This window comes from Danaus plexippus (genome assembly GCF_018135715.1).
Source record: "Danaus plexippus chromosome 9 unlocalized genomic scaffold, MEX_DaPlex mxdp_24, whole genome shotgun sequence".
NCBI classification, from domain to species: domain Eukaryota; kingdom Metazoa; phylum Arthropoda; class Insecta; order Lepidoptera; family Nymphalidae; genus Danaus; species Danaus plexippus.
Window position 1 is genome coordinate 150,564 of NW_026869847.1, and position 144,179 is coordinate 294,742.

A 144,179-nucleotide genomic window follows, 5' to 3' on the forward strand; every position below is an offset into this window, starting at 1 on the left:
GTCGTGACATAAAAAATGTGGTGGCCTGGAAGTTTAATGCCCGCCTCTCGTGCATGAGGTTGTCTATTCGAAACCTGGCAAGTACCAATGTGGTTTTTTCCAAATTATATGTACTTTCTAAGAGACACCACTAACAGACGGTGAAGGAAAACATCGTGGAAAAGCCTGGACTTATAATTGCTCTGTGCTTTAACATTCTCCATGTGAGAAGAGGCTTTTACTCAGCAGTGGGCATCGGTAGGCTGAAGATGATGATGATACAGTGGTGAAGATGGAATGGTATCGCCACCGGCTGTTTCGACCCCATGTAGATACTGACAAACTTGAACCACAACATCAAAAACCTCTCTAGTGCCTAAGTTTTTTTAGTAACTGAAGACCTTACTAAAAAAAGAAACAAAAAGTATCAGACAGGCGCTGAGGATGTAAAGAAATCGAAAAGTTATAAGTACTGTACTGCGTTAATTATGGGTACAGAATATCATAGACTGATTAGTATAGCTCATAATTTAACAATGTTATTCTAGGCCTTGTGATATTTCTAATTAGTCAACAAAATAATAAATCCATTTTGGTTCTACCAGATACTGGAATTTGCCTTTCGGGGGAGGAACACAAAACAAAAAAGTTATAGATGTTAATATTTATATTCCTTCTTTTTGCCATTAATTTTACTTTATACGTTAATATAAATTTAGACGAGATTAAATTTACTACTTTGTATGAAATTATACTTTGGATATGAGAATTGTATAACGAGCTAGATAATATTATATGCAGTATCAAAGAGGTATTTTCTTTTATGCATTGAACATATTCCTAATTTTCTGTAGCTCAGTCATTATAATATTGAAACATTTCCATTAAATGTTATAGCTGATACGTTGTTATGTTGGAATTTGATATTTGATAAGAGGTTCAATTTCGGACCAATTCAAAATACTTTCATAAGCTTGTGATATTAAGCAGAGCGGCACAATGTTGAACACCAGGACACTACCCTATTTTTTTTACAAAATACAGATTCTTCGCATCACTGGTCTTAAATCCTTAAGGGCCCTTGACTCACTTCCATGCCACGTAATTCAATTTTTTAACCATATCAAACTTATTAAGACCTAAAATGCTGAGACCACCGTAAAAATATACCACTTTTTGTGTCGAATCTTAAGAGATATCAACCACTTAACAACATATAGGCCGTCTGTCCATTATAAGTTTCAAAATATTTTGTCATGAATATGTCCATTTAGTAATGACCTGTATTAATTCTATTCGCTTTTCTGTCTTCAATATATTCGCGTCCTCTGTATACTCTTCTACTATTTCGTTATGAATATTTTTGTTGCGTCTTTACTTTTATAATACTATTCAGTACTTAAGCTTGTTGTTAAATGTGAAAATCTCTTATAAAAAGAATATTTCTTAATAAGTATTCATATATTTATTGTTTACACTTTTTAGTTTATTTCATGACAGTTTTAAATTTGTATAAGACAAGTTTATTCTCATTTTTAGTCATAACTAATTAAACAGAAGTCGAATATAGAGTAATAAGTATATAATTGTCAAAACGCCCTATGATTCTTATGACCAGATAGTACAGATATTTATTAAAATTAGAATTAATACAAGGAAGGTTTTTTCTGTAGGCTGTTCACACACATTTCAATCTTGAATTGAGTTTAACCTGAACCCTTGCACATAAAGAACCTGGGAGTGAAATAGTGATAAAATTCAGCCAGAATAATATATAATATTTTTTTTGGGGTAAATTTGAGCAATTTGTTGTGGTGTTCTAGAGTTAAGAATATCTACCTTAATAGTTATACCAACAGTGCATATCACATGTAACTGACAGAGTCTAACTATTATTGTCTGTGTTTTACTGCACTGTTTGCTGCACTGAAAATAAAATCATTTCAAAAGAACAAGCATCTGTCGAACTAAAATTTATAATAATTTCAATGGAAGACCTATAAAGAGAAATTTGAAATTATAAAGCTTTTCATGCTCTAACTATTTCTCATACATATTTTGAGGCTCGCAAGGAAATCAAAATTTATAGAGCACTTCCTGTTGATCTAGAATCATAATATTTGGCAAGCAACAATAACATGTTATAGTCGAGGAAATAATGTAAATATTCATTCTCGTCACAAAACTATACTTTTTTTTTTATTATAAACTTAAATATATAAAGGACGCCATTGAAGGATAAGATTTTATTCACTTTCGTTTTCAATATATTCAGAATACTATTACTTCTTATTATAAAATTGTTATCTAACATATTTGTTCCATGATAGGGAAGAAACAATACGCATTGTTTGGTGTTTTATTGCCCCTCTGCGAATAAATGGGCCGGAAGTTACGGCCGCATGTTCAAGACGATTGCCTCATCAGATACCATTTGTCTTAAAACATTGAGATTGCTTAGTCTTTGGCTTAGATGTGATTTAAAAGATTTTGTGGGAACGAAAACAATAGAAAACCTTTAATCATCAAAATTTAATCTGATATTCGTATGTTTATGAAGGTTTTCCGGATATTTGGATATTTATTACTGATTCACACTAAAGTTTTAAAAGTAATTATAAAATATATACATATAATTCCTATATCAGAATAATGCAGTCTATAACTTTATTTAAAGGTCACATAAACATTCAGATCTTGTGTAATGTAGCTTAAATAAAAAGACAGAAAAGTTTCACGACAAACGTCGTCCATGCGAGCGGGGTCCTAGCCGAGACCCAGAGTATTATAACTTTACGACATGCAGTATCCCTTCAAATACTTGAATTTTAAATCAAGTTTCTCACAAAAAAACAATCCACGTTATTAATTATTATGATCTTATATTTCAACCTTCACTGAGTAGTTATATAGAATAGGGTCAGTGTGGTTTTAGTTGCTAATATTATAATAGTTCACTAGATTATTTGAGTGAATTACGCCGTGTCCTTATTCTGATTTTTTTAATTGTTTGCAGTTATCTCTGAGGAACGATTTAATTAAATAAAATCATAAAGAGCGTTGTTACTATCTACAATGTTACAAACAAAAAATGACCGTTAAGGACATACCTTATTCACGGAGTATGTAAAAATATGTGATCTGCGTTTTTTTAATCAGTATATCAAAAAACATCCGGCGACATGCCCCAAGACCCCGATGACGGATCCAATTCTGGTATCAAAAGTTGAAGACGTGCTTATGAAACATTAAACTTAGCACTTCAAGATGTCAGAAAATTATATAAAAAATATTCTTCTAGTTGCTTATCTATTTGGAATCAGTCAAAGCGATAATTAATGTAGTTAATCGTAAAATAAAAAAAATGAAACTGATTTTCAACTAGGAAATGAACTGAAGTTTGGAAGGTCTGAAGCATCTGAAAAGAGCAGTTCCAACGGTATGGATAGTATATGTTATCAACTTCTTATACGTTTTCATGTTTAGGTATTAACTATTAAATTTGAGCTAAGGATTTGTCATCAATATTAAGGATTTTTTTTAGTCCATTTTTGATAGCAATACTAACTCAAATGACCTCTTTTTTAGTATCTACAGTGCGAAATATAAAATTGTGTCAATGTGTAAAAAGAAATTATCCGCGATGGTACCCTGAGAAAAACTTTATCGATGGTCTGTAAGTTGACAGTGTTTTAAATATATCTGAAAGGCAAAATATTATATTAGTCTGCGGTGAGACAGGTTTGTGTTGTCAAAATATATCAGATTTTAATTGTCAGTCTGTCCAATTTTGTTTATTCAAATAAACTTACCATAAAATAATGTCCTCTTTAGGTTTATGTGGAACTTGCATTTTTTAGGATGTTTTTTCTCTGCGGACATCCTAGAAAATTATCTTCCTTGGATATATAGTAACGAACTTTATTGCTGCCATTCCAATTTATTAAGGGAGTAAAATTTGTTTGAATATTCAATTGCAACATTGTCGGAAAGCAATTATGAGAAAATGAATATTGTACCTTCACAAGCGACGTTACTCGCTGCGCAATTTCGCAGTGAAACGCCGCAGTCTCATTCATGCGTTCTCTATTCAGATGCAAGATGCATGATTACATTTTCTGTGTAATATATTGAGAATAATATGTAATGTCATTTTAAACAAAATAAACAATTCTTCCATATAATAATTTTGATACTGGAATAATGTTGGCAAAGCGACGTCACCTCCGTGAGAAAATAATCCCATATGATAGATAACCTTTTTAGTTACGTGACCTTTAAATGTCACAGTTTCAATACAATAACTTTGTTTTTTCTCCGACTTCCACGAGGTCATAAACTTTTTGATTTATTAAATTTCGTTTCCGACGTTACAATAAGTTTGATTCTATACTCTATGTAAGAAAATATAATAACTTCAAAATTATAAAACTCTCAATAATTTTAAAATATCAAGCTGTTAGTTTATTTTATTTCGGTATCTTACTTAATATTGTTAATTTTAAAATAGGATAACTATTGTTTATTCAATATTACTACGATTCCTAAACTTATATTTTTATTTTGCTAGCTATTAATATTATGAAAAGAACAAAGGGTTACGTCTAAAATTACATTTACCTGAATTAAAATTCAAGTAGAAAATATAAGTTAAAAAATTATCAACAATGATTAAGATTTGAACCTGCTACCTCCGAAATATTCGTTTCAGCGTTTTTACCAATTAAGCTAGCCTGTTTTGATTACAGTAATTAAATTAAGAAATGTATGTAATTAAGGTCATTATATCGAGATTAAGGCGCCGTCTATTAGGTTTCAAAGTAATTGTTACTTGTATAAAGTTAAAGTATATTGTTAGAAATAAGTTTAGAGAGTACTTCCACGTAGATGTTTATTGCTCCACAACTCGTAACAGAATCCCCAGTCTAGCACTTACATCCTATTTATAATATTCAAATGTAACATATTTAGGTGAGGCTAAGTTACAATATCATACAGAGGGCGCTAGTTTCCCTCATAAGAGTTTCCATCAAATATTAAGACACTGAACATTACGTAAAACATGCTAAGGCTCTAATTATAAAATATAAAAACAATCGTTAAGTATTTGGACATTTAAGTTACTGTACAGAAACATTATTAACACTATTATAACAAACATACAAATGGCGCTAGTTCAGTATCATAAGAATTCCCAATAATTATCAGAATATAAATAACGTTAAGCTTAGAATTATAAAGTACTTCACATTTTCAATTATTATTATTAATTATTACTAACAATATATATATATTATTATCTCATTAAATGTAGTCCGTACCCTACTTGGTTCTGTTCTTGTCATTTATCCTGAGATTCCCTTACTAAAACTGCAGGCGTGAAGTTTAAAACCTTACTTAATTATATAGGTCTGATTGTGTATCTGAAACTTATGTCAAGGCACTCGTTTAAAACAAAATATTTCCGTCTGTCTACCATGTTGGAGGATATATTGTGATGTCTTCTCGGTATTCGAAATCAAAAATTCAATTACTTTGAACAGCTCAGCTTTGAACAGCTCCTTTCAGAGAATATTAACTTATTCATCGCTTCATACCTGACAGGTAGCTGTTTTTAATGTTACTCTTTTATAGTGAACATTTGAAAAACCCGTAAAAATATTTTATACTCTTATCTATCCAATTCAATTTTTTATTTTATAATTTTTGAATAAAATTTTCCTACACAAGTATATTTTGAATGTATATGTTTTTATTTCGTTTGCAGCAGCAAATAATAAAATCGTTAGTATAACCAAGCGGACTTCTAACTTATATTGTATTTATTTATAAATCATGTCGTTTTAACTTATTCTATAAGTATCTAAATGTACAAAATAACGATTATCCTTTTCTGATTGACTGACTGACTGACTAACTGACGCCTTGTGAAAAGAAAGACAAAACAACAGTTACAAGTGTCACAAAAAAGTTACACGTTACTCGACACAGTTACTCGACAGACGATATTCTTTTTTAAGGATCTCTGCTGGTCCTCTGAGGGAAGCATCGGGAAAATTAATAAAGAAGGAAGTGAAACCTTGTAATGTTACCATAACTGAATAGAATAAAAATAAAATACCTCGTTCATGAACTCGTCAAAGTTTAACTTAGATTTCTAAACATCACTGTGTAACATCCTTCATTATTTACGTCCTTATGTCGTATCTGTTTTTCCTCAAAATTTTAATAACATATTTATTAAACGGAAAATTATACCTTATTTGACATTAATCCTGTCATCAAGGAATTATTTCGTTAGATTTAGTAAACAACGTATATATTATTCATACGGATGTGAACTCTTAAGAGATGCTGATAATTATCTCCTAAAACAGTTATTAACATCAATTAAGTATGTTTACTCATGTTACGCTGTAACGTTTTACGTCGTCATCTTTAATCTTGCTAATGTTTTTAAGCTGACACTTTATATTTTATTAAGATATAATATCTGCCTGTTATTCTTAACAATTTTAGCTATAGGTTTAACCGAAATTTTGAACGTATTTGGAAGCACAATATCGAAATATAGATATAAAAATGCGTATTTGATAGAATTTTCCTTACAATTACCGTTGTGAGTGTTTATTTAGGTCCAGCGAAGATTACATCTCAAATCGAGTAAAGTGCGACTTAGCGACTTTACTTATCACCTTGCTAAGGCGTTTGAAGGATGGATAGTGTAAGTACTTAATAAGATTTCCTCGAATTCGTCAAGAAACACAAATTCTTACGTAACAACTAGACGAACAAGTTTACGAGAAAGTTATGTGAGTCATAAGTTAATAGAAGTCACATTGAACTGAAAGTAATTTCGGTAAGTAAGTATGTAAGTAACTAAGTTTTATTTAATCTTTTGAAATCACGCAACATCTGTTTATACTTTAAACTTTTTTCTTACAAAAGATCAACGTATATTATGATAGCCTTAAAATTTTCCGTTATTTTAATTTATAGCTTAGTTTTATTTGTTGCTTATGATATCAGACAAACATCAAATACTCTGTTTCATGACATAAGCATGCGGACAGATGTATGAAAAGAAACACAAATTGACTGTCTGAAATTATTAAATATAAATAATCAATAAAACAGTATAACTTAATAAGCCAATATGTTGTACAAAAACCTCCTAATAGTGGACACATCGAAGTTATTTACTTTGTAATTAATGGAATAATTTTCAAGGAGTAGCCTTTAACTGTACTAATACTGAATGCCCATGAAACATTAAGTGAACTTGTGTTAAACAAACTATGTGTAGTTACATAACAAGGAATAAGTCAGTGTTACAGAATGTATTAGGAGAGTCTAACCTCTGAGCGGTTGCATGGTGAAGCCTTTTAAGTTTTTTACTAATCATAACCATAAATGGTTTTGTTCATATCTTCAGTTGCTTAAAATCTTCATACTTACATCTTTATCGCATTAATCGTTAGTTCCCTTATTATTTTATAAATGAAATTTGGATTTTTATTGTAAAATAAATATCATAATTATATAGTTCCTCACTTATATTTACAGATATCAAGGGGAGTGTCTATTAGCCGATCAGTAATTACTGATAGGTTATGCAAGCTACTGCAGCCATTATCCAATCCAATCTGCATTAGTGCAGTGTCCATTCCCGAACCACGTACTACATTGCCGAAAGAATTACAAGGAGGGGTAGCGTTAGGTAGACTGTTAAATTACTCTATATAAAGTATATACGAGGATATGGCATTTTTGAGTCGTTTAGAACTAGGGCTTGACAATACTTTCCAATGTAATCTGTTGAGACGTATTGAATATGGCATGAATGAAAATGTTTGAAGATTAATTTTTGTTTCATTAATATTCATATTAATAACTCTGGCTTACAGAGAGGAAATTTGTTGTGTAATCACGAAAAATACTTAAATATTATTAAAATGTAGAATGATGTAGTGTGTAAGACATCAATCTGAGCTCAAAAATTGACAGATGGATTTGTTATGATATAAATGTTTATAGTTTTTAAAATGGTAATTCAAAATGTTATTTTACAAATAAGACTTTCCTATTCTCTGTCATGACCATTCTATCTCAAGACTTTCAAAAATTAAGAATACTTTTCGTATAATTTTGCTAATATTATTTCTGGGTTTCTTAATACAAATATCTAAACAATGTTTAATTAAAACGTTATAGGTTTTACAGAATCGACTCCCACATAGGAGTAGAAAATGTATTGAATGTTAAAGTTTTATATTTTTGTGGGTTTTCTATTTACTGAGATTGTTAAAGAGTTCTTAATTCCCTTGACTCATATGTCATTTCTTATATCATTGGTTGATAAAAAATATATTATTTTCGTTTCGTACAGAATATTGTAAAGTTGCTGAGGGGCTTAACTCAATTATTTTTACTTATTGGATGTTTGTCTTTTGTATAAAATAGAAATTGAAATGGAATATTGATTTATGGCATACAGAAAATTATAATTAAGTAACGAAAAACAATCGACCGACGTAGCGGACAGACGAGGCGCAATATACGACCCTAACGCTAAAAAGAAATTTCTTGAAGGTTATTTTAAGGAAATGGAATAGATGAATATTTGGAAAAGGCAAGGAATTGATTGTTGATCACACAGCGTTAAACATAAACTTATGCTGTATCAAATGTGGATCTGCAAGAATAAAAAACCATATAATGAGATCTAAGATTTTCGCGAGTATTCATTCAAATGAAACTGGTATTTTTCGGATGAACTACGCGTGATTTATTTTTGTAAAACCGTGACCACGGTTGCTGAAAAGTAACCGATACGTCAGGAGTATGTAGTTTTTTACAAAAATAAATCACGCGTAGTTCATCCGAATAATACTAGTTTCATTTAAATAAAAAATCATAGTGATAAAGTATTTTAAATGGAACATCAATATATCGTAATGTTGCAAAATTTAATATTTCATAGTCTTTATTTTAATTTCTTTGCGTAAATCTCCGAAGTAAACCTCATCCATTTAAATTATTTTTGCTCGACGAACAGTGTTTGTCAAACGCCCTTCTTTAGACTGAAAGTCCATTTATGAGAGATTTAAATTAGTAGGAGTTTCATTATGTGTTGCTAATGTTACTGTAAGATGTAACTTAATAATAAGACGGATTTTTAATTTTCCTTTATTGTATTGTAATTTATTATTCATAAGTATAAAAGTAACAAACGGACTGTCCTCTTCTTAAAATATTATTTATCATGACTTATATTCGACACCACAGCGACAAAAACAAATATAGCTATTTGAGGTAAATTATTGTTTCAAACAAAGATTTACCTGAAAATATACTCCAGAAGAAACGAAAATGTCTTTTAAGTTTCAGATTTAAGAAATATGTATAGAAATGATTAAAGAAATTTATTACAGCTTTACTGCCTTCAATTAATCGTAATCCTACGATACATTGAGGCACAGAAGTGACACTTTTGATTACTAACTCATATAGTTTTGTTATATATAAAAATAATTTAAATACCAGACAGGCTAATTTATTTTAAGTCCGACATATATTGATAACTTTACTTTTGTCTCGTTTTGTCTTTTCATGTCCGCCTTTTATATTCACGTAAACGTCTAAATTTTTTAAATATAAATTTAAAAACATTGTCAAATAAGACGAGCGACGTGCCAATAAATTTAAGGTCCATATTTCAGAATAATAAATAAATGTAAAAATATAATTATAATTTTTAAATTTCTATGTTACAGACAAGGAAGTAAAAATTCTTACAGCAGAGACTATTTGTATATTAAGGAGGTATTCATAATTGAAGCGGTCCGGTAATGATGCTTCGCCGTGTGTTATTGCGCTTTAATTGGAAACAGAATCCCTGGCACCTTAATTCAACGGTGGACGGAGATTGAAGACTGATCTTTAAACGTTCTGTAGGAAATTCAAAATTGTTTTCTTTTCAATTTTTAATTTAAAAAATTGCCTTCACTTTACTTTGAATTTTGTTGTCGATTAATAAAATGCGAATGTTTAATCTGAGTTTCGTATATTTTGTTTTAATCAACAAAAGTAGAAATTATGAAAATAAAATATATTATTTAAAAATGGATGCTTTATTAATGAAATAATCATTTTGCAATCCCGTCTGATTCCCAATGAAAGTTTAAAGTAAAAGAAATTTATGAAGAGCTGTGTTACAGATGAGTTGGCTTAGTTAGGTTAGGTTATTAAGCGATTATTAAAATGTACGTTTTTGATCTAGTTTATCTTTTTATTTCTTCATTTTACTCGGACGGATGTTGCGATTATTAACAATAAAACGAGATGACACTATCATCACACTTAACGAAAATAAACATTATCTAGTACTTTTTGTTTTTTTTTATAAGTAAGTCAAATCACAAAAAAAATATATAAACTAAACTTTAACAGAAAATTATCACAAATGGAAAAATTTATGGACCAAAAACATCTTAAAGTTAAATGATATTTCAAACCTGAGTATAATGCGAGAGAATTTAAAGCTTGTTGTTTAAAATTTTTGATTTTTGCCAATAATTACATATTTTAAGTAACATGTATTGCGCTGTTTGTGAATGTGCTGAAAGATTTTTTTAAATGAAAATTTGGATTCGGATGTTACATACTCTGATACAATAATTTTAAGAATCATTTAACATTTATATATTTTGAATCCTTATTTTTCCATTAGTGTAAATGACGAGGATTGTGTTTAACGGGATTTAACTTGAATAAAAGATATCAAAGGCGGAGAGAGTGGTCGTGTTGGGTGGACTCCTGGGATGTGTTTTGTATGTGTTCAAATTAGCGTCATGTTGTACTCGTATATCATGAAATGTTATGTATCAATAGTAACAACTTATATAATATATAATGTACAGAATGTCTCGGGGAATATGGTTTTAAACTTTTTTGTGTTTAGTTTTACTTTGTATGCGCTTTGTCTCCACTTTTAATACCATAATTATTACGCTGTCATACTACGTAACATTAATATTGACTTTGATAGAACATATTTATTATTAGTTATATTCCAGGTGATTAATATTGTTTTTTGGTAACTTAACTTGATAATAAAATTTGAATCTGAAAATAAAAATTTGAAATTATTATTATTAATGATGATCGAATTTTAAGTGACAAATGAACTACCTAAGGTATATATAGTCTAGTGGATAAATTAAAATGGTCTGAAATAGAGATACTGCTCCTAAAATTATGTGCGAAAGAAAATTGGATCCTTAATGACGCCTATAAAAAAAATAATTATATATGCTAATACATGCTTTTGGCACATTTTTCTGGGCGTCCTTAAGGATGGGTGTTGGCTATCCGTATGGTCAGGGGTTATACGACTCTCTCCCGGAAGCGGTTTCATCTCTGATGAGATCTAAGATTTTCGCGAGTATTCATTTAAATGAAACTAGTATAATTCGGATTTACTACGCGGATTTTATTATTTAAAAACTACATAATCCCGACGTTTCGGTTACTTTGCAGCAACCGTCACGGTTAGTATCCGCGTAGTAAATCCGAATAATACTAGTTTCGGTTTCATCTCTGCCATGGGATGTAGAGGCGAGGTCTCTCGCGTTACTATACAGAGGGCGCGAAAAGGCGAAAGCTCGTGGAGATATACCAATCAAGGTAGAGCCAAAAAAGGTATATAGATGCGCAATGGAAGGAGTTCCGTGGTGCTATGAGGGTGTAGTGGATTTTAAGGCTACCTCAGCCAATAGCAGGCATCCGTACAATTGAGGCGATCCGTCCGACTCTGTTTGCATGCAAATCTTGACCACGGGACATTAACTTTCCGGCTGACCCATTTCCTCTACGGGCATGGATGCTTTAGGAGGTACCTTTGGCGTGTGACTCGGAGAGAGTCAACTCTAGTGTGCCATGGGTGTAGCTGTGCTGAAGACGTCGTCTGAGTGTCCATACTGGGCTCGCGAACGAGTACGCCCCATCGATGCCATAGGGGACGAACTATCATTACCAGCCGTAGTTAAATCTAAAGTTGATAGTTCTAGAGGGTCCTCTTTTATGCGAAACCTTTATGGCGCAAAAAGAGACATCGGAACAGCTGAGGGAAAATGAACCAAAGTCGAGCCAACAACGCTGCAGGAGAGCCGAGCGCAGGCGGCTCGCTCTCAACGCCGCCTTTCTCCATAAGAAAGACCCGTGTCAGCAGACATAGGGAGTCTGCGTCGCGCTCCAACGAGGTCGTTGAGTCGGATGGCATGAGGCACCATGCTGGCACGCCTATACAAGCTTATGCAGCTACAAATCCATCTTGCGTTTCATTCTTGATCGGAAACGTTAAGGCAAAACGGCGAAAACGTTAAGGCTGCCTCCCCCACCTTTGTGGCGAGGAGGAATTACGCTGGATTTTTGTGGGTACACTGGGCGCTTTACACCCAGGGATCTCATATAGCCACAGCTGCCATCCCGGGCAGAGTGGTGTGCGGAAAAGCATTTTTCCACTGTCATCAAAAAAAGGCGTCATTAAGGATCCAATGAGTTATCGCACATAATTTTAAAAGGATTATCTTTATTAGACTATCTTCAACTTGTCGACTTAATTTATAATCCGTTTTGTAATATTGAAATATTCTTTCTATTGTATTATATTTTAATAGTAGACTTCTTTAAGCTAACTTCTTAAGTTAACAAAAAAGGTCAATGGTAAAAATTTTGATTTTGAAATTATTAAAGTATAGAAAGTACGAGTAATTATCAATATTTAAATTTTACTAATTCCGAGATTTCTCAAAATATAAACGAGTGCGTACCTTGAATAAAGTATAATCTCAAGAATCTGAAACTTATCATTGAAAATAAATATTCATGAGCATAAAATATTATATAAGAAGCGGGTAAATCTCATAGCATCCATTGTCAAGTAAAGTTTTTTAGAAAGCACTAAATTCCGTTATTGGTTTGGGTCGCCATAATTTTAAAACTGTCAAAATAATATCACTCATGATCTGTTTTCATTGAAATATTCCAAAAGTTGAAAAGTTTTAGGAGGTTTGTAACAAGTTAGATTGGACTTTATCCCGCCTCGTGGTTTCAAACTTCATCTTCTGCCACAATTATTCCGTAAAATAATCTATGTTATTTTATTGAAAAATGAATCAGCTGTTAATAAATAAAACATGGCACATTTGTGTTCGTGAAATATATTATATTGTGTATGAAGGTATGAAATCGATTTTATTAGTTTGTATTCAACATTAAAAAAACTTAAAAATAATATAAATGTTTTATATACTATAGTCGCATCTCGCTGAACCTGTTATCTTTTCGCTTTTTTGTTCATTATGCCCAAAGTTCATTAATTAACTGATTATTAATAGTGTAAACCACTTCTTCGTTCATTTGGTATATATTATATAACCATCTTTATAATGGATGATTGATAATTCATCTTCATCTTACACACGTCACGAGATTGCTCTTTCTTGAAATATAAATTGATTGATATCATAAAATGAAAATAAAATAAATTGGTATACATAAAACAATTACAAATTAATTACGGGTATGAATTTTAAATACTATAAAATTCGTTGCCTCAAATTCTGTAATATAATTTTATATGTAGTTTCCCAAAGATCGTATCATCAGCTTAGCGGATAATTAGCTTGGAGTGCGTTAGTGCAAGAAATTCTACCTTAATTGGTAGTAATGTCGAACCCCCTGGTTTGCGACTTAACCGCCTGACGAACGATCTCTGATGGAGATATGACCCAATGAGCTGAGTTTTTTAACAAAATGGCTCTGATCAATCTGTGGTTAAGGTACACATATAGTTTTGATACCAATTATTGGTCACAGTTATAGAACTAGATTTAACGATAACGGAGTAACAATCTGAGTTGGATATTTCTTAAATTTCCAAGAGACGAATTAAATGTTCTAAGAAATACATTGTCTTTTGAGACCTTATTTTTCATTTTTGAAACTCAAGATCATTTTAAAATATTGTCAATTGTTTGACAACGGCTATAAACTCAGCTATGTACAGATGAAGATATTCAAAATACACAATCTTAAGGTTAAACTTTCTTATTGAGACGAGAATCCCTTTTTAGCTAGGAAACATCTTGTCATATATTTGGGATGTTGTCGTTTACGGTTGTTTGTTTTAAGTTGGGGTATATTACTATCTCTATCCACTGTTTCTAATGATTGTGTATTATATTCAAATCGTAGTTGTTTAGACTTTCATGTTTTCTTATGTGATGTCAATGGGACAAGGAAACATCCTTACTTTTTGTCTGTTCTTAGTTTCTTGGTAAATACTTATGTTGATGTTTGCGCACAACTCGAAAAAAAAAATTCTAAATAGATACTTTCTGCAGATCTACTATTAATTTAAATAACTAAAATACAAAAACTTATACTTAAGTATCTTTGATATTTTCATTATTAGAGCCAAAAAAAAACAGCTTTGATGATGCTTTATTTTATAACTCTCAAACAGTCTTTAAATTCTAAAGTTATATTAGAATATTAATTACGCATATTTTAATGATCCCTTTAGTTGCAGATATTGTACATGAAATTGGTAAATGCCAATTTTTTCCTTCATAATACATACGGAATATAAAAGTGTATTGCAACATATGGTTTGGTGCTTATCAAATTTTCGAGAAATATCGTAACCTGCTTTATGAAAAATTCACTTTTAAAATTGTATTTCATGTTAATTTACTGTTTCATCATGGTTGATCTACATCTGCAACAATCGTTGGCGGTAATGTAGTCCTTCTTGGAACCAAAGCGTTTTGACCGGGAAGGTCCATTGGCAATTTTCAGTAAAAGTGCCAGGACGACGTCCACCACCCCACTTCCTCTTGGGTCATGTCCCTCAAATCCTTTAGAGCGTTGATGGGTGATTGGTCTGCTCTAAAATTTAACTATGCAACAGATAAACCTACAACTCTTTTGTCAAGGCTGGCACAGAGAAGCTTCTCAAAAAGCTTGGCCATATCATTCAATAAAAAACTAATGACCAGTATTCGGATATGGTATCTTTCAGGGGTCCATTTTCTACAAGAAAACCTATCCGATTCACAATTTTTCGGAAACTGTCCAATGCGCAAGTACCTAAAGATTGAACTGACTCAAAAGTTTCTAAGTAGGTCTCGACTTTCCAACTGGTTGCTGGGATGAAAAACAAGAAATGCAACACAAAACTTCCTTGTGTTCGTTCGGACGTTTGTTCGGTTCCGCGAATTTGCTTCTTTGTGCTGTAAGCTTTTCACGGAGGATCTCGTCCTCCAAGGACAGTTATGAGTTATGTGTCCGGAGATAACACACCTTGTTCAAGTTATTAAGGTCCACTAATGCATGTTCTGGACAATCTCCTGAGCTCGATTTAGAGTCGCATTCTTACTTCTATCTAGATAATGTTATTTATAGTCATCAATACATATGCAGGCTCATTTTATTTTGTAAATACATACATAAACTTTATTTACATTATATGTAATGTAAATAAAGTTTTTATAAGAATAAATAAATTTAAATAATACAAACTCTTATGATTAATCCAAAATAATCAAAAAACTAACTTAAACCTCTCTCTTAGAACTAATTTATTTAGTAACTAAGTATTGGTTATATTGTTTATTTGTATATCTATTGTATTTATATAGACAGAGCACAACTTAGGATTGTTTGGTCGTTATCGAATAATCCGTATTAACAAGCGCGGCCCAGGTACTAGCACGATACGTTAAGCTCATATTTTTATGTTCTCTACATCTATACAGGTGTCGGAGCCGCCGGCCGGTCACCATGTACTTGTAACATCGGTCAGTCGAAATTATACATGAAATGAGGTTGTGCCGCTTTAAAGTCGCTTATATCCTTTCACGCTTATAAACTTTTGTACACACTGTCCTTATAATTGTGTATGAAATTATTTCTTCCTTTGATTTGGATTGGCTTTGGTATACTTCAGTTCTGTGCTTCATTGTGTTTAAATGTTCTTTTTGTATCTTCTACTTGTTATTTGTAATTGGTACTTAAAAATATACCAGACGCTTTAGGGCCCTTTATATATTTTTCCTCATCAATTATACATTTTTTGTTAACAGTAGTATTTTAATGAAGGTCAAATTAATGCTACTCTAAGAATTTAGTCCACAATTGTACATCGGGTGAATTTATAAACATCAACGCCACATTTTTGGAGGTGCTACGAATGGATATTTGTATCGCTTTTTCGAGTAGTTTTCTGTATTCATTTTTCATAATGTAAATACAAGATTTTATTTAACTTGAGCTTGTGTGTAACTTGTTTGCGTGAAATCTTCGAACTTAATTTTTAATCAGATATAATTTTATTTGATAATAATTTGATGTGATACGTGTTAGTTTGTAAATAATTGCTGTTTAGATGGCAACGCAAAGTTAAATTTGTAATTTTTTCCAACCCAATACCGGGGCATATCTAAGATGGCGGACTAGTTATTTGTAATGCATTTCTACAATATCGATATCGAATAAAAAGTCTTGCTAATTCGAAAAACGTGTCTGACGATACTTGAGAGTGAAAAATAATTAAGAGTATCAAAATTTTTAAAGGCTTTTTTTAATGAGATAAAACAAAAAAAATATTACTTTAAAACCATCTTCTTATAATCCCGTTACATGATGTAAAAAGTTCTCAATAGATTGAAGTACTCTCATTTATTTACTTTCTTTTAATTTAATTTACTCGTTCCCCCGCACAACAAAACGTCACTAGTTTTAAGTATAGATAAAACTTTCTCTTTCTAGCGCATTCCCACGAAGGGTTGTTTTTTTAAAGGTTTTTACACATTTCTCTACATGCTCGTGTAATAAACTTTGGTCTAAAAGTGTTCTTGTCTTGTTCTTATTGATTTTTTCCAACGTGCAAGCAGCAATGAAGTGCTTAACTTTGACGTTTGGATTTATAAATCAGGTCATTTGAACTGCAACGCAGTTATATCCAATGGCCCAACCATTGGATATAACTGCGTTCCAAAAAGATTAACCGCTAATGATTTATTTTTTTGGTTGCACGAAAATAATCACATTTAAATTAGGAAATTGTTAAGAAGAAGTCGAATACTTATTTTCCAATGTTGTTTTCTAAGTTAACTTCCAAATAGAAATAAATTTTCGTCATTATTCAAAATCTGCACGATATCCAAGTCACTTTTCGCGAACACAAATTTACTTTCCACGATGTTCTTAAGAGTTCGTTATAGACCGAGGATGATTATTCATAGTATTCAACGACTGCATAAAGGAATAAGACAAAAATTTTATTGGTTTATGCTAGATTCGCAATTGCTTTTACCTTTACATAAGACTTTAAACGTTGACGTACGTTTTCGTTAATATCTATGAAGGAATAAGTAACTTATACTTTAAAATGTTTAAATATTGAATTTGCATGAATATCAATGTTTCGATCAAAATTTAACAAGATACGTTTAGTAATAATAATAATCAGGAAATTACGATATTATTGGTTCTGTTTTCATTTTAAATAATTTGATTTAGATATGGTTTAAATTTGACAGTTTAATTTTTCTGGCAAAACGAACTTATTTATCCTAATGAGTAAGTCCTGTATGTAGTACTTGTTGTCGCAGGTTTTGACATTATTACAAAGTTTTTAGTTTGAGGATATATTTAAAAAAAAAAAGACAATTAGTCACCATAAAGTGTTTATATCAATTATCACTTAAGAAAATAAATCACTTTAACTCATGTGTCGTGCTAGTGTGTGGATGGATCTATTATAACAAAGTTTCCAAATAAATTGTTTTAGACTTTAACTTCTGACTTTAAATTTAGAAAAAAGTGATGTCAAGCAACGAAAAAAAAATTAGTTATTCTTCACATACGATTAATTAAAATCATGAACATTCTGACGGAATCGGCAGCTATTCTTATTAAATGCTTATTTAATCTACTTATAAGCAAACAAGCCTCACTCATGAATGTCATATTTACAAGACCTGTTTTCCTTTTTTTATTTCTTTAGTTGAAAAAAGACCTCGTCAATTGTATAAAGCTTTAAATTTCTAGGCGACACATTTACTGAAAAAAGATGTGGTACCTCATATTTTCGAATAACTAAAAATAATAAACTCCGTGAAGGCCTTGAAATTTTACGGGTTATAATGATGAAAAGGTTAGTTATTATAGTAATTTGGTCCATATAAGATGATTTAGACTAAATACAATGCATTTGAAGGATAATTAATAATTTGCAATGGTAACCAGAACTATACTAAACACTGGCTAGACTCAGCGGAGATTATTTTATGAAATGTTTAAAAACCTAATTGAATCTGCTCCTAGTTCTTGCTAGGAGCAGATTTCAAAAAAAAACATTACAGTATGAAACCAGTGTCAATAAAATTATGAAAAATAATTACACTTTAAGACTTTAAACTATTCCTCTGTTTTAAAGAAAAAAAAGATTAACCGTTACAGAGGATTCACTCGACTAGATAATTTTCGAAGATTTAATCAAGATACTCGAGATAAGAGACGGATCCGTCGCACGTTGCGGATGTGAGGAATAGACTCGACACGGAGGCCATTTCACTCGATGTACTTCACAGAGCAGAACCTTCTGTCGTTTCTACTCTGATAAACCTTAAAGACGCCGGGGGAAGATTAAAGGTCATCCTCTGGACAGAATTATGAGCTGAGGAGTAATACGTAATGACAACTAAAAACCAAGGAATTGATAATATTCTATTTAAAAATAGAAATAGTAAATCAACTATTCTAGGTAAAATACAACAAATTTTTATATTTTTTGGAAGGAAAAGGCCTCGCAACTTATAGTTAAATAAAGATAAATACGGAATAAAGCTGAAATATTATAATAAATAATATTGAGAACATTGTGCGATCTGACCATACTATTGCAATACACTGAGTTAAATTACTCACGGTTTATAGGATCTAAACTTCCTTTGAAAAGTCGGCAATGCATTTTTGAAATTAATATAACTTCGACAACAAGACAAGTGACCAAGAGGGTCGACAGTAACACACCAAGCTCTAGACTAGGTCAGACGTCTGAAACTACTAACTATTGTTTCCTCGTAATCATACCCTTTCAGAACCAAAAAGATCAATAAAACGAGTGCACCCACACAAAGGCATTGAAATACAGAATTATTATTTTTTGAATTGATTTAAAATAATAACCAACAAAACTTTATAGACAAGCCTATAATTCACCTATTTTTGAGATAAATTAATATATGTGGAAAAATACCAAGATAAAGACAAACAAACCTTAAAAAAATAAATTTATAATAATATAAGTTTGATGCTTCGTAATGAATGCTTTCCAACTGTCAGTGACATCTTCAGGATGTTTTTTATTCAAGAAACACGATTCCCATAAGTACTGACATAGTTAATTCTACAACGATTGCGTTATAGGCGTGTGAGCCGCTGAATGAAAACATTAAGTTTAATTCCTATGATTTATACATATCTTAATAAATTATTTCTACAATTGAAAACTTTGCACTTCCGACAAAAAACGTTACGACCATGTCAAGACTCACTCTTCCCGAATTCCATGAGTTTTCTTTAATAAACCCAATATATTATTTTATAAATTATTACACCCACAACTTAATTATCACTTTTCACCTTTATAAAAGTAAATAATATCGTCCTTTTGATATTTTTTTAAAAGTTTTAATTATAATCTTTTGTTAGTTTTATATTTTCATGTTTCCTATTAAACAGCCGAAAAAATGACTATCCCTACTTTGTTCTTTAAGTTTCTTAAAGGGGGGAAATAAATTTAAATAATTTATATTGAATGAATTGATAGTCAGTTTAATTACGAATCACACGAGTTACCGTACACAAAACGAGATTGAAGCGTTCCCAAAATAAGATGCACGATATAAACCTATAGAGTAAGGAGTATATGAGATTAAATAACATATTTGGTTTCTCCAGTTTTAATCTCACGAACGCATTCTAAGCTAAGTTAATGGTTTATCCAGAATCTAGTTAAATTTCTGAAATGAAAACACAAAAGAAGTCTGAATATTTGTTTTGTTGAGGATGGCTGGTATAAAATATTTTGATTATATGTATGTTAGTAAACATTTACAAGGGAAATTGGTGGAGTGGTTCGCCGATTATAAAACAGTCAACGGCCAGGTCACGGATGTAGGGCACTCCTGTCATGTCAAGGCTTATTAGGGGTGGACAATGACGTTATGCTTTATAAAAGGCAACAGATGCGCTCTCAAATGGAACATCTTTTTTATTACTTAGCGTTCACCTATTTTACACCTGAAGTGAATAAAGGACATCGCCTTTGGAGCGGTTCATTCTTTCTAAACATGGACCGTCTTATATTTTAAGCAATATGTACATGTCTCATTTGATTAACAAAATTTGACTTAACTAATTAATAAGAGACTAATAAATAACACTTTTAAATATTTCAGAGGTCATGTTACCGTTAGCTATATATAATAATATGACTAAGAAAATAATCACTCCGTTTTTCTTGTGTATACACTATGTAATTAGGAAACATAATTTATTTGTCCTTATATATTTACATTTAGAAAATGTCTACATGACATATGGGAGATTTCTACTAAATTTGGATAATGAAAGCTAGATTTTAAAAACGGGAATTTTTCATTGCTGACAGCCCCGCCACATCTCTTGTGGTTGGAATTTCGTAAAATCTTTCCTTAAATGACCTCTACTCGACGAAAATTAATATTCTTTACAAATTTCAAGTCTCTTTGGTTTCAGTGATATCGTGATGAGTAAATGTATGGGTCGAAATCTCATATACATGTATATAGATTAGTTATTATAAAGACAACAATTTGTTGTTGTATTTTTATATTCTTAGAAAACGAAATGAGTGAAGAACTAATAAATAAAAAGATCGAATCAACGGAATAATGTTAATCATAATGTAAACCTTTAAACTCAAACTAAGGAAGAGTGGAACGCGAGAATAACAAAAAAAACTTAAAATAGAGAATTGGAAGAAAAAAAATTAAAACAACCCGAAGATCGTTCCTAACCACATAAATTATTATATAACGCAGGAGATGGTGATATTATTGTTTGAATAAAGTTTTTGGATAGTGAGATCTAAGATTTTCGCGAGTATTCACTTAAATGAAACAAATATTTTTCGGATTTTTACGAGTATTTTATTATTTTAAACGTCGGGATTATGTAGTTTTTAAATAATAAAATCCGCGTAGTAAATCCGAATAATACTAGTTTCATTTAAGATGTATTAAAATAGACAAATTTGTATTGGTCGCATGAACACTTGTGTTTGCAAAGACAGCTGTATACTTTCTCTGAGTGAGTAACAAAAATGATTAAACCTTGCAGAAATAGATTCAGAGTTCTTATGACTTTTTGCGGAAATTCTTTAATCTTAAAGGAATTTTAATTCAGACCTTAGAGTAAAAACACCCAATTGACTTCATCAATCTCTGCTTATATATAGTTAGAAATTACAATTGCGTTGTTTTAAAGAACATCTCAATCTGCAAACAAAGTTTTTTATCTCTTGCTCCTAAAGGTGCAGATACTTTAATATTATACACCATTTATATAAAATTCAAAATTAAGTTTCTTCTTATACAAGTTTCTGAATAAAAATAAAAACTTGGCCAACTACGATACAAATAGTTATCTTCCTTCTGCAGGTTGTGGAAATTCTCGAAACTACGAAGTTCTTAGTATTAAATTAGTTAAGTATTTGGAGGCTTCATTGAACATTAATTATTTAACTTTGTTCAAAATATTTGTTAAGATATTATACAATTAATTTCAAAAATATCTAGGCTATTTTAGTATGTAGGATCGATTTGAATAACTTTATATATAACTTCCCGTCGTTACTTTCCTCATTACGATTTTGAATTAACCCGAGCAATAGAACTTTTTGTAAATTTGTTTTAACTCATAAATACACAACTTTTTTTATGACACAATAACAAGCTAAAAGACGACAAACTTATAGAAAGGATTGAAAAACAAAGGCTATTCTTACACCCTGTTCAAACAAAGGTCGCAAACGTAACTTGGTCCGTGGGCGCGACCGCTAATATTGAGCTGAGCTCTTTGACTTATGGAGTGATCGCCTCCCTCTAGACGAATTACTTGTCATGGTGTTACGTCATGTGTGTCTCTTATAACACTGGATTGTTTATACAATATATTAAGTTTATATATTCACTAATATTCTATGACAGTAATAGTCGACATCGAGTGTCGTAAACTATTTTTTTGCTTTAATTAAAAAGCAATGTATATCATTGATACAAATAATGTTATCAAGGTTGCCAAAATAAAAATACTTAAGGTGATTGTCTGTTTTATAATTTCAATGCCGACAACTTAAATATTTTTTTAATAATACATCGGTATTAAACATGAACGGTCATTTGTTGGTTTCCTAGGAACTTTAAAGTGAAAGGAATCCTCTATCTTCTTTTGTTTTCCTTTTTCTACTACACATTTGTAACAAAGTATTTATTTCACGTAAAAAATTGACTTATATACATCGAGGCAGAATATAATATGCAGATATGCCTCGTCTGTGGTGCTAAATATAATTATCCGTTTAATAAACTTTTATTTGATTTCAAATATACATATATATTTATGTTGTAATCTAATCTTACAACAAAATTTTTAAACAGTTATTTTTACACTTCTTTCTTTCTTCTATCAACAAATCCAAAAATTATAAAATTATGACTAGAAATTACTAAAAACAAAAGTCACATAACACAAGAGCGGAAAAAAGTATTATGGAAAATCTGAACACAATTTTCTCGATATTTACATTTATTAAGAGATTACAGTGCTGACCTTTATGTTTAAGAGAACACAAATAATATAAGAATGTTTTTAAAAATTAAATCGATCAATTTCATCAACTTTCACCATTATAGAATGTCCTTATCACGAAACAATGTCAAGAGCACGACAAAAGAACGAATGTCAGAACATTGACACACTTACGACTTGGATATGGAAATTACCGAGCTGTGGGATCACTATAACGTTAATGGCATCTCTATAAAACAAGCGATAAAACAAACAGTAAAATTAAATTGAATGCAAATTAGTTGTTGCCATTGCTATTTCCTCTTGTTTTAAAATACAGTAGTCGGTTGCCAATATAGATATGAACGAATCATGAGAGATATCAGGATGTTTTTTTTTTATATTGGTTCATAAATAACTATAAATTTACCAATTATCATCTACAGATTATTATTATCAATATTTCAAAACACTATTCGTGCATATTATATAATTAAAAGGTAGCGTTATAAGTATTGTTGTATTATTTTCATTGAATATTTATTGAGCTTCTCATCTCGCATCATGTTAACAATAAACAAGCAATTTCCTGTGGCACTGGAAACTCAACGAGTTCTAAGCTGCCAACTTCAAGGCAGGAACTGCAATAAGGAGTACCTTTTATACAAGACACTGCAGAATACCGATTAACAAGGTAACACAGGATGTTGTGTCGTTACAAGTTATTGTTTTACCTTATGAGATGAAACGAGATAAATAATGTCTCTATATGGTAATAAAAAGTACACTTAAAGTCAGGTGTGTAGCCATTAACTATCTATAAAATCTATTATCATGTCAGCCTATAGGAGCCCACTGCTGAGCAAAGGCCTCCTCTCACACGGAGAAGGTTAGAGCATTAATCACCACGCTTGCTTAAGACGGGTTGGTGATTTCAATCTTATAATTTGAAAATATAAGACCAGGTTTCCTCACGATGTTTTCCTTCACCGTCCGTAAGTAGTGTCTAAATACTCTTAGAAAGTACATATGATTCGGAAAAGATCACATTTGTACTTGCCAGATTTCGAACCCGCGCCCTCACGTATGAGAGACAGTCCTTTAACCTCCAGGCCAATACAACTTCATTATCAGGTATCTAACCAAAAATATGGACGGTTTTGTAGCTGGAACAAGATACACTTGTTATTTGAGTTGGTGAGTTAAAATAATATTTATAAATAATAATATTAATTAATAACATTAGACTTTAAAATTTAAATTTATACATTCCTAGTGTTAAGAAACAATTACTTTGCTCTCCGTTCAGCTTTGTATTTAATGTTTGTTGTCTTTATACAAACTTAATAACTCTAACTGAAGAGCCTACGAAAAACATGAAACTAAAATGTAACAAGCAAGAAAAGGGAGTGACTTAATTTATTACAACCGATCCTGCAGGCAGACTGTGTTCGTTAAGTATACTTGACTAAAGATAAGTATATGCTATATTCCTACAACAAGGAATAAAATTTACTCAAAGAAGATTTAAATGATTAATTTGGAGCAAACTACTTGAAATTAATTATGTGTAGGCAGCAGATGCCGGTCACTTCATTAACAGTTGTTGAGTAAATAGATTACAGACTAATTAAATAACTTGTTCGAAATAGGAAATTAATAAAAAATGAGAGTCTTGTTTTTTTTTTATCACATATTCAGACACTTAAAGATCGATACTGCGGCTAATATTCAGTCAATATGTTTCAAACGTTCCGAATACTGTAATACAAATCTGAATGTAACGGATTTAACCTCCTTCGAAACAATGGTTATTGAAATACGTGGAAACGAGCAAAACTTGCACGTTGGAATCGGTTGCATACAATCGTTTTAGAATTCACGTTAAATAGGATAAGGTGTGTGACGATCCAATTACTTAGTTATTAGATAAGATATTATTATTTTTAAATATTGCAAACATTAATATCTGGTTTCAAAATTATTATTTTATTGATATTCATAAAATCGTATTATAAATTAAAGGCCATTAAAGGATAAAAAGAACAAAATGATGAAAATATTGTTTACGAAAGACTTTATTCGTAATTAATTTACAATCTCGGAAATTATGTTAACAAATCCATGAAGATGACTTGTGAAAAGAGTAAACTAAATAAAGTGTCCATGACTCAATTACTCGGCCTTATTGAAGCTGTAATTGATGTTGGACGTAAATAACACTCAATGGGTATCGTGAATGTTACTTGGAACTTTCAAATACTTTATACTGGTAAAATTAGAGGAAAATTTTTCAAGACAAACTTAACCTCACTAGCACTGTAACTTCAACAATCAAACTTATGTAGGTACACACAATTTCTTGATTGACTGTCTGCCCTAAAATTGTGCTATAAAAATAAATATGAGAGTACAAGTTTTCAAAGTCTGAATAACAAAATAATCCAATCTTCAGAGTGAATAAAAAATATCATGATTATAAATACCTAATTTATATTCCAGTGGCCACCAAAAATTTAATTTGGGTAGGATCACGTACCATAAAATTATAAGAAACGCATACAACTTTGAAACAACTTTTTGTTTCGTTTTTGTTTTAAAAAATCTTAAACTTTTAATGTAATGGCCGCAATTTGTACTTGGTTTGCAAAGGGTAAAGTGAAGACACAAGCGGCATGACTCCTTTAGAACCAAGTGGGATTGCAGCAGGCAAGTTAAATTCAAGAAATTCAACCCCATTGATAAAAGCACGATATGCCGAATGTACGTAAAACGGGGCCATTATGAAGCTTCGGGAGTCACTTGATCCTTTTGGCATGTGACCTTCTTGGATATACGAATATATATATATATATATATATATATAATAGTATAAAAATAAACAATGTACAAAAGTAAAAAAAGTATTTAACATTTTTTGTTTCGGAGAAGATTTTTGAGTTGGACCTAAGGGCCGTGGCCGTTCCAAAACGCTAACATATTGTTATTCCACAACTTTCTATTAAACATCATCTTAATTTGCAGAAGAGACGACATGATTTATATATTGTCAGATATGCTCATCAAATATGCTTAAGCAAAAACGTAATTATTTATCTTTGTATGTATCTACAAAATTAAGAGCCTATTAGTTATTCGATATTGAATTTCATCCTTATAAACTTTTACTACAGCGTCCGAGAGCGACTTTTTTAAACCTATGTTCCAAACCAAATTCTAATCTTGGCAGCAATAATCTCCTAGTAAGCGATGTTTATTTCAAGTGAAATGCTTAACGAGCTAGCCCGTTTTTTCTGAAAGTAAAGAACTCTTGTTTTAATTACTTACCCTCTAAATGACCTTACTTTATTATGCTAGGCCAGAGTAATATCATTATTGAAGATAATTGTTCTAACTTTAGTATTAGGGTTTATTCTGTGGTAAGCCTCGGGATCCCTGCATGTGTACAATACCATGTCCAACCCTCTTCATTCGACTCTTCAACAATATTACCTTCATTGGCTGCTATCCAAATATGTGATGATTTTTACACTGGCTGAGTGAATAAACCATACAAACGAGAAAAAGGAATAATATATTTTTAAAATATAATTTTAAAACTAAATATGTATATTATCAATATTTACTAAAAAAGTTTAAATGCAAGTTCTTTCAAGATCTGCCTATCAAGATTAACGTTTTTTTGCTCCGTACTTTTTCATTTAACCTTAATAATTAAACCATAAAACCTTAAAAAAAGCGCTCAAAAAGATCGATTCTTGAAGAAATGTAATTTCAAAATTTTCAATATAATGTAAACAAGTATGTTTTGAGTTAGTAAAGTTAGTTATTACCATCATCATAATGTTCAGACATGTCGTGTATACTCATTTCCTCACGATGTTTTCCTTCACCGTCCGTCAGTGGTGTCTTAATACTCTTAGAAAGTACATATGACTCAGAAAAGATCACTTTGGTACTTGCCAGGTTTCGAACCCGCGCCCTCACGTATGAGAAGCGGGCCTTTAACTTCCAGGCCACCAGGAAACGTGGTTGGTAAACGTTTCGTAAGATTGAAATCGCCAACCCGTCTTGAGCAAGCGTGGTGATTAATGCTCTAACCTCCTCCATGTGAGAAGAGGCCTTTGCTCAGCAGAAGGCTCCGATAGGATGATGATGATGTTTTACTAAAACAACTTTACAGTTTCCATAACAGACGACACAGAATAAGCTAATCTCTAAGACTGGCACCTTAGTCATACGCCTTACGGTGTTTTGGTGTAAAGGAATGTCTGAATAACTATTTCGTATTTTATGTTGACAATATGAAACAATTAATTTGAAGTCAAATTTGGAACAGGAATTTCATAACATATATATATATAATTTTTTTATGAACGCCCCATTATTATTTTTATTGTATTATCTTTGAAACAATCAAACATTTTCAGTAAACACCATCGTTTTAAAATGTATAGAGTGTACCTTGTTTTTACTAGAACTTGATATTTAGAGAGTGTGGTCTCAAACAGCTATGTCTAGACAAATTTTAATATACAATAAATATTTGTGTTTGCATTTAAATGGAGTGCCTTATCAGTTAAAATAAATATCTTTCTTCTTACTGACTACTAAATCTTGTACTACGATAACAATGATTACATAGTCACATATTTTTTTTTACATTAGAATAAATATTAAAATTTTATGTCACATTTCACGCTTTATTAAATATTCTTACTTCATTCTCTACGAAAACATCGAGACTATTACGAGAAATCACAAAGAGATTTCCAACAAAAAGTATAGAAAAATGTTTTTGAGAATATCGTGAGACTCCACTTGTTTTTCCAAACGGAATAACATCTGTCGGCCGTCGATCACAGAGACTCGTCTATTTACAGAAGACGAATGAAATATTATATATTAAAACATTAAAAAAGCATTCTGTTATTGTTTATGAAGTAAACTCAAGATACTTATTTTCATAACTTGCATACAAATACTATTAAACTAAAGTGTGTCAAGTAAGTTCCTATATTATGTTTATAAGATATTAAGTCTAGACAAAGTTCTAAAAAAATGCCGAAAGACCAATCATAATTCACAGAAACGAAATTTTACTTCTTCGAACCTTAACATCGATCTGGTACTACTATTTCGTTTAATTTATACATAAAATACGAACAGTGCTGCTCACATGCACAAATATTATGAACATAAACACACACACACACACATGGAGAATGTATACTATAGAAAGTAAACCCAAATGAGGGATTTTATGACGTATGACGGCGTGATCTGTCGGAAATTCGGCCAATATAGAATCACCCATAAATATTCAGAGGATTCTTTGGAAATAGAACGCTGAGACATATTATATCGATTTTAGTTCGTGTCTGTTTCTCTTGTTTTTACATCGGTTATGACGAGGAGTTCACAGATATACATAAGTCATTTATATCTTTATGATAAAATACAAAAAAATATCGCTGATCACAAATTGTTAGATAATAATTAATAATATTATTTTCATAATGTCAAAATTAGTAACGAATGTATTACACGTGTGTTAATAAATAACTCGTGCTGTTGAAAATCAAAGGCGTGTATATTTGAGGGGTTTGATTATCAAATATTTAGATTGATAACTATTTGCCTGAGAGTTGGCTTTATACATTTTCCGCATAACAAGCTCTGCCCCGCGGGTGCGACTAGGATTAAAGAATCTATAATGGGATTTTCCTCGTTTCACATAAATCGCTTATGTTTGATATAAACCCGGAAACACTTTATTAAAAAAATACATTACCGACTCCTAAAAACTTTTTGAATCCTAGCTACTCTTAGTTACAACGTCAAGATATGTATATAAAAAAATTTTACATATTTTTCCCGACTTTCATTATATTATAGTACATTTTATTTAATTACTTATAAATTTGAACTACTTTAATAGTGTTTATGTCACACTTGTGTTTGATTTTAAAGATATATGTGCTATTTCAAGCAATAATAGAAAAAAAAAATTAAAATTTCCACACTTTTATTTATAGGAAAAAGTAACCTGTAACTTCAATTATAATTAAGTGAATTACTTTCGCAATATCAAACGTAAAGGTGAACAGTCAATATATTTCTATTTAGTAATTAAAATCTAGGTTAAATAAACAGTTTTTCTATTCCTCGCTCTCCATAGCAGTTTTTATTCATCATTCTTTGTTTAACCTCTTCTGATAATGACTCTTCTGCATCACGAGAATGATTAATTGCATGAGTTATATTTGTATCAAATATTTGTCTGAATTAGATTTATTCAATAACTGGAAATAATGGACCTGTAAATTGTAGATTATTTAATGTTATGAGTAATTATAGTTTACATTGTTTGCATAATTTAAAGTTCAAAAAACATTATAATTAATACCTAACACCTACCTCACACTCGCTCACGCAAACACATTTTCCCTTTTCAGTCATAAACACCATCGAGTAAAAATAATTTTCCAAATTATAAAGCGTTTCTAATTGAGTGTCTAGATGTAGAAGAGAGTTAGTTATAAGAAGGGACATTACTTACCCGAAACGTATTGAAAAACATAAATAATTCTGAATGTATTTAAATTAAAGAAAATCAAGAAACTATTTGTAAAGTTGCAAATTTACTGCAACTATTATTTTTCCATTAAACCTCTGTGAAAACTGTATAAACACATTCTTATTGTCTTTCTATTCTAGATACGTTGACGCAAGACAGTTAACTTTACCACGTTAATAAACTGAACATCTTCAGTTGTTTAAAATGTTTGTTCAGAACTTACGTGAACAGGACCACATGCATACATTTCGTAATATGCTATAGTATTTTGTAGCTCAATATACAAAGAAACCATTAATTTAGGAACCGGAAAGTGTCAGTTTAAAGTCTTAAATCTGAATAATATAAATCTTTTCTAACAAACCTTAGAAATCTAAAACCGAGATTAAAAAACAACAAAATATAAATGATAATTATATTATGTATATATAAATAAGAAACAGAAAAATAATATAATGTGATGTAAGAGATTTCTGTATGAGATATCGTAGGCGTGCTACGGCCTACGTGGACATTTCGTTGTACGTTGTACCTAGCCAGTAACCGCTAACGTTACAGTAGTAACAGTTGAGTCGTCAGTCGGCGCGGCGCGCTGCTAGCTTGTAGACGTGCGTCTCGTCCGAGAAGGGACTCTTAAACTTTGTTCGACTTCGTCGCTCGAGTAGACGGTACCAGACAGTCTCGTGTTTAAATTAAAGTTTATAGGAACTAGAACTTGGTGACAATTTTAAAATCACTTCAGTCACTTGAGGAATAAAATCTATGTAAGTTTTATAATATAAATCATATTTTTAATTTTAACAAACTTTCTTTTATAAGGTCATAAAGTAGCATTAATTTTCCTTATAATGAGAATTAATATAATTAAAGTAATAAATTAAGACCCTCGCGGATGTACCGTCGCCGCGGCCGGCGCGGTAAGTAGACTGAAGCCTCAAGTTTCGGTCGACGTCCTTTGAGTTTTTAATTAATACGTCCCACGATGACACATTTAACGCGTTCTTAAATTATTATTTCATGTCAAGTTATATTTACACCAAAATTAACTTACTGTTGAATTTCTTTTAGTAACCTAAAATATTTCTTAAATATTTTATTTCATTTCAGTACTTTTAACTTAAAATTAACTTATCATTAAAGTGTGTTTCTGTTTACAATATAGTTTTCATTTTTCATAATTTCTGTGAACAGTAATAAATGTTAAAAGATTTCAAAATCCAGCTCTCGTTTATTTTTTCTTACATACATTCATATTGTTCATCTTACTCGATATTTTTCATATTAATAATATACATTTTTATTTATTCATACATGAGTTATTGGGACGTATTACATTTTTAGCCTCCGATGCATAAAGAGGGGTGTTACAAGTTTGACAGCGATGACTGTTTGTCCGTGGCGTCGCAGGTTACAAACGAATTCATTGATTCCGATGTGGTTATTCATATGAAAGCCAATTTTTTCTGCGATGGTCTTAACTGTCTCGTTATTATCGATGTGATAGAATGAGAGTATCTGTGCTTTTCTATAATGATTTGAACATTTTTGGTCTATGACTACTTGATGAAATTCTTCACGGATGCTAATATAAGCATTAAATGACAATTATTGAGCAGTTAAAAAAAATACTATATAAAAATATGATTAAATGGGAAATGAAACAGTGCTACGTATATTAAAAAATAAAAAATATATACTTTAAAAATTTATAAAAATGACTTAATTTAAACAGAGTATTTTTTAAACGGTTGTTCCAAACAATCGATTATGCATATTAGTTGATTATATCCTTTGGATCCATTCATCAAATATAAATGATATAGTAATCTGTTTGTCCTTATTTTGGGCGCGAGGTCGGCAACGTACAAATACTGCTTGGAATAATACGAACGCTGAAAGACGTTCCGCCGCTACAACATTATTTGTGGCTGTTAAGAAATAGAATTGACGCTGATATCATAGACGATTGTATTTGTGAACCGACAATTAATATTACCGCTCTTAAAGAAACAACATTTCTTGTAAAATTATGTGAAAACTATATGTTGGTCACAGAAATTAAATGAGGATATTAAAAAGTCATGGTTAAGTATCATAAGCTACAGAGATCATTATTATTTTGCATATCAAAGTAACAAAAAATATTTTGATTCAGTTTGCAGTTAATGTGAGTGTGATACGTTGTCATAATTTTTCTTTTTGTATAGCAAATAAATTTACTGTCAATCAATTTACTATAGTGCTCTAAAAATGTTTTTGTTATATCCCTTTTTTGGGCTATATTTCATGCAAATAGAAAATATTCGCCACAACAAAAATAACGCTATTATTTATTGAAACGAATCGTTTTAATATATTTGTTGGTGTCGTCGAGAACTAAACGATGACCTCTCCGGAATGGGTTACTGTAGTGGGATCACATTTATTGTTGAGCTTTTTCAATTATTCTTTTTTGGGAGATTGATGAATAGTATCATAGATGAGAATAATAGTTTAGTTTTGAAAATATGTCAAGATTTTAAAAATTTACAGGGAAATAAATTCTGAGAATCCCATGACGTCACTGCCACGCCTAGCCTCACCTCAGCGGAGACTATGCAGCCCGCTGATATGGAAATATTGCATGCAATCATACAAATTGCTCAAACATAAATTACGTTCCTTTTTGCTTCCACGTCTATGGACGGTCGTATTCTGCGGGTCCCGACCTTCAACTCATTATTGAACACAAACTACTTGTAAATTCAGTCAGCATTCTCCAATTTGTCGCGATGATTAAAAACCTTTACCCATTTGTATATTTTTTCTACATTTTAAGAAAATTAAAACATAAATTGTAATAGTTGCCTCGTGAATTGTCTCACGCGATGCTGCATGCATTCTAATTAATAAAACACAAAATCTTAGATATCTTTTTGGGAAAACGATAATTTGATTCCTTTCTTGAATTAAATTGTCAGATACGACTAAAGGAAAATATTTAATGCTATTTCTGATATATTTTCCTTTACTTTACTTGTCTTTATAATAATTAAAGTTAAAGCGATTAATAAATTGTCCTACGTAAACATTTTGTTTTATAGAGTACGTTCAATATGAAATGATTTTAAGAGGAAATAGCTCTTACATTATTCAAAATTCTGGTTACACTGACTAGAAAATAATTATTCACAGTATTAGATACTAAAAATAAAAACAGCTTTGAACTAGAAATCATGTTATTGCATAATCGACACTATTTAATGTTACAATACAATTAACGAATTTATTTTGAAAGTTTGACTTTATGACTAAACGATATAATATTGATGAATGAATATCTGCTGTGAAGTGCAAACAAAATATATTTGATAAATTAACAAGTTGTTCTAACATGTTTAAAATTATTAGTTAATAACCAGAAGGCAGTATTTTCAAAAAATAACTTATATAGGTAATGAGCTACTAAAGAAAATAGAGAGGAGATTAAATAGAGGTAGTCTCTATTTAATCTCCTCTCGGAGGTATTATTTTTTTACTCGACTCCTTTACGAACCTGCCGGTGCCTTTAACTGTTACTTCTCTTATACGTATTATATATTTTTAAAATCTTTTTTTTATAAGATTTTTCTATATTGAGGACAACTCTTTCTAGTTATTACTTAGTATTATCAACTATTTTGGAATATAAAAATGTTGCATATATTTGCACTTGTCTTCAAAAAGTCTTACAAAAGATCATTTGGTTGGTTTGGATGATGTAATAGGTTTAAGATGCTTACTTATACTTGCTATATAACGACCAATCTAACAATGTTTTATTTTTCTGGATCTCTAAATTTGTTTTCTAAACAGATCCAAAGCATAAATATATGTATATTTACATATATCTCGTTTAATGAAATCGTTTTAGAAGGCTAGAACAAAACCATAAGACATTTTTAGACACAGCACTGTCAATCCGACATACATTAGTTGTCTGTGAAGCGACCCACATGTCGGGTTAGTGACCCCGCTAGATGGCGCCACCCGGCGATTAATTGATCTTCCACTTGACAGTTATATTCTACTAAACTATTCTAAGCCTATGAATTTAGCATAATTGGATTCCTACTTTATTGAGCACTGAATAACAAATTCGTTAACTCCAAACAATAATTACGTTTTAGTGTCAGGGGCTTCATTTCGTGTTCGACTTGAATTGGAAGCTATTTCAGCAAAATTAACCATTTTCATGTCTTGTAAATAAATATTTTAAGTTGATACTACCCATACTTTTTTCTGATTGCTAAAGGAAATTTTTGGTTAAGTGTTTTAATGTAAAACAACATGTTAATTAATATATAATGCCCGTTTACCACAGACTGCAAGCGAGTGCATATGTGCCATTGTGCTAAAGAAAATTGTGCAGAATACTAAAACAAGGCTATTAAAGCAAATCCAGTTAAAAACTAGTTTAAATCTAGAAAGATATCGTGTGAAAAAAACTCTATTTTATTATTTTTTGGCAACATTCAATAAAAATCTGTATTCGAAATCCAATTGACGTTCACATTAAGGTTGGCGTGATGAGGTTCAGAGACAGACGTCTGATGCATTGGTCCATCCAGGTGCGAAACAAACCATCTACATGAACTGGTGATGGAAGATGCTTTGAAAATGCAATAGCATCGCTAAAATATTATTGAACTACCAAAGCACTAATGATCGGTTCAAATTAATTATTACTATTATTTTTATGCAAAATTTATGTAAAATTATAATAAAAAAAAAAGAATTCTATAAAAGTCCTTGTGATCACGTTTATTGCAAAGTTATCAAATATTTTAAAATCATATAAACAGAGCTCCAATTAAGCCCGCAGTAAAACTAATCTGTAATGTATGCCACTTGTGCAAATCTCAGAAAGTACAGCGAGTTTACTCTGTCAATATTATATTAAACTATGTATTTAAATCCGTTCACTTCGCAATTAAAAATGTTATAATACTATAACGTTATTAAAAAAAATCATGTCAGATATCATTCGAAGATTCTTAGAGGATTCCTTACTATTTGTACACAACTTACAAAATGTTGTCTTAGTTAAATTACTTGCCCTATAAATAGCTGAAACTTACTTTGTGGTTGTGGTAATAACTATCTAGACAAAGGCTTGGTAAATTTAATTGCGCATTTAATTATCACAGCCACAATTTTAGGAAGCCAATAATTACCCGACCTGCATTTTGGAGGAATCAGACTTACACATACATTCAGTATGTCCATCAGAAGTAATTGATTTTCTAATCTCGGTTCAATACTGACGCTGTATTACCGTTCATTAATAAATATATCACCTTACAATGTCATTATCATTCGGAGCAATCGCCGACATTAATCAAACGATAGTTGTAATGAAACTCCAATAGTGAGACTCACTTCATTACCCCCATCCCCCTATCCCCCCCAATTCCCCCTTCATTTCTCCTTTTCCCTCCTCAACACCGCAACACGCAACTGACTCTGACACGTACTAATCTGGGAGACAAATATTTACCACGCAAACCTTTTTGATTGACTTTTGTTAACTCGATTCACGGTTTTATTAATAAAAATTACATTGAACCCGTTTGTATTCTTGTATCACAGTAAATTTGCGCGAATATTAATATGACGACATAAATTGAAAACTTATATAATAATTAAATATATAAAAAGTTGCCATAGTTTATGATAACATTTAGTAAAATTAAAAAATAAAACATTTTACGTACATTATATATATAATATGTATTAGAACCCACTTATACCGTAGGATAATTATCGTTTCATGTGACAAAATATTATTCGGGACCCATTAACTGAGACGTAATAATTAAACCTCGAAAGATATAGTTGTCTACTTTTTCTGTGAGGATTTAGTTTGAAACGACTTGAATATAACTTATGGAATATTTATGACCAAGAGAAGAATTAAGTTTGTTGAAAAAATATGAGCAAGTTTAACGAAAGATAATTGAACGGGGTGTTTTGCGAGACGATATAGTTATAGTTGTAGTTTTGACGCTTTAATTGGACGTTTTATTCCAGACCCTGAATTTTCATAAAAAAGATATTTTTTAACATTATTTGACTTAATTTTGAAAGATTAATACCGAGTTGAAAAAGTTTGAATTTGAAGAAGCGTAGGTCCCATAAAAATATGTTTTCGATATTTATTCCTTTCATTCCAAAGGATTCACAATAGCAACGGTCTCATTTGAAGGTGCCAAACCGAATTCCACGTCACCTAATTCAAAACACCGCCGCAGTTTTTACATTCGTGTCAACGAAGAAGAATCCTCGCCCTTGAACCGACATCTGAAAATTAGAAAATTAAATTAGTTATGAAGGTCTATTTATTGTGTTGTCTTTTACGTAATATTTTCATCGGGTTTATAAACTCTTGGAGTTTCGTGTCACATCTTTAATATATTTTCTTAGTGATATCATTTAATCATCACGGTAAAAAGTTCTCTCTGAAGTGTTCACAATTCATGTTTTACGCACGTTTTGACAGGTCTATTGTATAAAATAATGGTGCTTTTGAAGGACTAATTTATTCATATATATTTCCATTCAATTCACGTTCGAACATAATTGATAAATTTTTCTTCTTTCCATTACTTTAATATGTGCTGTGTGCCTACCTTTATTGAATATAAGGACCATTCACAAAGAACAGATTAACGAGAATTCATACATATTTCATAGCAAGAGTATTTAAACATAGATAGTGAAATAACTCTTATGACGTGAATAAACCAAATAAAATTTACATTTGTATTCCACTTATTTGAGTGCTGTTTTAAAAATATAGATTTGTTGCTATGTTGTGAATGGAGCGCATATATATATAGTCTGTTTACTTGAAAGGTTGAAAAGATAAAAACAATAAAGTTTAAGTGAATTTGAGTGTTGAAGTGCACGGTTCCTTTATACAGCCAATGCTCTTAGTATACATTAGCGGAGTGGTGCAGGCAAATAAACTCTTCTAATTTCATTGCTCGCATTTAACAAATACAACGTTTTCAAAGCGTGTTGTCTGCTCACGTTACTCGACTCACAACAACAACAACAGCAATATGTATATTACTGAATAATGCGTAAACGACAATTGGAAACCAAAAGGATAAATCACAAACAGAAGCAAATACTAGAAATGAAATAATATTAAATACTTAAACAATCTGAATTTATTCTGAAGACTCATTACAGAACTATTTATTAGAACTATTTATTAGAACAGCATCATCAGCAACCTATCGGTGCCCACTGCTGAGAAAAGGCGTTTTCTCACATAAAGAAGATTAGAGCATTACTCACCAGGCTTGCTCGAGGCGGATTGGCAATTTCAAACTTATAAATTGAAATTATAAGTCCACGTTTCCTCACAATATTTTTCCTTCACCCCCAGATTGTTACTTGCCAGGTTTCCAGCTTGCACCCTCCTGAAAGGCCGGCCTTTTACCTCTAGGCCACCACGTCGTCAATAGAGTTTACAATCCGCTTTTGAATTGTGTATTCTTACCAATATTGTTGATTCAAAAGTAAATGTGGAACAAAAAGAATGATAAAAAAGAGTAATTATGGAACTTGTAGTTGCTGATTCGAGATGTAAAAGTTGAACCGCTCACGATACGAACATATATTATTATTGATAGAGGATTTATTAAACATGTATATATAAAGACAACATCCTTATTTGGATGAAACACTATTCCACTCTGATATGAACTCGCCTTGAACGAAATGATTTCTCGATATGACTAGAAAAAAATTCAAAGACTGTTATCGGGATAATAAGCCAAGGTTAACCCGCTTATAAGATTTAGAAATATGACTTCAGATATATTATACATTGAAGTGTTCCCGTGTTTTCTGTTATCTCTGAATACACGTGGCTTTTATCTATTTTACTAAATTGCTATGTAGTAAATATTTAGTTACATGGAAGATAGAGGACATGACTTTTCATGAAAACATACTATTTAATCCAACCTCAGCAATGATCCCATAAAAAACATTGAAAATCATAAAGAAAACGATTAGGAATCTGGTTTTTATAGGTAATTAATTTGTGAAAGATCACCTTTCATTACATTATACTCTTTTCTTTTGTTTTTGGTAATAAATAGAAGTTAATAATCGTAAAGATTACGCTGACGAAGCTTTATTGCGACGTTTTTAGAGATATGAAAGGAAAAGTGTTTGTATATTTTATATTTTATAATGCACACAGAAACCATCTTCCCTTGCGAATTAAAATAATTAACTTTGAATTCACTGTCATTGAGAGAAAGCATAAAAATTTAAAAGCAACAGCGAATCTCCTTATATCTTATTAAAAGGCAGTACAAAAAGAATTCTACAAACGGAAAACCCTTTTTCGTTGTGTTTTTTTAAGATAACGAGAACGCTTTTTCTTAACTTCGGTTTAACTGAGCGTGCTTGACTCGTTTATCATTAATTCAAAAATTGTCCACATTGTTTTTTGAAATAATCTTGTTTGTTTAATTTTCACTTGTTTTTTAATAAATATCAAAGCCAACATTTAAAATAAAACTTTAATTAACTTTACAAATTTTAACATAAACAAAATATAATTATTACACTTCGATGTTCTTTAAATGATAACTATCAGTATAATTTTACGTTGGGGATTTGAATTAATTTGAAGTAAGAATCTCTATAAAAATAGGAAACCTAAAAACCTATTTCTTTTACTGCGTATAAGACGGTGCTCTGGAAGTATTTAAGTAATTTTGGCTAGCTATAGAGGAGGTCGTCATCGTAGCGAGAGCCTATCATAATATTGTGATGGTTTATCTCAGCATTGCAATTTCGTTTTAAAGGTAAGGCTTTTAAAATTTATTAGTTGCCTATAATAAAGTTGTTTTTTTTTATGAAATCTCACTAAAATTTTATATACAAAAATATTGTATTATATTCATTAAATTTACAGCCAACTTAGACGTGTATATTTTTATATACATAACGTATGAATGAAGCATTATGAGAGGATTGATTATAAGTATATTGTATCGAGTCACAAAAAAATGCAAACAGAACAAAGGTAAATACCTCACTGTGTGATAAGTTAATTAAAAAAAGATATTTAAAGCATAGTATATATGAACAACAAATGATATTAATTTGGATAAAAGCAGTTTTTTTATTTTCATATGAATTATTTTACATTAACTGAAAATTGATAAAATAATTCCATTTCTGGCTTCCTATTGTTCTTTAACATTTTATTAATTAATATTGTGAAAGTGCTATTAATATCATATGTAAGGTTAAAAAATATCAATACATTCAAAAAGATATGATTTTTTTTGTCTACACATAACATTATTTAAGGCGTTTCTGGAATAAAACAAAAAGCTCACCCAATCACTTCGCATATTGTGGTCGTCGAGGGTCCGAGAGCATTTATCAACGTCACCACTAATACATCCGAAGACGGTTGTGTTTTGCCACATTATACTCTGATGAACATCGGATAGGATATTGAAGCTTCCCATAATATTGGTAATTGAAAATCAACATACATGTCGAATATAATCTGTCGCTTAAAACAATACGCAAATAGTTAATTTGTTCAGTCCTAATTAGTAAAATTTTAATTATATTGAACATATAGAGCTTTAAGTAGAGTATAAAATAGTTATCGGTACAATTACAGAAGTGGCTATTATCTAATCATACCATTACGTGATAACAAGTCATTACTTACATAAGCGCGGCCCATCGGCTTTGTCACAACCATCTACCATGGTCTACATTGTAAATACTTTGTGTTAGAACTAGAGCCGTTTACGGCTTCCGCTGGTTCCATTGTTACAGCAAGATATCGAGTTGAATAGATTCTTGTTGAATGAGTCTCGACAACAGTTTTTTTAGTCTTACTTATTTGACCCATTTGCGAACTTAAAGAAAAGTATTACTCCGTAAAACTATTACAAAAGACTGAGGGGATCCAATCTTTAAGCTCTGAATTTGACGCAAATAGCTACAAAGAGTCGATGAAGATCAAAACTATGATGAAAATAAATGAGACAACAGGTTATAATGTAACTCTAATACAAAGGTTTCCATATATTTTTACTATAAAATATTTATTATGACTAGCTTTTTATTCGCCTAACCATGTTATATCTGTGGATTTGTATTTTGTTTGAATTGGTTTAAATGTATGTTTTTGTTTGATACCTCAGAGTGATTTTTCTGACCCTTCAAACATCTAAAGATTGCGAGTTTAATTACAGTATATAAAGATTATAGACAGGCTGTACATGTATGTAAAATAAATACTTACAATTTCAAAAATATTATGACGGTATTAGGAAATGAAATGAAAGTTTGTTTGATCAATATTTTCACCCTGCCGAATACAAATCAGATTACAAAATGTTTGTTAATGAAAGGCAGAGTTAATATCTCAAGCTGAGTCCCCAAGGTGTCCCAATAAATGAACATAAGTTTCATTCTGCAAATCCACGTGCGTACTAATATTGTAAGACTGCTCTATTTGCAGAGGTTATTTGTATGGCTTTCCAAATTAATTCCAAGAAGGCCTCAATAAGAAGACAGTCCTGTTTAGACAAGTCTATTTAGATTAAAACGAATCTGTGGTTAATGCAATCGGGTTAAATAACAGCTTTCTCGTTGCCGGACTTATTTAAGATATTATCTTGCGAAATACCTTTTAATATATAATCCAACAAGCAAACATCGAACGTGTTTTTGATCATAATGTTCATGTAAAGCAAATTGTCAATGTGTTATGTTTACGTGATTATACTATCGCTGTTTAACATTTATGACTCCATTAATACAATTCCAGGTAACAATTAAATTATTTAAAAGGCGGGGCCGGTGAAAGATTAAAAGAAACTGAATATATTTCACAAACAATTTCAGCAATTGAACTATTTAATTATTTAAAATACACCATACAAAATATGATTAACTCTGAAAATTTTGTTTAACAACATTTTACCAGAAATGTTTATTGCAATGATTATTTGAAAGCACTTTTCGAAATTATTACAATATTATATTGAAATCAACTTTCAATAGCTTTCCAATATTCTTCCGATTTTCAAGAATTTAATAAAGACTTTATATAAAATACATTCCGTTGCCGCATCTGGCTCTGGTGTTGCTTCAGAAACGAATAAGAACTTACACTCGTAAGACGACATCGACAGTACGGCAACCTCTCTCGTCAGAATGGAGTAATAATATATTTTTATGGCCTTATTAAAATCCGTCACAAAATTTTATCTCAATAGGACAAAATAAAACCATGTTAAAATGCATATCGCGTCCATGAATTGGCATTCGGAGGTATGTTACCGAATGTGATTTTCGACGAAAACGATGAAAAGTGCAAAGTTGGCTTCAATTCAAGCATTTACATTCTGGCTTCAAAAGATTCGAAACAGATTCGATTCCGTGCAGTGACGGCCGTCTGCTCTGAAGATATCTACTGAAGGAATTGTTTGAGTTATAGAGCGAATGTGAGCAAACGACTTGAACCGAATTATCATTGTTTTATGAACGCAAACACTCAAGAGCAAACATAATAAGTTCTGAGACTTTAACATAACACGTTTATGGGTTTTCTAGACAAGATGAGACCTGATTAATTTTTTAGTCTGATAAGATCCCCTTCAAAATAAGTGCACTAACTTCATAATGTGACTTAATACAATAAAGTTTTTATAGACTTATTACTTTATACATAAGCCTACTTACATTTATTTGTGAGTGTATTTTTATTACTGGGCTACTGATAAGGCCTGGTGTTCTAAATTGAAATTCAATTCTTTTTCCACGGATCAATTTCAGTTGTATTTGTCGGGATATAATAAGAAAATGAAATAGAGAATTTCTTTAATCAAGACGGAGCGAGGAAAGATCGAGTGCGATGTCTGATCGCGTCTTGTATTTGTACTTGTAATTGCGCTCTTATCGTGCAATCTAGAAGCGGGGCAAATAACGTTTTAGGTCAGCGATAGTTTAATTAGTTAAATAGGTTACTTTAATGAGATGACTTTTAGTTATCTTTTTATATAAACAGTGTATTGGTATTAATTTTAAGTATAACGTAATGGTAAAAAAATAATATCAGGTTTTTTTGAGGCTCGAAATATTTTTTTCTGTAATTATTCTATGCCATCAGAACAATTGAACATTACGTAAAATTGTTTAACAAACATTTCTATATTCGTTCAACGTTTTCAGTCGCTCTCCTAAAATAACGCAGACTGGTCAGTTTCTATTTCCAGAAAGTCATTTCTCAACCGAAATAATCTTTTGACACTATTTTTAATTATTTATCACGGATATGACTTCAGATTATTTCCTTAACTTGCAAATAATATTGTGACTCGAAAAGCATTGGTGAAAACTTCACAAAAAAATGTCCATACGTACAATTAGAAATTCAGTTTGTATTATTTGAAATAAAATATTGTTTAAACAACCTTGCAGTGAGGAAATCACATTTATTACTTAAAATATGGCAATCTTCCGTGGGGTTTAGTTTCGTTGGGCTCGAAAAGACATTCTATGTGAATAAACTCTTTCCCGATGGAAGGAAATGCCCATCGTTACTGATTATTGTGATGCACGTAATGAATATAATTTCATATATTTAAATGAATTCAACAAATGCTTTTAATTATTAAAGAATATTAATAAAATTTTGTCACCGTATAAAATTATTACACCCAAAAAAGTCTAACAAATCTATGTTATCCAATGTCTAGAGTGAAAATTAAAATGTGACATGAAATATCTGTCGCAGACGAAGTGTTCACTAGATAATGATTTTGTAAAAAAAATATAAGTTGATTAGAAAATTTAACTACACCAGGAACACCTTTATGGAGCTTATGTTATAACAATTGAGGCCATTTCTATTCTCGATGAATAAAATAATGCTAGAGCATTGAAAGATGCTCCTACAGAACTTATCACACTTCTACATTAAACGCTACGTAACAATAAACATGGAATAAAATATGGACAGTCAAAATATAAAGTCTGACTTTTATTAAAAGCAAGCTATGATCTTGTGAGCAATTTTTTTTTTTTTTTGTATATCTTTCTTTTAAGTTTTTTAATAAAGGAGATCTAATATCATTAAGGCTATAATTTGATTTCTTGTAGTATGTATTTATAAAACAAATTTTAATAAATCACTATTCCTAAATATTGTTTTGAAAAGAATCTACAAATTATAATAATAAATGTGCTACTTGTGGTAAAAAGTGTAACGTTTTGAAACATTTTTGCTCATTCTTTATTCACAGTTGCCGACGAAGCATACTATAATGAATTCAGCGACTTACATAATAATGAATAAGACATGAGCTCCAAGTAGCGACTGATTGTCGTCTTGTTTGACTCAACAATAACAGTCCTGAGCCATTGTACACTTCTCACTCTTAATTAATACAAAACTTCGACTCTTCACAATGGATACGTGTTCATTCATACATTACATGATATTTATGGATAATTTCACATCATTTTATAAGAATAAGCATAGTCTGTAATGTCCGTGTATTGAGAGACGGTTGGTGCGGCACATACACCTGCGACTCAGGCGTGCCTATTGTTTATATTATCGCTAATTGTATTTCATGAAAACTATCTTTGATTTATTATTATTATTTATCTTAATCTTAATCAGAAGTGAAATTTTAGGTTTGAAGAGTAAAAAATATGCAAATAATTAAATGAAATATTTTATATATAGTAACAGATTATTTTTTACTATTGCGTGATACCAAATCATTTAAGGCCGTGGTGAAAATCCGACAAAGTAAGCGTACGGAGTTTTTATTTCGCACAATAAAGATCCGATGCCTTTGTTTCGGGCTTTTAGGTTAATTATTACTTTACTGGGAACGTAGCATGACTAGGGGTTCTGATGGTTTTTCATATATTTTTGGTAAATATGAGAGGCTCACGTGCGATTGTTACAGCTTATGCGGAAAATCCTGTAAATATTTAGCGATAAAATCGATGGAGCTAATCCAGCGCGAGATTCGTTGGAGCAAACACGAACGAAATGAACTGCTAATGGCTTTGAGATGAAAGAGCCAAATGTTGGGGCAAATGTTTGTGAATTCACACCAACAGTAACAAGTATATCCCTTACTGTTTGTCTATATTAAACGTTGAATGTTACTTGGAATAAATACACATACGGAGCGAATTGATATTTCAAACAGGCTTTGATCCCCGACGTTGCTCGTTTTAATGGATTATTGACATTTTATACTGGTATCATAATTTTTTTTTAATGAAAAATTAAACATCTTATAAGAGTGCAAATGGTTTACTATTTTATGTGTTCATATACTGGAAATTTATCGCTTGCTAAAATGTAAAAATTGATTTCTTGCATTATTTAAGAAGTTTCGTTGTATTTAAATTAAATCTGAAATAATCTCACAACATCTGTATATATTCTTATGGTTAATGTACATATCCTGATAATTAAATTTATTTGAAAGTGAAATGACATCTGAAATTTATTGCTTGATTCATTCAAACCAGAGAGTTATAAGTCTTTTTATAGTAATGATCATGGATCCATGGTGATCTAATGGTGATCATTACTTTAAAAATGAGTGTCGTACTCATTATGACGAGGGAGAGAATTTAATAGAAACATTAAAATGTTGAGAGTAAATTACACGTTGGTTGTGCCAACACGAAACAACTAAATTAAGAAAATCATTCGGGTGATAGTAACATGTTTTCATAAAGCACAGTAACTAATTCTTCTATTTAATTGTTGGTTCCTCAATAAATAAATACTAATTGAGCTAGTTAATGATCTATCTAATACTAATAAATCAATTTAATTAAATAAGTTTTTTTTGTCAAATTATACTTTTTTGCACATCATTAATTTTGGATCAATAATTATGAATTATACACAAAACTGGAAACAAAAGCTATAATATAAAATTAAAGCCTAAAGTTCAACTCGGAAGTGCCGAGTGTGTCGTGAAGTTGCCTTATGAATGACTTGTGCAAGCCTGAAAAAACATAGCTTATATGAACCTATATATGTATATATTCATATCAATCTAAAAGATTGAATAAGATGAGACGAAACCTCTTAGCATTTAATGGATTCACCGTGCGGGTGCCGGGGCGATCGCGTTGCAGGGAGATGAGCTTCAACATTGCCTAGGACTTGCGACACAGGTGTAGGTTTACGGGGCCCCTATCTTTATTCGCGTTAAACGATAACCTCCACCGTCCAAGCTCCTCTCTCTACCTAACCAAATTTGAAAAGAACTTACTAGGGCTGCCTTCCAAGTACATTCAAAGAATGAATGGATATTAGTTCTGGACAGGCCCAAGTCTTTTAGGGAGAAATTTTGCCGTTATACCTCTTGCTCCCACTTCTACCACGCAGAATTCCATGACGAACCAATTTTGAGTGAGTTCCTTCGTGAGCTCGTAATATTTATTGACCTTGAAGGCGTGGTCTTTGGGGATGTTGGTCTCCCAAGGAACCGTGAGCTCTATAATCAGAACGCGCTTTAAAATCGCGAACACATAAATATGTCTGGTCTGGAGGCCTGTATTGTTGTCATGGTTATGGTGTTTAAAGTAAGAAATTAAGCAGACAGCAATTGCAAAATACGTAACTGCTTTAATTATAAAATATATACTAACATAAATATTTATATAGATGCATGAGTTGAGAAATTAAGTTATTAGACAAAAACTGCCAGTCGATTTCATACAATTCTTTAGTTTGATCCATACATATACTGTTTCTTATACAATTTGTACAGTACTTTACAATTCACAAACTCAGCTTGTATAAGTAATTTTTAAACAAGAACATTTCAAACAAATAAATCTATTTGTTTGTTTCTCCGCGTCGAAGACAAATACTTTTGAATCGCTAAGGAGCTGGAATAAATCGCTGAAATCGAGATCTCTCAATTTCACTTCTTAGTAACTGGGGCTGCGTCATAAATTATTTAATAACGTTACTTCTCAGGTTTCAACAGACTCTTGACATAATAATCAACATCATTTTCTTTTTTAAATTGTTATTACTAAAATGTGTTTTGGTGCACGTGCTTATTCTTGTTTTGATACTGAGCAGATGTCAACAAAATTTAAGTTTACTTTTCTATTATACTTCCTTTTTATAGTTTAATAGTAAAAAAAGATTCTAAAAAGAAAATCTTTATCTATGTGTAATACATTTTTTTCTGTACAACTCTTATATATATCCCTAAAGTATTTAAATCGTATCGGTGTGTGATTTAAACTTGAATTTTTGGGATTATTTTGATTGAATAAAGCCAATTGTATTTTGCCGTGCAATCTGTTATTTTATATATAGTTGTATTGTGTTGGTGGCTTATTCATCATCGCACCTCCATTACTATTGCAAGCCTATTGAAGTTTTTATTTATAGAAGCGCGAGTTTTGGTTAAAATTTAATGATTTGTCTGTCAGTTTAAAGCCTATTGAAAAGTTTTGTCGCAATTATCAGTAATATTAGTCCCTTTATAATACTTTAGACTGATTAATAAACTTTCTAATTAAATGGGATTGTGGATAAGTATTTTAAGTTTTTCATGTACCCTCCGACCTTTAACAGAGCTTATTTATTAAAATGAATTAAAAATCATTATAACAACGATTACGGTAAGCTACAAGGAAATATTTTAATCTCATTCTCATTTGTATGTCCATCGTGATAAAATTAAAGTGTGATCTATCATTATAAGACAGAAATATTTTCAATGGCAACTTTATTTTGATTTTACTCTACCTTCCCCCTTCTCTAAGGTTATTCCATTTCACGTATGTTACATACATATTATTCCATTTAAGAATAACAAAATTTCTTTTGCTAGTTATTCATTAGTAAACAATCCCAGTTCAAAAAAATAAATAAGATGCTGAGCCAATATCAATCAAATGAGTTTTATTATTGATTGCACGGAAATAATCTCGGTTCGAAATTTGATAGAATCTTATAAATTCATACTAATTGTAGAATATTTTTGATAAAAAGTATTAAATATCATAATAGTTTTTCATTATATTTCTGATAGCATGTATTTCTCTCTTAAACCATATTATAACTAATGAGCGACTACTTATAAGACTCGCCTAAGTATAGGTATGTATACTAACGTAGGTGACATGTCTTGCCTCAGTGCCATGGCATGAATGAACATGTATTTTATGATCTTTGCAAGATCGACAAATTTTTCAGTATTTTTATATTGACAGTATTTTTTATTCTTCAGTACCGTGATTATGTTTTGCCGAAAATTGCTTTGGTTTATGGACGCAAATAGCACTTTACCAAAGTCTTTACGGACTTATTGTGTGACAGTTTGCACAATTGTGTTTGGCGGAAGGATGTCTGCAGTATGACCAATGGCATCATGTATAAAATCATTGGACAAATCTATCTCGCTTCTTAACAGCATCGCATTGATGATATCAGGTGGTTTGGAATGTATTTTTTTTACTTTAACTTTTACCGTCTCTCTTGTAGGAACAGTGCTGATTATTGATAAATTCTTTCAACTGCCATTTATTTTAATTAATTTTATAAGAAAACTCAAAAATTAGAGTGATGTTATTTCATTTTTTGTTTCATTGTCAATGATTCATTTGGTTATAGTTATTTGGTTTATTGTGCTTTTGTTCGAGTGTATTAAAAATAACTAGTCCGATATCTTGGTGTGCTTCTATGTTGGATTAAGAATGACGTGACAAAATTAACCAAGCATTGTCATTAAAACTGAATTTGTTTACGAAATTTTGGAAGAATCTATTGAAGATAAAATATTGTTGCCGGGTCTTACCTGAAAAAATACACTTTGCAACTGAAATTGAAACTAGTACTAAATAGATGATTATTTCCAATATTTCAGATTGTTAGATCTCGAAAATACAGTTCTTAGGTGAACAAAAACCAGTTATTAGAATGTAATGCAATTTTGGCTACAAAATCCGAAGCAGGTCTCTAATTCTACTAGATACTTTTCCGTATGTTTGAGCAGACCTTCGTAAATTGTAAACCGATTTTGATTATTGCCTTTGCTCCCCACACAAGACTGAGGTTTCAACAATTGAATTATTTGAATAGACTTTTATTTCTGCTTTATATTTCCAAGTATGTAACCTACATGGCAAATGTTACTCTTGTAGGCGGTATAAAGGGAAGCAATAATAATTTTTCTGCAATAAACATTTTCCTTTTATGTAGCAATTGGGAAATAAAATCGCAGTTTCGTTCCGTGATAGGGAATTTTAATCGAAACAGCGGGATGTACGGCTGAGACTCTCGTAACTTCTAATTCATTCGCAGTTTCACTTTACTGTTTACCGCAAAATTTAATTCATTCCAATCTGCTAAGAAGTATTTATACTCTAACGTATTAAAAAATACAGAAAGAGAAAATAGAGGGATTTGAAACTAATTAAAAAATAATGAAGGCCAGAACAGGAAGACCCACTTACTATCTTATGAATATTGTAGGTAGTCCTTTTGATGAAAATATTAATAGTATAAATTTTGCATAAAGTTATTATTAAAAAATATATATTTATTAGCTCTTCGACATTTACTAAGAACACGTTGGCGTCAATTTGTACAGCATTAGAGAGTAACTTTTTTTAGGATGTTTACTCTTTGCTACTGGAAGATTAATTCTATATTCCGAACGTTTAACTTTTTTATTTGTACTCAGAATATCTAATGTTAGCTGTTATGTTCTTGTTTTTAGGTACAGGAACAATTTAATTCTGTTGTAAGTCATGTGTTCTCAGCTAACTCACGCTACGTGACACCACAACCTACATTTTCTCACTCGTCGCAAAATTTAATTCCTTTCTATCACTCAGATATCACTTCTCTCAAAGTATGTGGAAATAATGAGGTGCATGAATAGAATACCAGACAGATAGTGTGAACAAATATATATTATCTCTTATTGTATCATTTTATTTAAGAGTATTTGATTTATTTTAATACTGGCTCATTTAAAATGGAAATGTCATATTATTTTATGAAGTTTCATAAATGTTGAAGCAGCATTAAGCTTATAAAATGAAGTCCGTAATTGCTGAAACCATTAAAAGTAATTTAATTAAAATATGATTTTACAAAAAGATCAACGAACAAATAATAAATTCAACATTCACCTTTAAATATGTTGCTTCTGTAAGCTTTATAGACATCAAAGTCAAGTTAAAATGTGACTTAAAATATGATTGCGTGATTTTAATTTCAAAATAACACTTAGAAAAGCAAACATCTTTATTTAATCTACTGGTTCGAAATATTAGTTCCTTCTGGACTCTGTGGGCACCTTTATAAAGTATATATAAAAATTTTGCGAGACCCGAAACACAACGTAATGGGGCTTTTAGTCCTATAGGACATTATTTATGTAACAATATTATATTTTGTCATTTATTGAATTACACAATTAATTGCTTATCATCTTCAAATTGAAGGGATTAAGATGTTTTTCTTATTTAAATAAAAATACAATAGATATGTAAAAGAATAGTAGGACCGACGGCATTCAAGTGTCAAACGAATCACTCTCACAGTATATTTGTCAAATTTAATTTTAGTGCGAATAAAGTAATCAAACAGTAAGGTCGTGTTGCATTTCTACAAAACACAATCAGATAGATCACTAAATGTTATATATATATAATATATTTTAAATAAACACTCAACGTGTTTGTATATTTTTACTAATTTTGTATATTAATATTCAATATGTTGTGTATTTAATGATTGTTTCTGTTATCCTTATTTTTTTCCATAACAATAACTCATATTCGGGAACACTTGTGTTCTAAAACAGTTGAGGATCTACAATCTTTTCCAACTTAATCATGCACTTTGATCGTAGATTTTCAGACATTCCTTTTCTGCATAATACATGATACTATCAAAAGCAGAACATTGCAAAAGTTGCAGACGCAGTTGAGTAAAAATAATGTGAGTTTCTTTCTAAATTAATTATAACAAACTACAAGGACACTGATACAAACTCAAAGCTAAATAAAAAGCGATTGAATTCCTTTAGTTTGTTAATGAAATGTTATAAGACCATCAATTAATGTATTTAACAAAGGGAAACATTAAAGTACTCTGTCAAGTGGCATATCAAATGAGAGGTTAATGGAAACAAAAAGTTTTAGAGAATTTGTTGGCGTTTCATTCGTTGGTAGTAAAGTAGGCCACTGAATTCCCTCTTACCTGGTCCTTGAAACTTTCCTCAAAATTCAACTTAAAATCTTTTACAACTGTCAAAAATTGAAGATAAATGTCTGAAGACTTTTGAGTTGGTTATGCAGAAAAAAAAATTGAGTTGAAAATTCTTATACTTAAAGTGTGTCAGTTTTTCAATGTAATAATTTAAAACACCATGATGTATATTCAATCAATGTCACAATTTTTATAAAGATCTTAATTTTCTTGTTTTATACTTTATTAATATACTAAAAAGTTACTCTCAAAGTATCACAAATTCAATAAGATGTAAAAACAATAAGTTTTGCAAAATACAGCAAGCAAGTACGAATCGAAAACAAGTGATAAATTTGTGGTTTATTTTCAATAACAGTTAAAAACAAAAGTGTTACTTATAGCCTTGTTATTCAATATCGCTATTCCAACACCTTGAACCTAACGAATATTTTGTCAAAATGATTTTAATTTATTCTTCACATTAAATAAGATAATACATACTTAGTAAATAAAGTGTGACCTATCTTCGTCTATTCCATCATCAGATAGTAAGAGCACGGTCAATAAAGTTTTTTCTCAACTTTAATCACGACACAGAGTTTGTGATATTTAATATAGAACATCTGAGCTTGGAAGAGTATGGAATGCGGTCTCTTATATATAACCAATAAATCTTTGTCACACTCACTCGCAGACGAAGCAAACCACCAACTTACGGTTACATAAATATCGGTCCACAGAAAATACACATGAATTTATGTAGCTCGTTCATACCAGCCTCATAAATGAAATCAGAAGCAATTTACTTATATCGTTTATATGCTTGATTAATTTACTTCCCTTACTGCAATGTAGTCAGTTAGTACAAGTTTTTTGATTCTGTCAGAACAACATTATTGATGGATAAATATATACTGAATAAAAAGTATACCGAAGTTTATCTGAGAATGATGAGCATGACCGGCATGATTGGATCATTTGTAATCGGAGCAAATTTAGTGTGAAAACTCGAGCTGTTCCTAAGGAACTATATTATATTAAAGGAATTTTAAAAGAATGCTATAGTATGCCCGTGTTTACGGCCGCTGAAACGATTATGCGTAGTTCGACAGCTGCAAACATGAATATTATTTACAAACATGAATAAGTCATACTTTAGTGCAGGTTGTGAGTATTAGCTATATAGGTTGAAAACTGCCTTTATTTTCCCATATTCTAAATAATTAAATCTGATTAAAATCTTTTCCTTTTCTTAAAGATTTTTAAAATAAAAATCAGTTTTAAGTTATAATAATAAACTATTGTACAGCGAAAGTTGAAAAATAAATAAAAATACTTTGTAACAATAGTGAATTTGTAACAATATTAATTATCATTTTCCAGATGTTTAGGATTGCAAAACATTAATGAACCCTAATGAATTTTAAAAACACTTTCACTAAAGTTTTATAAAATAATCGAAGGAATATAAAATTATGTTAGGAACATACTTTAAAACATGTGTAAATACAGTTCTCGTTAGGTCTTACATTCTTCTTGTATACATTAGTAGTAAAACGTCTTTTAAGATAAAATTATTGAAACTATATACAATTATTATTTTGTTTCAGACTGTTTCCTGAACTTCTCAGACCTGGTATTCACAAATATTTCTCTTGTAAGTACATCATGATCTCGTTTTTATGACAACATACATATTGTGGGATAGTCACAGTCGAGTCTAAACAGTCTTATTTTATGGGATTAAATGTAATTTATAACTTAAGATTTGACACGTGGAATGTAATAATAATTATTGGAGCTGTTAAAAATAACTTTATTCAAATACTTGGCAGCACAGACAGTCCTCGTCATATCCGAACTTATGGTATCGTTTTTGATTGACATCAATTAATTGTTTGACAGTTAGGAAAAGTTCTCCCAAAAATTCTTTCAAATGTTCAAGCTTCCCAAAATACTTCCCTGAAAATATTATAATCTCTCCCCACTTTTATTTCTACAAATGTCAATAAAAATAAGCCCCTTTCAATTTCAACGTTCTGCATAATATTTAGAGATGAATATTTACCATTTATTTGTATTTTCATTTAACTGATATATTTTACACATATTTGTAGTGTGTTTTAAAAGTTAAATCATTCACGTGGCTTCCACCTCTTCCATGACATCACAGTTTAAAACTCATATCATCAATAAAGATTATTAACTTTCTAACAGCGTGTCGTTTTGTTAAACTGCTACATAATTACGTCGTCTGTGAATTCTTTTACAGTCGTTGTAAAGCATGACAAACATAATAATTTACATTGTAAATAGGCTAGGGGTGAAGATAATTAATACAAAGTCGACGTAGCCAAGTTCTTTTTGGGCCAACATCGTCAAATTAAAGGGCATTTGCTACGGTGGTTAGTTCTGATTAACGAGCTTCAGGTTCAGTGACGCTATCATTATTAATGACGACGCGTCTCGCTCTGTTTTATTTGCATAATTCGTAAGAAATCATTTAAAACTGAAGCGTCTCCTTAACCTCCCATTAATAGCTGGGATTAATTATCGGTAGCTTTTTGTAAACATTATCTCCGATTAAAGTAGATAATGTAATTCCTATAACTCTAAATCGTCCTCAGAGATAAAAGTCACTTAAAAGAAACATTATTTTATTAATTTCGGAACGGTAATAAAATAAAAGGGTTCGAAAACAAAACGTAGAACAGACGCAATTAACATGCTGCGAGGGACATTCATCAGTTAACTTTTGTTCTATTCATCAATAAATCAACTTCGCCGACTGAATCTTCTCACTCACTCTCCGAGATTACCGAATAATCACTTAAATATTTGATTAAGTACGCTTTCTTGGTATTGAATATATTTCATGGATATAATTATAGCAGCGCCATTAATTAATAAATGTTTTGAGAAATTGTATATTTTGATTTAATTAATGAATTGATTTATCTTCACTTATAATTTTCTAATTAAATCTTAACAATCTCTAACATACTATATAGATTTTCTGTTAATTGAGTGCGTTAGGACTAAAATGGGACATAGATACTACTCGTGAATATTTTAATTGTGCTTTAATATCTACAGAGTAAGAAGTATCGACCACCCTAACCCGTCCAAAAGATAAAAATAGAAAATAAAATACAGTGTAAGATCAATAGTGATCATTTGAGGGTATTTGATTTATGAACAAAAATTGAGATGTAATATTAATTTTCTTTTCTTATTCAATAAAAATGATTTTGTTTTTCTTTAAATAAAATCGACAAAATGGATACAGAAAGTATGGAAAGTTAAAACAATTTTTAATAAACAAACAAACCCGTGAAACATGTCTGTTGGATTCTGACGCGTGGAATAAAAGTTGTCTGGTCGAGATATTTTCGTATCTGTCAGTTGTTAAATAAACTAAGCGATGTTAAATCCATACGTTAACTAAAATAAGAGTTTTGATATTTTTAAAGGGACTTAAGAGAAATGTGGTTTCCAAGAGAACTAACTTATTCCTACTTATTTTAATATTTTGAAAAGTTTAAACCATTAATATCTCGTATCAATTTATGATCAAAGAATGTCATCCTCTTAAAAAACGTCAGTCACAATGACAGTCATCTTAATAATTCCATTAAATATAACTCAACTCTTTCCTCTTTCATAAGTCTTAATACCGTTCGGCATTATTCATTGAAATTTCATTTTTCTGAAAAATAGAGATGTAATTTTTCTTGTGAAAAATTTTCTTTTCTGAATCTATTGATTGAATCCATAGAATTGCTTTGATCGATTTGCATCAAATCGAAGGGAAATTGGCGGATTTTAAATTAACACATGCCGATGTTATAATAAGCAGGGATTTATTCTTTACAGGAATTTGTCATAGTTCATGTAAGGCGATTGCTGAATATTTAATGTTAATATTTTTTATAAAGTGAACTCAGCCATCACAGTTCCTTTTTCATTTTTAATTTAAACATATTAGAACAAACAATATTTTCATTGGAATCTTAGCACCGAAAAAATAAAACTTTAATAATTTCTAGGCAGTATTTCTTTTGTATGTGGATAGATCTAGGTTGATTTTCTAACTAACTAGCCCTGATTAAAAATTAATCATAATTTACAATAACAGCTTAATTAAGCGGAGCGGAGCTTAATTATTTTCAAAAAAGGAAAATGTGATTTTAGGGTAATTCTGAACTGAATTCTAAATATTTCTGAGATAGTTCGTCATCTATAAGGAGCCATACAAAGCCCATTATTACTCAGGGAAAATTCCTTCAATCGTCCTGAAGCTTCCAATGACAAACGGAATGTTTATCAGACGGATATAAATTAAATTTATAAGTGAAAAATTTACACTTCATCAGTTTCAATATCACAAATAAAGTATTTTTATTTAATAAACATGAAACTAATGAAAATAGTTTTGACGACAGCTTGAAACTATTTTAAATTAAATTATTCCAGTTCTGTAAATTGCCTTGTATAAACTCAATTAGTATTTAGTTACTGAAACTTTCAACAATATAATTTAATATAAAATTTATTTTAATGACGAGAACGTACATTATATTTTCAAAGGAATCGTAAGTAGGTCTGGCAAACATCTAATATATTAACATAATTTCAATTAAGGCCACACAAAGGTACTAGTAATTGTATTTATATTAATTTAATCTATCAATAATGATTAGGACATTATCTATAAAGCGTCTCTGACCTCATTACCAGTTACATTAAATGTTGCATATGCTGAAATAAACTATCGGCCGTTAATAAATACATGAAAATTATTTTCTTGTAAAAAAAAATGAAACAATTGCCTTCATAAGACATCAAACACTGTAAGTTTACAAACACTAGATGTGTTATAATGGGTGTTGTTAGTTAAATTTTGGCGCCAGATAAGACACTTATATATTTTTAATTAGAGGCTTGAAGTGGGCGTCGTTATCAACAGCGGCGATAAGCTGCGATTTGCCCTTGGATCTTGTAGTTACAATCATTACATTTGTACGAGTAATCATTTTTTCAAATAACTACATATTCATAAACTAATATTAATAATCGATTATTCTCATACAGTATTACTTTACGTCTTCTGCACAGAACTGTAGAGAATTATAGACGATGCATTATTAATCTATGGCCTTGCTCGCCTCAAGTTCAACTCCTCACAGACCAGTTAGTTGAATTTCAGCGAGAGTGGTGTGGCATATTTGACCTGCAATATGCAATTTTTTTTAGGTATTTAAAATCATATTTTTTTTCTGATAAAACTTAACCCCAAATTTAAGTTGATTAAGATCTGAAGCGTTCGAGGATTGTGGAGGGTTTTATTAATTCTTCTAAGATTTTATATCCCGGAAGCAAAAATGAAATCAATATTATGAGGAGGGTCCGTTGTATAGAAGAGTAAGCAAACCTATCACTGAAACAATAGGCTTGGTAAAATTTTTTTCCTACTACCTGTCCTTACTTATTCCCAAATTAATTTTTCGTTACATGTAGTAAGTGTTCTTTATTAATAATGACAGTTCGAAAATGAAACATCCATTGTTATACGCTACAAACTACATTACTCAACTATTAGGTAACAGAATACCAATACAATGACATGAAACTATGAATCGCCCTGAAATAGAGGCTTCCACACGTAATAAGAGCTGTTATCTATTTTTAATCTATCATTAAAATGTAAACTGTATCGGTACAATTATAAAGCTTATATTGGTAAAGCATGTATCCTGTAGTTGGACTATACAATAACAGTGCTAGTTTGCGCTGCAGTAGCAAGAACTAGCGATAAAGCGCTAATTGGGTTTCTCGTATCAAATTCTCGTCTATTTTCCTCTCTCGTGTCCGAGGCGTGTATTTTGGTGGTAACTTAATAATTGGTCCCTCTTTGGTAATTCTTTCTACAATATATTGTTATTAACGGACCGCAAACGTATCATTCCCCTGTATTGGATTTTATTATGACATAGTTTGTATATAGTTTCGTGTGTTAGGTTAAAATTAGAGTTCAAAACTATTACTTCATAAATAGCTAAGTTGTAATAATCAGAAACAAAGTCTCATTTTAAAAGTGTTCGATTCAAAAAGTTTTAACGACGGATTATGTTTGGTCACGAACCAATAGTCAGTGATCGGGGAGCTTAACACGTTTGTGGTAGTTTGTCATTAGAGATAGGAAGTGTGTTTGACGATTTTAGATACTAAACTTCTCCTCTCGAAAATTGTGGTTTTTGGTATAGAAATAGACAATTCTTCTTTTTATACACATATAAACTTATCTTAACATTTACTTGTAACAGTGTGTCAGATAACAGAAACCTTAATATACAAACTAAAGCAATCACAAAGGACAATAATCGGATATCTAATCACTATTCCTTATATACACAGTCCACACCGTTAAGACATAGTCGATTCTTTTGAGTAAACATTTGTATTATTATTTGAATAAAACGTTTTACTTTACACGTATTACAAAGGAAGATATCATAATGAGGGTAGTTTTTCCATTTATACATTTTCCACGTTTATATTAAAGGTTTTTTATGTCAAACAAATAATATTTTCATTATAAATTATGACTATATTGTAATGTGACAACCAGCACTGTCGACTTGTATATACATACATGTACATATTTTTTTTTTATAATTAGATGTAAATTATAGAAAAATCTAATTATATATTACGAACCAAGGCAGTTGGATAAATATTTAAAACTATTAATGCAAGAGACTCATCACAGCATCAAAGTACAGGAATTTAAATTTAGAACTTTTTAAGCGACTTTAGAAAGAATTTTTAGCTTTATTTTAAGATAGTCCATAATTGGTGAGTAAGATTCATTGACGAGATGCTTACAGTCACGTAACTTACCTATAGTTATTCACGTTTGAAATAGACATGTTTCTTTGTTCAAATAATAAGCAACTTTTAAAGCAAAATATTTTAACAGATACTGGCCATATTTTACTTTTTACATTGTAACTGAATGGTCAAAGACCCACGAAACGATAAGTGTTGAGTTGCACTAAAAATATTTAAACCGAGCAAAATCTTAATATCAATTCTATAGTCAATTCCAAAAATCACTAGATATGATTATTAAAAGTTTCCAGATATGATTAATAGACGCACTGCGCCGGTCGTAGCGCCCAAACATATCAAGATGGAATATAATGGTTCGAGTATAAATACAAGCTTATTTCCACCAAGCAAAACAAAATCATATCTGCGATGCAAAATACACATACTAAACCGGGTTACAGTTTCGTACGTTCACTTATTATGTCAGACCACAAGACCCAGTCGTTAAGTTATTCGTTAAATTCAAAGTAAAGCTGAATAGGAAAAACTCTAGAATAAAACTCGGATCAGCTTAGTTGAAAGAAAGTATCGCTTAACTTCATGTAATAATCAAAATATTTATATACTATGTGTATAAATAATCAGCGGTGAACACGTAAATTTACACAATATATTTTTGTAAAATAAATAAAAGGAGTGATTGAATCGAATTGATTATAATGGCTCTCAAACATCACTGATAAGTCAAACAAGCATTATTGTTTATTAAATTGGGTTTGCTTTTGGTTTCGTTGCCAAATGGTTCGATAAAAAGCTATTAAGCGGAAAATATAGTTATTGTTAACTCAATTTCATCATAACTGCTAATAAACTGAGTAAAACAGCTATAATCTTTATTATCGAGTTCATAAATGTGAAAAAAATATATTAAACGCTTAAAAACAATACATATTTCTAAAAGCCACTCTCCTCTCGAGTTGTATTCCAGCGGTTACACAATAATATATGTGAAGCTTGTTCCCATGTAATGACATCAAAATACGATTGATGGTTCCGAGATATCGTTTATATTTAAGAGGCAATAGTTATTTACTATCCATCAATGATTAACGACGCCGCTTTATTGAACAATATCATCTAATTACAAACATATATTTCAGCTGACATTATTTTTATCATTTATTTGCTCTAAATCCAACGATGACACAGCGAACATGGCTCATAAAGCACACAACTTGAAGGCCGTATTGTTATAGACAGGTTATGTTCTTTTTACTGTTAACGAAATTGAGAGTAGCCCGTTTATAGCTCATTTATAGCATCATATTATACTCTTAATTGTAAAGCGGCCCAAATGTATTGGATTTACCTAATTGAATACATCCAGCAACACGGCTCGTCGACACCTGTTATTTATACACGTATGTACAGACGAGCGCAATAAAAACTATTCATAGCTTTTTCTACAGGTGAAATTCTTTATATCAGCTGAGAGCCGACACGCGCTGAGTAGATTAAACATGAGGGAGCAAAATTTTATCTGCATATTTGTGAATAAATTAAATGAAAGATGTTTTATTGTACTACAAAAGAGCAGTATTTAGGCAGAAGTAATTATATAAATTTATAAAATTTTGACATTCTCATATAAAAGTGATTTAAAACGAGTTGGTTTACTAACCATAAGATTAAATCAACTTTCCATAGTACTGGCCAAAGAATAGCAATAAAAGTAAGTCATATTATGTTTATATTGTACAAAATGAATGTTAGTCATCCTATCAAAATCATCAAAAACATTTGTCGTAATAAATGTACTCCATTAAAATTGAAATACGGTTATTTGTCTCCACCTTGACGATAATGTTCACTTACAAAAATATTTAGTTAGATCTTCTTGTTTTTTTTCAATCATTGATTTTATTTAGAACGGGTTATTTTTAATAGGTTATTTTTTACGTTCGTTGTACCTCTTTGTATGTATGTAGTAACAATCCTCAGAACAAAAATATTACAAAAAGTTTTCAATGTCAATATTTATAAATTTTTAACACATTATGTAAAACATTAAACATTGAAAAATAACTTAGCTTTATCCGTAATTGCAAATGACAAACGACGGTTTTACTTTTTTACACCAATAAGCATTAATAATGCATTTCTAAAACTTTTTGGTCAAGATTTGTTTAAAATCTTTGTGAAAAAGTTGTAAAGAATTTAAATTAATTCGAATAGTTAGTTGATATAATTCAAGATATATTTTTTTATCCACCATTTTGGTAAAACAGAGTACCTTTCTGCCTTTTTATCTTTCGGACATCCCGTTTTAATATATTTTTATTACGTACTTTTAGCAAATGTTTATCAGCGTTTACCGGATTTTGATATTTCTTTTTATTTTATTTTACATCAACGATATATCCTCGTTTCAATATAAAATATGTTTTAATTACAAAACAGTAGGATTTTAAATTTAACATAAGAATCTGATTATTTGAATTGATAGACAATACTATATACTGATACAAGCTTAGACTAACATAAAGACATATATACATACTATAATTTATACATTATTTAATTTTTTTAAAATGATCTCAAGATTTAGGGGGCAGTATCTTATGAAAACTAAAAGGCAATTGCCAAAAAATAAAGCAAAAAAGATGAAACACTTAAGGACTCTGTTTTATGTGGCCCCACATAATCCAAAGTTATCAAGATTACATTTTCCATTTTTCATTTCCACTTACTTATATACATTCCAAGACGTTTAAAAAGCTTCTACAACCCTGAAGGTCTCGCCGATGTACTTAAAGGAGTCTGAATATGCCCAAATTAATGAAATAGAATAATTTGGGCATATCCAGATTCCTTTAAGTTTAATAATCGAATAAAATAAAAAAATTATAAACACCCTCACAATGATAAGATCTAAGACTTTCGCGAGTATTCATTTAAATGAAATTAATATTTTTCGGATTTACGTGATTGTGATTTCACATCTCGTCTGCTCGTGATCACGGTTGCTGCAAAGTGACCGAAACGTGGGGAGTATGTAGTAATTAAAATAATAAAATACGCGTAGTAATCTGAAAAATATGAGTTCTATTTACCCTCACAATATTTTACATCTAGTCTTAAATGAATACATTACGCTCATTGATAACTAAAAATCAAGAGGAATTAATATTACTTCCTTTTTAAATCGCTTTAAGAACAGCCTATAATGTAAAATTTGTCCCTCTCAGTTTATGCTAATTACCGCCCTGTCTGACATGACAACATTTCATCAGGGGAATTTCATTTCTATTATTTTTTTCTGTTTTTGAAAGTTGTCTTAAATGGGTCTGTGTTTTTGGTAATCCTATAATGGATCGAATCGAGTTGAAGTTCCATTTATGAAGATCTTTGATACCAATAATATGATGTGTCTAATTCCTGTCATCTGCAAAAATTCTTAAAAAAATAAACTATTAATGTCTAAACTTTTAAAATGTTTTTTTTCCTACTAAACCAACTTTTAAAAGGCAGATACTGTTGTTTGCTTTAATAATAACCCTGTAAATAAACAGCTAACATGCACATATTGTATGTATGTATAAGCTAATGAGTACTTTACACTTCCCAAATATCCTGTTCTTTTCAATATTTTGCTATCAGATTGAAAGTTTTCAGTTAAGGACCATTCTCAAAAAATTACTTCTTGACTGAAGGCCATGTTAAAGATATCAAAGCTGATTGAGGAAAATTAGTTATGGCACATCCATAAATACATTCTAAGTTACTTTTTAAAGCTTGAATATGGGCTAAAAGTTACAAAATAAGTCTAGAAGTCGGATTACTAATTGGTATTAAAGTGTAACCTGTGCCTAATTTGTATCAAAATACATTTTTAAAATAATCGCTTCTTATATTTCAAGTGAAGTATTTTATAAAGATCATGTTGCAAGATAACAGAGATTAAAGTGTGTAATTACTTGTTATTTGAACTAATTGTAAAATTTCATCTTTAAATTTCAATCTACAATAATAATTGGATTATAAACAACAAGTTCTTACAACAAAAAATACTTTTTCATCATAATTACTACGATATTGTTGTTTGTTATTATATTCAAATAAAAGTCACAGCCCAACCCTCTAACACGACGATGACAAGTATGAAATTGTTGGCAACAAAAGAATAAAGTCGCGCTCTCGGGACCAATAATCGATATTAGGGTTCGTTACAACCACCCGACCAGTTACATAAACAATATGACAGAATTATAATTGAGTATATCGTGATTACGTTATTGTCAAGTTTATATTTACACAAACCTCTGTCCAACTCTCTTATAAGAATTTAAAATACTCCGATATCGCATAATATAATGTCACCCACTAGACCTAAACGAGCGCTGCATGAATTCACACAGGAGTTTACGATTGGTGCGGAGTCGTGATCTGAGAGCATTACACTCAGGGTTATGGATGCAACTTAGCCGGGATTCATCGATGCTGGCTCATGCCCAACTGTATTGAGGTCTAAATTTCAGCAATTTGGCATGAAAAAGTCTATGAGCTATTAAGTTAACATATATCCTAGCGAGTTATTGTAATTGTTGCTCTAAAATTGAACAATCAATTTTAGAGCAACATTTCTGTAGTCTAATTGTGTCAAATATTTTTGTAGATGAACTTAAGAAAACAATATGTGTACTCAGACTCTTGATGAAACGTGATTAGTTATATTACATATAGTGTAATATAATATAATAATAATTTGAATGTATTGCTGCTCAACCAAATAAAAGTCTATTTTAAAAATATTTTCCTGTAATGAAAATATTATCCAATATTTTTAAAAACTTATTGAACCTCCTCCCCCTTCCACTCCCAATCCATTTACACTAAATCCTCATAGTCCCAAGTAATACAACACACCTGGAGCTATGTTTCAGGTGTCCGTCTACGACGCTAGCCACTTTAAATCGAGAACCGTTTGTTTGTTTCTCTTATAAATACCTAAAACTACAATATTATATTTTAAAATATATTTAACAATCAGTGTAATATCAATCGGTGTTATCGTTACTAGTAATTAATACGATAACAATGGTATATTTCAAGATGTTCTTTATTTAATTATTCGTGTTATAGTAGTTGAGTCAGGTTTTAAATGAGAAAAGTTTATTAGACATAAAATTTTATATCTCACTTTTTCTTGAAATGTCTTTTGGACCACCATATCAAAAGTTATTTAACTTGGCCTCCATTTAATTTTTCCTGTTATTCATAGAATTTGTTGGAATTATTTTGGAATTTCTTAATCTGACATTTGAATTAAGGACCGTCAAATTTCATTATACAGGCCAATGGCGGAAAACATTGCTTATCCGAATTGGGCAGCAGCCAACATGCCAGGTATCATATATATGTATGTATGTGTAACGAATGAAACAGTTTTGTTACTCCATGGGGTCAGTGAGCATTACCCTTGTAAAAAAACTATCGGAGACGTACAACCAAAACTTGCCCGAACTAATCGAATATATTCGTATGTAGTTCCAAAAAGTTATCACATGATATTTTTTAGGTTTTAAGTATCCATATAAATATACCTATCAATATTGATGGATGTTCATATACATGAAAACTGGCATTTATGTTTAAACACTAAGCTGTTACCTAACTTTAATGTTTTAATGAAATTGCTTCCCCGCTTGTAAGCTCATGCAGATTAATTTACCCTTAAACTAAGCCTATGAAGATTAAATTTCAAATATCTCACCACAATCTTACCGGATGTTAATAGACAATGCGGTCTGAGATGGATGCCGTCTGTCTTGGGGATACAGATTCACTCGCTATTAATAGCTACAACAAGATCGTAGAGATGGGTCAACAAAATTAGAATTATAATACAAAACTAGTATAATAATGGATGATTTTACTTTTCACCCGTTTCACTTTTAGGCTTATAAAATCTTTCCGTTAAGATCCAAGAAAATCCATTTAAGAGATGCAAGATATAGATTTTCTTAAAAGACAAATTTGTAGTGATCTAAATTTGTTACTAGTTCACGTTTTTATAGTTAAAAGAAGTCCATGTTTCCTTCAACGCTCGGACGAACTAACTACTAACTAACTACACTTTCGCAATTACCATTAAATGAAGAAGTCGTTGTTTTATCTTTTATTTTCAATACAAACAGAACACAAGACCTCCCAGGGCGTGCTCTGAACTAAGGACACATTTATTTATGTCCTATTGTTACTTAAAAAGTATGTGTATATTAGACAGTAAATCAGTGTGAGGCTGATCTTCTATCCACATTGGATTGGACTCGAATGCGCGTCATAAATCAAAGAGGGATATTTTGTTGCGGTTACCTTGATACCGATGTAGTATGTACTTGTCTGATACTCCACTAACATTCTTGAAACTGCTATAAGATCATATTTTTTGTTGTTTTGATTCATTATCCATTGATAGTTTTTATATTATTATTAATATCAATAGCATTATTCAAGTTCTTTAAATAGAGTAACGTTAACATCCTATTTGTACTTTGAAGTGTTTTAAAGTACACTTCAGCTGCCGTAATTGAGACCTTAAATGGCTTTGATATATTGATACATTTTCGAGACGCGTTCAATTGTTGCTATCATAAAAGACTACCGTCCGATTTACTGAGGCAAAGAAACTCTATACTGTTGGGATGACAGCTTTGATTGAGAGTCCTTTACTTACTGTCTTGGCTAAAGGAAAATTTATAATAGTTCTAGAAATTTCAAACAAATAGAAGTCTATCTTGACAAATGGATGAGGGCACACCTCTAAACAAAAGAAAATGTTTTTTTTGAAGTCGCATTTTATTCGCTACCGCTGCCATTTTTTACTTTTATATTTGTCCAAATAATATTGAGGCTGATAATGATAATTTTACATTTTCTCTTCAGCAATAAAGACAGTTCATTATTTATGTAGCTCAAGTCAAATAAAAACACTATTTTACAAATATCAGTTATTACCTCCAAGTTCAATGACCTCGAGGAATCTTTATACTGAACCTAATGGCGGCCAATAAAAAGAATATAATAAGAACACAACTTAATGTCTTCTAAGAGTAACTTGCTTTTAAGATTTTCATGATGATTCGGATAAGAATATTGTTCTTATATTTGAAGTTCTCTTATACTTTAATATGGTAAAGATATTTTTAAATTATTAAGCGCTTGCTTCATATAAACCTATTCTTAGACTATGAAATGTTTTAAATATTTTAAGACTCAACCGAAATAATCCGATCCAAGCGTTTTACCGATTTTAATATTCTAACAATAGAACAATACCATCTTCAGATTCAGATCAAGGATTCAGACAGCGACCATTCATATGATAAAGAATAAAATCGCTTCAATTTTTCTTGGAACGTCCATCGAGATATGAATACCGCTGTCCTAATATTTACCTATATCTGTTTTAATATAAACGTCCTGCGAACTATCAGTTCACATAACTCGGCAGTTTATATGAAACGTTAGAACTGTTATAGGTATTAGTAGAACAAACGATACTCCCATAAAAATATAAAATACAATTCATGAAATGTACAATTTTATGAGTGTTGTAGTTTTAATACCAGCTAACGCATAGTTCATGTTCGAAAAAGTTAATAAATTCAGTTTGTTTGTAACTTAGGTCCAATATAAAATTTTACCGGTTACGTCAACGCTGGCTCTGCCAAAAAACATGTGAATGTTTTTCAGCGGATCTATACTTTAAATTTATTGTATATAAAGGTTGGAACTATTTGAAAGCATGAATTTTAAGTAAACGTTTTACAAAATATTTAATTTCAAATATAATAAGTCTAACGTGGATTCGGAGGGCGATTTCTGGATGTTTGAATACGTAAGAGGGATGTCAATACGTCAATACTGACATTAAATAAACGAGAGATTCGACCAAACCGTTTTCGATATAAACTCGTATTATTGTGAAATGTTGGTGTCACATTTTACAGAATATACATTAACACATTTTGTATACTAGAAAAATACATAAAATAATAAAGTATTAATGATTCTCAGTTCTACAATTAATATTAACGTCAGAAACATAATCCTTCGTTCCAGTTTAAGGTAAAATGCTTTCAATTTACAATTTGTATTCAAATGGGCGCGTTAAAGTGATTGATTGTTTGACGTGGCACGAGCATGTGATGTAAAAAATGGTGTTTTGGCGTTCCAGTGTATGCGGACTATCAATCGTCGACAGTTATTATGAATACTCAGAAGTATTACTAGAAAGAGGTTAAATTACAGGGAGGCATTGTAGCTCAGGTACACTTGGAAATGTTATTTGGTTATGAAAACTCATGGCTATAAATTACTTAAAGAGATTAAATATAGCGTGAATAAGTGTAAGACAACAAAATTAATTATTTAGCTTTACAAGAATCAGAGATTATACTGACTCAACAGTAATTTAAAAAAATAGGAGTGTTAACTAATTAAATGTTTAAGTGCTTTGCTTATTCATTTATTTTTAGTTAATACATTGTGTTTCATTTTCTTCTGCCTCCAACATAATTTTTCTCATAAAACTATGCAGTTATTATTCTAAAATCAGCTAATATTTGTGAGTAATAATTACGTACGTGAGTAATAATTAAATACGATGTTATGCCAAGATTTATTTTATAAAACAAAAAAAATATTTATATATCTCAGTTTGATAATGCAGACACGTTGTAGGTTACGATAACCAAAGTTCAAACGGGACGAAAGCTTGTATAATGGTTTTTAACGTCAAATAAATATAAAGCATTACAGTGGCATGAAATATCGTGTTTAAAAATAAAACGGAAAATAACCAAAGTTTACTTGAACTTGAAGTTTAATTATGGCTATATGATATTGGTGCACAAACTTCCATGTTTGTTTTCAACTGGGAAATAGGAAATTAAAAGTTTTTTTCCTCTTAAAAAGCATATCGAGTATCGGTAATTTTTTTCAGTATATTTAAAATGCTGAAGTTCTTTTCTGTTAAAAATAACTTCCAATGATATTTATTCCTTTTCTTATTTAAAAAAGTTCTCATGCTATTTTACAAAGTTCGTGTTTGTAAAATATCAATCACCACGTAAGCACAATGATTGTGATATATGACGAATGAAAAACATGAGAACTTATAACACATTACATATAAATGAAACGTTGTTTCTGCTTAAATAATGTGAGCATATTGATCGGATTAAAAATAATGAATGAATACAGTCCAAATTAAATAAATATATATAAATATCGTCTCCTATGGACTTTACGTACTTCAAAGTAGATTTCTTAAACTGGTTTACATTTTAAAACACCCTGTAGTTAAATTTACACATTAATAATTATATTTCGAGTGACAACGGTCCAAGCAGTAAATGTACAACACTTACAAAACTTCATTGGATCTCATTATTTGTCTTTCTACCCGTTCGTGTTCCTTTGCAAAGTTAGATTGAATAATGTGATCCCTCTGAAGGTTTCGTGTTCCAAAGGTCTAATAAAGGTCTCTTCATTTAAAGAGAAGCAAACTGGATATTAATAGATATGAGAAAATCCAGACCAGATCAGACAAAAAATGTAATAACGAAGTAAAAAGGCCTGTCTGTACCTAAATGAAGTATAATTTAATATGAAACAGTATGTAGGTTAGAGAAGCGGTGACGTGGAGGCAATAAAAATGTAGTTAAACTTTGACCCTACATTTATGAGGTAGCCGGCGAAACTGTCGTTCTGTTTGATATTCAACTTGAAGGGGACGTGCACAAATTTAAACATTTTACGCTTAATGTGACATTAACAACGTGTGTTATTTATATATCGTTTAGGGCGGATGAGTTTTAAATGATTCTTATGTATTTCATTACGATAACTTTTTGTAATAACTGTGTCGAATAGCAAGAAAAGTAGCTGTTTATGTGTACTCTTGTTTCGTTACAGATACTTTTGATTCGGCTGATAAATGACATATGATTTTTAAAATCTATTAATATGTTCCTAGTTAAGAACGAAAATATTAAATCAATACAAACTCGCTCTTGAGACTCCGTAAACATTATCATAAAGACGCCTAGAAAAGTATTAATTAAATTGTAAAAATAAACTTCGAAAATATCATAATAATTATTTCAAAAAAGTTCGAATGTTATTCTTTTAAATTAGTCTTTTAAGAAGTATTAGCTATTAATTTATTTAAATTTTCACACAAAAAACGTTTTCTGTTAGTTTAATAGGTCTCAAATACAATTCTTAATTATTCTTAATAATCTTAATTATCAAGTTAATGAATTAATAGAACTATGTTATTTTTCTTCTTGTCAACTTAGTGCCGATGCTCATTCAGCTCTAATCGTATTTTCATATTCACAATCAACTATTAGATGAAGTTTGGATTTCAACATTATGGGTTCGTTTTTCTTTTTTAAACTTCTACACTTTGATTTGAAAGTAATAACTACAAAATACTTGCTGATATTTTAAATCATTTTAAAAAACGGATAGAGATAAATTCAGTATATTTTAAAAGTATTAATAAAATACATTTTAACAAATATTGATAATTAAACATAATGCTGAAATTATTCGCTCACTACCAGAAATATGCTAAATATTAATGAACTGGCTACAACATACATGTTTCTCCCTCCACACAATGCAACGGTTAATTCTAATTCATACGGTAGCAAAATATTTTTTGGTTTAAATTAAATAATTTTTTTTTTACATACAAATACATCACCTATACTCAACAAAATTCATGAACGTATTTTTTTTTTGTAGACACAAGCTGTGTGACAAAAAGATATCTTTGGGAGGAATCGTGAAACATTTAATCAGTTGTAAAAAAAAACACGGCAACAGCTTAGAAGAACGTGACGTAAACAGATGACAATGACAATAGCTTGTACAGAATGTGTTTTGTCATGTCACGTGCCGTTAACAATAAGGATGTGATGGTATCGGTAACCAGCTCTTCCGCTCCCCAAAGTAAATGATTAAATGATACATCGGAGCTTTAGATGTCAGTACTGGGATACTTATATATTAATTTTAGTATCGCGATTTAACAGAAGTAAAAAACAAACATTTATAATGGTTAATATTGTATTGCAGTTTAATTTTCAAGGGATATTCTATGGCTTTATTCCATTTATAAATAATTGAACATACAACAAAAAAGAATTCACATATTTACATTTTGTTTTAACTATTTCGTAAACGATAAATTTGAAAATAATATGTCAGGGCAGAGGTCACGTTTATCAAAGAAGCGCAGAAAATATTCCAGATTCAGATGAGTGTGTATTGTTTACATCGTATTTACTTTTTGTCCGATACGTTTAGGTTCCGTACAACTATGAAATCATACAATGCACACCTGCAACCAAAACAACGCGTTCATATTTAACACAAGCACTCACATATCGAGGAGAGCCAATGGAGTGGTGTTTCAGACAAAAATAATTTCATCTTAACTCCACAAATAAATATATCGAATATTCTTGATAAAATTTTGAAAGGACGTTCTGTAGGATAAAACCATACTTCCGTCACAATTATTATTTAAATCACAGGCATAAGTCTATAACTTCAGTGATAACCATAGAATAGAGCCGGTGGCTATGCTCGACATATGTTATAAATGTCTGTTAAACGATAGAACCCCAATTTTATAACGAAAATTGAATTTATAATCTAGAAATAAGAAACGTTTTAGAATATACGTAATTATAGGACAAGGATTCAGACTAAAGACTTATTTTTTCATTACATACAATTTACGATATAAATTCAAATTAAAAAGTTAGTCAGTTAAAGCATAGCAGTTCTAAAAACCGACGTATATCTGGACGAGTTTGCTGTAGTTTCATTTAAGTTTAGAGAAAGATGCTGCAGATTAAATATTTCAAAGGTTTAGAGATAAACACAAAAGTCCGCGGGTGGCTGAGCAAGATGCTTTCCTTAATGTGATTTACAGTAGCGACATATAAAATATAAACATTCGTTCTTAGTGAGATTTACTTAGAATTCCCGATAGCAACCATTTGTAATTTAGAAGTATTTAAATTAACAAAATGATGACTAAATATATTTTAAAATTAAGGCGCACGACCAAATAAATTTTTTAACCATTATCCTAACAAGAAAACAAGGAATATTTATATCAATTCATTGTATGAACGTTTAAACTAAATAAACAATCGAATATAAGCCTAAAAACTAAAATCTTTTCGAGTATACATACTGAATTACTAAAATTATATTAAAAGATTTTTTTTCTCTAGTAAGGAAATAAAGCTTAGTTAATACATAAGAAAAATATTTTTTCAACAAAAAGTATTTGATGAAAAAAAAAGAGATTTAACTCCAATGTTTTAACAACCGCTTATGTGAGTTTTAATAATTTTAAGTGTCATAGTACAATTCTTTTATATTCCATTTGAAATTGACTTAATAAAAATTTTCATCGTATAATAAGATCAAAGATCCAAATGTATTGCCTGCAAAGAGTAAGTCAAAGTCTATCGAATAGTTATGAATTGAGTGAATATTGAACTAGCTCTTTAAAATAACGACAGAGAACTGTCACATATAAAACTTTTAGGTAATTATAAATAAGCGATCGTTCTTTACTTACCTACAGATGATGGTTCATATCCCAAATCATATTGTTTTCTTAAATAAAGAATACTTTAAATATTTTTGATTTTTAAGTATGAAATTTATATATTTCATTAGATAAGTTCTTTATTTTATATTTTTATTAATGTCTTTTCCCGGTCTTACATTTGTTTTAATAATGCTTGTACTCTTCTGAATAAAAACCAAGAAAATAGAAGGAAATTACTTGCTTCTCTTTACCTGTTTAATACATTTTTAGAGTAACGCTTTTCAGGAGATTAAAATTAAAAGCAATCGGAGTGAACTGCTTCATCCGACGGAATTGCTCTTTTTTCCTTTATGTCTGACGTAGCGCTTACAATACCAGGAACGGTCGAAGCCGACAGATACCTTCAAAAATTATATTTTTGAGGATCCGCTTGAAGGTAAAATAGTTGGTACTAAAAAACCTTTTAATCACAGCAACGTTGTTACTTCCTATTTCTGATACGACTCCCGATATTATAACTTAATTTTATATATTATTTAAAGCGGTTACTGCTTTAAACTAAATAAATAAATCAGGAAACCTTAATAAAGAGTAATTGAGAGGAAGTACAGCAATTATATAATCGTAACTCTATAACTTAGTTTGTAAAGAATCTATAACAATGTTTTGATGATTGTGACAAGACTGAATGTAAAAGTAGTATCTAAAGAACAAATAAACCAAGAAGTTCGGAACTTCAGTAACTTTTCCTTCGAGGACAACTGTTTCCAGAGGACAGCCGCAGAAGAAGTCCGATGTTATAGGATATGTAGCACGAAAAATATGTATGTATATAAAATATGAAGGTGTTACTAATGTCTCCCATGTCCGTTGTTTTAAACCTGCCTGAATATATTAAAACAGAATTAATGTATGCAATAGTCGTGTTGTCTAGGAAAACTTTTTAATATAACGTTAATGGTGTAAAGTGTATTATCAAAGATAAGGTTCTAAATGAAGGAAATTTAACATTCTATTAGTGAAAGTTTTTGGTGAATATTCTAAAGCGTAACATATACATTATATAATATTGTCACGATTATAGAAAATCAGAGTTTCATCTTTGTACACTAATGTATTATTTATTTGTGCTTCGATGGCAAAACGTTGTGAGAAACTTTATTGCAAATGTGGAAATAAATAAATTTCAACTCAGCAACCATTACGCTACACGGCATTGTGAGTTTGTTGCGACTTGTATCGCTGACATTTCAAACTTTTTAAAAACCTTAAAAGGTTTAATATTACTTCCAATATAAAAAGTAGCGTGCAGCGTGAGTGAGTGCTCGGGCTTGCCTTCTACTTTTACTTTACTCATTTTTACATATGAAATAAAAGATAAATAATATACTTATTACTTTGACAGTTTCAAGCCATCTAACAATAATAACACATAATAATGTTATATATTTTTAAGTACCATTAAACAAAACTTTTAATTGTATTTTGTCCTCTCATACGTCGCCGTGTAAAGCAAAGTTGTGTTGCAGGTAAAGTCTTTACAAGTCTCTTACATTTTAAATAGGTATCTTGAATCTTTTTGTGTTTCAGTATTAATTGAAAACGTTTTTTTTTAAATTTAAACTAAAATACTCATGTGAGAAGAGAGGGCCGATTTATATAAACTGATTATTTACAACGTTTGTTGCTAGTGTCGTAAGAGCGTAGAAATAAATTTGTGGTGGGTACCTACCACATTAAGTTATCAAAGAACTTTTTAAAAATGGCTGTTTACTTTTATGAATAAAAACGGGTGTTATACCTAAAATATCATGAATAAAAAATTGAGAAAGCTTTGAAAACCTTGTAAATGTATAAATGTACTAAAATAAAACATTTTATTAATTAATTACATGTAAGAAAAGTTTGATATTCCTAGAATTGGTTTAATAAATGAAGTAAGAAATTAATATAAGCAGATTATACCATGACCCTTCTTATGTGGCGATAGAAAGTTTTCCTTCAACAAAGACGATGCCCTTCTATAAAAAAATATTTTTTTTCATAATTTTGCTTATTATTTTTTTCATTAAATATATAAGAAATTAATGATATCTCTTAAACTTACGATAAAAACTGCCAACTACACGTTTACATACATGCAAAATGAAATGGTATGCACATGGGAGTAATATAAAATTCTTGGCAAAACAGGTCAATGTTTGTATACCAAGTCTTTATTGATAAAGTACGGAATTTACACAAACGACTCTTAGGGGAGTGATTACACAGTTTCGTGTGATTAATTCGTTGAAAAGTCGTTTAACTTATTAATCTGTGTTATGTCTAGCTCTCAGTAAAGCGTACATTGAAAATCAATTTAAAACTAGAAATTAATACCTTTTAATTTAACGTTTCATTAATACCTTCAAAGTTTTCACTATTAAACGTAGACAGCTTTTAGTCTTACGTGAACCGAAACTACAAGATGGAGTCTTCTATTTCGCTACGGAGTACATGTACGAAGCCTTTGTTAATAAACTTCGGAAATAGGTCCTTTGTGCTGGTTTACGTAGTTGGTCACGTTGGAAACGGCATTCCACTAATTACCAAAGTGGAGATCTTTTAAGACTGCGAACCTCGCTAAAAGGTTATGTCGGATTCACCTAGTCCCGACTTCTTAAAGATTGAGATCCTCGAGGCTTAAGGGATTTATTGTAATTAATAGACATATAACACTGTGTGCCTGTGTGTTTGTGTGTGTGTGTGTGTGTGTGTGTGTAATATCACAAGAACTTAATATAAAAGTTAAAAGATACTCAGATAGAACTTTTTTGTTATCACATGAAAGTGATCGTTACGAAGCAGAAATATTATTAAGACTTCAATACCATGATATTGTTGTGACGTTACTTTGAAGCATACACGAGGTTCCGGCAATTTACACGCGTGGCTAATAGACCATCGGTCCAGTAATTACCTGTCTAGACGTACGATAACGTAGCCTTTATACGACAGGTCACATTGACTTTTAACTTTCTTTAAAGAGTATGCTACAGATCCCATATGAAATTAATGTGTTTCAATGTATTATAATTTTAATAAAACATTGTAAGTCTATGTAATACAGAATGTAAAAAATGTTATATTTTTACAGAATAGGTATCATATTAACTGCAATTCAAAGTTTCCGTATACTAAAAGCTATGTGAGTTAATAAAGACTAAAGAATGTCATGCCCATTATTCTATTTTAAAAAATAAAAATGATATTTTAAATTTATATTAAATACTATTCTCCTCGCTACTATCGCTTTTCCTTACGCTATTAAGCTTTTATCTCAAAAGAAACTAATTTAAAATTAAGTAATATACAAAACTAAAATTTTATAGAATCGTTGGAAATGACTTTAATAAAACTTAGCAAATCTGCTAATATATTTTCTATAATAATTACAGGTTATTTTCATATGATAGGAAAGTTTCTGTAAAGCGGGTCGGTGTTGAGCAAGATTGATTACACGGATGCTGTATCAGATCGATCTTGTTACATGCATCTGATACAGATGTTTTACTTACTGAGATTTAAAAGGGAACAAATATTTAGGTGTTAACATCGTTAGATTTTAACACCTTTACAAACTTCCACTAAAAGATAGATCTTTATTTGATACAGTACTTAATTATAACTGCTTAAAAATGTAATCGTGACTCTAAAAAATATCTTTGAAGTTTTATATACAACTAAAATTAAAATCGGACCAAAGCCTCTTTATTCACCAGTAATGAGCCACAAAATGAAGGTTATTAATTTATAAAGTTCTACAAATCTTTGTCATAATATCGCAATGTGTAACAAACAATACTACCAACCCTCAAGTACTGAGTACACGAACAACTCCGCGTAATCAATCAGTGTCCGAGCACAGCTGCTACCTTATTAAGTTTGTAGTTAGTTTGAACGAACTACCGATACTCGAGACATCAATTATATAGTCGGAAATTAAATATCTATTTGAAAAGATAATTTCTTATATAATTACTTATTAGGTCCTTATTTCCATAAAAAATATTGAGAGACTTGCTTTTACAAAAAAAAAAAAAATACCTATAATTTTTAAACATCCCACCTCATAGAGAAAATACTAGGTGAGAGAGACACATTCAGCTTGTGCGTGGAAAAAGGAACCAAAACAGAGGTAGTGTTATGTCATTAAAAACGTTCCGAAGATAAGTGTCACAAAAATTTAACTTTACAGAGGAAACTTCGATGGTGAGGGCATGAAAATTGCACTATGTCCAATAAAATTCCTCTGATCATTCTCCCTTAAATAGATGATGGAATACGAAGAGTGAGATCACGTTTTCACCTAGGTCAAAAAAATCAAGATCGTCCGTTAAACTCACGTTGTCGACAATTTGCATTATCTAGTGTTATATGGAGGCAAATGATAGTAGTCGTTATTGGTAGGAACTTGACTCGAGGTAAGAGAAATACTCCGGGTTGGAACTAAGTTGTGTTTTTTACACCAAGACCAACTTATCAGCGTGGAATATTGTATCACTGTATACTTTCAAATGAGTTTGAAACTAGACTTTTATCGATTTGTCAATCTAAGAACGTAATACTTTAAATGATGTTTAGGGGAATATTCTGAATTTTAAACTACTAAAAATGTAGTCTTTTAAAACGGTAAACTTGCAAACTTCTATCTTATGGGGGTTGAACTTATTTCGGTATGACCTTATTCAGAGATCTCCTTCAAGGAAGTCTAAATTTTAGACACTAGTCTCATTTTGATTTGTTCCTCATGTTCTCAGGGGATATTTGCTCGGCCAACATTAAGAAACATATCCTGTTCTGTTATCTGTGTTACAAAGAATGTTGCTGGTTTCCAAATGTGATTAATTTTCAGTATGAACGTCGATGATAGCACTGACCTCTAGGGCACGCTAGCGATCATAAGCTTAGGTTCGAAGCGTAAATCTTCGGCAGCATTATAGGCTATATATACATATGTAAAGCTAACTAGCTAACTGCATAATTCTCCGGTAATCTTCTAGTGACTTTGATAGTAATTTAAGGAATAATATTGTTATGTTAGGACGACATGATTATAGACGCCGTAAATTGTAGAACGGTTTACGAAATATCTCATTTCTTATATTCTTTTTAATGTGATAATAAACGGCAAATGAGCAGACGACCTATCTGATGGTAAATGGTCACCTTTACCCATGGCCATTTCCTGCACAAGTGATGCAAATACATTGCCTAAAAGGTACTAGTGACATTGACTTTATAAAAATTACATACAAAATATAAATTAACACCAATCAACATGGAATAATTATTGTTTTTTTTTCTACATATTTTATAAAATTTGTCGTAAACAATTAATAACTCGGTGACAAAATAGGAATTAAACTTGTAAAATGTATTTGGGATCGTTAAAGAAGATAATAGGAAAATTCGCATAGAAACTTGATTTATTCGCTAAAATTGCAATCCTGACTCCACCCTGACTGTGAAAGACAATTTAAATTTTCTGTTGTAATCCTAACAACACAATTTCTACCTTCAAAAGCAAACAAGAAGTAAATAGAAAGGCTGGCGAATAGATTGTTAACATACCTTAATAAAATACATTAGGTATATTAATTACAACCTATAATTAAAACTAATATATATACTTTTAAAAGATATTGAATATGATAATAAATTCTTAAGTAACATCTTTTTATAAATATAAATAGACTTCAAATTTTCCTAATTAATAATAGGTTAAAAATCTGTTTTCCACCCAGCTCTAATAGCGTTCCATTAACTGTGATTAAAGACCGTAAATCAATTTTAATCCCGACTATATCTAGATTAACTAAACAATAATTTAAAATAGATTCTTCAGTAACGAGCTGTAACACAACACCCTGCCGGGAGCTCTCCGATCTGTTGCTTGTTTGTCGTAGACACGTGCCTCGGTTTACAACGCTTGTCGGATAAACAGACGTCTCAAGAGATCAATTTACGCCGCGTTCCATTATTTTAAAACGCCAGACGTCGTGAAAATTGTCCCAACTTACGTCAAGATTTGGAATTAGGGTTTAATTATGATTATAAAATATTATTATTATTATCACATGCTGTTTTCTTCATAATTCAAATTTACGAGCCCACATTTCTTATGTAGTTTTTATTTTTATAATCAAAAAGCGGTGCAACTTAAAATAATATCGTGTACCTATGTGCGTGACTTCACTTCCCGTCTTCAAATTACTTTTATGTAAAACTAAAGATTAAACAATCATTGTTACATTACTTATTGTTACAATAATATAATAATGTTTCGTTAGAGTGCTAGTGTGTGAACAAAGTATGTACGTCTAAGAGGTTTATTAATTAAACAATCAAAACGTCTGGACATTTTATCTAAATTTTATAAACAGTAGCCTACTGATTACATATATTTCCTATCCCATTCTTAACGAAAATCTATATAAACCTTTACTATGCATAAAGAAACGGAAAAATCAAACGATATTTCTAGGAAGAGTTGTAATCCTAAAATATTTTTCTTGAAGATACATCATCGTGTCAACCACACATATCACACCAATAACAATATGACATATTCCATGAAGTCCGATCCATCCTATACATTGTAAAAACTAATGTCAATGGATAATTCCATCATATTGTTTTATAAAAAGGAATTATTAATTAAACTCTGTTTATGAAATCATGAGACTAATACAAACTATAAGAATTATAATGAGATCTAAGATTTTCGCGAGTATTCATTTAAAAGAAACTTGTATTATTCGGATTTACTACGCGGATTTTATTATTTAAGCACTACATAATCCCGACGTTTCGGTTACTTTGCAGCAACCGTGATCACGGTTATTATAAGAATTATTGAATAAATGCTGTAATAATTTGATTATAATATTTTAATCTCATCCCAAAAATGAAGTGATTTTTCCATTTAATTTTTACTGTATTCTTAATTATATATTTAATCATATGTAAAATTTTCTGACAGGAGTTAAAATCAACGATATTCTGCAATAAAATTCCGAGTATGTAGTGAAAAAAAACAACTAATAAATGTCGAATAAATATGTAATTATCGTAAAATGCACGTAGAAAAGTGAACCTTTAGTAGTTTGGATTGAAAGGTCTGGTTTATATTGTCCGTCCTACTTAATGTATCTTAAAAACTCTGTATTGAAATTTCCCTTAATCTCATTTTCTCGATCTTTACAATATTTCTTACATGCATTTAACACAAAATAAACTTCAATTACAGCCACACTTAAGATCTGTTTTCAGCACCGCATTATCTCCTAAAGATAGTAGAATCTGCTAATAGAACTTGGTTTGTAAAATTTCATGGAGCGAACAATCTTAATCGTTATTATATCTGGAGGAGATTCAAAGAATCAGGTTTTGTAAAGTGTTCTCAATCCATCTCCGTCCGAACCTTGCGGATTCATATTCACCTGAGACTGCTCTATTAAATCGCAAACCCTTGAATGAAAATGATTTTAACAATCTCAAGATGTGGTTGAACGATATGCTTTTATAAAATTATTTGAATCCTAAGAAATAAATTATTTGAAGTTTCATCTGTGTAAAGTATCTCTTGATTGTATGTGTAAAGTTCCGTTTGCTTAAATATTTTTTTAATATGAAAATAAATAAATTAAAAATATAATTTTCTCAAAGGAGAAATAAGTTTTACGTTTTTCAGTTATTGTTAATTCTATAACGTCTCTCTGTGAATAACTGCTGATATTATAATATATGCTCTGTGTATAAATAGAAAGGAAATAATCACACGAGAAATATCTACTTCATTTATTAACATCAAGATAGAACAAGCCACGAAGTCAACAAAAGGTGTTAAAACTTCCCGTTCATTAGTTACAGAAGAAAACATGCAACTCGAACATATTTCCAATACTGAACACTTGTGACAATTTATTTGGGACACATATTAAACCGGAGCGAACCCCACTCTTAAGTGAACAGATATTTTATAAAATTAATACCGCTTCGAGGAAACAAAATGTTTCTAAAGTTAAAAGCAATAAATACTGTTTGTATTTAATTTCCATAAGAATCCGAGCAGCGTATATAATGTGGAGTGGAGAGAAATGTACTTAATAATTCAGCACGTTGAAAAACGTGAGAAATGAGGTCTGTACCTTTAAACATTTAAAAATATGCAAGCTAGAAATATAAGTATCTTTTTCCACGTACACAAACAAAAAGAAATTAAACTTATAAAAAAGAATTTTAAGTTAAATCATTATCATTCACTCTATGGATGCGACCAACTAGAAGAATTTAAACAGCCATGCTATATGATGCTGCTTGAATATTTACAAAGGTGGCCTTCTTCATAAAGTTTGAGCTCAGAGCGGTTTCAACACAAAATTTATATTATAAGTTAAATAAATAGGTTAGAAGAAACACGTAAGGAAGATTTGAGTCTATATTATCAGTAATATAATATTCAATGTAGTTTTATTTTAAAATAGTTATATCGTCAATTAATGTCAGTGAGGAAGAACGGCGTGATGAGCATGAAATCTCATCTGAAACAATCCCACGAGAATGAAGTTGATTGGCTCTCTTTATTGGTATTACTTAATTTATTTTAATCTATCCTTATAAAAATATGTCATTTCTTGGTAAACTAATATTATCTCATTAGCTTAAAATAGAGCACTATTTATTTTACATGAGCTAGTTTTGTGGGTGCGATTGTTCACAGACAATGCGTGAGTCAGGACTAAATCTTGCGTAAGGGAGGTCGCTATAAACAACAGACTTCTCTGTATTGTTTAGGTCGCATAGATAAACAAGTAACATTCCATTATGTGTATCCTAGAATTTGTTAGGAAATGTTTTAAACATATAATTTGCTTGTTCACATATTCATATTATCATCAAAACGCAAACGCGGTCTGTCTGCCAAAGTTTGATCTCTGTTATGTTTTGCTCTGCGGCTTCTGTTTCACTTTACTGTTTGCACTTGAATTAATATCGCTTGTTAGCAAACAGATAGTCGGGGAGTACAACAAATATTGTTACACGTTTATTTTGAGTCGGAATAGATTATACAATTTTTAAAATGTTATACACGTTCAAATAATAGCAATATAAAATCCATAAATTTGATTTGAATGAACAAATGAGCCTGTAAGAGCCTTAGTTAATGCAAAATATTTTTAGTTGTGTTATTTGATGAAGTAACAAAACGTTGATAAATAAAATGTAGTGAATAAAAAATATTTTACATCAATAGCAGCGTCTTTACTTCTGAAGTATTAAAAAGATGAGACCTTCTGAACAAGAACTTGAAAGACTTGAAAGATTACGCTTTTAGAAAATAAAACACCAACTTCATGGATTGCAATAGGAGCGATAGGAAAATTATTTACAAAGCTCCCGACATAGCAGAACAGCAACATAATAGGTTTCTGTCTTTATGATGCATGTTACAGAAACGTTTCATAACAAACGATTAATTTGATTGAATTCACGGAGAGGGAACTCGTAAGTGAATGCAAAATATTCCGTATTTGCATTATCCGTACCATCTCCTATAAAATATAAATGCACTCTCTCTTCAAGGCTGATATTGTTATACAGAAGTTTTATTGAAATACTGATCCAATGTTTCCTCTTATCTGTCTTTTCGACTGTAATCAGTGTGGGATACGGTTGATATTTCTTCGTCTAATTTATAACGATTCGAAGACCTGTTACTCATCGAAAATTGAACTTTAATCCAGCACCTTAAAGTCTTAAGACAAATAAGGGAGCTTATTCGGGATCAAGACCGGGTATGGAATGATTTGCAACAAGATAAATAATCGCAGTCTGGATTTAAGCTGAGGGTCAGTAACCGTCTCCGTCTCTTAACCGCTGTTTTGGTAAACTAATAAAAAATGTTTACGATTCATTCTAAGGAAATGACCACATTAACTAACTTTAAGTTTTTTATCTATTTTCACCGTGAATTATATTATTTCTTACAATAAAATATTACCATGAAAATGCTTTTTATACTGTTTAACGTATTCATTTCATACGTTTTACGAGCCACATAAATTTCAGTGCGAACATTTTAAATCACTAATGTGACATAAAGTATCTTTCTAAAATATAGATAGTGTATTAAAGACTTTAAATTGATGCATTAAAGAAATATTTTCAACGGCTAATAGTTTATTGAATTGCAATTTAGTATTTCAGAATTTAGGACATATAATCATAACAGTGTACCATGTGACAAAATGATTACAACCTTGTCAATACAGAAATTTATTGAAACATATTTTTTATTATACACTTCTAGAAGATTCATTTATTAGCGAATTCATGTATTTGAATATTATTGAATGTGTTTATTTGTATAAATGTAAAGAAAAGACACATTGATCAAAAACATTGTTTACTCGACAATAAGTCGACTGTTATGTGTATCAAATAATACTTTAATATGTTACATAATTGTCATGGAACTAAACTAAACAACCTACTTACTCTGTAACAAAACGAAGGAACAAAGTTCAGTGAGGGTAAATCATTAAATAAGATTCATTGAATCCACACGAGAAAGACACGAGAGATTACTTAAAATTCATGATATATTTTCGTATTTCGAGTTTCGTATCATTTTTCGTAATTCTCCATTTGTATTTCGATACGCAAACTTCGTCGCCCGATAAATAACGAGCTGGTGAGGACGTTAAAGGTCATACACAAATAGGTTGTTATATAATCTGTACCGTTGAGATTATAACTCGTCTAGAGCCCTCGTAACTACATCATTGAGATTTGTACGAGTCTTATCATACTTAGAAATTTGACACGATCCTTTTGAAACATTGATAATTTATCTTACGGCTCAAATATATATTCTTCTGTTACGTTATCCATTTTAACAATAGCACTTATAAAGTTACTTGTTTGTTACGTTTATTTCGACAAAATATCTTAAATACCTCTTACAGTTTTAGATTCACGATAAAATACCTCAATAACACCCTAAAATGCATGAATGGTAACTCGTAAAAAACTAAAGAACGTCCAAATAAAAGCAAGTTTACGTTCGAGTTTCTCACTCTGAACATTTTTTGTATAAAAAAATATTTTTTATGTTGCGATACGGCTATTCTTTTAATATTTTTCTTCATACAAATTGTTTTCACGTTCGTTTTTTATAATCTTGGAAGCGATAACCCGCTCTTAAAATATCATGCTACCCACGATATTTATATTTTATACCAATTATTTAGTCCATATATATATATAGACATCATTACTTTTAAAATATATTGTATAAAGTTTATAATGAGAGTTATAAACTAAGCTCGCTTTTTATATAGTAAAATACGAGTATATAATACCAAAAAATATATATGAATTTTCACATTTCTTTTTCTCAGAACATAATTTTCATAATATGACAGCTATCAACTGTTCAATTTGACTTGGAACAACATTATACGTAGTTTAATTTTGAAATTAGTTTTATACAAAATATTATTTGTATTAAATGTTCGTCTTATAAGGCTCGAACACTTGAAATTTTATATTTTGCAGCCCATCCCGGGGCAAACGAGCAAGACTTTTCAAGTTTCAAAGAAAAATGAACAGAATATACAAAACTCATTGTACGAATATACAAATACATATTTCATTTGGTTAAAAAAAATTATGTTCATAAAATATATTGAACACGTTTTAAATGACATTAAATTCTGAACGAAGCTGTGTTAGAGCTCATCCTCCCCTTATAAATTATATTCAGAAACAAACAATTTGTGAGAATATAACATAGGCATAACAAACCGCTCTCAGCGCGGCGTGCATGCGTCACGCGCTCACAGCGCGGCAGCGTACATACGAATTATGACTTTTGGCAAACAAACTTTTGCGATTTAACATTCTCATTATAAATCGTAAATATTAAAATCATACGCAAACTATTCAAGAAAAAAAAGTTGATATCACATAATTATTTGCAAACGCAAAACCAAAAAATTCTAATGGTTTCATGGTGTAATAAATTGTAAATTTATAAAAAAATCAGGAATAACGCTGTATTAATTACTTCATAAAATTATAAATAAATGTGATAAAATAATATATCATGGAGGCCTCTCTGTTCTAATTCCACCGTTGGCTGTTTTCCCTGGGAAGTAACATTTGAAATTAAAACTAATCGAGATCAAACATAAAAATCAGTACAGCACGTATTATCTGTCCTCAAGAGAGAACAATGCCTGTATGCTTAATCCTCCTGTTTACAATTGTAAAACAATTCCACTAGAATATTCCACGAATGTTATCTACTATTATTCTCATGCAACAGATAAGCAAATAAACAATATAACATTTAAACTAATGGCCCGAAATAAACATTAGTAACAATAATAACACAAAATCTAAATCCGGTCATATCATAACAAGCTCACCAACAATCGAGGAGGGCCCGATTCCGACACGCCAAACAATGTATTTTACTCGCACAACCCATCATACAACGTAAACAAAACACAGGCCACTAATACATACTAATATATTACATTGCCATTACAACATGAATCATATACTTTCTAGTTAACATGCATCGTTTTCATTTTTGTATACAATTCAAACAGAAGTCCTTTGAATATTAAACTAATAAAGTATTTTTGCTATTCCAGATATATATTAAGAGTAGCGAGCTCATCTGACGCCATCGAGAACGGTGTCACTGACAGGCTTAAAATGTGAGACAAAAATATATCAAACTGTTTTATAGTTAAATCATAGTATTCTTTCTATTATTATGATAGAAGCTGAAAAGTATTATCTGAGATTTTGTTCGTATTTATGTAGTTTGTTATAAAAAAACGTTAACGTAACTCAAATTACCTGGAATACTTTAATAATAGTCAGTTAATATCTAGAACACTTCATAATATCAAATTGAATTTTAATCTATTTTATTAAAAGATTTTTTTTATATATAATTTAATGCCTTTTTTCTAAATCTTCGTGTCAGACATCAAATGAACGTGAGAAGTTGTCTAAGTTCTGAACTTGAACATGTGTCTCGGATATTTTGTGATCTAATTTTTTTTGTTTTCAGGTGAAGGTCACCCTTGAAAATACACCATATCCGTTACGATAGTAAACAAACGACTGTCAAAATGGAGCTGGAAGATGTGGAAATTTTCGGCAGCGGCAATTACTCGTACATTGACAACGGAACATTTAATGGGACTTACGAAAACTGTCCGAACATAAACTTGCCTATAGTGTCTGTAGTCACGCAGATCTTATATGCACTAGTGTGCGTTATTGGACTTCTCGGAAACACTCTCGTAATCTACGTAGTCCTACGCTACTCTAAAATGCAAACCGTTACAAATATGTACATAGTCAACCTAGCCATAGCAGATGAATGTTTCTTGATAGGAATACCATTCCTGATTGTAACGATGTCTCTTCGCTCTTGGCCATTCGGAAGTTTTATGTGTAAGGCTTATATGATTTCTACGGGTATAAATCAATTCACTAGTAGCATATTCCTTTGTATTATGAGTGCTGATAGATACATAGCGGTATGTCACCCAATAGCTGCGCCAAGATTACGCACACCGTTCGTATCTCGCGTCGTATCTGCAGCAGCCTGGACTGCTTCAGCTCTGGTCATGGCTCCAATATTCATGTACACGACTCTCATAAAAACTGAAAATAGCTTGTCATGTAATATCGTGTGGCCAGAGAAGGAATTCAACAAAGGACAAACATCATTTACTTTATATTCTTTGGCACTCGGTTTCGCGGCACCACTAACACTCATTTTTGTATTTTATTGCCTTGTTATTCGGAAACTGAAAACAGTTGGACCAAAAAATAAATCAAAGGAAAAGAAACGCTCACACCGGAAAGTAACTAAGCTAGTCTTGACTGTCATTGCAGTATACGTACTGTGCTGGCTTCCCTACTGGGCTTTTCAAGTTGCCCTGATTTATTCCCCACCAACGGAATGTGCAAGTCGTATAACAATAACAGTTTTTCTTGTTGCTGCATGTTTCAGCTATAGCAATTCGGCAATGAACCCAATTCTCTATGCTTTCTTATCAGACAATTTTAAGAAAAGCTTTTTGAAAGCGTGCACTTGTGCAGCTGGAAAAGATGTCAATGCTACTTTACACGTGGAGAATAGCATGATACCTAGAAAAAAGGGCGGGAGTGCTGCCCGAGCACAATCTAGAGCTCTAGCAGAAGCCAGGGGTTTGTCGGCTCACGCTGACGGTCCAGGAGGGTCTCGATCCGAAGCCTCTACTGCTATAACATCACGGTCCGTTGCCGCGAGTGAAGCATTGCACATGGATATTCGGCCTTCTACGCTCACACCACTGATAGCTCCCAATGGTCTCTCGCACACGCGTCTCTGAGTGAGGATCTCGCGCCATCGCGAGCCTTCCACCACTTTCCTGGACGAGGATACTTTGATCGTTTCCATAGATTGAATCATTAAAGACTGGTTTTATAAGTGTTGTCTGACAGCTGAGAGACACGAGCCCTGTCCTCTCACCTGTCGGATCAGTGTTTAGTATCTACTGTGTAATAACGATTATTGTTACTTGTGGTCCGGTGTATACGAGAACATGTTCCTGATGTGACGCAGTTTATAAATAGTTTCTAATAGTTTCTATGTTTATTGTACAGTGCGATAAAGTGAACAATTTTTTTTGGCCTAGGGTTGTAACGAAGAATTTACTAATATGTAAGTAGCGTATCGCAAGGCGAATAAGTTTTATGTAAATCATATTGTTTAGTGTAAAAATGTACATATCGTGTAAATATTTACAATAATAATGTCAAAGTTCAATAAAAATGGATATTGTAAGAAATAAACTTTATTATATAAGCTACCCAAGCTTTTTATTACATCGTAAGAAGTCTAGGAAAGTAAAGAGATGTTGGTCCTCATATAAAAGATATCAATCAAGAAATTGCATGTTACCGGCCGAGGGAGGTGGCAGGCGACGAAGAGGTGGCGGCGGGGAGTACAGGACTAATACGTTAATACATGTACGTAAAACTCAATAAAGTTAAAGAAAGCCCTAAAGCTACAGAATCACAATATTATCAGGACATTAGGGTCCTTTGCTATGAACGTGAGAGTCATAATATTGCAAAAAAAATATGACATTGACAAATGACCTTTCACTATTCGGACTATGACTGTCATAAAATAGTCTTTTCAAATGTAATGCCTTGCGGAAAACTGTTATATGTTTTTTGATGCAGTATTTTATACTAAAAATCAAAACTTCAAAAATTTGAAGAATTATACTAAAGCCTGTTTGTAAAATGTTTTTTTTATAAATTTCTACCATATTCATATGTTACAAAATGTTTTTAGAATTTCGTTTCTTCCAAAAAGCCATAATGTTATATTTTATGTATTTTCTACATTATCCTAATTTTAATTTTATCTTACGGCAATAATAATAATCTTATTATTAAATTTTCCATTGCTTACTTTGCATATCTTGAAATCATTTCCAATTTTCTTTCGTCGATACGAGCATTGTTTAAGCTTCATTTTATTAGAAATCGTCCAGACAAAAGCAATCTTTGAAACGATAAATATAGAATGAGCTTAAAAAATATAATATAGCATTAAAACAAACCCGTCCCCAATCATCTTTATATGTCTTCACGGTTTTGTATTGTATTAGTTTTTTATTTTTCAAACCTGAGACGCAGAGGCTTCCGATTTGTAGCATTAAGAAGTAAAAATAGTAATTCTTCTATAGAATTACTTCAATTAAAGTAAATTAATTAATAATTCACGATTAAATAAATAACAATTATTTTTCAAATTTTATGGCGGTTGATATTTTCTCTACATATAATAATTATTTTTGTCCATTTCTGTCAACGCCCCTACTCGCTTACCAAATTCGAGATGAACTAAAGTTTTTCGGAACCAACGTCAAAGTGTTTTTTATTTTTATAAATAAACTCTGTGATCACGATTTCAACAAAATAATATATTTTCTCAAGTGGTTACAAGTGCCTTCTTATGTTAGTGAGGGCGGCGAGGATTTTAAATGGACTTTCATGAAACTGTAGAGGAGTCGTAGAGCGACATACTAGTATGATTGGTATTTTAACTCAAAAATGATTACGATTCCAAAAAAGCAAAAATCTTTATGCTAACTAGATTTAAATAGTGATACCTATATACATTTGCCCAGATAAACAACTTTATACAAACTCACTGGTATTATCTGTTAATAAAAAAAATATTTTGAAATTATAGACACAAGTTTCTTCAATAAGTAAAGGAATAAGCACATTTGAAATAAATATGTAAAGCCTTAGCTTTAAGCGATCACATGTTTATTGTTTCACTCTCTGTCTCGGCTTAGCTTATATGATAGAAGAATTTTATATAATGCTATTGTATCTTTATAATGGTCCACCTACCAGCAGTCGGATCCTCTGAGCCTCTGTTCGTCTATAAATAGAATTATTTAAAAATAATTGTTCGAATTGTATCTTTAATCTTTATCTATTATTGCTAGGTGTTAAAGAAGGCTGTTTAATAAAATGTGTTTTTTTGCGACACAACTCGTTTACTATATTTACTATTTCAATTTTTAAATTCAAAATGTTACATGTTACCCAAAATATCAGTTATACATAGTTATAAAAATATATTGACAAATATCTGGATGGATTTTGAATAATTTTGAAATTATTTAATTAGTATTTCACTTGTCTTTTTTCATTCTAAAGCTTGAATCCTGTATATCAATATAAATACACGATTCTTCGATAAAAAAAAGGCCATTATCTTTTATTTATGGATCTGATTCCATGATAGAAAATAATTCCTTGGTTTCTGTGACTCTTTCCAAAGTGTTATTTAACATAGATTGACTGTTATTACCATGAAGGGAGTTTTATTTTCAATACTAAATATAATATTATTGTTTAATAGTCAGAAGATGTTGACGAATTTTCGTTCAATATGTACTGGAACTTGAAACTGGGTGATTATTCAATTACCTGAAAGAGAGAACACATGTCTGGAACTTTCCAGGAGATAAGTGGACCATAGACTTGCCCGGGCGTATTGAGTTCCAACTTCCTATGATATACGATTAACATATACTACTCAATCATGTAGTTTGCCCTTAAGTTCAAAGGGCGCTAATAGAATTAAAAAATCTTTTTTTGATACTTTAAGCTCTAAATATATCCAATATAAATAAAATAAACTTGTCTCGTTAGATTTAAGTTACAAAATAAATAATTCTTAAAGGAGATTTTTAATACTAAATTAATGATTACCTAAATGTCTTATATTAATAATATTTTATACCGTGCTAACAGAGGACCCTAATAATAAATTCTCAACTATAAAAAATAGCTTCTGTTTATAATGTTATTTTTAATGTCCTCTGAGCGTCAAGAGATAACAGGTCGAAATGTAACATTTTTATTAAAGTCCAGGACAATATAGCTTTTTATTTTCAGTTTTAACGTACTAAAGTATTATTCTGTCAAGTCGCTAAAAGATTTAAAACACTAGGTTTAATATTATTACGAGACCAAGGCTCCGTTACGAGTAGTAAATATAATTTAATTATAAATCTTTAGTAGTTTTTTACTGAAGAGGTAACAATGGATAAATCCTTATAATATATTACAACATTAAAATGTTGATAAGAAATATTTATTGTATTCTGTAACGTCTATACATATAAAAGCTTTCTCGATCGTGTCTCATCATTTTCTATTTGTGTAGATGTGCCTCTGGTTGGTTCCTAAGGCTGCGACTGTCTTTCCCTAACATCTTTCTTTGTACGTTTCTCAACGTTCAATATCTATTACTTCATAAAAATCAATAAAATAATATTATTTTGGTTTTGTTGTTAATACTGGAATGTTTAAATTAATTTTTCGATGAGACCTACCAAAAGCTTAATCTAAATTGTTCATTCCGTAATCTGTATGTTAATTTTTATATTTGAACAAATGATTGAAGTATCTTGTTGTTGTAAGGGTAACAATTATCGGTGGCTACATTTTAACACTTAATGCTTATGTGTACTTTTAATTTTTCAATTTATATGTTAATTAAATTTAACGACAAAAGAAACAAGACTTACTTTCAACCGTGTATTCGGGATACAGCTATTTTTTGTTCAGTTTTCAATAATTCTGTATTTTCTGGATTAAGATATTTTTGTGCATCTTGGAGCATTTGTAACCACAATTGGTGACAACAATAGGTGGTCATGGATTTGAGTTTTGAGCTCATCAATTCCTCGTACTATAAGGTCAACCGAGAAAATGAATTAGATTCTTCTCGTTTACGATGTTAGATACATGTATGCGGGACGATTCACAGCAATTAAAGAATTTAAAGAACTTGGAAGAAATTGAATTCTCTGAATTTTAAATGCTCGGTCTAAACAAATTTTATTTGTTCGAGTCGTAGGAGGTCTTCTAAGTTATTGGCATATTTCTATTCTAAGAGTTAATTATGCTGTAAATCTAAACTCATAAAAAATTTAAAAAATTTGACTTCATTGTGTAGAATATAAAATTAAGTCACATAAACATGGCATCTTATAGAACGGGAATTATATGACAGTTGTGGTTTTTATTTATATTTTTGATAATAATGAGGTACAAACCATAAACCTGTTTGAATTTCACTTTTCTTTTTGTAAGGGGGCTATGAATATATTTGGTATTAGTATGAACTATCATATTGATTCAACTCCGTGTATCCCACATCGTTGTTTTACAACATTCAAACAAATAGTTAACATCAATAAATAAAAATGTACAATAAACTAAGTTGAAGCCATCTAATATCATCATTTTAATACCATTAATATTTTTATAATTTAATGATTTCGGATAGCAATTTTATTCCATACTTTAATGCTTACTAGGTTGTGATAGAATCTTATCCCATTTGATGGTAAAGTTTAATTTAGCCTATGATATTAAACACAGTATACCTGTGAAAATCTATTCTGTTTTCTCTAGAGGCATCCGATTTGTATGTCCCAATAAAAAAGGCAGACAAACTATTAAAACTAATAAAATTTTGATTTGAATGTGAAGAACGAAAAGCCTATTATTTTGTCTGGATGTGAGGAAGAAATGCATTACTACCCAATAAGACTATTTAAAATATTTGCGAATCTTAATAAAGAATATATTATGAACTAGTAGACAGTTAAATGAGATGTAACAATTAAAATCATTCAATTTGAAACTTAACAGTTACCGACAAATTGAAAATATGAATTAGGCAGTCATTTCTAAATTAAATCTAATTTTTATTTATATTGTGATTATAGAATAAAGATGAAAGTGTATTTGTTTTTTTTTTTATTCAAAGATGTAAAGTATAACACAGTGGTGTATTATAATTAAATATAAACGGTATACTCGTATTAATTGGTATCATGCCAAAGCGAAAGAATTCGCGAGAATTCAAGTAAGTTATACATCCTCAATAATGTTAAATTAAAGTTCTTCAAACATTACTTTAGGAACTCACTAACTATGATTATAATAGTTTTGGGTTTTGGCTTACTTGTAATAAGAATGTTTGTATGTATATATAATATAATGCGAGTAAATATTGTACAAGAATTATAATAATGAGATCTAAGATTTTCGCGAGTATTCATTTAAATGAAACTAGTGTTATTCGGATTTACTACGCGGATTTTATTATTTAAAAACTACTTACTTTGCAGCAACCGTGATCACGGTTGCTGCAAAGTACCTGAAACGTCGGGATTATGTAGTTTTTAAATAATAAAATCCGCGTAGTAAATCCGAATAACACTAGTTTTATTTAAAAGAATTATAATATCTGAATTATGAAAAATACTCGTCTAATATTAGTTGTTGTACGAACTTAACTGACTTTCCCTCTGGTACGGATTAAATAAACTTTAAACATAACTTAAAAAGAATGAAAATTAATTACGGTAAGAAACCACGAACCAGCATCCGTGAGAAACTAATCATGAATTATAGAAAGCAAGCTATTCGGTAAGGTCTTACAAATGTTCGTAATTGATAAAGCAGAACAATAGAGCTTTAAGTAAGAGAACAAGAGTTTATGTGAAACCATTAAAGCATAAATGGGCACGTCTTATCCAATAACGACGTAATTACGAACATATTTCAATGATCTCGTTTACAGCCCTGCGTTTAAACTGACTTCAAATTAATCAATTAAAAGTTCCATAACACGAGGCCTCGTCGAACTTTTTGATGTGCTTAAATATTCAAGTTATAATACATTTTAGAAAACGCAACCAACAAAATCCTCGAGTCACTTAATATTTTTGGAGTAGAAACTAAATGATATTGAGATACTGATAAACATTTAAAAAAAAAAAGTTAAGGTAACTGATGACAATATTTAAACTCAATTTTGGTAAATTGTTTTCCCCACACATCGACTGTTTCGATGGTTTGTATAGCAGCTACAATTAGATTTATCATTGCAAACAGTATTTTTGTCTGATATAACGATAAACTTACTGTTCCAGGAAAAATTCCTTCCAAAATATGTTTATGATTCTATCGAAGCGGGAGGTTACCTTAAGGTTTTGAATAATTTACGAGTGAGAAAATATATGAAATACACAATGCATAAACGACCTTTCCTAAGATATTTTTAAAATTTTAACCTATAACGTTATATCCATATTTTCGTGGCAACACTACAATGATAAAAGTAATATACACTAGTTTTAAGGAGGAAATAAATGGAAAATTGACAACTTTTAAAACAATTTGAGTAGTCAAAGTCGCCCATGACATTTGCAACAAGATCATTTTATCGAAAGATTTAAGAATCGTTATCATTTATGGTTGACAGTGAAACATTCAATCTAAGAGCGCCTTGGTATGTCTACATTAATCTTGAACCACCTGAAAGGTTTATGTCAGTAAGATAAGTTGTTTGTGTCAAACATAAATTAATGAGTGATTGAGCTATTAGTAGTGAGTACTTGAGTGAGTGAGTGCATATACATATGTTGTAGGAATATGAAAGGGTATAAGAGGAGAGTACTGCATATAAACAGTTGACAGAGGAGATCAGGACTCACTTTTCTTTCGCATCGGGCGTTGGTGTGATAGATTAAGCGATCGTAGATTTTCGGAGTGTGTTATAATCAGATACGCTTTCACGATAACTTGAAATGTAGGTAATTGAAAGGTTTTAATTTAACATTGTTTTTAGATTTGAGTAAATTTTAAAGATTAGTAGTGAAATTGTATCGAATATTATTTTTAAAAAGTCAACTCTAATCTTGTTTCTAAGAATATATATGTGTATATATATTTATACTGATAGTGATAATTATCTATATATATTCTGGTGTTATCGATTAAAGGCACATTTTTCAATCACTGAGTTGTTATGTCAGCATTATTTTATACATTATGTATGTGTATAATGTGGGTAACCTTAGAAATATGACAAATGATAGAATCTTCATCGATGATGGTATAATAAAATTTAAAAATAAGTTTTGACTCCTTTAAAAATGGAAATGATTCTTTACCGCAATATTTAGTTAGAAGTAATGTTATCAATAGTTATAAAAATTATTTATATTCAAATTATTAATTATGATTAATTGTCTACGATATATATTACTTTAAAGTATTGAAGTCGGTAGTTTTAAAAATGTTCCCGGCCGGCTTGTTTTTGGCACAACGAGACTGTAACAAAAGGCGGCCGCACTAGCGTACGACACATTCGGATTCAGTTGCTCGGAAAAGTAATTAGTGCTCGGATAGTGAAGCATACATAATTACCTCAATACTGTAACAAGAGGCAGTACATTATTTTGGGAAGTGATATAATAAAGCTAGGAAGTGTCAAAGGATTATAAAAATATTCATCTACTAACTACCTGATTTTTAAATTTCAAAATCGCTTTCTACCAGTTACATGTCTTTAACTAGGTGTATTAACATGACGGGGGCCAAATTTTCAGTTCAGTTCTATGTTTGGGGTGTATATATCCAAAAATAAAACCCACGTATCGAATAAGTCATACGGAATGGCCTTAATCATGTCGTTTCTCAAATATACTATGTATTTCTCTGAATAGTAGACAGTAATCGCGTTATAAAAGACTGTCATAATAACATTACTATTCCATTTATTTCAAACCTTGAAAACCTTAAAATATATCCTGAAAATTAATTTAATTTAAGGAAAGAGTAACAACAACCCGACAACTTAATACGTTTTAAAACTGATTTAAAAAACAAAAAGAATATTCAAGAAGTTCTCTAAAAGTGCAAGCTTTTAAAAGTTGCAGTAAATATCTGAAGTATGCAAGAACGAGGCTTGAGTGAGTTTGCTCTTGTTTCTCACTAGACATAAAGTTTCTTACTCGTGTGGGTCTTCTTAAGAGGCCACATTCACAAATAATTAAAATTTAATGAAACTGCGAATTTACAACTTAGCCTTAACTTACTCAAAATGAAGACTTAAAGTTATTTCCGCTTTAAAGATTTTTTAATGGAACCTTAAATCGCGTCAACAGCTTATTCTTGACACGTTATGGTTATTTATTATATTTATATTTTTTATAAAATATATTTTATTTGACTATAAAAGTCTATTACTTGTTTATGTTATTAAACGTCTATCGATCTATTTATAATAAATATTGCTAAGCCACAAACAAACATTACAGAAATAAAATAAATTCCTAAAGTATATGTTACAAATATAACGACTTCTTCCTTGTGTTGAAAGTATTGAATGTCATTATTGATATAATCCGTAACATCATTACAGAATTTTAGTTATAATAATTATCTATCGGTCTCAAATAATTTTAAGACACGAATTCAAATACAATAAAACCGTTTAATAATGAAAATGTCCCCAAAATTAACACGAAGTGTTTTTACATCGCTTTCTCCGAATTAATATTGAGGTTGGTTTACGAGGGGTGGACCTAATGGACTGTGTGAGAATTTATATTTAAAATAATATATATATAAAGTTACAAAGAAACAACTCTATATGTTAATTTATGCTGGGAAACAGTTAATCATTGTACAAGAAACATGTTATGTTTCAGAAAAACTAAGACCTTCATCAAGGCATTAAATTAAAATTTAGCTGCAGTTTAATGTAGGTCTGTAATTCGATCACTTCACTCATCACTCTCATATCGTTTATGCACAATACAACAAGGTCAGAAACATAAACATCGAAATACGAAGAACATTTCAGTTTAAAGACTTTGCCACGTTAAAAAGGATATCCAGAATTTTAAAAAGCTTTGTTAGTGTTTATTTTCACACTCTTTAAACAAATCTGGGGCAAGACTATAATTCACCACAGCCCACTAAAGTGTTTAATACTCCAACATTCTTCATTATGTTTTGAGCATTTTAGTTTTAAAATATGTCTTAATACTTAAGAAGGCCCAGAAGGCCTGCACGGTTATGTTTGTTCGGAGTGTTCATGTACATATCAATTTTATGCCCTAAGATTTTTATCATAACTAAAATTTACTGCTTGATTTTCTATCCTCGTAATTAGTTAACAGTATTAAATTATATACGAGAAGTAAATTGTGGTTGAAATTTTCTGCTCTGATCTGAAGTACCTACTCTTTACTCAACGAATTGTAACTTTAATTGAATTTTGTAACAGTGAGGGCGTCACCGACACCCGACGCTAACTTCTATTACTCAGGGGTATTTTAAAGAGGTTACGTTGTTATTTTTTCAGCACTGTATAAATCAAACATATCACGCAATTCGACTTTTAGATTACAATTTTTGTCTAAATATTTGGGGTTTTCGAATCAAATAACCACGGTAGCATTGTAAAGTATCTAGTACTTATCACCGAATATAATAAGTCCAAAAGACTTAAGCCGTTACACAATCTTGATCTATAGATTATGGTTATACGATCGGCAAACAAAGCAAAACGCACTCTACCACTGCTGGTGTTAAAGTCAAAGAAAAAAATAAGAAAGTATATTTGCTCCTATAACAGATTCCAGGTTTTTATTGGTTCTATAGAATTGACAATTTCAACTTTTTATTATATTGTATACATGAACTTGCATTAATCTTGCTTGAACCTGCTCTACGAGTGTTAATAAAGACAACTAAGGAACTCCTTGTCCGCAATATTATATAGATATTAAACATTCACTATTTTCTAATATTTTATTTCTTAACTTTATTTTGTATTTAATTCGCTATTTCAAATCTAGTATCTATAACAAAGTCTGAAAGTATATTTGTTTATTACATTTTCATAAGATACGAAATAATCGGAATGAACAATATTACACTCGAACAAATATGTAATTTTGTCTTTTTAACGCGTCTGATTTGGAAGCGATGCACTAAAATGTAATCAAAAACACTTTTTGTACAGATCTTCAAAACGAATTATCTTTTCGTAATCACAGGTCTTTTACAAATTTGTTACATGTATGTCAATTTGTACTTTAAACTCCTCGAATTATATTCGTGGTTAGGGTAAAGGCAGTATTTAAAGGTAGTATTTTAAGTAAAGGGAGTTCTTATATTATAAGACTGTGATGAGTCGTCTTCAGCTCGGAAACAAAATACCGGGTGCCGTTACAAGTAAAAAAACGTTAAAACAAAGGCATAATAAGAACTCCTTACTCAGAAGCTTGATGACTGTAATCATCTCGGTAGTAGCCGAAGGTGAGTTCTTTCTTTAAATTAAAAGCAAAACAGAAAAGTTTCTAAAAAATCGTGTAAAGAAGTTAGAATGTACATAAGTAAGCGTGAATGATGTTGAATGGAAATGTAGAAAGAAATGCTTTTCACCTCATTCTTTGATCTTGTTTCTGCAACTGCGTCTAAAGACTGCGAAAATATAAAACTATGTTCTATAGGAAATACTCAGAGTTCCTGATTTAATAAGAAGCTGTCTAAGCAAAATTATTGCTTGGTTTACAGAAATATTATAATATTAAAAAAATAACACAAATAAGTTTTTTGAGAAATATTTGTGGATAACATAAATATTATCTAATTATGTTGTTTGTTTCATTTAAATGAAACTTGTATTATTCGGATTTACTACGCGGATTTTATTATTTAAAAACTACATAATCCCGACGTTTCGGTTACTTTGCAGCAACCGTGATCACGGGCAGACGAGGTGTGAATGTCTGTCAGTTGGTCCTTGTTATTTATCATCTACCGCCATCGATTTCTTAATTTTCTGGCGTACCGCTCTGGATGCCGGCAGAATGCGCTCACGGTGTCTTGAGGTCCTGCGGTGTGGTTTCGGACATGGGATTTTATATTTTTAAGAACGGGGTCCCAGGTGTTTGATAGATTCCAGCCATCTTCTCTATTGAAATTGGGATGTTTTTTAATTTCAATAGCCTCGCGAATTAATCTCGGTATATACTTGTCTTCCCGAGCGAGGATTTGAGGTTTATCAAAACGAATGTAGTGGCCTGGTTTGTCCATTGTGTGTTCACACACTGCTGACTTCGACGCGCGCCTGTTTTTGATGTCTGAGATGTGTTCCTTAACCCTTGTACCGATGCTCCTCTTCGTCTGTCCAATGTATGACAAGCCACAGTCACAGTCGAGTTTGTATACACCCGCTTGTTGTAAAGGAATGTTACTCTTGATTGGTCTCAAGAATTGGCTCACTTTCTTATGTGGTTTGTAAATAGTTTTAATGGAAACCTTCTTCAAGATGTTGCCTATTCTGTCAGTAACTCCCTTCACATATGGTAGTATCGCAGGTTGTCGTTCAACTGTGGGTGGCTTCAGGTGGTTCTTGCGATGCTGGCGAGGCACGGGCAGGTTGTTGATGGTGAGAGCATGTTTTACATGCTGCAGCTCGGCCTCTAGGTGGTCAGCATCACAAAGGTGTTGGGCTCTCTGTAACAAAGATTTGCCAACGGTAGCTAACTGTATAGGGTGGTGGTGCGAGTTAAAAATCCGCGTCGTAAATCCGAATAATACTAGTTTCATTTAAATGAATACTCGCGAAAGTCTTAGATCTCATTGTTTGTTTCATGTCACGATTTCAAAATTTAGACTTAAATTAGACTAAAATAAGCAAATTATAACTAATAAATCGACAGCTTAATAATTAATAAATCAAAGAACGTTTGTTCGATGTCCACTGTCAGTCTGTTCCATGTTCGACGTTTATCCTTGTAATATTCTACAAAATGGCTGAAGCTAGTATTTATAGTTTTCAAATACAAGTTGATACTTAATTGCCATTACAAAATTACAATGGTTCAGTATTATAATTAATTTTAATCTGTCATAAAAATAATTGTAAGGATTTATATAATACTAAAATTAGTGCGGCACGGAGGGCGCCTCTTGTAACACTATTTATGTTTGAATAAGTTATATATAGTTAGTTTTATAAGAGCACTACGTAAAATTTCCTTATGTATACCTAATACAATTCATCCTATTATTTATAATTCTTTAGTAAAACCTCATATCGAATATCTTATTGAAATATGGGGAACTGCTGCGAAGTCTAACATAGTCATTACAAACTTTACAAAATAAAATTATTAAAGTTCTTTATAAATATGATTATATGACGCCATCCGTAGAATTATACAAAAAAACAAAATTTCTTAATATAAATCAATTATACACTTTAAAAACCTGCATGTTGATTAGAAAAATAAAAACAAATAAAACACATTCACAATTACACTTTCATAAAAAAACACATACACACCACACTAGAAAACGTAATAAACTAGAACTTCCAAAAACCAGAACCAACTATGGAAAGAAAAAGATTTTATTTGAAGGAGTTCAAATTTATAATAAATTATCAGACTTAATCATTAATAGCAAGAGTTTTCCTATATTCAAAAAACGTGTAATGGAATATGTGCAAAATAATTTATAAGTTAATGTAAACATGTTTGTGTATTATAACTACCCGCAACATTTCATTTTACTATATATAATTCATAAGGCAGATTTTTAAATGTACCCTCAAGCAAAATTATTGTAATTTCTTATTATAAGTGAACTTTTGTGTTCTTTATGAGAAATAAATGTCTTTAAACCGAATAAGTTAATAAAATGGCTACCTAACCATGCTGTTTACATTGAGGGTTAAATAAGCCAAGACAACATTTTGTTTCTCCATCCATCTAACTGTCGGCGCATTGACCCAGACCACTGTATATTGATATTCAGTTCCATAGTCACATATGTATAGTATAGGCTTTTCCATTAAGGGCGCTTGATCTTTGAAATGCAAAAAAAAATACATGTAGGAAAGATATTTGCGAAATTTTTTTTTATTTGGAAGGTCTATCGACCCCATTATGTATGGAATATGACATCATTCAAATGACCGCCACGGCTTCGGTTGGTGGCGCGCACACGAAAGGTCCAATTTTCGATGACTCTGGCGCACAAATCGGGCTGTATTTGATCGATGGCGTGGCGTATGTTGACTTTGAGGGCATCGGTGGTTTGCGGCTTGTTGGCATAGACCTGCGACTTAAGAAAACCCCACAAGAAAAAGTCCAGCGGGGTCAAATCGCACGATCTCGGTGGCCAGTTCACGTCGCCTCCGCGCGAGATGACCATGTCCAGAAATTGCTCGTGCAGAACTTCCATCGTAACGTGTGCTGTGTGGCTCGTAGCGCCGTCCTGTTGAAACCACATGTTGTCCAGATCCATATTCTCGATTTCAGGCCAAAAGAAGTTGGTTATCATCGACCGGTATCGCTCACCATTGACGGTGACGGCCACACCATTATCGTTTTCGAAAAAATACGGACCAATCACGCCTCCGGCCCAAAATCCGCACCAAACAGTCACTTTCTGCGGGTGCATTGCCACTTGGTGAACCTCGTGTGGATTGGTCTCGTCCCAAATACGGCAATTTTGCTTGTTGACATAGCCATTCATCCAAAAATGCGCCTCGTCGCTGAAGATGATTTTTTTGCCAAAATCGGCGTCAACTTCCAACTGCTCTAATGCCCAGTCAGCGAACACACGGCGCTGTCTATGGTCATTAACCTTGAGCTCTTGGGTCAGCTGGATCTTGTACGGGTGCAGGCTCAAGTCACAACGCAAAATTCGCCAAGTTGTCGTCTGCGAAAGGCCGAGTTCCTGTGCGCGACGCGGAATTGACTGCCGCGGGTTTTCGAGGACACTGTCGCGCACAGCGGCGATATTCTCGGCAGATCTCGCGTTACGTTGACGCACGGGAACCGGCTGATTGTTAACTGACCCGGTTGACTCGAATTTGTCCACCAATCGACGGATAGTCGACTCGGCAGGACGATCATCGCGACCGTAAAACGGGCGAAGTGCGCGGAACGTTGCTCGAACTGAAGACCCATTTTCATAAAACAATTTTATGATTTGCACGTGCTGCTCGACACTGTAACCTGCCATGGTGGTTTGGGAGGACGGAATGAATATAACACATTGCATTCGACAGCTGTCACTCAAACAACATGGCCGCAATCAGCTGTCAAAGTTCAAGCGTCCCTATTGGAAAACCCCATATTTGTTCTTTCATTAATGTTTGTTCTGAACTCCTGAACTCTACAAACGCTTTCGGTGTACAAAAAAAAACATACCACATAGCTTTTAAAATATATTTAGCCAAATATTTAATAGTACATTAAATGCTTCTTTTCTATACTTTAGTACATCAATATATTAATATACTGTCTTAACTATACTGATTCTAATATGAATTTCCCTTTTTAGCCTACATTTTGCGCATACGCAAAAAAAGAAAAAAATAAGAAAAAATATTCTTATAATGAAAAATACATGAGATTTATAGCTGGTGTAGTTCTAAATTAAGTCTACAAGATATAACATAATTCTTGGTATTCTTAAAAGATTCCATTGCGCTGCAAGGGAACAAAAGAAAACTTTGTCAGTTTTCCACTTAAATAACGCAGCAGCATGACAAACAAGAAACAAACTTCTAATAACTTTATATTTTAATCTGCAAGGGTTTGATACAATCGTTAACTTAATTAAAATCAATGTCTAGTGTAATTCGCTTAGGGAGTTATCAAATTCAATAAATTAACATTCCTAATATTCATGCTGAATAAACTGTTACCATGAAAATTACTGTTTGACTTCCTCTTGATACACAACGACGCCGGCTGACAACTCGGGGTCTTCAGTATAATTATCTTCATTATGTATGTTGAATACTTTAATTTTATGGGGTCGATAGGCATTTCAAAATGACGTTTTAATTACACATGAGTAGTTTAATGGAACTTTGTTGAGAAAAGCTGGAGAAAACAGTTTTATTTTAACGCGTTATAAGCAATCTACAAACCATTAGCATCTGGCAGTTTTCCCATGAGAGCAAAAGTTCCTAGGAATAGCAATGTCCTCAACTGATAAACACTTATTATTAAACTCACCAGGCGTGAGGCGGAGTGTGGACACGCTGCTTCGTCTACTTTGGATTATTCGACTTGACTATTTAAATACATATATATAAAAAGCATCACACAATTACTTAAGCGAAAAGATATTGATTGTTATCCAAAATATCAGAGGTAAAGTGTTAATTTTTTCAGTTTCCTATACTTAAACGTGAATGTTAACGTAGCTGCTACTATATTATATAGAATAATGTGACAAAATCCTGAATCATGCTGTAATCTCCAACTCGTACCATTCCAAAAATTATAAGGTTTCAATATAAGCGTTTTTTTTCATAAAAAGCCATACATATTATGGTCGGAATATCAAAACAAGGAAACTCCGAGGCACTTGACCAACTTTCGGACCCACAGCGGCGACTATAATAAAGTTAGTTTAGCATACAATAAAAGACCAGGAAAATGACATCAGGCTATATATAATGTTGTAACTTTAGAATGAATGCAACAATGAGATTGTTTTGCTAGTAACGATTTGACCCTACAAGGATCTTTTCTACAACTGCATTTGCAACATTCGTAAAAATCTTTATTGTTTACACACATGCTTAAATGGCATTTTCAATTTCTTTGATTTTCGCTTTACTCACTTCAGAAAGTCATTACTATGTATAAAGATCAATGAAGATTTAGGTGACATGTGAGTCCTTTAAAATTGTCTGCATTTTATAGAATTAAACATATTTACACCTAATTAAATTCCTAACAGAATGCAAATCAAACATGGTCAAGTAATATATTATTTTTTTTACAAAGGACGAATTTATTTTTATTTATATTATAAAACAACCGAGACATTTGGAAACCAGACCGACCGAACGTGAGTGAGTGAACGGATCTGTGGCAGCCTAATACGAAATTCCACGTGAGTTCCTGGAGGACAGGTGTTTTGATAATTATATACGAACATAAATTGAATAAGAATTAGAACAATAATAAAAAAACACTTTCCTTCTCGTCATTTTTTGGATTACTTTTACTCGAATTTTATATTTCGTTAAAACCTGTATTTTAATTATATCTTTAATCTTATGTACCTATACAGTACTTACCTGCTATTAATATCAAAATGCTCTGTAAATTAGATAATTTTACTACGGCTTGTGTTCGATGTTTAGTTGAGAATCGGTCTAATAGGGTTATTGACAATATAATGTAGATTATATTTCTAGATCAAAAATTAATTATTTGTAATGAAACATACCGTGAAGTCGACGTTCTGTTAATCATTCTAATTTAAAATTAAGAGTATAAGAGTTTGTAACGAAGTACACAAAATTATATTAAGTGTGCGAATGAAAATGCACTTTAGTAAATTGATAAATACATACTATGGAAACAAAAACAACTTGACTGATAAAGTAGGTAAAGGCTATCAAAAGTAATTTAGTTAATAATGGCTGACAAAACAGTTTTATAATAATCTGCAATTTTGAATAAATTTTATTTGAAAATATACCTTGCTTTGATACGAATAACATACACACGTACTAATGAAAGGTAGCTGATATAGATCTCCGTCGAAGGAAGCAATAATGTGCATTGTACGTGTATCCGTAATGCTAAATCGCGACGTATAGATTATGTAAGTTCAGTATTATAATTTTATTAGCCATCCTATTGTACAGGATGACATCCAGTAGATCCTATATAAATTAATAATATTGAATGTATATTTAATTAAACAATATAAATAGTTTAGAGTGGTTTTGCTTTTTCTTTCGGTCCTTCCGACTGCAGCTATTGTACGATTGCTTAGTAGTAGAAGAATAGATTTATGAATACTACGAACACTATTAACTCAAGCATTCGATTTACAATTTACTCGATAACAGACGACCAACTTGATTTGTCTAGGACTATATTACAGCATTCTACAGTAAACATGTTATAATGAATCTTAAATTAAAAACATGATCGTATTGTCTATCAATAGACTTAACTAAATATTATATGTATTTTTAAAGATGATTGTATTTCCACTTCAGACATTCCATTTGGACGTAACCTCTTTTGCTAAACGGAAAAGTTAAAACATTGTCGCTTTAATGTGAATCATTTGAAAGATTAAAACATTCTTAACCATCATAAGATCTTTTATAGGCAACAAGAAACAATGTACATTATTATTACTAATTTTAATTTAACCGATATCTTCCAATAAACCGCATATGACTGGAAAATGATTTGAGAGCTACGATTATTAGAAAATAAAAAAAATATGTTTTTCACATACTTGTATTTTCGCGTGCTTTTGCAAATTCGAAATGATTTGTTGTGAACCAAAACGTATAACCTCCTCACTTATAAGGTGCGAGCATTCTTTTTCACATTTGTTTGTAATGAAATGGTCCACTTATTAGTCCTTAATAAGTGGTCTACTTATTAAGGAGTTAGATGCCACAAAATAAAAATTTCCTCAAAACAAATTTGTCGACTTCATATTTCATAACAAATCATATAATATTACAAATCTCATTTTCCATTATTCTCTTGATATTCAATATTGTCGGTATTCCAGTAAATAGAGAGTTTAAGATTGAAGTAGGTCATATTTATTAAGATAAATCATCGTTCAAGGTACCTTTCGTCTAAAAACTTAAAACGAGTTTTGGAGTCCAAATAAGTGAGCATAAAAGCCATATTTTTCCCCTTTTGTATTCCATATATTCAAACAACATATCCTGACCTCAAAGCTTGTTATTATAATGCAAACCTCTATACAAAATGTAATACAGTTATGCTTGTCCTTTGTCGGGTCTGTAGGTCCGGTCACATGTTACAAGAATGAAAAATGAATTTCTTTTCACTGCACAGCATGATATTAGGTTTTCATCAAAGGAATTTTTTGCAATATATTTTAATATCGTGCTTCAGTTCCCTGTTTACCAAGAAATAAAAAAATTTGATAACTTTAAATAGTGTTAGTACTAACTCTATGTCAATCACTAGCATACACTTCCACGTAGGCAGTAATTTTAAAACCAGTTTTTTTATATTTCCTATTGGTAATTTTTTTTTTCAATTAATCAACACATGTGACTATTGTAGCCAAATTTGGGACCTTCCTCTCAAGTTTCAAAAGTCTTTAATATTTAATCTTCTATACTGCTTAATTATATAATTTAAGGAGTATAGAAGATTAAATATTGGGGGTTAATATATTTTAAATAGGCCCTAACTGGAACCCATGTCTTCAGAAATATCACATGCAGCAATTGGATATTTAGAAACAAAATAAAAAGGAATTTTCAGTTGGAGGTACAGTTCGTGTATGAGCCAAAGAAAATACTATGTGTAAATTGTGATATTATCATTAACAACGTCCTTTACCATCAGAATAAAGTTATCATGTAATAGAAACGTCACACTGAAAGATACGAAGAAGATAGTTTGACAACAAAATATTTGCACTTTTATTTCGCTTTAAGAAATGTAAAAATAAATTCTAGAGCAGTTTCCTTGTTGTGAGGAATATCATGAAGTACGTATTTAAATAAGACTTGTATTTGAATGCACACATTTCCCTAGAGTAAACGTCACAATGCTCTGAGAAATTTCAAGATATTTTCAATGCGTTCAATGTCTGTGTATTCAGGATACCCGAAGTAAAATACATCGAAGCAATAATAAAAATCATCGAAGTAGTGGTTGATAATGAATTCTGTTCTATTATAAACATATTTATGTCTGAAAATTTAAATTTAGTCTTTTGAATTTTATTCAATATACGAACTGACCAAGACTTCGAATAAAACATAACAAACACAAAAACTTCCCCCGAGAGAGGGACAGTATAATGAATTTGAATTTATTTTTAAAGCTATGTACATTTAAAATATAAACCTCAAACGGTTGTTTGATATATAACTTATTATCAATCAACATCATCAATATACATATTATAAAACACAGTCCCTCGACGAGTCGGTCTGTCGTTCGCGATAAACGGAAAAACTACTGCACCGATTATCAAACAGTAATTACCACTCGATAGCGTCTCAAGGAAGGTTTTAGTGTATAATTTTTTGATTTTGTGTATTTACTTATGATATTTGTTGAAGATGTCGGGAAAACCTAAGCCGTCTGAGAGCTTTTAACGAAAACACTGCCTAAAGTCTTTGAGATATAGCAAAATAATATATCGTGGAATTGTGTATCTTATGTAGGTCTACAGAAAAGTCCGCGTTGGCATATGTCTATATCTTAAGGATAACACACTATATCCATTTTGCAACTTTTAAATATTGGCATTCCTAAAGCGTTTCTAAGTTTATAAAGCACAGATAAAATATTCACCATTCCAAAATAGTATGTATTTTTAAACTTTCAAGATAATAATACATTGAATTATAAAAAAAAAACGAAAGAGTGTAGGGAACTACTAAGAAATATTCACTTCGTAATTAATGATTGCACAAAACTCAAATTCCAGTTAGACTTTAGTTGTAGACCAGCTCGAGTAATTATGTAATCACATCTATGTAATTCTAAGTTTTGTACAATAAAAAACAACAAAGCATATTGTATAAATAAAAGAAGTCCTTTACCAAATCTTTCTCACATATGCTCAATAAATAACACAAGGGAATATAAATGTACGAAATGTGTTTTAATGAATATAAATAATGTTTTTGCTCTTCCAAATACATGGATAATGAGAACATTTACTGAATACAAAAAGTATTAATTGCTAATGTAATATTAACATTATTCAATAAACATTTAATAAAAATATTGTAATTGATTTTAATATTAACATATTATTAAAGGATGTGAAAGTAAAATAAAACAAAGGGGAGCTTGAAGAAGGCCAAATATGTATATTACGAGTAATGGATTAATTACTTTTAAGCGAAATGTAGTACGGTATACTGGAAACTCAATTTAAAAACTCAAAACTAGCCCGGGAACGCTTAATTTAAAAAACGTTAGAGACGACCTTGATAACAGTTTAATACTAGCACTGGCTGAGTAAGTTTTTCTATAAAGTTTAAATTCTATTTTGACAAATATTAATATTATCGAAGGTTGCCTTCTCTGTTTGAATCTATGGCAGTATAACAACTTTTGAAATCAAATTATATTCTTGGTTTAGGGGTCTGAAAAACTCTTCGAGCATGAGCCAATATTTTACCAGGCAGTTGATGTCTGGTATAATTTAAAAATAAAGTTCCTCGTACATTTGATACAGTAAATGCTGCTGATGTACATGTTTCCCATTGTTAGCCGGCATCCCAGATTAATAGTATCTGCTGCTTTTTGTACGGTTATAACCATTTTCTGGTACTCGATCTTCGACGCACTGGCATTAGTAAGATTATTTTTAGCCACAAATAGTTCTTCGACGACGGTCTTAAGAACCATTTCTATATCTAACATTTGAGTCAAATCTCTTTATGAAAATTGAGGTGGATTCTAAAGTGACGATTGACACATTGCAGCTCACGCACGTCATCTGTTCATATTCACAGGCACAAAAGCACCATATCACAGGCTGTTATCATGTACAGGTTACAAAATCTATTAAAGTAACATCACACAAGTTATACGGTAAAAAGGTATACGCTAGGACGATATCCAAATGTTAAATCAATCATGTTTTCCAACTTCTTTGTATAACGTAATAAACAACTAAACAACTTACCATACTGAATTCATCCTTTAATATGTATTTATTAAGTAAGGGTTAAACGATGAATAAGATCCAAACTTTCATGTATGAAAAAAGGCAATAATGAAGAACACATATCTCACGGCGAGTGCAATAGTTTTACTTGTGTTGTTCAGAATTTCTTTAAAACCAAAGCATGTAATAATTAATAAAATATTAAACTTAAACTTTGATGACGAATGACTAAAAACTTGTTAATTAATAAAATATTGAGAATTAAAGAGAAGTTCAACGCAACAAGAATATTGTTAACGCTAACTTTTGATTTGGTTCGATTATTAATTTATTATTTCTTAGGCGATAATTCAGAAACAAAAAGAAAAGTTACACGTCATTAGTTAACGATTATTATTTTGTAAATGACGTTTAACAGAATAACAGTTTGTAAACAATTAGTGGTCTGTATACATTTTTAGATTACCCTTTTACTTTAGACTGTATTTGGATAAAGAGTAAATTCTATTGCAATAATCTACGTTTTTCTATGGACATAATAGATCCTATGACAGAGCAACCAACACTGTTGGTGCATTTTCCAATCCCGCAAACTTTACTCATTTGCCTATATTCATTGGTTAACTAAAAGAAAAATATTTTAATAACATCTAAGACTTTCGCGAGTTTTATTCATAACGCATACTAGATTAGTCTGCCCGTGATCTCGTTTGCTGAAAAGTAACCGAAACGTCGGGAATATGTAGTTTTTTACAAAAAATAAAGCACGCGTATTACATCCGAAAAAATATTAGTTTCATTTAAAAGAAACATTTTTAACAAGCTCAGCGACAAAAAATTTTTTATTTTGTCCACTTATTCAGACTTCTTTAAACGGTTTTGAACTAATGACTTAATCTTGTCCCTATGATAATATATTGCCCAAATTTAACTTATAATCTTTTATTTAACCTGAGACAAACTTTTAGTTCGCTATAATTAATGTTTATATTTTTTAACGCAGTCGACTGTCCTGAAATGACTAAATATTTAAATATTCAATTGAAATACTTATTTATTTAGAAAATAAATGAGTAATAACTATCTGCAAATATTTTAACAAACTCAATGACTTTATTTAATAAACATGGTAAAGCAAATATACAAATTTTAAGCAGTTTGGCAGTCTATAGTCTGTTAGTCTAATATCTGCCACAAAATGTAGAAATATAGTCCAGGCATAAATCATGATTGTATTAATATTCTTAAACATCAAATACGTGTCTTATCTACAAGCTCTCCCAGGCGCATTGTTATATGTCTACTTTGAACGTATTTGCTCTTTGATGGATATTTATAGTATCTGTTGTTGTGTCTGTGTAAATCGTAAATTGTAAATTAAGTGTATTACAGAATGAAAACAATATATTTATATCTGAGCATTTTACCGTTATTTAAAGTATTGGTATAAATCTAAACTAAATAATATTAAAAAATAAAATAATTTGTATTATTTTAAACCCAATTTTATTCTCAATAATTATTTAATTCGCTCATGTGTATGTAACAATGTAGTTGCACCTTACACTATGTTAAACTACAACAAGACAACACCCTTTAAGCTTCTTTATATTAATAATTTCAACATCTGATCTAATTTTTGTAATTTAAAATTATTTTAGTTAATTTTACCTTGAATTATGTGTTTTACCGGTTTGTGTAACAATTAAAGTAATTTTTTTCTTACACTTTAACCTAAAATAGATTTATATTTATATTTTTAAATATGCCATACAATAAATTAAGAAGACGAGAATTTTTCTCTGAATTCAACCGCGACGAGTTTGTGATTGTTCTACATTTTTCTTCTACAATTTGTAGAATACTACAATTTTTATGAACTGTGTAGTAGGAAATCGACAATCACGGTACGCGTTCAAAGAATTCAGTCACTTCTTTTGCTGTCAAATTGTACATTGTTGCGCTTGAATTAAATTTAATAAAAACATATATATATATAACATCGTGTATGTGGTTTGTCATATCGGATGTTATGTCTTGGCTTGTGTGTATGTGTGTTTACTCACGGCTGACTTCAATTCAATTTTTTTTAAATATCTGGGGTATTCTTTAAACCTTATACCAACACTCCTCTTCGTTTGTCAAACCTATGACAAGCCACGTCCAAAAAAACTTTTCTTTTCGTAAATAACTTATCCGCTCGTGACGGAACGACACCCTTAATTGATTTCAAAATCATAAAAATTTTAAACGGGTTATATATTAGAAAACTGTCTATAACTCCCTTTAGATATAGTAGTATGACAGTTAATAGCTCCATTGCAGACGGCTTAACATTATTCTTGTTCCCCTTAATAAGATCTTCATTGTTGGACATGGTTTAAACGCAATCGATTTCTCACCAGAGATATTTTTCTCAGGCAATTTGCTCCAGTGCATGAGATGTGACATATTCTGCTAAATTGATTTCAATAGTCCTTTCATGACGGGATTGTTATGAAGACTTTCCTTGACGTTACAGATTATGTCTTCGTTGAGATGTCTTACTAGATAACTTTTGATAGCACTGGCGCAAAATATAGACTTGTTGGATTTCAATGGTTTATTATCTGATGTTTGATTGACCGAAAGCTAACCTAACCTAACCTAACTCTTACCAGTGTTTGTGTTGTCTATCTGTCCACGGTAACACTGTACTGGAACCTATGGAATATAACACAAAGGTATCTTGTGCAAACTACTTTTCTTGAACACCAAATTATTATTAATTTTATTACATATAACACTACTCTTGCAAGCTCATTCTTTTTTTATTTCAATTTCATTCACCACCAAAAGGCTAAAGGCTAAGCATTTGAAAAGTCCATAGTGTTGTAGATGTGTATACGACGCAACGGTAACTTTTACCAACAGATGTCATTTAAGAAATTAAAAATATTAATTCCTATAATAAATTGTATTACTTCATGTAACTACAACAGCTTATGAAAACTTTTATATTTAATGGAATGAGTATTTCATATTTAAGTAACCTTAGAAACAAGCCATTTCATTTTACATTAATATTTTTCCACAATTTTCTAGTAATAAATATAAGAGCCATTATCTTTTATTTATGCGTCTGAGCCATGAATGGAAAATAAGTCTTTGGTTTTGCGAATGTTTTAAAAGTGATATTTAAATAAGATTAATTGTTATGTTCATGAAAGGGATTGCACGGTTGTGTTTCCATTCAGATATTGGAATCTCTTTAAATACTTAATAATTATGTATCAAACGTAAACATACCATTACTGATTTTTTATTTTATTTGCTTTATGTAGACTCCTCTCGCACTATGTATTTCTTAAAATACAAAAGAAAACCCGAATTAAAATTTGTTATCCATTTCTGAGAAACTTTTTATTTATCAAGTAATAAATATTCATTGCATTGTTTATTGATATGTTTGTTCGATGGCAACAGATAACCTTGAGAGTTTGTGTTTTGTTTTGTTTTTTATTTGTTTCTTTTCATGTCAGAGGTCGCGCCAGGTTGTAGGCTGTCTATTATGCAAATGAAGATTGCGGTTTTTGTATTGCAAATAGAGCAACTGCCATCTTTTCCTTGATTTTCATGGTTACGTATTAGCTACAACCATTATTTAATGTTTGTTCAGTCTTATATTTTCCCTCTAACCTTCTATTAGGTCTTGGCATCGCATTGTTATTGAAGCAAGACAAATCGTTGTTAATGTATTTTCTTGGGGTGTAGTTCTAAAGTCTTTGAAATCTAACCATACTGTGTTTATAAATTTTCCAAGTTAGTTTATTCCAACCTCTAAATTTATGTATTAATATTATTATTACCTTAACAAAGAATAATTCAAAGAAAATTAACAGTTACATTTGACCCCTACACTATCGATAGTAGTGAAAAAGTTTCAGCCCTCTATAATATTTAGCTAGACCATTCCAAAATTCTGTTGATCAGCTTTTAATTTTTCGCTTAACGGAAGGGAATTCTTTAATAAAGTACAATCTCCTCAGCTCTGTACTACTTAGGCATCTCCAATCTTTCTAAATCTCTTTTATCCAAAGCCTCCCTCATTACTAATACCTTCTCTGCAATCGTCTCAATGTGGCTTAGCCTTATAATCAATTTGCGGTTTTATTATAAAATAAGTCTATTAAACTTTAAAAAAAGTTTTTTTTTTTGTTATTATTATTTAATTCTTATTAATTTAGAAACTCAGTTACTCATTTACTTTAAATGCCAGCGTTCAAATTAATTTATTAATTTTCAAAAAGAAAATTCTGCTTTAATTCTAAATGAAGAAATAAAAGTATGAAAATTTTGACATCCACTAATAATTATTTTGATATATGAACTATTGATGATCATAAAACATCTAATATTAATGATATTATTCTATAAAAGCTGTTTGAGAAAAAATAAAATTATAACATACAAGGCTGGCTCCTTTGTCGGAGACAAAAAAATTTCAATATTTCGATAATATTTTGTTCATGAATGTATTGTACATGTACATGAATTATACGTGACGCCTTTCAGTTTATATTTGGTGGTGGATATATTTCTTTATTATTGAAAATATTGAACAATAAATATTTCAAAATGAGATACATATTGTAAGAATAAGGTAGGTCCAAATTGTTATATCAAAGTCGATAATTAATTAAAAAATAAACTATGAAAAGTCCTAGTCAGCTTGTCATATGATAACAATAAAGGAGTTTTAGTTTAGATAGTGTAGTACCAGGTACAGGTACCAAACTAGTCTGACCAACATGTTGTTATACAACCGCTAGCCATTATATTCACAATAAGAAGCAAAGCTGTGAAATCTGAAAACTGCGCTATCCATGTCTATACGCTAGAGCGTTTCCGTGTTTAGAATATGTACGGGCTTATGACCGTGCTGCAGCATACATATGACTTATCAAAAACCAGTGCGACGCGTTAGCAGTCTATGTTAGCTGTTGCATATACGAGATACTGTTAAAAAAGCGAACGAGCACTGCTGGCACCACTGTTGTGTACATAAAATGTCATATACTTATGGCATAAGTTCCAATACAAAATAAGAAATAAAATTTCATCGTTAAACTAACGTCTCGGTTATTGGAGTTAATGTAATTATGAGATAAGTTTAGGTATTGGTTACAATTTTTTGAAATCTTAGTTTAATGTTATATACTTTTCAGTATGTCCGCACCAACCACGCTTATCGACATGGTAGAGGGAGACCTAGACTGTTGGAAAAGCTCGTAAAGTGGCCGATAAGAGACGAGACGAAACCTCTTAGCATTCAATGGATTCACCTTGCGGGTGCCGGGTCCATCGCGTTGCAGGGAGAGGAGCTTCAACGGTGCCTGGGACTTGCGACCCAGGTGTAGGGTTTAAGGGGCCTCTAACTAACGCGCGTTAAACGCTCACCCCCACTGTCCAAGCTCTTCCCCCTACCTAACCAAATTTAAAAAGAACGTACTAGGGGGGTCTGCGAAGTACGTTCCAAGAATGAATTGATGTGAGTTCTGGACAGGCCCAAGTCTTTTAGTAGGTTGTAGAGAGATTTAGCCGTTATACCTCTCGCTCCCACTTCTACCGCGTATAAATCTACGACGAACCTATTTCGAGTGAGTTCGTTATTGAGATCGTAATATTTATTGACCTTGATGGTATGGTCTTTAGAGATGTTGGTTTCCCAAGGAACCGTAAGCTCTATCATCACAACGCACTTTAAAATTCGCGAATTCATAAATAGAATTTAATAATTTTTGTACGAAATTTCTAATAACTTAAAGTACATGAAAGCGACATGTTCTTCTTATTTTTAACATTGGATGTTCGAGAAGCCTGAGAAATGAGAATACTAAACAAATAATTCTTTACTAACATACTTTATCACAACAGATCTTAATTATTGAATGAAAGGCGTCACATTTGAGAATATTTAAAAAGATACAAGGAGAACAAGACTCTATAAGTGAATTACAAAGTTACTGGATTAAATTTACACTTAACATTATTAATAAAAAAAATATTCCCGATTTCATAATTGTACCTAAATAACTTTCCTTGGTATGTTTGCAAAGATTGTAACAGAACTAAAAAGTTAAAAATAAAAACGATAACTTCTATCTTAAAGAAACTCACTTTGATATACCGACTATTTGTTGAAGTCGGCTAATAATATGAAACATGAAGTCGACAGCGGAATAATTAATCCTGAACAATAGTAGAGAATTGATGAAGTCTACTGTTGTCGATGTATATTCAATAAATCGAAATGTATATATCATATATTCTATCAGTGGAACTATCAATCATGGGGGATGAGCGCAAAAGGAGAACGTTCAGACGTAGCCACTGCGTTCTGTATACAGAGGCAAGTACCTACGTGTAACACGTTATTGTCTAACAGAAAATAAATTAAACGCCGCAGACTTTACTCACAAAACAGATGTTATACATTTATTTTCGTTACCTTTTATAAAGATATGAATCGAAACAGTTTGTCATTACTATTCCTAACATTTGCAACACATTTCATTTATATATTTTACTTACATATAAGAAAAATATATGTGATCAACACTGAATAATTAGGATCGGAAGAGATATTCAATCCCAAGTATGTTATTTATTATCTACATAAAAATTTAATTTTTTTGACGTTTATTAAAATGTAGAGGGATGAGTATATTAGGGTTCCGTCTTTCAAAAGTTGACACGAACTTGTCTCAAGTTTTTTACTGTTTTAGATTTTAGACTCTCTGATTGAGGAGGTAGCTATCACACGCATATCTGTCCGATCTGTTAAATGAAATTAATTTACGTTACCATACCAATAATACATCAACTATTTATTTCTCGTAGCTATAACTTATCACACAATAGAAATATCTTTTATAATACTGCAATATTTATTAGTTTACGATCGTGTACCGATGTATATGGAAGTGTATAAGTGCTCTTCGAACTCTGAAGTAAATACAGACTATAATCCATTCCGAGTCCCGATCATCGTTTTGTAATATCTTTTACTGCAGTTCAATAGTAAAACTCCCTTTACTTGTGTATTTTATGTTACTTATCGCGTCTGGAAAGTTTTAGTGCTATTTATATGAATCTTTAAATAGTTGCAGTTATATCTAAAAATTATTGCTCTCGTTTTATACTTAGATTTTGAGCTTCACATTCTAATAGCGTCATATTTTCTGATTTAATTGGAAATATTCTTATTATACAAAAGATTACATTGAAGTTAATGTTAATATTATTTTTTTATGTAAAAGATCGATGGAAGTTGATGTGTGAGTCTGGCACCAAGGACGAGCTTGTATTTTAAATTTTCTAAGGTTCTCTTATAATGATTTGTATCATAAAAATTCAACATTTTATATTTTCTAGGTTTCCGTGCGCCATACATTTCCATTTTATTAACTGTAATTAGTTCCTTAAGTGCTGTTTTAATTTCATAAAGTTATGGAATAATTAGAGCTACAAAAATGAAAATGATATACGAAACAATATAGAATTATGAATGTGACACAAACGTATTAGTACTTATGTACTTAATATATAATAATAACATAACATTTAATGAGCCTAATTAATCTTTGTGTTTAATATCTAGGAGATATCAAATATATGTTTTTTGTAAAAGAACATGACATATAATTTGTGGCGAACAAAAATGTCCAATAGGTTTTCTTGCTGTATAAGTATTATGTATGCTCCAATTACAAGAATATTGTAAAAGGAAATGGAACTATTATCTTATTGACATCATATTGAAGCTGTAAGATATATTAATTGGCTTTGATCATTATTATTATTATTATCACTGAACTGTTTTGTTCCTTTGTCATAACGGGTCAGTGATGTTTACATTGTTATGGAATACAATTAAATATTATTGTTGAAGGTATTCAATATTAAAAATTTATTGAGCAAATACTTTTATTAAAATCTTATAGAAAATAAATAATTACAATTTATCGAAAAGAGCAAGGTTCGAATCTACAGACTCCGCAGTATCGAATTCCAACTGGAAGAAACTGCTTTTCTGATATTGCAAAGGTACTTTACTCAAAAATAATATCCAATTATATTAATAACGTATAATTTCTGAAAAAAAATGTAGCTCTAAACGTACTTCATGTTGCGTAAATTAGATGTTGGTAATCTGTTGGGATGCAATCTAGTATTAAGTATTAGCCTTATATCATGGCTTTGTACGTTCGGAATCTTATTGAGTGAGTTATGTAGTTGGCTTGAAAAATAAAAATGGCTCCCATAGAGCTTCCATCAGTCGCGATACATAGTGCTTCTGTATGCTGTCTCTTGGCGAGGATGACATTGAATTCAAATGTAAATTGTAGCCTTCATATTGCTCTGCCGAAGGAGTTACCTTATTGTAAGATTTTATTAAATTCGAGTCCCGTCAATTCAAGTTTAATGTCATCAAAAATAGTCAGTAATTAAATATAATCTAATAGTTCGTTAAGCAATAGACTCAATGTTTTATACAAATAATCATTATTAGTAGACCCGTTAAACCTTGTCCTGTCAAGTATAAAATATCATTCGGACCAGTTAGCTAGGTGAGGGATATAGTTCGTTTTTATAACCAAAGGTCATGGATTTCAATAACTAGATCATTATTTCCAACTAATATAACTAATAAAAAAAAGATATTACAGAGTTTTAAAAAAAATATTAAAGAATTTAGTTTTTTAGAAATTAATCTTGACCGCACAAACTTTAAAAATCCCTACCTGTTTAAGTTTGATGCCGATTTTCTCCAAGATATTCTTGAGACGAGTTGCAGCTTTGTGTAGTTATATTGTTTATAAGCGCTTTTTAAAAGATCTTTCAGGCATTTTAAATATACACTTATTTTTTATTTTGTTGGTTCATTTTTAAGGTGGTAGGGCCTAATAAGATCTATGACTTTCGGGAATATTCATTGAAATAAAACTAATCTTTTTCGGATTTAGTCGCGGAAATCCCTTGATGTGTGCCATGACCTTCTGTCTTGTATAAGCCTGTGTCTGTTTTGAGGTGTTGAGCGTATTTTATTGGCATGGAGACCGGAGACGGAGAAATTGAGACCCTGCAACTGCGGGACAAAACGGAGGCCCTTCCATACTCTGTGCCAACGATACACAAAACTCAACTCTCATTTCAGACCAAGGTAATGCTCCCTAACAGGATGGTTATTGAAACATCAGCATCTTTCCATCATTCCCTTTGCCTCATCGCATTCGCAACACCATTTTGCAGATGTCCATGGGCGACGGTAACTACTTCCCATCAGGTAGGCTGTCTGCATTTTTTCCCCTTTTACCATGAAAAAAACTCACCACATCAAACTAAACATTTTTTACCTTAGTGTTGGTTCACAACGCTGTCTACTGTCAAGTAAATTTAATTTTCTGATTGTGTCTGTAAAACAGTTCAGATATCAATTATTTTCATCGTCCGAAAAAATGGCTAAAACAACATCTTCTAAAAATAAAAACAAACCTAGATGGATTGATTTTACGTCCACGAAATCCTGTAGCTACAAAATTTCATCGATCGTTGGAACCGTTTCCGAAATCCGGTATATGCATATTCAGGAATTGCTCGTTTAATGGTATTAGATTTCACAATTAATATCAATGGTCGTCTATTTTTCGTCCGATGCTACATACAAGAGGTCAATAGAGTTAATATAAATTAATTTAAAGCTAGATTAGTCCCATCCATCAACCTCTCCACACGCTCTATATTGGCTCCCAGCTGTTACTTCCTATAATTATAACGAGACCATTTCATTATAAGTGTTTGAAGCAAACATACATAACGACATCATTATTAAAATATTTATATTAGAATTATTTTTCCAATGTTTTTTAAATTATTACAAATTAGTAAGATTAGGGAGAGCTATAAGTAATTGTTTGAATTTGCACGAAATATGTTAATGATTATTTGTTAAACGTAATTTTTATTTTTAATCTATTCAATTAGCAGGTTATTTAAAAATATAATGAAAAAATACTATTGTTTTTTAACAAATGGTATAACAAATATAAATTATATGAGACGAAATCTCTCAGGATGACATGTATTCAGCGTGTAGGTGCCGGATCCATAGCGTTGAAGGGAGAGGAGCTTCAACAGTGCCTGGGATTTGCGACCCAGGTTTAGGTTTAAGGGTTCTCTATCTAAATAATTAGCTTATTTTTATGTACACGTAGTTCAATTTCCTATGATTTTAACACCTAGTTTTCTAACGTAGCATCATAATCTGCCTTTATATTAATCACTTCATTTCTACTCCCATTAATTTCACAACATTTCACTCAATATAATACATTACAACAATACTCTGCTTCAGAGTAATCAGTCTGATCAACTATTGAATTTTAAGTAACTTTCACTGATCTTTTAGCCTCTTATAGCCAGCCGACAACTAACTCACTCGAGGGTAGGTTAAGTTACCAGGCGATAGGCGAAAAAACATGAGCTTCTAAATATTTATATTAGAATTAAATGACTCTGGTTTTTTGTTAATTTAACACGAGAATAATGTGTGAAACTGTGTCAATTGTAACCGTCTGATAATAGTAAAATAGAGAAATAACTGTAATTTGGTTTTTTCATTTAAAGTTGAAAGTTATCTACGTCACTAATAGATCGAAAGGGATATGATTCAAATAAAATATTACTTGTGTACAAAACTAATGAATAATGGGATGTATGGCGTAAACATTAAAAAATAATAAATATTGTGATAAACAAAAAATAAAGTTATTGTCATTAAGCATCTTCATATAGGAGTGCTGTAAAGTTAGAACAGCTACAAGTCAAGTATATTTTAGATGAAGCTAGGAATTTCACCGTGAAAATAATTGTTTGTCGAAATTGAAAACAGCTCTAATTCTGTTCGTTGCAAAAACAAAACAGTAAAAATACCAAATAACGAATGAATTCGTTATGACGCGTTGATGCTTTTAAAATCAAAATTCAATGTATCATGTGTAGTGTGTGTGAAATAACGAACGTATAAAATATATCACTAACAATATTTTTTTGAAATTGTTAAAAGTCGTAATTGAGATATATATATTTTTTTTGTATTGACAATTTATTAAATCGACCCGCCTTACTAAAAAATACTCGCTGTAACTGAACCGAAACGTAGGGAGTATGTAGTCATAAAATAATAAAAAGCGCGTAGTATATCCAAAAATCTGTTTTATTAGATTTGAATTGAAGTGATATTTCAATATTAAATATTTAATATTATTCTATGAATGTGTTGCTCAGACTCTGGTGTCTCGTTGTTACGACGCCAACGCTGTGTAATAAAAGTAACAAAGAGGCTTCTTATATGCTGAATGTTGGTTGTACATTGTTTTAAAATATGCTCTTAACTTTTTAATAATATTAATAACTACCGACACACATGAGGAAGTATGTATTATCATTTCAAATTAAAATCATTACTATTGTCCGGGATGTCTTTCGAACGGAGTGAGACTGCAAAACTAATCGTAAATAATTTGACACATTAGTCGATAAACTAGCACAACTCTTAAAACATGCCGAAATGGAGGCGAACATAGATTTAAGTGTGAAGTTCTAACAAGCTTTGCAATGTATTTACTATATTATAGAAACTTTCCGTAGGACGAGTGACCGCTTGTTATTGGTCGGTTATTTTATATTCATGAAGCCACATTCAGTGAAGCTGCTAACAGCTTCCACGGACAATCATGATACATATGATACAATGTGCACCTGAATATAATCCAACTATTACATTACAAACTATAGCGCCGTACTGTGACTCTGTTTACATTTAATTTGAAATAATTGGACTTATAATTAAGTTGAACATCTTCGTTAAAAAGATTAATTAATTAAATTTATGAAATATAAGTAACTATAGAGGTTTGTTAATATTTATTTTATATTAAGATCATTAAATCTTATCATTATAAACGGAATTCAAATTCTTATCAATACGATCTTAATGTACGTGGTAAATGTGTTATATGAATGCAGATATCGACCTTTATTACTTTAATAGTAATCAATAAATACTGTATGTGTACATTATTGCATGAACAAGACGTTGACAGGTAAATAAAGGGAAAACACGATTTATTTATACACGAGTTACATAAATTCTTGTAAGACCATTATTTTTTTAACATGGAAAAATATCTCTACGTCTTGTTTCTTGAGCGGAAATATTAGGTTCAAATTAATAAACTCCGTTCACTGTTGCTTTAGAGCTCTTAAAGGGGAGACTTTGACTAACTGTGACTAACTCAACCTCTCTTACATAATTATCTTTTCATGTTATCATGAAATCTTTGTGCCATCAAAGACTGTATCCATTACAATATAAGGAATTCTCTGGTATGATACATATATTACAGAGTTTATCATGACCATAATATTTAATAGTATTTTTATAGATTTATTACGATTTTCTATTGATCAATGTCAAAACATGGATAATTTTGCAAGTCATTGCTGGGTCGGAAGTGGTTACCTTGTTTTTCGCATTACTTTCTTAGAGGTAATATTATTATCAATGACATTTATTTCTATATATTGGTCATGTTGAGGGAAAATAAAGTAACTTCTATCGTTGTTATTGAAGTGTTAAATGTATCAGGGTCATGAGGAAATGAAAAAGAAATACAGGAACGACTTACGAGATTAATCTCAAAGGGAAAAATGAAGGCCCCACTATAATGTTAAGGTGAGACTTTAATGAAAATCAAAATTATCCCGGACCGAAAGCAACTCGATATTTTGATTCACAAACAAATTGTGAAACAGTAGAAATAGATTTTTGGAGTAATCATAAACCTGAAACCGATGAAATCGATATCGTATAAATTGTGATTGAAATCCGCCTCGACTGAAATATATACCTGTTAATGAAATGTAATAAATAAATAACAGGAAAAACCAAAGACCATAATTTCATTCTCGGAACCTTTGTTCATGTTACCGAGAACCGCTTGGTCACTGACGACATGTGACATAAAATGAAGGCAGTAGGTACATATCAGTTGCTTACTTCTCAAAAATTATAGAGTTTTATGAAGGTTTCCGGTTGAGTTTTTAGAAGAAAACTAATTCATTTCTATATTTGTTTTACAATTATTTATTATATGTCTTTATAATTGTCACTTATATTTTATTACATATTGTGATTAGGAAGTGTTCGAAACAGACTACTTAGATGGTCAAATAAATCAAAGTTAACATGTTTGACAGAGTCAAAGCTTTGTTATGCCTTTGTATCACAGTTATTTCATTCATATTAAAATGTCCTTTCCAAAAATATATTTCATTAATAAAGCAGTAAATCATTTGCGCAACAATTTAAAACTATACGATTCAAGATAACGTAATAGGTTTTCACTCACAGCAAGACAAACATAAATAAAATTATCGAAATGCGTGTAATGTAACAAATGTGGAGATAAAAAAAGAGCTTTGGGTTTCTGTGTGTGACGTCATTTATGTCACGGTTAAGAGAACACTTAAACTAAAAGCGACTTTACTTCGGTAAATCGAGATATATATAAATATAAAAAAAACGTTCTAAATAACGCAAAGGAGAGAGCTCTTATCTTGTATTTGTTCTAAGATATACGTGTATGTACTTTTTTTACCACATTCACATCTTTTTTTCTATTACTTTAGATCGTTTGTGAACTTTTGCTACATTTATTCTATTGTCCATTATCAAAAATAACATCTCACGATATTAATATAAAAAAATAAAATCTTAAAATATTTTAGTTCAATGAAAATTCAAAATTATTGTAGATTTTCTATTTATATTTAATTAGCGGTTGAGGGTAACCGTAGCTTTAACACTGCTGACGAGATCTCCGAAGTCGTAAAACCTTTCGACAGTCAACCAGCTTTAAGTAGCTAATTCATTAACTTTACAAAAGCATCTTTTAAAATCAAAAGTTTTTTTTCTGAGCATCTTTTTAAAAGGTATAGGCTGACTTAGAACACGATTGAACGAGATTGTTGATGCTACACGTATCTTTATCAATGGTGCGTAGATTTACTACGATTAAATGGTTCTTATGTTGGCTGAAAGTCCTTCTATATCCAGCAAGCTTTTCTTCAGGTGTGTGTGTGAAGTTAAAAATCTGAACAGAGCACCAAAAACCAATATAACTCATATCTGATTGTGATTAAAGAGCATTAGTGTCCAGTTGGATAGCTTTGGGCAATCCCTAAATATGTACCTTCAATACTACAAGGCAATTATACCTAAAAATTTTTCAAGGCTATAAATAAAAGTTTCACTTTAAAAAAATAAACTAAATTTGATCTTAGAAACAAACAATTTATTTATATAGAGCCACGCAGTAATCTGTCTAAAAACAAATAAAATATTAAGCAAGTTTTAATTAGAACTGTGTTCATGCACAGATTAAAGTTGCTTGTATTTTATATTTGAATTCACAAGCAGCTCTGTTCACATAACTTACCTCTCACGAGCTTCTCAGCTTAGCAAAAGTTTATTCCTTAATTCAAGACTCGAGATATTTTAGTAGATATTAATAACTTCATGTATATTAAATAACAAAGTTTTCAGAATTTGCCGATTCTAAGAAATTCTTATTAAAAACTACGAAAGTGTCCAAGTTATGTATTAAATTAAACCATATCATTATAACGGCATATAGGTTTGTGAGCGTGACGAGTTACAGCGTTATTAATATATCAAATTGGGCTCAAACACATCAAAAGCAACTTGTTGAAAGCTGAACAATATACGACATTAGATTTTTGATGCGCTTATTTTAATGCATCTATTGTAATTTATTCAAAATAAAGATTGTTAGATTCCACCTATATGTAAACACTACAACACACCCACCAGCATCAAATGTCTATCACGTCTCCTTTTGAAACTTAATCGCTCAATACGTTTTTTATTTATTTCTTTTACAAAAGCTGTAATATTTTATCAATGACGGATTAATTAAAAGTAAATATTTCTGCAATCCTGAGTTTTTTTATATTAAGATGCTATCATGCAGACTCCAACAAAGTCTTCTATAATCGTGGCGGAGTGCATCGAGTTTCGCCCATTAATTATAATAAACTCATTTAAAACATAATAGTCGCGTTGAACATTTTTAAAAAAAGTACGATATATTTAGAATATAGTAACTTCCTGAAAGGCTTTATTACTTCTAGTTTCTTATAAAAAATCCGAAAATTTTCGTGGTCGCCTAACTCTTAAATTTGCTAAATTTTTGCAGTTCCAACATAAGATATTTATATGTTACAGCTGGTTTCCAGCTGGTGACGTTGGTGGTGACGTTTTAACAATATACAACCCGAACCTCTCAGGATCAGTATAATTCATTTACACATACATAAGTGTCCATGAACTGTCAGCTACTGAATGGTATACAGAAACATTTTGGTAATGTACCAACAGAATACGATATCACACGAATGCCTGGCCAGTGGGCCAGTGGGCGATTCAAGCGTCACTTTCGTTCATCAAACTTCTCTTGCAGATAACGATTTATTAAACAGAACATCCAATGAAACGGATGTCCTATACTTCACTGTTCCTCATTTCCAACGTAATATCGAGAAGGAATATTATTTTACAATAGCTAACATTAATAAGTTTATATCTCATAAATAATTTGTATTATTATTTTAAATCTATACTATTGGAAAAAGACATTTCTGAAGCTTATAACCAGTGTTATAAGATGAAGTTCCTAAGGCGACTTGGTGATAATAAGAAGTCTCCTTTTACATGGTATTTTATCCACACAGTGGTGGTGCCCGGTCATGTTCGTTATTTCTTTGAGTAGGTAGCTTATGTCACAAACTCTTTGAAATTAATAACTAGATATTATGTAATTGTTTTATTTTCCTCTGTTTCACTATAACTTAATTATAACCTTATTTAGTATTTTCCTTTAAATTAATCAAAATGTATTGTTGTAAATATTTAAAAAAAACTCCTAAAATACTTTTTTTTTAGAACTACCGCTTTCAAATCATCTCAGGCTAATATTATCTATAATTTGATAAGAGTATTAACAGATATTGTATCCATTCCATTTACTGTATAAGTGGGATTTTGAAAATATTTGAGATAATTCTTGATGTTACCAATAGGTAAAGAATACTTTAAAAGTCATGTTCTTTTGAGTCTGATACTTTTAGTTCTATATAATTTTCTTGTGGAATATTCATCGTACGAAGTTTTTCAACGTATTGAGTAAGTAGTATTCTTTTTCAGTATTGTTCTTGATGTCTTTCAAAGATGTTTCCATTGATGATTCTTTTGTATTTATTTAAAAATAGTAACATTCACACATTTCATTTTTATAATATAATATTTCAATAATTTTTTTTGTGAACACGTTTACTTTCTGTATGTACCTCTTTTATGTAAAATATCTTAATTTTGGTCTCTTCACAAATGTTCTATTAACTATTTATACCATTTTAGTTTCTAGGAAAATTTGGGATAAATTAGTTATATCATCAACTTCCTCAGTGTTCAGAGCTTACAACGTTAACATCGAGTCTCCGGCGTTCCGCAAGTCCGGTGTCACGTCCAGCGCTAGCTCTAAACGTGACCCCGCGTTTCTCTCCGGCAAGGGACCCTCGACGATATTATTCATAAGCATCTAGCCATCTGTTATTTTTACCGTTTTAGCCGCATTCATATTATGAGTTTATGTGTTTCGCGTCCCTCACTAAGTCTGAAAACTGACTTGGGTGTAGGGTTGGATTAGGGAGGCTCAGTCGTGACATTATCATTTAATTGATATATCATAAGTTCTGGAACAATAAACGTTCTTATAATAAAACATTTTCAAAGATATATAAACTTTCTCACTTTACCGATCAGCGTAGAACCTCTATACCTTTTTTGCATAAGGTACTGGACCGCCTGTCTTATGAACAGATCTATACAAAACTGAAATCTTTACGCATATTAATCCGATTTCTGTCATGGTCATAGTACAACAGTATATAGTACAACAAAAGTTAACTTTTAGCGGTAAGGTATTTTCCTTCCTTTTTGTTAATAATATATCAAACAATATTCGGCGTAATAAAACTCTGTTAAAATAATAGGGCTATTTTCTTTTTGTTCAGTATCTGAATGAAAAGGAAGAGATATGCCTGTCTGTCAGACATGTCAGGGGTAATACGTAAGAAAAAGTTTTGTATTATAAATTCTGTTGGATCGTTTCCAACTTCCAGTTTCCCATCGGAAATTAAAAGTCCCGCATTTGAGTACTTTGTTATTCTTATTCTATTTAATGTTATTATTATGTTTAACTTCTAATATAAGGATAAATATTGAATGGATGTTACGGTTCTTCTGTGTTTTGTTCGTTTACAAACCCTAAATACACAATTATTTTTTTTGAGTTGACGTTGCTTCGGTTATTTTTTACAATTGACAAACACAGTTTTCTAACTTAACATCCAACGTTCAAACTCATTACCTAAGCGAAATGCCACAAGGTCACTCAAGCATTCAAACATGGTATTATGGCGAAAACCACTCCTGAAACGCATCCTCCAAAGGACGAAAGTACCCTTACATCGTAGTCGTATGTGGAGTGAGAGGGTTGCTTTTAGTCCCTTCTGTCCACCTTTACTAACTAGATAGGGAGTCCGCGAAATATATTCCGGCCTTCAACAATCTCGATCATCATTCTATGAAGGAGAAGATCATCAGAGGAGGCATACACTCTGATCTACTTCCAGGATTTCTTAGAAAATTTGCTTGACGCTTTCTTTTCGATCATGTGCAAGTACTATCTCGACAGTACATGCACAAAACGGAACTTTATAATTCCATGCCTCTTTCCTATCCGGGTTTCAAGTGTGGGCAACACATATCCACAGTGAACGGACTATCAACCGATCGCTCCAACTTCCATTTCCAGCGGGATTAGGGCCCACTGCGCTATGGCCCGAATCTATGCAGCCTTGGAGTTTTCAACGCCTTCCTCTTTTCGGTGCAAATGTACCGCAGTGAAGATCTTCATGTGGAGCTTTAGTTTGGTATTACTCCCCTGCAATGTAGCTGACATGGTAAGGTACCTTCTGATCACTGTCACCACGGTTCAAGGTCCTCGGTGATTAACCCAGGAGAGTTAAAGCTCACGGGTGAAGTCTACGGACCATCTAGGGGCGCCGTAGAGGGTTCTTAATGTATGTTCTCAATGATGCCGGGATATTATTTTCGGGGGTAGGCAATAACATCAAGCGACCGCTGCCATCTACTAGACAGTCATCTCTGCAAGTAATCAGTCGTGTACCGGTATATTTCATAATGTATCCCTTTGAAAAATGGGTGGGTATAAACATTTGCATTAAGAATTAAGGCAAACGATGTAGGGTAATGAGATTCGAAGAATTCTGCTTCACTGGACTTAAGTGTTAGGAGGAAGCGTAATTACTGGGAACCCACCAAGGAATAACTGGTCTGGCAGCAGTATATTTTCCCGGGTTGGCTTCATAGAGCGGGTCATGATCGAATAAGAGAACCCAATGCCGAGCTTTTGGGGAGTTCGGGTGTCCCGACAATCTCTACTTCGTCATCCTACCTCTAGGCACCGCAAGACTTTTTATGTGCTCAAGTTCTAAAAGCAAGGCCCTAGTCAAATTCCATGCTTAATTTTACTTTATTCACTCTGTTTAACTTGAAAGTTAGAAATAAAGAGGATTTTTTACAACAGCAATATCCTTTTGTTTAAAGCGAACCTGACTAAATTCAAAGATCTGTACTCAAATATATCGCCGATCCACTCCCACTTGAAGACTTATCTCAACTTTAATTTAATTGTCTTAATTTCAGATATACGACTTTATATTTGATTCTATTCGAGTCTTTTAAGTTCTTATGGTTGGCGCGAGTTTATAAATAAAAAGTTTGATATTTGGAAAAAATCGTTAAAGTTAAAAATTTTACTCCAGCCTTGAAGGCAACGATAGAAAATATTTCTCCTGAGTTTTCAAAAGAAATCGAGTCAATTTATGGTTTATGTATTAATACAAATTTTGTGATTCCAAACCCACTAATGATTTGGACTATTCTGGAGAATACTAGAATGATTTAGAGATTTTTACAATTATTTGGGAATTTTTGTTGTTCTGTTTTTGGAAGAACGACCCTTTTTGGCCTAATAAAATCAAAAGAGAATATATTATTTACATTATAAAGCCCTATAGTGCTAAGAAAAAAGAACAGAAAAGAAACAAAGAGAACAACAGTTCACGTACTGAGTACAATAGAAGATAACTGCAACAATTATTTATTATTCTATTTTAATTTTAATAATTAGACTGAGGTACAACTTTTCATAGTTATACATGTCAGATTCCTGGATCAGTTGCTAGGTGTATATACACTATAACCCAGTGGCTCATGTTCATTACTAAATATCCATTAGTAGAGTATGACGATAACTGAATTTTTGGTCTCAGGGACTACTAAAAAACTGAATGTTATTATATAAACTGAATAACACAATAGAAACATAGGACAAGAACTGTACATTACGCTTTTAATTTGATCAGTACGGGAACTTTTTCGAAGTTAGTAAAGCCTAAAAATTTACAATTATTTTTTAAGTGGCCCGTAACTGGGAAACTTATTATGTGAACGAATATAAAAATTGATGATTATTTATAGACAAGCATATATGAGAACAATAAAAAATAAAGCCATAAAATAACTATCTGAAAATAATGAATGTAGGACTCTACTTATTTGAATTTATTTTTAACATCCAAGAACGTATCTGGCTTCAATATCCTTTCTAAAGCTTTTGTGATTTTCATATAAATTACTCTAATATATTAATTTATATGAAGTCTATTTTTACCATTTTATTCCCCCAACCTTCAGAGACTTCATCTCCTTCGAAATGAAAATAAATTTTATCAAACCTTATTATATTTTATAAATATGTGTATATATTATATTTAAAACCTTTTGTAATTTGACGTTTTGGACAAAAAAAAAATCTAATACATATGTTCTATAGATTCAATTGCAAAACAGCTTCCGTGCCAGTAGGACGACGTCTTGATTTGAATTCATAAGAGCATGGCAATTCTACACTGGCTTTTTGTTCCCGAGTCGGTGTCTTTTGTTCGGTAAACAGTTTCAGTCTTGATTCCTAACGTTCGACGTTTATTCTAGTAGTGTCCTGCAGAATAGCTGAAGCCAGTATTTATAGCTTTTAAATACAAGAGGTTCAATATTATAATTAATCATAAATAATTACAAATATTGGTTTCAATATAATTAATAACTATTTATATTTTTACTATATAAGTTAAATTTAGCATCAGATTCCCACAATTTCATTCTAGCAATATCCACAGGTACATTAATTTATTATTAATTATAATTAATCAGTCATGAAAATAACTTTAAGGCTTATAGTATATTACAATTAGTACGGCACAGATGGCCACTTGTAACAGTTGCTTTCAGGCGAAAGAAATAAAGATATTTATTTATTATTTCAAGAATTATATTGCACTCCTTGAACTCCTTTACTGGCTCTGCATATGTTCTCAGAGCATCAATGTATAAGGTAAGCATATTCCTTTGGCATAATAAGCCTAACTCATGGAAGTACAAAGTACGGATTTTTTTCTAAAAAATTTGATAAAATACCTTTTTGCAAATTTTCTAACAAGAATCAACTTTATTAACATTTTATTGTGATTTTATGTAATTTTATAGTCAGTTATGGAATCGGATTATTTATTTTAAAAAATCTCGTCTTGTAAACTAGAAAGTTTTAATAGAAAAGATATGTATCTATTTTGAACGTTGGATTAAATGCTTTACTGCATACTACCTGGCCAGGTGTCAAGACCGATATGACTACGTGGGGATTCCGTCAAGCAAAACAGACAACTTGAGCCTTCCCACATACCAGGCAACTTACACACCTCAATAGCAAAAAATTACCCTCATCATCACAGTGGGTCATTAAGGAATCGCTTTCGTATTCGTCGCGTTGACCTAAAGGATGACATCACTGGCCATCCTGTAGTAAATATATCTGGCTTAGCAAATACCAACGTGAAAATGATTGCCAGAGCTTTATTGAAAATATCATTACGAATAATATATAAAGACAGTTATTTTTAGCCTCCGACGAAACAAGGCTTGTTCAAAGTTTAACGCCGACGTCTGTCTTTATATATATGTGTCTGCCTGTGGTATCGTTGCTCCCAAAGGGATCGACCGATTTAGGTGTGGTAATTTTATTTTAAAGCCAGGTTGCTGACTATCCGTCTAGCAGTATAAGTCTTTTTGTATTTGTAATTATAAGAGAGTCCAATCCTCAAACAATAAGAGTAGAAAATTTTGTGTTTTAAACAATTTACGCACAAATTATTCACTTCATAAAAGAACTGTAAAGCTGCTATTAAATCTGGCGTGAAGTAATAATCAAGCTCAGTGACCTTTACTTTGACAGGACACTTCTTCAAAAACAGCTAAAGGTCACTACACCTTTTGATATATTTTATAATTTTTTTTATGTATCATTATAGTTCAAAGGACAGTGAATCTCCTGCGCTATCACAGTCTTAGTAAATTAAATCTCTAATTATTCCTGATTGCCTTCACCATTTCGTTTTGTATTCGATGATGTGTTTTTTGATATTTTATTTAACTTAAAAAAAAAATCTTTGTAAATCTTCAAGGCATTTTTTGTCAAAAGATATATTTAAATGTTTTATATTAAATTTATCACAAAATTATTATCGACCAATAAGTAATAATTTTATGTATACCAATTCCCAGCATAAAATTAATAAATTGGTAGTTATCGGACTGAAGGTTAAGGGTTCGAAACCTGGCAAGTGCCAATGGGATTTTTTCAGAGTTATATGCACTTTCTAAAAGTATTTAGACACCACTAGCAGGTGGGGAAAAAAGAAGTCGTGAGGATACCTGGACTTATAATTTCAAAATCATAAGCTTGAAATCCCCAATCCGCCTTGAACAAGGGCGGTGATTAATACTCAAACCTACTCCATGAGGGAAGTGGCTTTTGCTCAGCTGTGAGCAACAATATGATGATAATAAATTTATAAATCATTTTTTCAAATTGCCGGATTCATCGATTCCGCGTCACTTCATCAACATTATAGGAAATATAAATTTATTGAATCATAACAGTTTATTTAAATTTTTCGTTACTTTTACAAACATAGTGCATAAATGACACGACACTAAACGAAATAGATAAAGCATCGATTTAATTAATTAATTAAATAAAATATTGATTATTGTTTTAAACATTCATATTTTCAATATTTTACATATTTCTTTAAGTTTTCACCACTAATAAATACTTTATAAACATTAAATTAACACATTTCTTTAACATTCAATTTAATGCTAATGTGTGCACAAAACTTTATAAATGGAAAAGTTTTGACATGTTCAAATTTTCAACATTTATTCATTTATTCCATAAAATGAATATTCAGAGTATACAGGATGTTCATATTTCATGCAAAAAATAAACACCGACGCTGGAACCAAACAAAACTGATAACAGCCTGTTTTCGATATATTAAAGACAAATATAATAAGCGTTAACTCTTCGGATGCTCTCTAATATAAAATATTAATCTCCAGATTGTAATAAAGGATGAATCACTCTTTATTATTTCATAAAATATATACATACATTCATACATTTTTAGATATGGACAGTATTGTGTTTGAAAATATTATTTACTTTCTACTTAATAGTATTCATATAAATAAAATTAAGATTTTTATTATTATTTTAAGAAACTACCCACTCCAGATGTTTCGGTTACTTTGCATCAAGCAAGAAGTGAGGCTATTGAAATTAAAAAACATCCCAATTTCAAAAGAGGAGATGGCTGGAATTTATCTAACTCCTGGGATCCTAAATATATAATAATAATAAATCCCATGTCCACGACCACACCGCAATACCTATAGCCATAATAACTGCATTCAGTCATCCAGAGCGATAGGCTAGGAAATTAAGAACTCGTTGGCGGTACGTCGCAAACAACAAGACTTCTAATCTCCTCTCGTCTGCCCGTGATCACGGTTGCTGCAAAGGAACCGAAACGTCGGTAGTTTTTTTAGAATAAAGACAAACAAAAACTTAGCTCTATTTTAATTTCTAGTTTTATTAATTTATTAATTTAAGAGACCTAAACTATGATAGTTTGAACTATAGTCAAAATTTTTTTTCAGGTCGAAAAGGTCCAAAAACTGCTCATATCCATCTTTTATTCAAAGAATTTGGTACATCATCAACAATTAATGTCTCAAGTAACTTAACTATTATTATATATTTTTTTTTTTTGTAGTCAACGTCACTTTCTTTATTAAGTTTGGAGAAGTTGTTATATTATATAAAAATTCATTAAGATATTGTATGTGATGGTGATAACAATGTATAAAAACCATTTTGGGTGAATTTTTAAAACTCTTCTTCCTACCATACGTCTTTACGCAGGTTTTTGTTCGTGGCAAATTGTGACATAGCGACATAACAGTTAGCTCACAAATAATTAATTGATATTATTGAAAATTAGTTGATTTTTATATATTTCGATGTAAATACTTGAAAAATAATACATTAAAGATTGCCGTTATGTTTTTTTTTTATTTTCATTTTCAAAATGGATCGCTTAAATGAAATATTAATATTTGTTGACCAAAAACTGAGCGATATATTTCTCCGCAAATTGCTTTATCAACCAGTAAAAGTTTTAGCTGAACTCTCGCCAAGCATCTAACAAGAAGAACCAGTCGTCCACATTTTATTAATAACTGTTGGTTAACTTCACTTTTTTTATGCAGTACACTTAACAACACAAAGCTGTTTTTGTGTCATAAGATTTACAAACAGATAGCGAAGAATAATATTTATAGATTGCTAGTGACACCGTGTCCTCAAAAAGAAAATGGACTTTAATTTAAAGTGAATGGGAGGACGTATAATAAATAAGTTAGATGTAGTATCCAAGGATGGTACGGAGATAGTAAAAATAATGTTCGTTTCATAGTGGTAGGTAAATACAATACGATACAAGGTATATAGGATATGTTTTAGGTATCACTTAAAAATTTATTAGCAAATCAATTCAAGAGTCAATTTGAGCATTTTAGTAAAAGTATATTTAATATTATTGTAATATTTTCGTTTACAAATATTTTGTAAGATTAGACTAAAGTTATTTAAAGGATAATCGTTTTATCTATAATTTTTTCACCCGAGTTACTTTCGACAATCTTATCATTTGTGTAACCTCTTAATAATTTCATGTGCAATAGAAAACTTCAGTATCTATACATTTTTTTTTTTATTATATATTTATTTTTAAAAGATACCACGTAAGTAAGAAAACGTTGTTTATTTATGTTAAACGACGTGATTAGTACTACAGGTTCACTCATTAAATATAAAAAATTCTTTACTTCCAATATGTTGTAATATTTCTCAAGAAGAGAAAAAACAATTTATCAAATAAAAACCAAAGTCTTTGTAAAATGAATCCAAATCATTATTTATTAAATTAAGTCATTTATTTAACAAATAAAACAATAATTATATATGTCGGAGATTTAACCACCTCATCGTTTTTAAAAGAGTGACGTCAGCACTGCTGTTGTCACCAATGCCTTTATTCTTGATTATCGTTACCAAATTCTTTATTTCGAAGAGGTCCGATCCCAGCGACGGTTCTAGCGAGAATGCTTTTAATGTGTGCCCTCGCCTCTATTTATACCAACCAGCACCCATTGTTCTGACTGCACTTGCACAGGTGGTTATGCAGGTGACATCTAATAATTTCAACCATCCAAAATCATTTATTACGTAAAAAAAAGGTTTTCTCTCCGATACAACCAGTCTGTTGGGTGGTGCGAGCTCTGCACCATCTTGATTCCTAAGACTACTTCATGGTTTTTTTCTTTTTTTCCTCGTTACAATATTGCACATGTTGCCGACATGGTTTAGCACGTGATGTACTATCTGAAGATTCCCTGGTATCCTTAGCAGTGAAAAGCTGTTCGTTTCCACCCGAAATACATAAAATTACTAATTCTAAATTCAGTTATAAAATTGAAAAGGGCGAAAATAAGAAAAAAAAGCAATCATTCCAGTCAGAGCCAGACCTACTTGAAATGTCTATAGAACTAATTTGAAGTCTTAACTTTCATATGAACTGGTGGCGCCGATGTCTTTTATTTTCAATAATTGATAATAATTTTTCTCCCAAAACATGAAGCTCGGTAACCTTTCCCTTTAAATTTCGTCAATTTTAACTTCTCGATTATGTAAAACAAGTGAAAACATTTGTTGTTATTCACAACACAGCAGATCTCTACGTTACATTTTAATGCAATCTATTTTTTCTATATTTTGAAGACCAAAGTTGCGTATATTTTTATAATAAATATGGTTTTCCAATGATGTTTGTAATATCAAAATGATACGGAGGTATTTGAATATTGTTTGTATTAGTAGTAACTAAGGTCTAATAATACTATTTCTAAAAAATATTATATTATACATAAATTAGGTACATTAAGGTTATAAGACTAAAATATAAAATTCCTCTTTATTTTTTGATTATAAAATATTGTAACTGCACCGTGCCTTAGTTACATATAGTAAAAAAAAATGTTTTGACAAAATGATATTGTAAAAGCTGTATAGTATAGTTATCGCAATCTCTTTTCTTAAGAAGATCCCGGAGTCATTCATGTGTTAATGAAGACATTTTTGAATGCTACAAAAATTACACAACGAATCGGATAAATATTTTCTTACATAAGGAAATTAGAACGTTTACCAATATAGATTTATGAAGGTATTTGGTAGAATGTTTACTAAATATAACTAAATACATAACTTATTGAATCTTTGTCCTACTTCCATAAAAAATGATATTTTCCTTATTCAATTCGTCTTGAAATAAAATTTTCTTATGTTTCTTAAATAAAATTATTCTTACCAATTATAATGTAATCTAGAAACCTATCAAATATAACAGAATATAAGTTGCTGCCTGTCATGATCGAAAAACGTTCCCCCCACTTTCATTCTTCTCTGACAATATAAAACTAAGTTTCTTCCTGTTTTTGGTAGAAATCACCCCATTTCACTGGCATTTATTTATTTACGTAATAACAAGAAACGACAAAAATATCAACAAATATATAAAAAGTATCCCATACAAAAAATAATTCGAAAAATTTTAATAACCTGAATAATAAGAAAAATCAGAATGTTCGTTCTAATTTAAGGTAATTCCTAAAAAGAAAAAAAAATCATTTCAAATTCATTCATTATTTATTCCACAGTTGCACCATACTTATATCAAAACAAACTATATATCATTAGATATTTTATCAACAAAGAGGAAAGCTGAAAGGATTGTCTTTTATAAAACAGACACACAAAGTGTTTACAACGCTCTGTGAGTCCAGCACACTAATGCTCTCAGGGATATGTTTTGTGAAGTGGAAATAGATATTTCGCCTGAGAACGAAGGCAGCGTGGCTCCTACAGGGATACGTTGAAGTAGCAACAATATATATCATACGAATGCTCTAAAAACTATTCTTATACAGAAGATTAAATCCCCTGTCAATGAAAATAGTGACTAACCATATTTATATTGTTACGTACTAAAATACTTTTTAAGTACATACTTGTATATTAATCCCAGAGAATAAGGATTTCCGAATAGGACTCGGGCTCGCGCTATCGGCTGATTCATAAGCTTTATTCAGGGATCGCAATAGTTTTGGAATGAGTCTAAAAGGGCCATCGGAGCTCTATAAACACCTAAGAATTTCCAAAAGAAATCCTGGGGAAATCCCGTGAAAAAGTCGTTACATCGCTCCCAAAAGACAAAGATGCCCCAAAGCTAGAGTCAAGACTTCAATTCCATAAGCAGTTTATGATAGTAGCACAAAGTAACACAGTAGGGTTAAGATCGGGTAGAAAGGCCCAAGATACGGATATATTGAAGTCTTTTATTCGGCAAGTTCAGAATGATACATACTTGGAACTGCTAAGGATTTGCTAGTGCTAATTTGTAAGGTACTCCAGGATAGGGGTCAATACTCGCGTCGTCACGATAGGGTTCTGGAAACCATACGCGAAGCGGTTAGTCTTTCGTTAGCTAGAGCGCAAAGGGAAATAAATACAAACGAGCGATCAATAAGTAGGTTTTGTGAGAGATGGCACTAGAGTTACAAAATCCAACGTCATGCCTACTATATCCTTAAAGTACCTTCGGATTGAAATATAATGATGGAAACGTATGAGAAACTATACAAAATCCGAGAGAAGATTTGTGCGTCGGCTTCCAGACAAGACATATTTATGAAATCGCAAATTTTAAAGCGCGTTGTGATAATAGAGCTTACGGTTCCTTCGGAAACCAACATCTCTAAACACCATACCATCAAGGTCAATAAATATTACCAGCTGACTAACGAACTCAGTAGAAATAGATTCGTCGTGGATTTATACGCCGTAGAAGTGGGAGCGAGAGGTATAACGGCTCAATCTCTCTTCAATCTACAAAAAGACTTGGGCCTGTCCACCACTAATATCAATTCATTCTTGGAACGTGCTTCGAAGGAAGTTCTAGAAGGTTCTTTTCAAATTTGATTCGGTAGAGAGAGGAGCTTGGACGGTGGAGGTGATCCTAACCTACACCTGGGTTGCAAGTCGCAGGCCCTGTTGAAGCTCCTCTCCCTGCATCGCGATGAACCCGGCACCCACACGGTGAATCCATTGAATTCTTAGGTTTGAATTGAATGGAAGGTTTCGTCTGTCTCTTAAAAGAATCTAAAAGTTTTGCTAAATAAACTTCACTTACCGAAATACAGTTTTAAGGAAAATTAAAAAAAAATAATCATGCTATACATATTTTTTTATTGAATAATAAATGCAATTTTGTCATCTGCTTTCTTAAACGGCAGAGGTTTCATATTAGTTACCACTATTATAAATTGTGATCCTTTTTTAGACTCAATACAAAATTGGTTCATAAGTAAATGCTAAAAAAAAATTTTATTTCATAAGTGGGGAACACCGCTCGCTTGAACAACTACAAGTGGCAGTTTGGTGAAATAGTCCTACAACGTATCTCTGTGTAGATTTCTGTCGACGTCATTATATACAATAGCTTGAAGGAAACTTTTATGTAGTTTCAAACTTCCTTCTAATTACAAATAACTATCACCGTTACTTTATATTTATCAATTTATGGATATCTTACACTAACGAGTCAATGAAGTAGCTGTTTTCTGAGTATTTTCGTGGGTTAAATATTAATGACGTTGTTTAAAAAATTCAATAATTACTGAAGATGTATTATTTATCATAAAGCAGCTGTGGTCTTACTAAAACTTAATTCTTATCTTTATTATACATGAGCAATTCAAATAACGCGTCTCTCACGACCTCTCGTTACGCGCAGATTACTTATCATATTACCGATTTCTTAAAGTACCAATCCAATTTAGCTTTGCGACTTATCCTTCTCTCTATTCATGATTATTCACATGCAACTTATTTCAGGTATGGAGAAAAAAATATCTCGAAAGAATTTGGCTTAAAATTATTTTAGTAATTAATATTTAGTATATCACATCTATTGAATTAACGCAAACTGAATATTTTATAAAGAGAAAATTTTCCTATTACAAATGAGGCCTTTGTTTATGCAATACTGGATATTATTCTTATCTTAAAAATAAAAGTATGTTTCGATAAACGTTAAAACAAGAGATTTGGACCTTACGGCGTCACACACAAACATAAGTTATTTTTGCAACGCTATATTTAATGCTATTTTGTTTACAAATCATATTTTTTTTCTGGTAACAGTTATTTTTCTGAAAGTAAACTTTAATTTAAGTAAATTTTCACAATGGTCATGTTTATTGTTTCATAATTTCCACTTTGATTTTTTATGAGATATAAACAATAGAGTTTTTTCTATAGTTAGCAATAAGTTCTATGTGTCTAGTGTGTAAGAGAATGAAACATCCTAAGTGACCAACTTGTTCCCAACCCTATTTCTAATTTATTACTTCCTGAATCCCGTCTTTAATAGGACCACAACGCTTCTTCACCGAAGTGATCACAATCGCGCCCACTATCAAAAGAGCCACTTCAAGTCTTATACGTAAGACTTATAGTAAAAGAATATATTATGAACGCTTCTTCACCGAAGTGATCACAATCGCGCCCACTATCAAAAGAGCCACTACAAGTCTTATACGTAAAGACTTATAGTAAAAGAATATATTATGAACATTATGTAGATCTTTTTCTTTCAATTGTCTTTTCTGTCACAAAGCTTTGATCCTGAAACAATGTCTTTATATTTTCAAAAACGCCAAATATAAACAATAGAAGTTCAACGTACAGTCGCAGTAAAGCCGGACTATTAATCACCGTCGTCTGGAGCGCCCTATCATCACCACTCAGACCTCTACTGTTAGATAAACAGCGAACGGCGAACTGAAACGTCTTCTAGGATTCGAGAATTTAAGTCGAGCAGATATTAAATGATAGCTTAGACTTATTAAAATTTAATTCACATTCACAGTAGTTTTTAACTTCCATAGAAGATTCTTGAACTCAATACTTTTTTAATATTCATTTAACCTGATTAAAACAACCGCAGTTTTATTCCTTTCTAGTATTTGAGAAATTTCATAAATAAAACAGACACATCTAGCTCCTTTAACCTTTCTTCCTTTTCTAATTTGCTAAATTTAGTAAAATAAATCCTCTGCACTTTTTAATCGCAAGTATTTTCAAGTTGAGACAGTATCAAAACCTGTTTTAATTATTTTTGACATCAAGCGTTATAGTTTACTTTGATAAATTATAACATGGTTTTATTTAAATTGTACTGTTCTTAACATCCATTTCCGACTGCAAAAGATGTACATAAGATAAATCTCAGACATCTCATGTTATTTTGTCCTTAAAAAACAGGAGTACTAAACAAGAAATTTATGTTGAAAGGAACATTGTTTGCAGAAAAAAAAAATCAAAAAAAAAACTTACAAAGAACTGCCAATTAAACTTATTTACAGGAATTCATTGAAAATTATGTTTAAAATTGGTAATAATAAAAATCAAAACACTGTCGCCATGTGTACAAAACGCCAAATTATAATTATGAATATATTACAAAGCTGAACAATCTGCTCCGGCCGTATGAGCACAAAACACCAAATAATCCAATTAACACAGCTGACGGTTATTGGATTTAATTGCTTTTATCTGATAACAGAATTCACAGAGATGACACTAAATGATCAATTTTCAAGTTGTACTTGGGCTGCGATTTAATTTATTTTATATTGATAAATAATAATCAAATTTGAATAACAAGTCAATTTTTATTACAATTATATAATGACTCGATTTGATTGTAAAAAAAGTTTAACATGGCTGAAAACACTAAACCAGAGTCTCATTGACGTCGCAGATCTTAATCCAGAAAACTTTTAATACTAACCTAATAAACCTTTGAAATGTAATAAGCCTTATGAATATTTAAAATATAGAGAGATTTCAAGAAAAATTTAAACATAGAACTGCACATATATTACAAAGATATGCCCCTAACACATTACACTATTCAAATACTATCAAATATAAGTGATGAGAGATGCTTCTTTAAATTTTATTGTACAGGAATAATAATTTTGTATACAAAAAACTGTCTTGGTTATCTTTCATCCTCTATCGACAGACTTATTGTATTATGATAAAGAAATTATTTAAATGAGATGGAAGACAATATTAAATTAAACACTAAACACTTTTACTCGTACGTCAAAAATCTGCGCGGTAACAGATGTGAGTACCCGGCATTGATGACAATGAATGGTTGCTCTTTCACAAATGGGTCTGATATATGTAACCAATTTGCAAAACATTTTTCTAATATTTACGCTACGAACGATTTAAAAACCACTTCATCAACCCCCATTACAAGATCAATGTTTAACACACATTTGAACAATACGCACATCCTTGAGAGTGACATTGTAAAAGAGCTGAAAAGTCTCGATATTGCTAAAGGAACTGGTCCTGATGACATACCTCCATTATTCATTAAAAGATGTGCTGTTCCTTTAGCAAAGCCTATATATGTAATTTTTAACAAATCGCTATCTCTTGGTGAATTCCCCTCCTTGTGGAAAAAGGCAAGAGTGGTACCAATTTTTAAAAGTGGTGATAAAAATGACATAAAGAATTACAGACCAATCTGTTTACTATCTGTCTTCTCAAAAATTTTTGAATCATTTATTAGCCCTCTACTTACGTGGCACATGAAGTCTACAATGATAGATAATCAACACGGCTTTACTAAAAAAAGGTCTACTATGTCTAATTTAGCAATTTTTGTTGACGATATATCAAAGGCTATGGACAACTCGGAGAGAATAGATTGCATTTACACGGACCTGGAAAAGGCCTTTGATTTGGTGGACCATCATATTTTACTTCAAAAACTTAGCGACTATGGCATCGATGATTATCTTTTAAGGTGGTTGGAATCATATTTAACAGGGCGTACTTTGAACGTTGTCGTTGGAGGTTACCAATCAGATGCATTTACTGCGACCTCGGGTGTTCCTCAGGGTTCTATTCTTGGTCCTATTTTATTTGGAATTTTCGTCAATGATATAGCTAAGTGTTTTAAGCATTGTGAGTTTCAATTGTATGCCGATGACCTCAAACTCTATAAGACGATAAACGACATTAAAGACGCAAGGAATATGCAGATGGATATCGATAGGCTTGGATTATGGTGTGACCAGAATAAATTAAAATTAAACCATTTAAAATGCTACGCTATTACCTTTAGCAGAAAAGAATCAAATTTCATATTTGATTATAATATTAAAGAAAACGTACTGAAGAGGTTACATCAAATATCCGACCTAGGAGTTACACTGGACCACAATCTGACCTTTATTCCGCATATTGATAATATTATTACAAACGCATTCAAAGTATTAGGTTTTATCATAAGAATCACAAAGGAATTTAAAAAATCTTCAACCAAAATTGCAATCTTTAACTCATTGATACGCAGTAAACTGGAATATTGTTCTGTTGTATGGAATCCGCAATATCAAACACATAGAGACAGAATCGAGAGAGTACAGAAGAAGTTCTTACGTCACCTGGCCTACAAAGATAAAGTCTTAAGACAGAATGACAGATACGAAGATTTGTTAAATCTTTACCATACGCCTTCCCTGTGTAATCGTAGAAAATTAATAGATTTATGTTTTCTTCACAGAATTGTGAAGGGTGATCTTGATAGTGCAAATTTGTTAGAGAGAGTTGGATTGGCGATACCAAAATATAACTCAAGGAGCCACATAAGGAATAAACATACGTTCAGGGAAAGGTTTGCTAGGACTAACATCGGCCGTAATGCTCCCATCAACAGAATGATTCTAACTTATAATAACGTATTTAAAGGAGCTGGGTTAGATATTTTCAAGCATTCTCTGTTACCTTTCAAAAGACTAGCAAAAGGCTATCTGACTACTTGAGGTTAGTCTCAGTAATTCTACGAAGTAAGGTCTCTGTGGAATATACTGCGCAAGAATGTCTTGGTTTTTGGGCTTAGTATTATCATAATTTTTTATTACTACTCTATTATCAGCCCAGTATTATTATTGCGTTTTGATTATGATTTGTGATCACACTTTTTCTTTTTTTGGTTCTCGTTACTTTTTCCTTAAGTCAGTGCTTGTAATTGTTTTACTTTATTTGTACCTAATTTTTTACCAATTGTTGCTTTCAACTGTATCACATTTGCTATGGTTTAAGATTATTATTAGATTATTATTATTATTACTATTTTTTTTTTTTGTTCGTGAGTGAACATGCAAAGTATGTTATTTTATTACATATCATGTACATGCGAATGTCGAGTTAGCCTATAAGTGGGGTGTACAATTAATGCATGTAACAAATTAAATAATTTAGTGTTAATTAAGACTAAGAACTAAAATTGTATACAACGTTGGCTTCCTATTTAAATAAATAAATAAATGATAGTTTGTGTAATTAAAGGAGAAGATAGAAATGTAAGCTTTTAAAAATAATTTATATAAATCACAATCGACCTCAAAGCATCGTTCAAATTAAATAAGTACAAAGTTTAGAGTACTATTCCTTGCGAATATTGTAAGAGGGTTGTATGTCTGTGTAAAATGTTTATAAACTTACATGTATGTCGAATCACCATGTCCATGTTGATTTTTAAGAACTGTGACGTTAGCAATATTGGTCTCAGGCCTCACTATCACTATTTTTAATAGACGAGTTATCAATTTCACAAGTAACACTCACACTCACTTGCACTACGTTATTTCAGACTTTCACTTGTACTTGAAATTAAATACGCTTCCTCCTAAATAGATCTCGCACTACTGCGTCACCACCACCGACGTTTCCGAATATAAATGGTTTTTGTAAAGTCATTAAATTTACTCTTTTAATTTTAAGTTTCGATGGATAATCTTAATCTTTCAAAGAAACACAAAACATTACATAAGTTTTAGTAATTAATAATTACCTCATCCTGTCTTTGCAACTTAATATTTGATAGAAAACATCCATTAACACTGATTGCAAATTGGGTACTACCTAAGTTTTCTTTTTACCAAAAGTAAAAAAATGACTGATCTTCACATATTACAAATCACGATACGAATTAACATTTACTGTTCTTTATACACATCACACAACGATCTGTAGAACAAATAACTTTGTTAAAGAAATCACTAACGCCATGACATTGATTATGTCACATCTACCCTCTAAAGTAAAATACTTATCAAACAAGTATCCCTTGTAATGGCTTTAAATGGCATAGCGCTGACAAGCCTCATGGAATATTTCGAATATGGAGCGATTTTAAAACTTTGAACTACAACACGAACAGCGAATGTTATAAATTAAGAATTAAGCAAAATTGACTATAATCCCGTAAAAGTCAGATTTATTAATATAAAATGCGGAATCATCTGATATATTCCCTGAAATAAACAAACATATTCAATATCTTTGAATACATTGTATGAAATATAAACATCATAAATATTCTACGGAATATGTCAAGCTGTTAACCTTTAAATGTGACCCACTGTCGATGATAGTCTTAATATGCTAGGCTGTAAAAGTTATATACGATCATCTGCACGACCTTAGAACTGCGCTTATAACACAAAGATATGCCCCTAACACATGACACTATTCAAATATGTACTCAAGTATAGTAATGGAGACACTTCCTTAAATATTATTGTACAGGAATTATAATTTTGTACACAAAAAACTGTCTTGGTTATTATATCATGGTCTATTGATAGACTTATTATACTATGATAGTTTGTGTAATTAAACGAGAAGATAGAAATGTTAGCTTTTAAATATAATTTATATAAGTCGACCTCAAATACCATTAAAAAGAAATGATTCCTGGCGATCGTTCAAAGAGGTTTGTACGTCTGGGTAACATGTTTATAAACTTACATATATTATGTCGAATCACCATGTCCAAGTTGATTTTTAAGAACTGTGACGTCAGCAGTGCTGCCCTCGCCATCGCCATTTTTAATAGACTTAATATTTTATAGTTACCATAATTGATTAACATTGATTACAAATTGGTTACTATTTAAGTTTTCAATTCTCTTAAAGTTACAGAATGAATTATCTTCACATATTTACAAATCAAGAAACAAACAACTATCCCTCGTTACATACTCGCAACATATTAAAAAAGAAATGAACGTCGCCGGCGCAACATCGTTGTATGGATAAGATATCACATTACGAGTGACGCCGCGCCGCTGACTCTGCGGAACGAACACCGAGCCGTGTGAACCAGAAGATTCCTGATACCACACAAGCAATGGAATGGTATTGCTAACCTAAAATCGGGGCAATCATGTAGTCTTAGATAAAGGTTATAAGTTTGAATATGTCATTCTTATTATAATATACATATAAGTAAGTTTCGTAGTTTTCTTGGAACCTCTGCTTGCTACCCTAGACAATCCCCTTATAAACTGCTTGAAATGATGTCGTGCCGACATATATTATGTACATTTTATAAATCTGCCTACATCACCCAGTCCGTAGTAATTTTTCACAAAATTATTATTCACAACATCGTTTTCAGAACATTCTTACAAAAGTTTCTGTAACTTATGTAACTGTACAGACGAGCACAATAAATATGTCAAACACATGTTTAGTTATGTTTTTTTTTTACTGAAGAAATACCAGTTCAAAGAAAGTACTGGGAAGTAATCTAAAAGTACTTTCTATAGTTTCCGTATTTTATACTTGACTGTGAAATCTAAGTGTTCGTATTGGTAGTATTTTATTTTGGTACACATTACGCCATATGACATGCATTACTTTAAGAGTTGTAATAATTCATTACAACTCTTAAATGCAATAAGTTATCGTTTTATGATCTCCGAATACAACAGCGCGACCATAAAGCATCGTATAAAACAGCCATTCGCATTCTAAAAGCCGGGGCCGTTAACGTGCTCCCTCACACACACCGCTACCAAGAAACATGTTATTTCAATACAGACGCCGTTAAAAGAATATAAAAAAGAAAATATTACACAAATAACATGACGTCACCAGAGCGGACAACACCATTCATGTGCCTACTGTTATACAAGCGTGTTTGATGATGTTACATTTTGGTTTTATTCCATATATCCCATACAATTAATTACAACAAGGAACCGAACTCAGCTTTGCCGACAATTATATCCATAAAGGTAAACTCCACAGACTCAGTCTCCCTGAGCAGTTGTTAAAGAGGAGTTAGCTGGCAACTTGCTCTCTCGTCCCTACATCCTTATGTTTGTTTATTAATCTCTTGTGCTCTAACTAGTGAACTTCATATTGAATTAAAACGTACTGTTCACGAGTACTATCAAACCAAATTGGTATGTATTGGTGATTTTAATGTACTACAAAGTTTACAGACGGTGTCGGTCGTATAAATAATATTTCCCACATAATTAAACTGTATGAAAATACGTGTGATTAGTTAGTATCCGGGATGTTTTGGAGCTAGTATGTAGCGTATGTGTATTTCTGCCGAGATCTCTATTTCTTCCCTGGTAAAAGTAGGTACCTATTATTTAATTCCGCTTCGCCTTTACAAAGATCATAACAGAAGAATATTATAACAGAGTTGGTACATAAAGTTTATAATTTTATATTTTGACATAACAATTTAATTTGATTTATTGTGTTTTTTTTTAAACAAAAAGTTTTTTATATCGTTACTTTCTTACAATTTAACATTGTCGAAACAATAGTTCGAATTGTATTATACAAAGAAAAATTGGTCGGTGCGATTTGTGTGACGGATTCCAACGAGCGAGCTCCGGATATGCCATAATATATTGTTACTGTTTATCACATTTAAATGATATGAGATATCTAGATAAAATTCAATCGCACATTGTTATTGACTAATAGATTAAATTAAAAAATGAAAACGAAAAGTTTTAATATTTTTATTAACTACGTTCTATAAATTTCATCAAGCCCAATAGAAATTATATCATTTTTTTTATTCGATTAAACATTAAGATAAGTGCTTGAAGCACAATTTCAGACTTGATTTTTAGTATTCAGCGTTATTCCCATAAATTTCTTTCAAAATGGCTGAAGCCAGTATTTATAGTTTTCAAATACAAGTTGATACTTAAATGTTGCCATTACATAATTGCAAAGATTCCGTACTATAATAAATTATAATCAGTCATGGAAATAATTGTAAGTATTTATATTATACTAAAATAAGTGCGGCACGGATGGCGCCCCTCAAAAGATGCGATTTTAATATTGTACTTGTGTAACAAATTATTTTACCCTCATAATATTCTTATTTTGTTAACGTTATATATACAAAAACGATATTATTACTTTTATTACAAAACACAACTGACTTTTCAAAGAAAATCATTAAAACACTTGTTTATTTCCAATTTCACAAAGTAATGCACAATTACATCCAAAAAGGCTCTTTATATAATCTCTCCTCCCCTCTCCTCTCCTCACTACACCTCTCCTCACCTCTCCTCACCACACCTCTCCCCTCCTCGATACATCACACCACTCCACACCTCGCCCGCCGCCAACTCGCCTCTTAGTCAATACAGCTCCTCTTATTTTTTGTTACAATATTATTTTATTAAAAAATTAAAAAAAAATAGATTTTCCACTCGACTCTATGTTCATTTGTTAAATTTTTATTAATCTCGAGGAGTCTTTTTGTTGTTTGGTGTGTCATGTGTTTGTGATGTCTCGTTTTAGTTTTATTTACTTAGTATCAAAGCGTTTCAAGCCAAGCAAAATGTTTGCACAGATAATGTTTTAGTTCTGCGTTCCCTCCGCCAAAGAATTGGTAAGGAATTTAACTATACATTCTTTCTACTAAAATGTATAAACATAAATTACTTTCTGTAAGTTTCATGACGACCATTGACTCCGTCCCCTCTGATGATGTGCGATTCTATCCACCGTCGAAAGTTCATTGCAAAAGTGCCTCGATCAGAAATAAATGTTTCTAAATACTAAATATGTGATAAGTAATAACAATTTCGATAATAATTTAAGGCTCTTGTAGATTGAAATATATTAACTGTTTACTATCACTTTGTAGATTCAAGTGTCGTTTTGACTTTCGGTTAACAAGAGTAGTGGCAAAAATAAGTACCTGTTGACATGTACGACTTTATAAAGTCATGCAGCTAAAATAGATATTGTTTCATATTAACAGCTTTGTTAGTAATATTATCCGAGGAAAATGAAAACTACATGGTTCTGTCATCCAGGTTTTTGAAAATTGATAACGGACAATATTAAGGCTCAATAAGAATCGTAGTTACACACAATTCAAAGTAAACTATAAGTACCTAAACATTAAATCTTCTTTTATTATAAAAGACTCATTACCGATCGTATTATTCATTACATGAAGATGGTGAAACACACTTTTATTTGAATAAAAACCTTATAAATGATATTTATTTTTAATACGAAAAAAACATACATGAAATCCAGAATGACTTCTAGTTTTTAATACACAAGTAGTCTAATAACCTGACAGCTACTAGTATATAAATTTATTATACTATGGCCAATGCCTTTTCCACTCAGTATTCTTTAACAATCGCCAAAACCTTTTTATTCTTATCGTATTCCTCCAACGCCTTCTGGAGGACATAAAAACTAAGAAAGTCTGAGAGAAGAAGTGATTGATCACCCCATTACTATGTAATATATCATGGATTTGGTTTTGAGTGTTCCGTTGAATAGTATATTGAATTATAGAAGGAAGATAAAATTAAACTTTACGTAGCTTTTTTTTTGTTTTCTTTATATTTATATGAAACAGTGGTTTCATATATCGAGTGCGATTAGGCAACTATAATAACAACTTGATAATGTGATAGTTGTCTCATACAGTTTCCTGATGTAGGTTAAACTATAACGAAGCCTATGTCGAACGTAGAAAGAGAAATGTGAAGGACAAGAGTATGTGCATTTATATATTGCTATTCCAAGGTTTTTTTAAAGTAAAGTAAATCAAATCGTTGATTTCCCTTGCGACCAATCCAAATCGATGTCGAAAGGCAAACAGATATAAATATATATATATAAATATATATATATATATATATATATATATATATATATCTGTTTCCTGCATTATGTTTGATTCAATTCACCGATTTTCATTTTGGGTTTCTGTTTTGTGTTTATTCTTAAAGTGAGAAAAATGTGAGAAAATTACATAGTCCCTTGCAATGCTCCAAACCTGCGTTTAAATACAAAGATGTTGATATCAGTTTATGACAATTTTTTGTGGACTCCGCGCCCTTTTCAGGTAGCCCACATTTTGGCCTCCAATCGATTCATCGGGTTCCGGAATATAATCTATTGAAACAGTATTGAGGATTGGTCTGAACTGAAAGTTGCCTTGAAATTTGAACTGAGTACGAAACAGCAAGATTTTCGATTGTCGAGTTCTTGATCATAGTAGGTACATCAGGCGAGGGAATACTTTCTAGATTTCAATTACGTACTCATGGATGACGAAGCCCATCCATGATCTACAGCCAAATATAGTAAGACGGAAAAACATAGGGATAAGTGGTATTCTGTTTTTAGATTACTGTATCGCCTCCCTTTAATGACTGTTATAATGCCTAAATATTAGAACCTTCAATACGTACCTCTTAGCTAGAATATTCCCTATTAACTTCGGATGACTAGAAGAAGGGCGATTCTCCATCCTTTAGTTGGAAACTTTCCTTGCATCTGGACCTAGCGATGTGCTTCCTCCTTTCTAAAGCACACAGAAACAGGTTGGGCCAGACTTGGTAAGACTGAATAGGTTGATAGGCAAGACTAAGATAGTGGGTACATTTCCAACGTCTTCATTTCCACCTACCAATGGTACCTACCAAGCTCCTTTCTATAGGGATTCATATAAAAAAACCGACCGGGAAAGTACAACCCTCTCACAGCAAATCG

The 144,179-nt window shown here is 31.1% G+C and overlaps 1 protein-coding gene across 1 annotated transcript; it reads left to right on the forward strand.

The window, feature by feature from the left end:
* The first annotated feature begins 30,043 nt into the window (after positions 1–30,043).
* Positions 30,044–84,203, forward strand: LOC116767355 (somatostatin receptor type 2-like). Its single transcript, XM_032657639.2, has 4 exons — positions 30,044–30,228; positions 51,377–51,423; positions 81,963–82,028; positions 82,391–84,203. Exon 4 carries the CDS (start codon positions 82,452–82,454, stop codon positions 83,703–83,705), a length of 1,254 nt encoding a protein of 417 aa, XP_032513530.1. The 5' UTR covers positions 30,044–30,228; positions 51,377–51,423; positions 81,963–82,028; positions 82,391–82,451; the 3' UTR covers positions 83,706–84,203.
* Positions 84,204–144,179: the final 59,976 nt, after the last annotated feature.

Coding starts and splice junctions, on each gene's coding strand:
- LOC116767355 (XM_032657639.2), top strand. CDS start 82,452: ATGGAGCTGGAAGATGTGGAAATTTTCGGCAGCGGCAATTACTCGTAC.